The 119079-nt window shown below is 45.6% G+C and overlaps 1 protein-coding gene across 1 annotated transcript; it reads left to right on the top strand.

Moving 5' to 3' along the window:
* Nucleotides 1-25858: 25858 nt before the first annotated feature.
* On the top strand, nucleotides 25859-92374 carry GALNT14 (polypeptide N-acetylgalactosaminyltransferase 14). Its single transcript, XM_032183739.1, has 15 exons — nucleotides 25859-25990; nucleotides 49040-49209; nucleotides 62548-62646; nucleotides 68208-68275; nucleotides 70002-70067; nucleotides 71764-71885; nucleotides 74871-74958; nucleotides 75580-75664; nucleotides 76441-76544; nucleotides 79502-79628; nucleotides 81845-81937; nucleotides 83241-83324; nucleotides 84259-84403; nucleotides 90050-90169; nucleotides 90742-92374. The coding sequence occupies exons 1-15, from the start codon at nucleotides 25859-25861 to the stop codon at nucleotides 90898-90900; spliced, it is 1662 nt and encodes a 553-aa protein (XP_032039630.1). The 3' UTR covers nucleotides 90901-92374.
* Nucleotides 92375-119079: the final 26705 nt, after the last annotated feature.

Below are 119079 nucleotides of genomic sequence, written 5' to 3'. Positions count from 1 at the left end.
GGCTGCCCTCTGATAGCCAATGCAGGTTGATAGGGACGGTCTTGAATCACAGAATCATCTAGGTTGGAAGAGACCTCCAAGATCACCGAGTCCAACCTCTGACCTAACGCTAACCAGTCCTTCACTAAACCATATCACTCAGCTCTACATCTAAACGTCTTTTAAAGACTTCCAGGAATGGTGGCTCCACCACTTCCCTGGGCAGCCTGTTCCAGTGCCTCACAACCCTTTCAGTGAAGAAGTTCTTCCTAACATCTAACCTAAACCTCCCCTGGTACAGAGGCAGTCTGCACCTGGGATAACTCACTATTTATCTAGGTGAGACAGACAAAGTAGCCACTGTCCATGTTCTTTTATTCCTTCGCAAATTAGGGTGACAGGAGAGCTGAAGAACAAATGGTGCTGTACTTGCCTGTGGCTGGGCTTGTCCCCAGGACTGCCCATCTGTAATGCCACACTGCCCTGCTTTCTTAGCTACAGCTGGTCCTCTGGGATAAAGCATTGCAAGTTAGGAATGTTTCCTGAAATATCTCCAGGCAGCTTTTCACTTGAGTTTCTCCATCAAGTCCAAGAAATGTGGCAAGAGGCAGTTCTGGAAGAGTTTCCACCATGTCAGGGGTCCCTGCCCTTTCCCAGCCATTTGTGTCCAGCACAGGCTGGGAGGAATTCAGCTCTTGCAGGAGATGAGATGCAGAATTGCACTAAAAGTGGCTGATTTTCACAGGGGAACACTAAGGTACACATGGTCCCTTGTGCCTGCAAACAGGTACTTGGCCTTACTGTTGAATGAGAAGAGAACAAAGAAAGGGTAATAAAATAGTTTTCACTGAACGTGTTTCTCCTTTCTTGGCAGCTAGGGACCCTCCTAGGAATGACAGGATTTATGTGTGCTTTTGGGGTCCTTATTTATGCATCTGATTGAAGATATATTTTCACAATTTTGTGATGGGATGCATTTGCACAGATAGCTCTTCCATGCAGCTTGACTGTTTTCTTTTTCTGGAAGAAAATAGCAAGTTGACTGTATCTTCTGAAGGTCAGGCTCTTCTGCTTCACTGCCAATGCCTAAAGCTAGTCTGAAATCAGAATTAATATTTTAAAACGTCTTTAAGATTCATTTCCCTCATTACTTTATTATTTTTTAAAAATATAAATAGACTGAGATTTTGGCTTTAAGAATTTGATGAGTTATTTCTAATGAAAATTCCTGAGAAAGACCCTGTAGAAATTGTTTGGCAAAAAATCCTTGTTTTGTAAGAAAAAGTTGCTTTCATCTTCTAGATAGTTATGCCATTTAAGGAACTTTGCTCCTCAGAGGCTGTTCTGAGGCTCCATATACAGCTGTACACTGCTGCTAGAAGCCATTGCTCTTCAGTGCTTTCTTGTGATATTCTCAGAGCTGACAATAGGTCAGGCCAGGAAGCCTTTGATGGCAAATTTCCCCAGACCACCTTGATACCCTTCCCGAATGCAGGGAATGTGAGAGAAATGTGAGCTTTTATTTCTGAAATACGCCACCATATTTAAGCAAAGACTTTAGGTTGTACCTGCAACTGCACATTTCATAATGTGTGTTAAGAGACTAACAAAGATTAACAAAGCCTAATGCAGTCACATTTTCATTTGACCAACCAGTGGTAATTTCTGCAGTTCATGTTCTGCTGTATAGTGAGAATGGCTGTAAAAGGTGGCACTCCATTGTTCCTTCTGCTTACCTTAAAATTTACTATTTTGCACGCAAATATTTGTTTTATTCCACACAATCAGGAGCAGCTCCTCAGCCCAGATACAGATTGCCTTGTTAAATCAGAGGAGCTGGGCTGAGCTGTCAAATGCAGCCTGCACCAGTGTTGTCTGAGATAAATCCTCTCACAGAGGGAGTAAGTGCCTGTCAGAGAATTCCTTGATGGTTCCGTACTTTTACCGAAAGTGAAGAATTTCCCATGAATTCTTCAGATTCTTATTTTAAGACTGAGGAACCAGCCAGTTCATAGTACCTAAGATGATGAGCAAGATCAGGGGAGATCATAGGATAGTGATTTATTGGAAGGAGTTACATTAGATGGCAAACATACTAAGTAGGGTAATGTGCAAAGAATAGAGGATCAAATCCATCTAGCCCACCAGTTCACAGCTTCCATCTAAAGCTTGTAACCTTTGTCTGTTATGCTTGGCTGCTTTCCCTTAGAAATTATGAAATGTCTGGAAGAGACATGTACACACTCTGCTCCACCCATGTCAGAGGACATGGTGGGAAACCGTGTTTATATATATTGCTGACAGTCTAGTTCAGTAACATTGCTGAGTGGAGTAAACGTGATTTCCAGGTATATTTCTTCATATACTGCTGTGTCTGGGTCCTGCTTGTACACAGGACGGAGGCTAGGCAACAAGCAGAAACTTAAAAATAAGATATGTGTGTGCGGGTTCAAAACATATAAAGTAACTGCATCACTGACTCACACACACACAGCCAGAAATTCTGGCTCAGTTTCTTAGAAATAAGGCTACATGTTCAGGTAATTTAAACCTCCATTTTTGAAGGCATAATTTTTTCATACTATCTCTTGGTTTCAAAGCTTATTTGTAAGATTTAACTGTTTTACAAATACCAGACTGAGGTATGAACTGGTAAAAGGGTTACAACGATTTTATCAGGCGTTGTGGATGTCCTGCACATGCAAAAAAAAGTCAGATCTCAAGTATTTGCTCTTCAGTATAGCTCAAAATATGTCGATTGCCCACTGGTTCTTTTCCTGGGGAGCAGCAAAATGAGGATTTCTTCATAAACACGTGCTTTTACTGTCTGTCTTTATGAAGTGCTGTCAGTCTCCAGGCCTTTTTTTTCCCCTCTCATTTTTGTATTAACTATATCTATCTGTCCACTGTTCATGTTGTTGTAGCTCTGAAGGTCAATGGCTATAAAAAAAGGCAAGGTTTGGAGGGAGAGACAACACTTTTCATCTGGAGAAAAAGTGTACACGGTGTTAGGCACTTAAATCCTTTAGCTTTTAAATTTCTAATGTACAACAGAAAATAAAATTTTTGTTTCCAGGGTTATATTTTGAAGACTTTTCTTTTGTTTGCCCTTGAGAATCAAGCCTTGTGGATCACTGGTAGAGTGGTTTTATAACAAATGAGTGCTCTCTGTGGGAGGACAACATAATCTGTGTTTGTTGGATTTCTCACTGCTGGGTTTCTCACTAAGAATACTTTCTACACTGGAATGTAAAGCCTTGAACACACAGAGATCGGTGCTAGGTTACAATTAAATAGAGCCCCACTTCTCCTGTAGGCGCCATCCCCCTCTTCTGACTAAAGAGAAAAATTTTAAATCCACAATTTACTTCTTACACTTCATGATCAGGAACTCTTATGGAAAAGACACACCTCATCCTAAAAAACAAGGAGTTTCCAGCAGGACTGAGCAGGGCAAGACTCCTCAAGGGAAATCTCCTCAAAGGAAGAATTTATCCCTGCCAGATATCTTATGCAGATAGCGCCATGCCTTTGCTGCCCTCCCTGAATAAAATAAAATAAAATAAAATAAAATAAAATAAAATAAAATAAAATAAAATAAAATAAAATAAATAATAAATAAAGTCACCTGTGCTCGTTTCAAAAGCACAACCCATCTGCCCAGCAGAACTACCAGGCCTTGCTGGAGATGTGCTTGAAGAATAAACCCCTGCTCACAGATGAGAATTTCCCTGCTCACACGAGCTCTATTAGAACAGGAACACTGTGAAAGAAACTGCAGAAATTTACAGTGAAAGAGGCTACACGTAAATGATTTTCAGAGGTCTCATGTAAGTGGGTGATCAAACAATAGCCAGTGAGTAGTGTTAGCATTGAGTGAACTTACTTTTAGACTTTAATTTAGGCAGGCCTTAATGCTGTCAGAGATGACACTTACAGTAGCAGCTGTAAGTTTGGAAGTTGGAGTACATACAGGTTTATAACTGTGTTTGAAGCATTTATTGTCAAGAAATAGAACCAACTTCATTCAGCTTAGATCCAGTAATTGTTGGAGCAGGCAGGGGGAGCAGGTGAAGGGAGTGGGGTTGCTCGTGTCCCTGGTACAAGCGGCGTGCCAGCAGTTCTGATGATCCGGTGGTGATTTTGTGATGACGGTTCTCATGGTGATAATTCCTCTCCCAGAATTCATGATTTTGATATTTTAGAAAATTTCTGAGTTTCTAGACAGTTCTTAACCTTCGGCCCCTGCCCCTTTGCCCACGTACTGTTGTGATGCTGGAAGCTGTTACTTTCACAGGCAGCGGCAGGTGCCTTATCCCCTTGCTGGTCTGTTCTTTTTTCTTACTTAACTGTTTAGTCTAATCTTTCTCGGACGTGTGGAGTGTTTTCCCAGCCCCCAAGGTTGAGCTTCTGCTGTGACTAAAAACTGACCTTCAGTGAGTTGTTTTCAGTTCTGGAGCATCTATATTCATCTTGTGCCTGTTTTTCTAAGGCCTTTCCTGCTATCAAACTGTTGAACTGGATGTCACAACAGATGCTTGGTACCAAGCTCTGAGCAAGTTCCCATAACAAATGGATAGCAAGTCTTGCTAGCCAGGACAGGCTTCTAGCATGGTTAGATAAGGTCTGTTAGCTCTAGCCTGTTAGTAGGAATGGTGATATTGTTCTTACTGAGCTGATGAGCAAAACATTGATAACCCAATCATCCTGAAAGCAATGTATGCAGTCATTTGAGAGTTTCAGGCCCACATACTCTTTACATTCCTGTGTCTGTAAGGAAATACTGCTGGCAAAAGCAGATAGCATCTCCCAGCTAAGCCATTTTCTAGTTAGCAGATTCTGTCAGATTTATCTAGTTTCTTAGGGACAAATTTCTCATAAACTCATGAAAATCAATAGGAAGGTAGAGGCACGTTTACAAAATAAGCAGGAGGGCTTGGAAATAGCAGCCCTGGTTCTCAGGGTTTCAGACAGAATTGTGTCTTGCAGATGGTTTAAAGTCAGGATCTTGCTGGCAGAGCATGAATGCCATCCTCAGGTGCCTGAGCTGAGATATGCCGGTCTCTGAGGCTGAGAGAGCTGAGACAGCATAGTGTGTTTGGAAGGGAAGGTCAACACAAGTCCTGGCCTCTGCAAAGGCCTTCAGGTCTGTCATTGTGTCCCTCCATGCCAGGTATATTGGAATGGGCTTGAAACCTCCTCTTTCTTTCAGCCCACTGTTCTGCTGCTCTAAAACTGCTGTAGGAAGGCTGCCTTTTGCTCTGATGCCAAACTTAGCCCAGCAAAGACTCTCTGAGGACGGATGCTGCGCATCCTTCAGTCCCTTTGCTGCAGAAGAAAACGTTGAGATCGTGCTGTTTGGCCTGCAGGCTTGTAGCTTGCTGGATCTGTGACTGATGGCCTGCAAAACGAGCACCCAAATTCACCAAGGATAGGAGCCGGTGTCTAATTACTGTCAAGGCCTTTTGAGGGGTTGCCATTTCTCTGCTACCGCCTGAAGGGGAAGCCAACAGTGAGAAAATTAGCCTGAGCAATTTGTGTCTCACAAGAGTGAAATGAAAGTTTGATGTTTAGGTTGTTGATTTGATCCAAGAGGCATCTGTGAGGGGAGAAGAATAATAGCATAATTTCTGCCTGAACGGTTGGTCACGAGACACGCTTGTCAGGGCAATAGAAACTTCTTCAGCACATATCAATTAATCTGTCGCTTGATGGTCGTTCAAATTAGGGAGATATTAGACAGGTTAGCAGAAAGTTTAACAGTTACAGTCTGCCCTTGAAGCCTCTTTGACTGAAACTTGTCAACAATAATGGAGGGGCTGGGCTGGCAGCGCTGAAGGGTTGTCTTCTTAGATACTCATGGACAATCACACTGATGTGTCTGAGCTCCACTGGTTTATCTGAGACCAAACTCAGTGTAGACCAAACACAAATGTGTGCCCAGGCTGCAGAAGGAGTGTTTGCATCATTTACTTTTTTTTTTTTTTTTTTTTTTTTAACATTCCAGACTCGAAATTTACTGCATCTCTCATCTCATGAGATTGCAGCTCTGCAGACAAAGATTTACTTCAAGCTCAAAGAGATATTAGTGACTTGTTTTTCTCTCTTTTTTTTTTGGTCATGTGCTTCCCAGGCTTTGCACAGAACACCAGTATTTTAGGATGCAAAAAGAAAGCAACTGGATTTCTGCCAAGGATTGATGGGCAAGGAAACTCCTTTGTCTACATATGTAAGATTTTTTATACAATATAACATTTTGGGTGGAATATTGACTGTACATGTATAAATCCTGGCATAGAATAGAAGATACACACACCCTTATTGCTTTACTTTGTGTGGTGTGGATGAAGCAATTGTTAAGATGGGACAGGCTCAGTAAAAATATTGACAAGCTTCTAGGTTGGATTGGAGGTTTGAGAGGTGTCTCCACCATCTGAAACCAACACTCTTTTCTGTTGCTTTTCTGTCTGCTACTGCCTCAATGAAGAGTGGCCACGTACATTTGGTCTATAATGTTGCTACTTGACAACTGAATGGAGACTACACAGAGGCAGGAAAATCGGAGTCTTGCAATCTTCACACCTGAGACTTAGTGGAAGTGCATTCTCTTCTCAGCTTTACAGTTGGAAAAAAACATTTTTATACCATGTTACCTGAGGTAGAAGAACATACTGGCATCTCCAAAACAGGTAGGGCAGGACCAAATTGGTTCTTATTAAGTTTTAATTTTACTTTAAGCCCTTGAATACAAAGTGCAACTTTGCCTGGAAGATCCGTTGGAAATTATTTTTCTCATCTGAAAAAGTGAATGCTTTCAAAGGAAAAAGGGAAAGTTTTTTTTTTTTTTTTTAATAGTGTAATTTTATAGACAACATAAAAAATGTGTAATTCCAGTAAAAAACAATGTTTCCACTGACAAGTTGTTCTTGTTAAATTTGTTATTTAAACAAATAGTATCCAAATGAAAAGATCATGAGAGAAGAATTATAGAACAATCATGGTTTGGTTAAATAAAGCACATATCTGAATTGTCACATTTTATATTCATGGTTCATTATAATTTTAAAGACATCAGCACAATAGCACTTCTGGTATCTTCATGGTGCTCTGAATTTAGCTGGCAGGTCTTGTTTTTCTGCCAACCACGTTTCCATTTGTCTTGGCACGGAGAACTGCTGGTGCTTGGTGGCCCTGGAAGCCCTGACATTCCATCAGGGCTGCAGTAGTGCCACAAAACCAGCATTTTGAGAGGAAACATGTTGGTGTTTTCCACTTCCAGGTACATTTGCTTCCTGAGGATTCAGGAGGTCTTCAGAAATCCTCTGTCATGCTTTGTTTCACAGCTTTAGATAATTTCCACAAGGTTTCCTTTGGCAACTTAGCAAGTGGCTAGGGAATATCCTGACCTGAAGGGTCATCACTCTGAACCAGTCTGAGCATATGCCTTAGTTTGGCCCTTCTCTCCAGCTAGGCCCTATCCATATTTTAATCCAGACAAAAGTCTTATGTGCTGGCAGAAGTCAATGGGGCTTGAACACATTTTCCCAAATTTACAGTCTTGCTCAGCTCTTGCAGCCTGCAGTTGGGAACTCCTTCCCCAAAAGCCCTGCTTTGCCTAATTTCGCTATTTAATATTCTTTTACACCTGACACACGCTTCATTTTCTCCTCCATCTGGGTGAGGCTGATGAGTTGGATCTGTGGGTGTCAGTACCTCCCACTGATCTAATGCAGCCCTCTCCCAAGACAGCTCATCCTGGGCCCACTGCTAAGCAACTCTTCCTTTCCCATTGCTTCAAAGGGATGTTCCTTGTAAGGGAAACATGATCTTGTTCCTTTCCCCCGACAGTTCTGTCACATCGTGAATGGGTTGAGGTGGTTGATGATCACCTGCCAGTGAATGGGGTGAGGAAGCTAGTTTTATTTTTTTTTCAGTCTATAAGAATGTGTTTTGGGGAACCCTTTTGGAGAAGGTAAATGCTAAGTGATTCGTTCCAAGTCATGCAAATGGTCTGTCTGAATCACATTGTTTTGTGGCTATGCGTTTTTGTTTATAAAAGCATCTTCTAGGCCTTACCACATTTGGAGCGTTGCGAATGGTTCTCATCTTCCTATTTTTAAACAGTAAAAGCTCACACTGCAGTAACTGTTGCTAATTCAGGCCCTTGAGTTTAAATCCTAAGGTTAAGGATATAAATGAAAGCAAATATATCCTGGGGGATTGTCCTCAGAGCAAGGAGTTTCATTCTGGGGATGTGTAGACAAATTCAGTTTTTATCTTGGTAGAGGTACCTACGCTGGGGTCTTACAAAACCTTTAACTTGTTAAAGCATTCAACCATTCACACAGTATGCTGAAAATACTGCCTTCTCTCTTTGGGTTGTCTTGTTTATAGTGGTTTATTGGGACTAAGAATAAGGCAACAAGTCATAACTGATGGAATTTGTTAGTCATAGGCTAAAATAATCTAAACATGGTAAAATTAACAGAGCAGGGAAAAGTCCTAGTTAATGTTGAGAGAAAGATTGTACAGAAGGAGAGAAACTTCAGTTATTTTCACTTGGTAGCATTAAAACAAAAAGAGAAATTTCCTCTGCAACAGTGAAGAAAATCACTTTGGAGACTGAGCTTTCAAGGTATGGTGAAATCCTCAGGCAACATTTGGCAAGGCGGAGTTATTAAAGAACCTATCTTCTGACTATAAGCCTAAGAATATATTGATATATTTTTTGTCTAGACTCTATGGCTCCTATGAAGATCTGCAGATTGGGCAAATTTCAGACACCTTTGTGGATTTCACAGGTGGTGTTAATAGAAGGATCAAGCTTGCAACAGCTCCTCCTGATCTGAGGGATACCCTGAGAAGTGCAACCTACAGCAGATCTCTCATGGGCTGCCAGATTTGTTTAGGGGTAAGACTTAGTGTGACATCAAATGGTTTCACAGCTAAAAGCCTTTCCAGGTATGTTTGCCTCTGCTCGGCTAGTCAGTGTTACTACTATAAAGTATCAAAGTTGCCACATGTGGTTTCCCGAAGAAATCACATTCTCAAGGTTAAAGATTGAACGTGGATTGGTTCCCTGCTGCCCTCAGCTCCATTGTGTTTAAGAACTGGTTTATCTATTGAAGAGTCTCTATTAAATAGGACCTATAATTTTCCCATTTTTAGTAAATAAATTTTCTGATTGTACAGGTGGTGCACTGAGACACAGACTCATTGAATAAGCTTATAGCCAAGACCAGAGAGGGGTGTGGTTCAGAACATAAATTCAAATCTTTGCTCCCAAGCCTTATGCTAATACTTCAGCTATTGGGAAGCCCTTAATCATAATCTAACCTAGACTTTTTAGAAGTGAAAAAGACAAAGATCCACAGTTTATGAAAGGACCCTTGCAATCATACTCCCAATTCCAAAAATGCTGCAAAATATGGCTGTTAGGAAAAATGTGTCTGTTAAGAGCTCAGATGTTTGTTTTGTTTTGCTTTTGCCATTCAAACCATTCTACATTTGCTTTGAGGGTCACTGCTTACACAGATGCATGTTTCTGAGACTGATGTGAGTGCTGTGTGAGTAGAGGTAGAAAAAAAGGTTTATTTTCCTGCTGGTTCTCTTGCTTGTATACAGGCAACAAAGGCCTTGAAAAATGGTCTTGTTGCTGACTGTGCTAACACAGTAACTAGTATTAGAAAGGCAAGAGTAGCACTAACATCCTGGGTCAAAGCTTGTTTGCATGTCAACAATTTATTTATTTATTTATTTTATTTTATTTTTTTTTTCAACAGTAGGTTAAGCCCTTAATCAGGGCAGCTGTGGTATCTCTTCCCCCGATATCTTTCTCTTAGTCTAAGGCTAAAAAAGGCTTTGTGCTTTGTAAAGACTCCCTTTCAAGTGCATCTGGTTGAGTACCGTGACCTTGACAAGATCAGGATAACTCTAAGAGTGGGAATTATTCACAGAGCTCTGCTGAGAGCATCACCTACAAGTGTGTCTTAGCTGTTAAGGGTGGACGGGTATGCCTTTTGGTATGCTAGGAGGATGGGGTGAAACCTGCTCAGGGTAAAAAAGCCTTCCTCTGAAGTCAGAGGAGGGCCAATAGCGTGGAAAAGTTAATTGAATACAAAGGCCAAAACATGACAATTTGCAGAAGGAAATAAAAGTGTCTAGAGTAAGGGAATCAAACAGTACTCCTGTGCAGAGCTGGACCCCACTGATCTGTAGAAGTGTTATGAGGAACGCCCTAAAGATATCTTTGTAATGGGATAGAACAGTACGGTAATAAATCCCAAAGAGCTTCCCAAGCACAGCAGAAGTGCTTTAGTTACAGACTTTGTTAGCGATGTCTGTCAGTCCAACTAGCTCCTCTGATGGGGTGAAGGAATAGGCAGGAGTCAGGGGGTCAGCTCAGCTGGTGGAGCTGCTGTGCAGTCAGCCATTCAGCTGCATGCTGCCAACATAATTCCTAGTCAGCCTGGCTTCCTCTTTTCCCACTGTAGCATCCCAGTTCAGGAGGCACTAGTCTGTGTGGTCACCCCGTGTGCTTTCCCACTGCACTCTGCTTCGCTTTCACGGTGGCACAGCTCTGCTTCCATGTAAGCACAAAACGAACAGATGTTGGAAAGGAGGAGGAATTTACAGCCAAGCGCCCAAATTAGGAATCTGTGAGGCCTCAGGTTTCACTTCCAGTGAGGTAAGATAAATTATCTTGATCTCTGTGTGCCTGCATTCAGAGTTGCATGTTCATAGCTTTTATTATCATCCTTGCTAGCATTTGTGAGAACAAACAAAATCTGTGTTGCTGCCTGGCACAGTGCAGTGATATAAACCAGATGAGAACTGCTGAGACCTCGGTGAGCACAGTGTTACTGTGTTCTGCAGGTGACAAGTCAATATGGACCAAAAAACGTGGTGAGACTGTGAGATCTGTGGGAGAGAATTGAATGGAAAGGGGACTGGAGTGACAGGTGGGTTTAAAAAATTGAAGGCTTGATGCCAAGCGGGAGGGAAAGTTTCTTGGGGGAAAGATGCTGCCATCTTCAGGATCGAATTAGTGTGAAGAGGAACATAAAGATAAATTGCACAGACCCTCTGGTTTCAAAGCAATGACTCAATAGGTTTGTATTTCTCCAGCAGTGAGTGCTTGTGTAGAGGGACTCGCTTCACACATGCAGCTTCAACTGGTTTGGTTCTGCTTTTCAGTGCTTTCAATACCAGAGGAAACACAGTGTGAACTTCAGATGCTGCCCGTGTTGCTGCAATCTGGATGCCAGGAGGCTTTAAACAGCACGTTTCAGGGCCCTTTGTCACAGGAGGGGCCAGGCAAAGTTCTCCACATGCTGCAAAGTGTTAGAGCGAGGTGACTGTGAAGGAGTCCTCCATCCTGGCAGCTTGGGGTACGACATCAGGGGAAATAAGTTGAGACAAATGGGCTGTATATTTGCATCTGCATGGATTTTTTTGACAGGACCCATGAAAGACAGTGGTTTGTATTCCAGTCCATGGTCAACTCTAGACCTGCCCTGTTCCTCTTGGAAACAGAGCATGTTCCTTCTGTCCCAGCTTCTCTTCATTTGTGCAGGAGGCTCAGGGGTAGGGAGGAGAAGGAAAAGCACAGGGAGGTGTTGAGAATATTACTGACTTTCACCTTGTCTGCGGAGCAGTAACTTCTCTGGGTGTCAGTCCCGTGATGACAGCACACCAGCTGTTCCTGTTGAATAGCATCATGAACAAGGTAATGTAGGCCTGCCTTTTAAATGACTCCCAGCTGCCTCTTCTGCTGTCCTACCCCTTCCTTCATTATGCCAAACACTCTTCCTATTATGCTTCCTTTGACAGAAAGATGACCAGCAGAACAGATCTAGATTTTCGTATTTTAACTACTTGTATGCTGTGTGTGCACATGGAGGAACTGGCTGATGGAAGGGTAGCGTTTCTGGTTTCTGCTGGAGAAAACCAGAGCTGTTTAGCTATATCTCATGGGACCCAGTATGCTTCTGGAGAGTCTGCCATGGCTGAAGGCATAGTGGGCCTGTGCTCAGTGAGGGATAAACGTGGAGATACATGGAGACAGGGATTTGTCATCCTTTTATAGGGGAAGGCTATGTCCTCAGTCATGAATCTGAACCCACGTGGGTTTAGTCACCCCTTGGTTTTGCCCTTAGCTTTTACAAACAGCACTTTGATTTCAGCCTGTGCCAGCTAGTTCGAGGTAAGATGTGACCTGCTTTAGAGCAGCCCTTCGTTGCTTGCTTGCTCTCCTTCTCTACTTGATGATGCGAGAGGCTGTGCTGATGTGGCAGAGATGTACTGCTCTAAAATGGCAGGAGTGAGGGAGAAGCAAGGCACTACCACATCTCCCAGGGCTTCTGGGGGCATCGACAACTTTCAAGAGCTTTTGTCTTATTTTTAAGGTAACTGTGAAGTTCTTGCCTGCTTTGCTTTTTCTTGTCGTTTCTCCAAAGCTTGTGCCACGAGGTGGCAATGTTGTCACCCGTGTTGTTTCACTGCAATGCCGTGGATGGTAATATTTTAATCTCAGTGCTGCTGTCCTTTTCTGAAGCTTTAGTTGTGCTTTTGCTACTGATAGATGCTGCTGTTAGAGCAGACACTTGCTTCTTTACTACATAATAAAATTTGAGGATTGCCATGTGTAACACAGAATGAGTCAGCTCTGAAGTTCTCTGATCTCTTTCCTTTTCTTTTTGTAAGCCATATGGACTAAACTAAACTGCTGACAAGATGTCTCTTGGCGCTCTTTCCCCAAGATGTCTCTGTGAAATTTTAAGATGCATTTAGTAGACCTCACGATCTGTAAATTAACTGCAGACTTGATGAGCCAGGGAAATGGGGAAGAGTGGATGTATTCCCTGAAGAGTGGGAGATGGGTTAAAGGGAGCACAGCAGGAGGAAGTCTGGGATTCTGCAATGGTGAGGGGTGCTTTGGGCTCTTCTGGGTGCCTTGGGCGTGACCCTTCTCTCTTGACTCAGTTAGTAGCACATCATACCCCTTAACACAAAATGGACAAGAGAACATGCTCTTCCTGCTTGAACCTGCACATGAACATCAGAAGTAAGCAGCTGAAGTACTTTGACTAGCTTCTTTCATCGCAGGAGCTGTGTTGCTTGCAAAGATAGAGCAGTGACTGGCATGAAATGGTCTGCAGGAGTCCTTGGATCACTTGGCAATACTGAGCTTCTTTGGGGCAATAGCTTTTCTGTTAAAATTTACTCCTTGGAAGTGCTGAAGATACCTGAGGATTTACCTTTAAGTGAAGTGACTGGGAACCACAGAGACTCAGCCCTTCTGGAAGCAGGGTAGGTGGGATCTGAAGTCAGTTAACCCATACACAGGGAACAAGAGAAGACTAATGATAAATTTGTAAACAAAATAAGCTCTTAGCTGCAGGTGAGCCAAAGGTGTGCCTTTTGTTCGTTTGTTCAGCTATTGCAGAACACATTTCTTCTTAACAGCACCAGGAAGTCAATAGAAAGCTGTCCCCAGCGTTCTTCACTTGGCATCACCTTGTGAACAAGCACCAAGTCTCGATGAATGGGAAGTGACCCATGACTTCCACCTGGAGCACGGTGTCTATTCGATCCACTTTGGAGTCTCAGCAGGAATCTGAATTCATCCTGCAGGTCTTCTCCAGGAGGCATGTTATTAGGTGAGATGCTGCTGCTGCTCCTCTGACAGCACCTGATTGTTTGGCATGGTGGGGCGATCTGGTCATCATGGTTCAGTGGGATAGCATGAGGACTATGCAGCACGCTGCCTCGTGGAGAGGCTGGCTGGGGGCCTTTCCTAGCTCGGGATGCTAGTGGCTAAAGCACCGCTTTTGGCCTTACACTTTTGGGAAGTGTTGAGCTAGGCCCACACAAGTGATTCTTGCAGCGTGCTTGTTTTTGAGACTGGGGAAGCACAACGCCTTTAAATGCACCATAGTTTTGCCAGGGGACCCTGCTGGCAGTGGCAGAGGGGCTGCTTATGCAGAAAGTGGAGAATGTAGCTCTGGAAAAATGTCTTCAATAACTGTATCTTGGATGGCCACATTTTTCTTCCTTATTTTTATTTTTCATTTTATTTTTGGATTTATTTAAAACCCTAAAGGCAGTTGTCGATAGGTGCAAAGATGAGATCTGGGAGGATTTCTTAACAAAGCGTTTTGAACAGGTAAATGTGTGCAAGAGCCACCAGGCGAAATTGCTCCAGAGCTATGATGCAGCAATGTGAAAGTAAAAGCATGTGGATGTGCAAGGGATGTTTGGATGTAGAATCACAGAGAACAGAGAACGGCCATGGGAGGTTGGGCAACATGTACAGCACTGATTCCATGCAGCAGGTTTGGCCACAAAGCTTGGGAATATGTTAACACTGGGGCAGACAAACTTCTATACAGGAGAAGCAATGAATGCCTGGAGCTTACTGCCACAGGACACTGTGGATGTGGCGGTATCAGCGGGCTCAAAAGGCATTAGCACTCTGGTGGAAAGCAGGTCCATCAACAGATACTAAAAAACTATCACTGCCCAGAGTACCTTGTCTCCTAATAAAAGAAACCCCAGTTCTGTAGCTGCTAGGCCCATGGGTGAAGGACAGGAGTGTGTGTGCTTGTGGGAACTATCTGAATGAATGTTCTTACCAAGCCATGACTTGGGAGAGTCATTTATGAGCATTCAAACCATCTCTTTTGCTTTTATAAGTCGGCATAGCCCTACTGAAGTGAACTTAATTTGTGGACTAGGCCTCCAGCTCTTTGCTGGGGTGGAGCCTGTGATGCTTGCAGATCTGTTTCAGAGAAGCAGTGGGCTGGCTCTGCAGATTGAAAAGAACAATATAGTGAGAAGTAACCCCATATAGTCTTTAAGTCACTGGAGACTGGCAAGAAATAGATGTTCTCTGTAGCATGACACGGGAGCAGTCTGGCAAATAGACTTGTAGGACATTTAGATATTAGTTCTTTTCATAAAGGAGAGAGGGGGACAGAGATTTTAAGTGATGCAGGCACATGTAGGCTGTAGCGTTAGAGAATCTAAGTGCTTAATCTCATAAATACAGTTTTAGAGAGTGCTTGAGATTCAGGGATGAGAAGGACTCAGGTACATGCTTACTACTGCACTGAAGCTGCACAAGAATATTTAGAGAGAAACGCAACAGTGTATGTGTTCCCTATTGGGAGGCATTAAACAATATAGACAGCGGTGTGCTCTTTATTCCCCTGAATAGCCTGTTCCTAACAGTATTATTTTCACAGGTTTTATGAGAAAACGGTTAGAACTGGATAGCTAGGTAACCGTATTTGTTGTTGTTTATAACAGATGATAGAGCTATCAATTATTAAGTGGCCCACTGTGGTGTCACTGGAGCCCTAGGGTTCAGACTGTGAGGCAGGACATGATAGAGGGAGCAGGGACATCCAAGGCCCTTGAGCAGATGTGTCGCAGTGCTACCATCCTGCCAGACTCCTGGAGAGGCTATTTTAGCAGCTCTCATCACAAAGCATGTGCCCTTTCCCGGTTGTCAGGTCTCTGCTCCCTTTTGTGATTTGCAGCTGAACACAGTGGAGCAAACTAACTAAGCCTGATTTAACTTGCACTCAACTCAGTGGGTGATGTTGTAAACACTGATTTAATATGTGTAGGAGCAGCGCTAGAAGAACCAAAAGGTTGTCTGAGGGAACATAGATCTTGCTCTTTCTGTGTGCTCTGAAGATGGTCCTTGGTGCCAGTGGGGATGGCCCTGGGTGGCTAGGAGTGTCTGTGGAAGTACAGAGTTCACAGCAGGACTCTGCTGGATGTGATGGGGTGAAAATCTGTTAGTCCCAACAGTATTTGTTACACAATGTGTGTTATCAGCTCTGCAAGAATTATTTAAGGCCAAGAGTATGCAGGACATAGTTTAAATGTCCTCAGCCCATGTACAAAATGGGGTTTCAGGACACCCAGCTTCAAATAGCCATTCATTTTAATTCTGTACACACTGTTTTTTATATCACATTTTGTGCTTACTTACTTCATACCTATTTAATGCAGAGGAATGCAATTGCAAGGAGATTATTTTGCTATTGATTACTTGATCCAGGAAAGAAGCAGAATTCATGCCATGCCATGAATCACTAAACATTTGCAGCAATAAACTTTATAGAGCCATGTGACTTGCTGTTACAGAATTGTAAAGAATGCTTTACTGGAATGATTATACCAAACTGTGTACAATTCAAACTGAATTATCTGGCTCACAACAAAATGTTTTTGGCATGGCACCTACTCAGACACTGTGAGGCTTTTATGTTGCTAACAGAATAACATTTTCTGGGCAATTCTGAAGATAAATTACTCTTCATTTACAATGTGCATTGTAGGAAAAATGGTTTAAAAGGCTGCTGAAGGATGCATTTGTTTGTAACCACAGCATTTATAGAGATGCTGAGCTTTGCAGTGGGTGCTATTCATTTAACATGAAAGAAATGAAAGAATGAAAGAAAAGTGAGGCTGTGACTTGGGCAGGGTATTGCTAATAGAAGCCTGTCTTATTTTATTTTATTTTTTATTTTTTTGAAAAGACAGATGCAAATAACAGGAATGGCAAATAATGGTTGGCATATGAAGAGGAGCTGGATGATGAAGTATACTGCGACAGCAATACTGACATGAAATTGAAAGGAACTCCTGGCAAACAAATTAATCAGCTAGAGCAGGACACACTACTGCATATGCTGGAGGTTTTCTGGGTATGGATATTGCACACATTAAGTATGCAGCTGCGGTAGAGGAGGTACTGGTCAGCCTCACTGCACGTGCTCTGCATTTTCAGGATTTCTGTCCAGATGGGCACATCTGCTTAGAAAATACTTCTTCAGTGCCTGGAAAGGGTGATAGGCATGAGTTTAGCGTGGGGCTCTGCAGTCAAGACCTGATCAGAACCTCTGTCTCCTGGAGCCCAGCCTTGAACCTGGACAATGAGCTCCTCTCTGCCGTGTGTACTAGAGTGCTACTGCTCTGTAATTCATGTACTGTTGTGAGCCAGATTTTTCTGATAAACAATGCTTCTTCCTCGCTAGCATCCAGGAGCTTGAGTTATGATCCTGTCCCAAAGTCGGAGGCTTGCAAGGAGCCAGTGATCACTGGGCAGTTCTGTTATCTTGCCATCTGTGTATGCATACCCTCACATTCCCTTCTCCCCTCCTCCTGCCATCTTCCTCAAAAAAAAAAAAAAAAAAAAAAAGTTGAAATATTGCACTGAGAAAGGGGAAAAAAATATATATTTTTTTCCTCTTAGAGAAAGAAATGCTAACGGTTACCTTTGCCTTTCCTTCTTTCCTTTCTGCTGTGTCTTACACAGGATTAGGCCTGAAAAGCAGTAGCACCGAGCTTGAAGTTCAATTTATCAGTACAGTCAGGACTGATTTGTTACACTACCTGTTCTGGGGAAACAAATGTCTCCATTGCTCTCCTCTCCAGTCCAGGCAGACCTTTGTTTTGCTCAGATCAATTATCTAAGGTAGGAAGCTGATGCTCCACAGATAAAGGCATGAAAACTGCAAAATCCTGACTAATGCTACTTAGCCTGGCAGTGCCAGAGACCGATGCTGGTTGCAAAGCAGCCACTTGTCATTTTGGTGGCTGCAGATATGAAGCAGAAAGAGTGCCCTTTGCCTGAACTTAATCTCCTACTTTTGTTGTTGTTGTTGTTGAAAATGCAGTGAAAAGTCATAGAAAATGATTCTTTGTTGAATTACGTGTCCCATTTATCACTAACAACATTGTAACTGGACGGTCAACTTCATCCTTGGAGCTCAAATTCATAGTAAGAGTCAGGTTGAAGATGAGGTTGTTTTTTGTACAAATTTTTGTCTCCTTTATGAGACAACAGAAATAGACTTTGCTACTGCTTTTGAAGGAAATCAGTTTTTCAATGAAAATTTGCTACTGTAATCTCACAATTATTATTCTCATCATTTAAAAAATGATCAGTTAAAAAAGCATGCAATTAAAAAATCCCTTTTCTCCCCAAATCCATTTTGATGGAATAGTTACAGCAAACCTTACAGAAATGTAGGATTTACATTTTCAGATTCAAAAGACCCAGCATGTGGATTGGTATGAAGAGCCATATTAGAAAAGGACCCATTTTTTTCTGACTTGTTTCTAACAAGTTATACATGTGTCTCATGTTGAGGTAAGGGTGAATAGCTGAGCACCCTGCAGAGAGAGCTGTGGAGATCCTTGTGCTCCTGCAGATGCAGCTATGAGAATGACGGCTGCAGCTGATACTTATTAAGTGGGATGAAATGAAAGCTATAGGTGCTTTAAAGTAGCTGGTTTTCCTCAGCTGAAAGCAGCATTTCTTTCGCATAAATATGCCACAACTAGACATAAAGCGTCTACCTTACACTACCTGCCTTTTGGTGACGCTATCAGAGTATTAGCCTGATGATGCTCATCCTTGGGGACTGTGGAGAACCATGACTCCCAGCCTCTGTGGACAAATTCAGACCACAGAAATAGCCCTGAGCATCTCAAAAGCAGTTTGACCTGAAGGACTGAAGATTTTTGAACATCTGAGATGAACGCTGCTGACAACTCAATTTTTACTTCAGGCTGCTCTTCTTGATTTTGCAGGGCAGGGCGTGGAAGCAAGGCTTGGGTGCTTCACAGCCTCCAGTGTCTAGATCAGTGTTTTCAAATGTGCACAAGTTTTCAACAGTTTTTAAACTGCTGAATTTTGCAGAACTTTAATTGTATCAAATGCAAAAAGAAGATGACACTATACAAAACTAACATATAACTAGGCACATAAAGAATTTAGGGGCTGAAGTAACCAAATAATTCCTGTGCTGCAAGAACAAGTTGCTGAGAGCAGCAGAAGGAACTCTGATCTTTCTCTTCTCTCTCTCTCTCCTTTTTTTTTTTTTTTTTTTTAAAAATAGTGCAGAGTACCTGGAAATAAATTAAAAAAAAAAAATGCAGGAGAAAATCAGTGGAAAGGCTGTACATGGATGCCATTTTTTAATACTACTCATTAAATTATGTAAAACGGTAGCAATGAATTTGGAGAACCACCAAAGAATTTCTGTTAACTCCAGTTTGTGTGCTGTGGTGTGGCATGGAGGGGAGGAGGTGGGCATACAGTGCCTCCCCCAGCTCAGGGGTCTGCCAGGCTCTGCTAGCTTGTTCTGGGTTATAAATACCTTTCCTGGCTGTGTCTAGGCTGCAAGGACAGATCCAGACTGGGACCTGAGCCTCTCATCGCACCCAGCACGTGGAGGATAAAAACAAAAGGCTCTGTGCTCCCAGTTCTCCTGCCACTGGCATCTGTTTGCTGAAACAAAGATTAAAAGCCTGAGTTTCTACGAAGATATTTTAATGGCAGTCAAAACCAGGCTCCCAAAAGAAAATTAACCATTGCTTGGACTGAAGGGAGCTCATGAGCTCTAACAAAATGAAGTGATGAGAAAAATAGAGCTAGACCTGCAGAGTTTGATTTGATAAGGCAGGCTGAGGACAGTGGGCACGAGACACTGGCTAAATGTTAGTTTTTACTTGCAGCTGAGTTTTACATCTTTAGGCAAGACTTGATCTCTTCTACAAGCAAATAACACACTCATTTACATGAATAATCCACATTTCTTATGCAAATCACTTCCCTACTGCTGTTTCTACTGTGAATAATATACAGTATAATTACCACATTTATTTAGTGAATAAATTTTCGCAGGGTAGCTCTCTGTCCGTGAATGCTCTTCATTAGAAAGGCCCAAAAAGCAACGGAGGAGCCCAAGCTGTCAGTCACGTGCGCCCTCCTCTTTCTATTTCTGTTCTGATAAAGCATTTTGGGAGCATTTGAGATGCCTCAGCAAGAGCAGAAGGATGTCAGCATCCTGCCTCCATCCCAGGGAGACCACCTGCTGCTAATGGAAGGCAGCTACCACTCCGCCGCCCCGCTCCCTCCAACCCTCCCTCCCCGCTAGCTAGCCTGCTGCTCTAGCTTCAGCTAACCATAATGAGGCAAGGCACTTTGCACAGTAACTTCCCTTTGTTTATAAGGCCATCCTAATTTTTGTGTGTGTTTAAGTTGGTAATTGCCGAGAAATTTGACAATCTTCCAGGCTTTACCACTCTTAATTAGGTTCACATGCATATGCATCATCTTCTTGTGTGCTCATTACTGCAAAGAGATCAGAGCCTGAACTTTTGGAACAGTTTCCTCCAATTTTCTGGCATACACAGACTTCCCTGTGAAATAACCCTCCTGCATGGGACAGCATACACTATTCGGAGCATGTCTTGTTGTCCCGAGGAAGCTCTGCTCTGTGCAGTTAAAATGTATTTCTTATTTGGTGTGCCTCACCTGCCTTGCTGCTACCTAGACTTTCCCTTGGTCATAGCACCATCTGTTGAAATGCCTTTTTGGTAGGAGTTGTTATGGCTCCCAGTGGAAAATATTTCAACTTCTTAGCATCCAGATCGATTCTCTACCTGCTCTGTTTGCATCTATTGATTGCTCTGATCCAACAAGAGCCTCTGGGGCTAACAAATTCTAACAGGTTTGAATATGTTAATGATGAGTCGTTATGTAGGGAAGGATAAATCATGTGTCCAATTAAACGTTTGTTTTCTGAACAGCAGCCTTGACATTTTGTCCTACTGGTGGGAAAACCAAACCACTGCTTTGTCTTCTAACCAGCAACAATGATATGGTGAAGGGAAACAAGATGTTAGTGCACCTGAGCATGTTCAGCATAGAATATTGTTCCCCTGTAGGTAGACAGGATTTGTAGCAGTGTGTGTGTTTTCCTGTAGAACACAATAGATCTGCTAAGCTTTACATGGATATGAAATAAAAATTAAAAGCCTGAATTTCTATAAAGGTACTTTAATGGCAGGCAAGACCAGGCTCCCAAAGGAAAATTAGCCATCACCTGGACTGGGGGAAGTTCGTGAGCTCTAGAAAAATGGACTTTCAGGTTATGTCTGCTTTCTGCAAAGAGTTACTGCTGGCTTTTAACTATTTTTCAAGGAGATAAGGGGTTTGTTGTTAGCACATTGGATCTTTTGCTTTGAGAACAGGAGATGGCCTGATCAAGTATCAGTCACTGTTTTTATACTTACAGCATTTGCTTGTGTATGGAAGAAATGTCTATTTCGAGACACGTCATCTAAACATTGTGGATGAAATCTTAAGAAGTTAGATGGTGTGTAGCTCATTCCTTTTGGTTTTAAGATCTGTTGGAAGAAGGGAGGGCTGAATAGTCAGGCAATTTTCTATGAAAATAACTCTAGGAGGAAGAGGAGAGTAAAACTTGACATCCAGCTGTGAAAATGCTCCTTCTCACAAGAAGTTTGAGGCAGTATTGCATACTGCCAGCTGTGTTAATCGATGCCTAAATCCTGGTTGGCGTCAGGCCATGCTTACATATCACAGAAGTTGAGATTTGGCTCTGAAATGTGCTTAACACCTGCACACAAGTGGAAAGAGGAATTAAAGGTGATTTAAGGACAAAGCTTTGACTGTTTTTTCACTGATCAATTGACTTGTTCTGTTGTGAATGTCACCTGTCCAAACTGCAATTATGTTCTTGAATGTGTCTAAGGGACACAGTCCTGCAGCTGGATAAAATGACTGATTCAATGTATTGAGAATAACAAGAGGATTTGCTCTGAATGCTGGCAAGGGTTCTTTGCTTTCTGTTAGAGATGGAGGATGTATCCATATGCACGCAGGAGCACCATCTCCTGGAGCTTGTTTTCCCGGGAACCAGCTGAGCAGTGCTGCCTCCTGCTGCCCCACTGCCTTCCCACTCTGCTGCTGTGGTATCGGGGTCCCCTGGGAGCATGGGTGCAGCTGCAATGAGGACTGCAGGGTGCCAAGGACCCTGCAGGCTCAGACACTGCTGGTAAATATTCATCTATCCTGTACTGTGTTTGCACAGTGATTGCCCTCACCCATTTGCCCTTGCTGTTCTCCCCCACTTTCTCTTTCTTTCTGCACCTTGGTCCATAAACCATCTACCGCAGCAGAAGAGCTACCACATCTGGTCTTGTGCTTCTCAGCACGTCCCCCCAGCCACATGCTGAAGCCAACGTGTCTTGCTTCAAATCTCCCCCTGCTCTGGCCCTTCTTCCCACACCTCCTCTACTGGCACCATCCAGCCCCTGGGAGTGCTGGGAGTGAGTGGAAAGGCTGCAGCTAAGCCAGAAAACCAGTGCTCCAGCAAGTGGAGACAAAGCCTGGGGAGAATGTGAACTAAACTTAGTGCAAATAGTGGCTGCTTGATTACAGCTGCTAAAGAAGCAAAATATCTTGTAGTAATTGAGAATTTCTTGTGGAAGGTGGGGTCCTCCAGCCTCCTGATGGTGATGTCTTTGCATTCATCCCAGCAGTGAGGGATCTCAGCGTTTCCTCCATCGGTGTCACACAAGTTAGCTTGAAGGTGGGAGCTGCAGATGAAGATCTGGAGGTGTTCTGGTTCCCATCTATGTGCAGAACAGCTTTTGTTCCTGCAACTGACCAGAGCTTTAATTAACAAATGCTATTAAAGTAACACCTCTCTTTTTTATGCATACTCTGTTCTGACAGTTTAAACCTTTAATTAACTGGAGATGCCATTGTGGAAAGTTTGCTAGAGAAAAACGCTTATGGCTTAATTAAAAAACCCCACAACTTTACAGTTACTGAAAAAGGTCTGCTTACAATTCCAGTGGTGCCAACGAATTCCTCCACTTCTCTTTTTGGATTGTAACTGTGGGCGAGGATGTGCAGAAGTGATATCGCTGCCCAAGTGGAGAAGACGCATTCAAAGTACAACTCCGCACCTAGGCAGGCAGCGCTGTCAAATGGTTTCTGAAGCATCCCCTGGGAGCAGGCCGGGGCCATCAGGGTGGTGCCAGGGCCACGGCCATGTGTTGGTTTGCTCCCCCTGCAGCCCCTGCTAGTCCCTGGCACCTTGGATGCTGGGGGACAATGGAGAGATGGGCTTCTTGTGAGACACTCAGCACTTGCCAGAACCTCTGTTTTACAGCAGCCTGATGTGCTCACACTTCTCCTAGCCCTGTCCTCACTGTGGTTAAATTCAGTAAGCGTAGAACACGCCCTTCCAGGGGGAATTTCCAGGGGAGTGAAAACAAATCTCTGTATTTGCTTCTTTTTCCAAGCCTGGAGCAGGGATCAGGGACCATAATTGTACTGTTGGCCACTGAATGAAATCCATTTCCCTGTGCAGCCGTGTATTGCCACAGTGACACCTTTAAAGGCACAGCCTTTTGTTTTTTAAAAAATAAAGATTAAAAACAACAACAACAAAGAAATTCCTTCTGTCATAACTGCTGCCACAAGCAGCACCTCGTCATGAAGAAGCTCTGCTGCCATAAACAGTGGTGAGTTCTATACAGACACTGGTTCTATACAAACGTATGGTGCTATGTGCTCTGCAGTTCTATACATTTGTGGTTGCCCATGCTAAACTCCCATTTCCTAGACTATTTCTTTCTGTCTCTGCTGCTGCTCTCCTGGAGATAGGTAGTATGTTATTAATCTCACTTGTGAAGTTGCTGAGATTGGCAGATGAAAAATTAGGAAAAAATAGGGAAGATACAGCTATCGGTAATAAAACAGAACATATTTTTCTTGCCGTGTTTTTTACTGAATCGTAGTAAGATTTGCATATGAGTCTCTGGAAGTCTGACTTTAACACCTAACCTGAAGATTTGTACTCTTGCCTTATTCTTGTTTAAGTAGCCGTTGCTATTGCCTGCTCAATGCATTTTCTGTCCCAGCATACCCGTGCACACCGTACCTTCAGCAGTCAGTGGGAATATACTTTCCTAGAAGCCGAGCTCCTCAGATCTCCGTCTCCCTGCAGGACATCTGCACGAAGCAGCTCTGTCAGGCAAGGATTTATATATTGTCACCATGGCACGGTGACAGATGCTCCTTGCTGGCATAACGGTGGTGACAGCAGGGAAGGATGAGGCCTTTGCCCATTATCTCTGCTAGGTTATTCATCACCACGCTGAGCCCTGCCAGTAAAGCTTTCCCTCAGCAGAGGGAGTTGTTTCTCAAGGTAATAAGAGCATTATCTGATCGTAGTTCTGTCAGGTCAGCCTATTTACTATCTTTCCTGCAATCTAATTTGTAGTGTATTTCCTTGATATTTTCTGTATTTCCCGTTATATTTTATAATATATTACAAATGAAAATCTGAATTACAAAAAAAAGATGGGGTTTTAAAATCCACCTCTAAATGATAACAGCTAGGCGCCTTTATTTGGAAAATCTTTTCTACTTCCTAGCATGGAGCAGCAAGGTCTGGTAGGGACCAGCACCCTCTGCAAAAATGCCAGGGGGAATGCTGCATTATATATGGCAGCCCAGGTAACTTTGTCTGGGACAGGAAAGCACTGCTGGCTATTTTCTACTTGGGGAAAGAGCATATTTGGGGCTTGAAAGTGATTCCTGTGCCAAAGGGATCAGAGGGAGGTATGTGAGAGGTGGCGGAGGGTCCATGTCTAAGAGTTGGGGTATGTGCAAGATAACAAGAACATAAACCAGGTGAAAATCTACCACTGATGCACCTCAGCTGCTGGAAGCTTCTCAGGTGGTCTGTAGGTATGTGGCATAGGTGAGCGGTCCCTCAGTACAAGGTACAAAGCAATGGTTTGGGGAAGAAAATAGGGAGACCCGAGCCTGCCTGCTGGGCCTGGATTTCATCATTCTGGTAGAGAATCTTCAGAGTCAGGTGGCCTGAAAACAAAGTGAAATTCCCCATTTGTGGATGCTAATGAAATCTTTATCTGAGCATGTATCTGTGAAAATTGGGCCTGAGAGGCATGGATTACGTTAGGGGAAAAGGACTTAGTGAGCCCTAGAAATTAATCAGAGGAGGACAGAGGGTGAGGATCACAAGTGATAAATTAGCAAGTGACACAAAACAACTGCAGGAAATAACAAGACTGCGAGCAGCGGGTGGGAAATGTATAGGAGAGATTGCTTACAACACGTGCATTGGACTTCCCAGCATTTGACATCTTATCTTTGATTCATTCCATATGTTACTTTATGCACGGGTTCCTGGTTTTATGGGGCTTGTTCTGTAGTTTTCATACGAACACAAATGACTCATATCTGCTCCGATACTTGATTTATTCTCTGACATCTTCTGCATGGGGAAGCACAGATGCTGCAGTGCTTGCCAGCTGAATGCAAGAGCTGCACGTCAGGTGGGTGAGGGGGGACAGCTGGGCAAGGCAACTCTTTTCTGGTGTCCTGTAGGATTTTATTTCTCTTGGCAATGCCTGTGTACCCCGTTTCGGGCTGCCCTGCACGAACAGGCAGGGTGTAGAGCAGCAAGGAGCTGTACCAGGCTGCGTGCAGAGCCAGCGAGGAGCATCCCCTGGGACAGGGGTGAGCGCTCAGCACCGTGGCCGGAGGGGCTCAGGGCACCGAGCTGCGGCTGGCACGCCAAGAGCCGCTCCGCTGCGCATCCCTGGTTAGGATTTTATTTTCGAAGTGCTCTGGCCAGCTCCCCAGCCTCTCATCTTCCCTTCCAAACGCACCGATCCCATTTCACCTCCCCTCTGGCCGGGCCCGGCAGGTGGCTCCGGATGACCCCGGCGCTTGGAGGGGGCGATGGCCGGGCTGGCACGGCTCGGGGTGCCTGGAGGGGGCCGGGCTGTGGGAGGGGAGCCCCTTCCCCGGGCTCCTGCCTCCCTCCCCACGGCGCTGCCGCCCCTCCCCTGCCGGTCCCTCCCCTGCAGTGCGTGCAGGGAGCGGGGCTCGCTCCGCTGGCTCGGAGGCAGGCGGCGGCACCCCGCCTCCCCTCGTCCCTCACCTCCCTCGCCTTTTTCTCCCCCTTCTGGACTTTTTCAGCCTCCCCCTCTCCCCGCTATGAGGCGGCCGCCCCGCCGGCTGACGCTGGCCGTGCTGGGGGTGCTGTGGATCGCCGCCCTCCTCCTCCTCTTCTTCGGGGCCAGGAGGAAGCCGGCGGCGGCGGCGGGACCCGAGGGGCGCACGGTGGAGGTAAGGGGGGGAGTGGGACGGGGTTAGGGGACGGGGCAGGCAGCCCCCATGGTGCTGGGGCTGCCGCTGGGGGTCGGAGGCATCCCCGCTGCCCGGGGAAGAAGTTGCCGGACATTTGCGGGACACCCCCGCTGCCAGGCTCCCCCGAAAGTTTGGCACCGGCTCCGTGCTGGCAGGTGGCGATGGCGAGGTGCGTGTGGGGTTTTTCTCCCCGCGGAGCAGTTCGTGCCCCCCCCCCCCCCGGTGCCCAGGGCTCAGCCCCCAGCCCAGCTTTGCTGCTGGGACAGGGCACGACGACTTGTCGCGATTTGGGCATTTCCCAGCCCCTCCAAGGTGAGAAGAGAGCCCCTGCGCTGAGCTCTGGGGCGAGCCCCAGGGAAGCCGTCCGGGAGCCTTCGGGGGGTGCCTGGGCTGAGCCTCGGCCGGCATCTCCGCCGTGTCCCCGGGCTCTCGGCCTGGGTTTTGTGCCCCGCTGGGAGGCAGGGTGCAGGTAGGAGCCTCTCCAGCTCCATCTGGGTGGCAGGAGGTTGTGTGTGCAGTTGCACGGCTCCGTGGTGTGTTGTGAGCTCGGAGTGCAGCGCGGTGACAGCACGGGAGAAAGGCAGAAAGCATCTGAGCTGACACGAGTAGGAAAAAGCAGGAGATTCCCTGCCTGAACGATGTGCAAAGCAGGAGAGTTGCACGCAGATTGTGCTCGTACAAGGTCGCAGGGTGTTTCTTCCGTAGTGGTGCAAGTGGCCTGAGCTAGGCAGAGGGTCAACTTCTGAGAGTGTACAGAGTACGATCCTGGTTTTAGTGTTACTGCTGTAAATAGTGAACAAACAAATCGGGTTACGTCTGGTTACCTAATCCGAGGCCTGCTGAAATTAATAGTTATCGTAGCAGAGCCCCTCAGCTTAGCTTTGCACCAGTAGCATCAACCTCAGTACTGTCCTATGGCTTGCAGCAGCCATGCATGCTGGCCAGGTCTTCACAGATTCTCACATGTATGTCACCTCTGAAACTAAATTAACAACCTTATTGGGGGAAAAAAGAAAAAATCTGAACTCTTAAAGCTTACTTTTTTTTTTTTTCTTCATGTGGAGCAGTTGTTTTTTCTTTTATTTATTTATTAAATGAAAATGATTGAATGGATTCTTCAGGCTTTTGGAAACTTCTGTCCTAGCGGAGGTCACTGTAAAAAAAAAAACACACAAACAAAAAACAAACAAACAAACAAAAAACTAGAGAGTGCTCTTGTAACGGTAACTATGCTTTTGTGTAAATGGCCTTCTGTCAGAACTGTGCTCTTAAGGTTTTGAAAAATAAAACCTCCCATGCTTGCAGGCAGCTGCTGTGTTCTTTGCATGAAGCTTACTTCTTGCTCAGCACCAGCTGCTTCATTTTGCAGCTTCTTGGGACCTGCTCCTTGTAGCAGGCCCTGGTCCCATTTCCTGCCCCCCACACCCGACCTCCAGCTCCCTGACACTGTTCGGGGCCTGCCTGGGCTCCCACAGCAGGCAAAGCAAACTCCTCCCATCTCACAGGATCAGGCCCCAAGTTTTGAAGCTGCAGCTGCCAAGTTACCATAACTCCAGCAATCTGACTGCTAAAATTGCCTTTCCTTCACTTCCTTTGAATTTTCCATCAAAACAGTGGCATCCCCTTGAGATTCACAGAGTACAGATTCATTTTTTTTAACGCATTACATTTTTGGCTTTGGGAACCGTTTTTGAGTAGTGTGAATTATGTGCTGGTTGTCATGCTGCTTCAGTTAACCCCTCTGAGCTGATGCTAGTGCTAAAGCCAGGGATGCTGTAGCCAGAGATGGGCCTGGCAGTGTGCATCCCGTTCCCTGTTTGATGGGACTGGCTGCCACTAACGAAGGCACGAGCAATTACAGAGGTCCTCCCAGCTTCCTAGAGCCAGCAGTGGAGGTGGTAGGTTGCTACAACACTGCAAACTTTGTGACGTGGTTACAGCTGAGAAACGGAGCAAATCCACATCAACTTTCCTGGCAGCATTCTCCTCTCTCAGTACAGCTCTATTTCTGTGCTCATTTGCACGCCGTGTATCATGCCTTGCATGGATTAACCTTTGGTTCCCTCGTAGTTAGGCTCCAGCTGGTAGTGCCTCGAGGTGCCTGCTCTGCTTGTGGCTGCCACAAGCTCCATCAGCGCCTTCACTGCTCATCCTTTCCTCCCTGTGTTTCCAGTCTGCCGCTCACCGTGCAGCCTTTTACCACGATTTCTGAGTCCTGCCCAGCAGTGTGATGTGCTGGGGCTGGCTTTGCAACCTGTGGGGTGCAGCAACCCCATGCGGGGCAGACGGTGTGGAAGAAAATAATGCACTCCATTTAGGACCACGAAACTTGTTGAAGAGAAGCTGTACACAGGACAAATTTGTCGTCTTGTACTGCTGTTTGTGTGGATATTGTTGCCGTCTTTTTTTCTTTCATTTTCTTCCCCAAAGGGCAGGTCAAACTCTATTTGTGCAATAAGCAAAGTCTCCTCTTGCCTTTTCTGAAGCCAAATAAATTCAGTGGGGTGAGGAATGGTGGTGGAGTACCTGGTTACTGGCTGGGGCAGCCAGCAGGACACGGCATGCATCCGCTGGGTGATCAATGCAGAGCACTCAGCTTTGCTGATTAGCTGAGACTCAGCGGTAATTCCTGCGCAGTCACTTTCAGTGTAGGGTTTCCAAATCCTTCGCAGGCATTAGTTCCAGCATGTCTCCCTGCCCCGGTGGTTTTCTGGCTGGGTACATGGGACTTGGAGAAGTTAATTGGTCTTTTGTGTCCTCATGGCTCTCATTGACTCCAGGGGATTGGAGTGGCTCAGCCCACTTGCAAAATCAGGCTGCCTGAGAGTACCCTACAGGCGGGCAGAGTGCTGTGGGAATGTACAGCTTGCAGAAATGCCTGGCCCGAAGTACTGCCAGCCCCCTCCCCTGCCTCCTGCTCAGGGAGCCTTTGCTCCCTGGCCTTTTGCTCTGCTTTGATTTGGAAGGGGGTGGGGGTACACGTAGAAATTAATAACTTAATTGCTTTGAGAAATAATGAGAGGAACTGACACATGGGATTAATTGTAAGAAATTTCCCAAACTGATACGTGAGGAGTGATTTTCATGGAGAGGTGATATTTCACCTACTGCCGGTGCCTTTGTAAGGTTGGAGCTGCACAGCCTTGTGTGATGCTGATGGAGAGCTGGAAAGTGCAGGTGACAACCCCTTGGTCACCTCATCTCCTCTTTGTGCTGAATCTGTGCCCAGCTGACATGGGGAGAGAGCTGGCTACATTAGCAGAGCCCTGCCACAGTGAGGGGCTCCAAAGGATCTCAGCTCCAGGGCTTTGGACCAGCATTGAGTGCAGAAGGGGTTGGAAGATGCATTTATGGTTGGATTTGGGATTTTTTTTTCCCTTTTCCATTCTCCTGAGAGTGCTGGCTTGCTTGCTCCGTCTGACAGCTGAAGCACAGCTGACAGCTGAAGTGGGTCCTTTTTGGGCTGGATTGTTGGAGAAAGGCTATGGAGAAGTTTCTTGTATTAAACAAATGACCTAACAAGATGCACTTGACTTGCACCAGTGTTTGCAGTGCAACAACTCCATCCTGATGGTGTTCAAATGCAGCGGTGGGATGGCTCCCAGGATATGACTAGTACTGGGCATTTGGTGATGTCTTCATGTGGGGTAACGCCGCAGAAGTAGTTTTTGAGAAAGGGGAGAAAATAGTCCAAGTACTTCTGAAAGTTGGTTTTGCCATAAAACAAAAATAATTCAAAGGCCTGCACAGGAGGATGAAGAAGATACCATAAAAGCATCAATAACCACCTGATCCCTATCCCAGGGTGAGCTACAAGATATGCAAAAAGATTTTGGCCGTCTCCCAGATGAGCACATTGTCACCTGGCTGCTCTGATGCTGGAACAATGGCATCGGTGGCTTGGAATTAGAGGCCAGGGAAGCCAAGCAGCCGGGATCCCCAGCTAGGGAAGGATGCATTGACAAAGCAGTTGGAAAAGGGGCACAGGTCTTCGTCCTCCAGAGGTGACTCCTAGCAGGCATAAAGCAAAGGTATCCCTTCAAGGAAGATCTTGGAATATCACCAGAGGAGGAGGTGACACGTGCTGAAGAAACTCCAGGTTGGGTGCCAAAAAGACTGTTGTGGTTTAACCTAAGCACTACACAGCCGTTTGCTCACACACACCAGTGGGGTGGGGGTGCTGCATCCTCACTGCTTGCTCTAAATGCTCAGGGAAGCTCAGCACCTTGTGGGATTGGGCCTCAATGCAAAGGGACGCTTGCCAGCTTTGCACTTGCATGCCTTGTAGCAGCCTGCATTTCCTTCTGCATTATCATCATTGAGGAAAAAATCAGCACCTGGAGCTCAGCTGGCAGCCTCCAGATCTTAAATCTCTGTAAGTTTTATAACAGCAGAGCCACTTAACAGATTAAAATAACTGTTTCTAGCAAAAATTCAGATCTTAACAATTAAAGGATTGAAGTGCAAAGTCTGTCATGAACAAGAAGATAGAACAGAGAGCCTCTGTGCTCAGGGCTTGGGTAGGTCCAGGATGGGGGAGAAGAGGAAACTTGTGCTGTACTCTGCAGGTGAAAGCCTGCCTTGAAATCTCTAGGAGCAAACACAGACTTTCCAGGATGCCTGAGGTGTTGATGTACAAACAGGGCAGGAGATGCACAGGGCAGAATCTATTTTCAGTGTCCTGTCTCTATTTTTAGCAATAGATGTGGAAATATAAAACATTAAAACACAAAACACGTCCATCCCCTCTCTGTGGGTCGGGCTGGAGGTGTGAGGCAGGACTGTAGCACAGACAGATGATTGCTTTTCTTCTACTGGGCTTGGGAAACGGGTTTCCTCATCCTCCTCTTTCCGCAAATGAGCGTGTCCTTGTAGAGCCCATGTGAGGTGAGAAGTCCTGTCAAAGCCGGCCTGGCACAGCCTGGCCACCTTGGTGAATAAACCAGCCACGAACAAATGGCGAGCAGATGGGGCTGTACAGCTCGTTCAATTAATTCATTTACTGCCTGGGCATCAGCACGCTCCAAGAGATCTGTGAAACAATGGGCAGTAAATGAAAAGCCTTTTGAATTTTTTCACTGGTGATGAAAACCCTGTTAATTTTTCAATTCGCCGAGGGAGCTGGGTGGAGCTGTCTGACTGCGTGGCCAATTCAAAATGGCAGGGAGCCACATACAGCCCCCCATAACCACTGACCAGGAGCGCTGGAAGCAGGGACAGGGACAGGGACGGGGCAGGGCGGTCAGTCTGTGTGGAAAGGCAGCATGCTCGGCCCTACAGCAGGTGTGGGATGCGGCCCTGAGGGCCTCCCTTGCCTCCCTAGGGGATGGATAGCAAAGCAGGTATAGTCAGGGATGGGTGATGCTTGAACAAGACCTGTTGGCTGTGTGAGGTGGTGATCGGTGGGATATCCATCCATGCACCTGTCCTGGCTTTGTGCTTCAAAAAAAAAATAAAAATCAGAGGGAAGGATGGAGAAGCATGCAAGGATGATGGTAGCTAAATGTCAACAAACATGAGTCATGTTGGTAAAAGCTGTTGAGAATCAAAAGACGAGAAATACTTTTTATCCCGCTCTGGAAAGACAGTTAGTGTGAAAAATGCTTCTGGTGCTCTCCGAAGGCCCTGAGCAGAGGTCACCAAGTCCTTGGGGACACTTAGGGATGGGCTTAACAGAATAAAAGGTCCATACGAGCCTTCTAACCAGGTCTTTTACATACCAGTCTTTGAACCCGACAGTTCTCTCCAGCTCACTCCTTTCCATTATAAGACAGCATTCTCCTGACTTACTTGAATGTAGTCAGGGCCCAGGGACTGTTTTGGCAGGGTTTCCTTATCCTGCTCTTCCCAGCTGTCTCTTGGTGCCAGGTCTGTGGTGTGATCTGTGCCTTCCCGCAGGTGAGGGGAGCTGGGCATGCCAGGTGCCAGGGTTATAGATAGCAATACTGAGTCTGGGGGGAATATCATGGTTCTAGAGGTTTGCTTTTCCTCCTGAATCTCAGTAGTTAGGCGTAAAGTCCAGGGCAGACTGCATCAGGGATGGTCTGTTCAGCTACTTTTGTAGGCCTACAACAGGAGGAGCGTGAGCAAGGACAGCACTGGGAGAACCCGAGTTACAAACAGCACAGTCTTACAAGCCCACATGAGAGTAGCATTACTGTCCTGACAAATCCTCAGATCCATGAGTATGGCTTTTGAGCTGAGTGTTTTTTCTGGGATTTGGAGATGTGCACACTGTTGTGCAGTGTGTAAGCAAAGGGACAATGCCTGCTCAGAGAGAGGGCAGGCAGTGGGAATTGCAATGACTTGTAGAAGGTGCTGACAGTGTTGAGTGTTCTTTCGATCCCCGTGCTTGTCCTCTTGGAGGACAACCTCTGAAATATACAGCCAGCCCACAGCCTGGAGTCACCCCTCACATGGCAAAATTCATGGGACCACTTGTCAAGGGAAGCTGGCACTTGGCTTGGTGTGCCTGTAATGTTGGAGTGGTCAGCTCAGGAGGGACTGGGCTCCTCTCTTTTTTTTTTTTTTTTTTTTGCCATTTTAGTTCCTTTTTTAAAACACCCCAGCCTTCCCTGTAGGCATATGTCTAACTACGCAGATGAGCTCCATGGATGATCTGGGAGCTGGCAGCAAACACAACCCATGGGACCAGAGTGGTGCTTCCACATGTCTGTGTACAAGCTCCCATCTTTGATGTATGAGCTCATATTCACCAGTGGAAAAGAAGTTCCAGAGAAACCATAGAAATGCAAAAGCAACCTACTGCATCTGTGCGAAACACCATTATAACCAATTCCCTTCCACGAGGGCGGCGCAGCATTTGGTGCAGTAAAACCAGTTACAGAGATGTGTCTGTGGAGAAAGCAAAAGTCAGAGCTCTTTAAGAAAGACATTGGTGTGAAGTGGTAATCGTGTGTAGCCTAACAACAAAGGGTGCATTGGACTGATGGTTAATTGCAGCAGCTCTGGTAATGGCTGTTGGTTTCTTGCTGGCTTCCTCCTGTTTATAGAAGGAAAGGGGTGAGGACCTAATGAATCAGGGGGCTTTGCTCCCAGTCCCCTTTCTTGTGCAATGAAAAAGCCATTTTCTCCTATTTCTCTCACAGTGAAGTGCTCAGCTTTTGCCAGCAACACAGCACAGTTGCAATTACATTGATTTCTCACCCTCCTTCCCCTCCTTGTTTCCAGTCTCTCAGCAGGAGTTGGTTTTGTAGGAAAAGCGAGCCAAGGAAGAAACCTGAGGCCCCATCCTCCACTGCTCTTAATCATCACTGCTTCCCTCCCACTACGCGTTCCCGTACGAGCCATGCAGTTGAGATGCATCAGGTCTTTCCCAGGTGATGCTTGGAAAACCTCTTCCACAGCTGGGGATAGCTGGAGAGGTAGGTTTATCCCCCTACTTGCTGCTCCGCTGGGAGAGTAGTATTAACAGTTTGTCTTTCATCCTGCTATTGCAAAGCTCCTTATAAGCCTTAATTAAACCTTACTTCTTATGGAGAGAGTGGGCTTGGTGCTAGGGCAGAGGGCTGATGCCCTGTGGGGCGCAGACAGAAATTAGTCATAGAGTCAAAGAATAAGTCATATTCCTAATCACAGAATATCCTCAGTTGGAGGCAACCACAAGGGTCATTGAATCCAACCCCTGGGTCTCTCACTTCCCTGGGGAGCCTGTTCCAAGTGGCCGACCACACTCTTGTGAAGAACCTCTTCCTGATGTCCTGATATTGAATCTCCTCTGGCCCGGCTTCATGCCATTGCTTCAGGCCTGGTCACCAGAGAGAAGACATCAGCACGTCCCCCTCTGCTCCCCTTTGTGCGAAAGCTTTAGATCGTGATGAGGTCTCCCCTCAGTCTCCTCTAAGTTGAACAAACCAAGTGATTCAGCTGCTCCTCTAGTGTCTTCCCCTCTAGACCTGTCACCATTTTTGTAGCCCACCTCTGGACACTCTCTAGTAGTTCATATCCTTATATTGTGGTGCCCCAACCTGCACCCAGTGCCTGAGGTGAGGCCACAGCAGCACAGCGGGACAGTCCCTGCCCCTCAACCAGCTGGCAGTGCTGTGCCTGAGGCACTCCAGGACTTCCTGCAAAGCGGCTCAGGCTCCAGCTGTATGATATTATTTGGGGCAGCAAATGAGCTAATGATTGCATCTCATCTCGGGAAGTACAGCAGCAAGAGCAGGAAATGTAGTGCCAGGAGACGATTCAGAAGAAACGCAGGTTCATTTTCTGATCAGGCTAACAGACAAGGGAAAGATTGACTTGTATTCCTCCTCCTCCCCCAATATCAAGTGCGACGGAGGGTTTAGTTTTTCTCTCTTCTCCATGCCAACAATAAACCTGATCTGAAAGGGATAGGAGGAGAGAGGGGGCTCAGGCACTGCCAAACAAACGGGCTCTGAAATAAACCACCTTTTATTCTCTAAATATTGTTCGCAAAGCCAAGGAAATAGAGGCAGATTATTTTTTTTTTTTTGAAGCCACTGAAGGAATACGTCCAAAGGATGTAATTTGACCCAATCAAGGAAAATAAGGCTGCTTTGTCCTGGCTGTCTGAATAGCTTTGTCTGCATTTAGACACACGCCATTTCCTCCTCAAGGACCGCTGCCATCGTCAGACAATTACAAACACACCTCATAACACATCAGTGCATGGCTTGCAAATACGAGGCAAGTAGAAACACTCAGCAGTGCAGGCACTGACCGCAGCCCCCTTGTGCTGAGGATGTATGGATCCTCAGATTGTATGGATCTTTTCTTTGCATTTTACTTTTAGTTAATTGTGGGTATGTTGGAGGGACAAAATACTGGAGTTACAGGTGGAAGCAGGCTCGTGGCTCATGCCAGTTCTTCTTTTTATTAAAGCATTGGGTTTTTGTGGCTGGTGGGTTCTTTTGATTGTTTTTTTTTTTTTTTTAAGCATTTTAGGACAATCAGCCCTATCCAGTGGGTTGATTTGGGGTGCTTTGGGATGAAAGCTGCTGCATGCTTTTGGAGTCTATGAAATATGAGACAACATGGCTCGGTTTCTCCTATGGATAAAATGAAGATGGGTTTTGTACTCTCCTGCATGGTGGTGGGAGCAGAGCTGGATGAGAAAGGATTGGGGAGGAGCCATTGCGTTTGCAATGCCCGCCACGTTTTTCTGGAGCAATAATACAGTGTCATTTGGATGGAGAGAGTCTTGAATGCATTAACCAGCCATCTGGTCCTGCGCTGCCAGTTGGAACAGATGACTATCTGGGTAGCATTCAGGTCCAAAGCACGCCCGGCGTGTAGGCTCCACGCAGCACGTTCCTCCCAGCAGCTCGAGGTTCTTTGTGGAGCACCGACCTATCGTGCAGGACACTGACTGCGTGACACTGCTCTATCACCACGTGAATCCTCCATCATGTCCCTGAACATCCCTGCAGCACGCTGGGTGACCCCTCCTCGGTTTTGAAGCAACTATTTTTATGTTATTCCTTACCTCACCCTGCTGACCCTAGGTCCCATTACTGGGGCACAACATACTCACTTCCATGCAGACTTCTTGTCGTGCTCAGTGCTCTGGCAGCTGAGAGCTTTGTGAGCTTCAAGGGCATGCATCTCCTTTGCAGAGGTGCTGTGTGTGGGGTTTGGTCAACTCTAAAAACTTTGGGAAGATCAAGCCTACAGCCAGCCTGAAATCTGCTGAGACCTCACTGTTTTGTTTGTAGGAAGTGTTGTGATTTTGTGTGAATCAGCTTTACCAAAGGCTCCTTGAGTTACCAAGCTTGGTGATGTTCCTGGAGCAAAAGTAAAACATCCAAGCCCACCTGTCTGGTGTGTGGTCCCTGCCCCAGGCCTAGGAGAAGGAAGGATATTTTGATGAGGAGGTGACCAGGATTTCCTAACAGGAGCAAAACAACTTACTCCTTCCGTGGCTTTGTACACCTGCTGACCAGCTCGGTGTGCATGCAGTGTGGTTGGTTACCTGGAGCAGAGAAACCTGACCGAAGCACTATGTAAACGTGAACTGGGAACCGTGACTTTTGGTATAAGCAAGCACCCAGATCTCCTGGTACTAGCAGCAGTTTAGTGCCTTGGGCAAGCCAGCATCTGTCTTCCTGAAAGCAGGATTAGGTCTCAGGATCTTTTTCCTGTCTTGGAGGAACTGGCAGCCTTTGCTGTATCAGAAATGTAAAGCAGAGTAACTCCCACTTTTTTTTTTCCCCCCAATTTCCAGAAACTCTGTTTCAGGGCTGTAGGCTGTACTTTCCAACTGTGGGAAGCTTTTTAGAATGATATTCATCTACCGAGAAAATAAAAGCTTGAAAGAAGTTAGTTAGGGGTCTTGTTCCTGTGAGAACAGGCTAACACTTGACCTGAAGAACATGCTATCTATTTCTGAGGAGCAATTGGGTTCATATGTTGCTCAGAAATCCACCCCAGGTTCATTTTCTGTGTGTTACACATAGGTACAGTGATGCAGAAATGAATTTGTTGAAGGCCTTAATGTTTCCTTGGTGTTACAGGACCCCAAGTCCATTTGAATGCTGCTGTAAGGAGCCATATGAGGCTTTATCACCTGGTGGCCTTAGTCGTGCTACCTGACTGTGCTCTTGCATCAGAACCACAGCTACAGGGGCTGTTGAGTGCCCTTAATATTTATATAGAGACCCTTTGCTCCTGCAGGCTCTGTTGCCTGCTGCTGTTGGCAGTAGCGTTACACCGACGGCCAAATTGCCAAAGTCCCTCCAGCCAGGAGGTTCAAAGGCAGCATTAAATCTCTCCCGTTTGCCCATCTCCTTTTTTTTTTTTTTTTCTTTTCTGGATATCTTTTAGCAAACAAAATATGCAGGGGAAGGGTTCAGAGCATGAAACGAGATGGGAAATGAGCTCCTTGTGAACCACTTAAAAGCATGTTTGCTGCAAAGGAAAGCAGGGGTCAGAGTAACCAACTTTCAAGTGTGCCGCTTCTGTGCAGCAGCTCCTGATCTCTACAGGTGGCAGGGAGGCTTGGAGGGGCTCTGAGGATGTGTCAGAGAGAGCAAAGGTGAAAAAAGGGAGCTGTATATGACTCTTTTGATGCTTGGGGTCAAGCCTGGATTGCATATACTGGAGCTGAGCTGGTGGCATCTTTGCTGGTGGACAGTTGTCTGTCTGGAGCCAAGCAGAGCCTGGCAGCTCCCCCGGGCTGCTGTGTAGATGTTGGATGGCAGTGCTTTAAGCCTCTGTCGTCTGGAGACGAAGTGGCAGCGGTGATGCTCTTTTTATAGAGAGAGACTTGGAGGCCCGGGAAGAATTAGTAGGGGATGCTTTATAAAATCAGCTGCTTGGCTAAATTTTTGAGAAATCTTAGCCAAATCATATAAACTGAGCTAAAATCATTGCAGAACTGTCATTCTTGACAGGAAAAAGAAATCAGGAGTCAGAGGAGAAAGCAAAGAGTTTGCAGTACTGGGAAAGTTGTAAGGCTGTTGCTTGACTCATGAACGTGTCTCCACCTTGGGTGTGCTGCTGAGCTTTGGGCATTTGAACCGGCGTAGGTCCGATGTTGACAGCAGGTCAGGTGGGTGATGGAGAGTTATCTTGAGGGAAGGAGGTGGGTTCAGAGTGGGATTTCATTGCTGGGACTTGCTGCTGCCAGGTGTCTGTGGCATTCGGTGCTCAGCTGCTGCCAGTAAAAGGATTTGACGTTGGCATGGCTGCTCTGAACCTCAGTTTTCAGAAGAGGAGGACAACAGGTGGCAGAAAACGTCCTGTGACTCGAAAAGGTCTCTTGACAGCAAAAGTTGGGGAAAATCCTGACTTGTAAGGAAGCTACGTGCAGCTAAGCAGCACGGTGGGTGTCTTCTGAAGCAACTGGTGCTGGTACCGAGCCAGACGTCTGCTCTGTGGGCTGCCTGGAGGGTTTGCTGGCTGAGGCCGGGTGCGGAGGAGCAGCGGTGTCACTGGGAGCTGTGCCCGTGGCAGTGCAGTCTTGTTTCGCGAGACAAGGGGGGAGGAGGGATGAAGAAAAGCACCTGAAGCTGAAGGAGGATGTGAAAAAGGGTAGGATGAAATTCTGTCCCATGAATCTGGCCTCCAGCCAAAACACCCCAGCGAGTGCCTGTGAGCTCCTGCTGGGTGCCCTGGGGTCTGTCACCACCGAGAGCGCTCAGGAGCTTTTCTTGCTGCAGCAGAGCTCAACCTGCCTGGAGACCTCCAGGTGCCAGGGACAGGACAGATCGCTGCAGGTGGACAAAGGGCTTGGGTGTCCATTTTTCCTCTCTGTCCCAATTTATGTTCTGGATAATTGTCAGCTTTATGGAAAATGATTCTTGGGGGCAATGCCACTGCCTGGAGAAGAGGGGGGAACCTCAAAGTTGGGCACCCAGATACTTCTCCCCTTGATGCAGGCAGTTTCTGGATATTTTCCCCTATCCATCCTGTCGTGGTGGAGAACAGTGCATCTCCTCCCACCCACAGGGCTGCTCCAAGCCTGTCCCCAGCCTGACTCCAGCTCCCTTGGTGACGGGGTGCAGTGGCCCTTTAACTTTACCTTTGTGTGGATTACCAGCAGCTGACAGCCAGGTGGTTTCATCAACAGCCCCATTTCAGTGAGCAGCAGGTAGTTCACCTGCAGTGTCTTCACTGCTCTCTCCCAGGTTATTAGAAATGGAAGTAAACTGTCAATGCAACTTCCATTTCTTTCTGCTCCCTATTTAAGCTTTCTTTTGTGTTTCACTCCATTTTGGCAGTGAACCTGCCTTGATTTTCATTGACAGACAGTTTTAGTTTTCAATTCCTACCCCTGCAACATGATGTTGTTACATTTGTTATTGCAGAACGCAAGGACTTTGCGGTTAAAAACAAACCAAAGCTATTCTTACTGAAGCAAGGCAAGAAAAAGCACAGTTTAAGGTTTCTGGTAATGCTAGGCTTTCTAAGGGCCAGTATGTGTGCAAATTTAGTGTTTGAGGATGAACACAGCTACCCTGGGAGGTGAGGGAATGCTTTAGGGGGCACCTGCAGCAGCCAATGTACCTTGGGGAGCAGAGGGGCATCCCTGTGCTTCTGGGGGCTTTACTGATGGATCTGTTTGTCTCTGCTTGGAAAAAGCAAATCCATGGTGTTTTACCAGATTTGTTAGAATAGGCCAAATAATATTAAAGCTTGCAATCTTTGGAAACATGCTTTCCCCCATCAGGAATTCCCCACAGTGGAAAATCTTAAGGTGGTTGTACTCTGAAAGGATGCTAAACACAGCAGACTTGTTGCCATGCTGCTAGAAATTCCCATCTTTTTTTTTTTTTTTTTTTAATAATCTTTTAATCCATCTGTGTTTTTATATGCATATGTATGTATTTCATTTCCCCTGGGGGAAAAACAAGTGTTTCAAGAAAAGCAGAGCCTGTAACAGATGAAGAAGAGAATGGTCTTGGAATAAACCTGGCTTTTCCCATTGAAGCTTCAGCTGAAAATGTGAGCTGAGCCCAGCTAACAGCTACAAGGCTCCTGTTGGACAAAAGAGCAGCTCTTTTTCCCCAGCTCATTAGACTGTCATTAGCTGCTTGCCTGCTCTGCCTGGGGACCACTAAAAGCCTCTGTTAGCCAGATAAGCTCTGATTTCTCCAAAGTGCTGCAGATGCTTAGAGCTTACCCTTTCTGCCGTGTGTGATTTAGGAGGCTGGAGGAGCCTGGGAGCTGGCAGCGAGCCCTGAGCTGTGCCTGGGGTGGGTGAATGCAGGTTTCAATGGCAGGGTTTGGCTCGTGGCAGTAACGCCATGGCCGTGACACCCACAGGCTAAATGTCAGCCTGTACGAGGTCGTTAAGTATATCTGGAGGAGGGATTTCTCCTCTCCTGCAAAGGTGTGCCCTGACTGAGGCTGCGACGTGCTTTATGCTGGAGATGCTCAGGATGTCAGCATCAGTCCTCCCCACCTCATTCCTGTGTAATTGTAAATTATCGTAAAAATTAAATAAAAACAAAAAGCTGCATTTCAGGGAGAGATAAGGGAGTAGTCCAAACAAAAAACCACAGCAAACATTCAGGGCAATTTATGGGGTATCACAAACAGTTTGCCAGGCTAGCAAGCTGCATACACAGAAAGAAGTCAGGCTGTGCATGGGACAGTTGTTCCCCTCTCCTTTTTCTCCCATCAGTCCTTCATTAAATGACTAGGACAGGTATAAAGGCTCAAAGCTTTGCTCAGCTTATGGTGGTATGGGTGGTATGCTCCCTGTCTCAGCCCTGCTCCTCTCTGGGGGAGGCATGGCCAGGGAGCAAGGCAAAAGGTTGCTTTGCCATCAGCTTCCCCTGCTTGGGGGGGTTAAAGCAGCTTGGTGGCTCCCGTGGAAGGCTGCAGCAAGAACTGTGCTCAAAGCAGGGCTAAAATCCCTTTTCTTTCACCCTTTGATTGCTTTATTTTCTAAATTTAACACATTCGCTCTTCATGAGTCAACTGACTTTTTCTGTAGTATTTTTTGCTCAGATATTTATTTGCGCTGGCAGAGAGAACGCTTTTAAAAGAGCCTTGCAGAGCTCTTCAGAGACGTTGTTAGTGCCTTCTTCAGGCTTCTCCTGGCACTGCTGAAGTGGTTGCTCACCTCTGATGTAGCTTGGGCTTTCACTGCTGCTTCTGAGAGAGCCAGCTTTTCAGAACATGATATCAAAGCACGGAGAATTTAATTCCCTGTGTTCACCATCACCACATGTGTCCCTGGCAATGGGGAGCCGGTGGTGTTAACTTGGTGCTGGCGGCAGAGCCCCGCGTGTGGTGGAGCCCCGTCCCGTCCCGTCCTGTGCTGGGGAGCTGTGGCTCCCATCTGCATCGATGGTGCTGGGCAGAAGATGAGAGATGATCCCATGCATCACTTGCTTATCTCTCTCATTGCTGGACCTGTGAGGGTTCTGCACGGATTAATCCGGCGTGACTCGAAGGGAACATTATTGCCGTTGTTTTAAAGCAGACGTGAAGGTTGTTGGCAGACCAGAAGGATGTCTCTGCAATACAGTTGTTCGCCAGCTCCCAGCCAAACTAGCACAAGGCACCGTGGCAGTTTTCATCTCTGTTGAGATGTTTTTCCTTCCACTGCAAAAAGATGGATGTGTTCACATGTGTTCAGCTGTACCTGGCAGTTCTGGATTAAAACTTTCCCTCCGTAGGAGGAAAAGTCTTGGCTTGTGCAGCCAGCTATTTCTGGTGCGTATCCCCAGACGTCTGTGGGCAGGAAAATATGCTGCAAATCCCACAGCCATCTGCGCAGCCTCTCACCATGCCAGATCAGGTGCTGCCCTTCCCAGGGCTGTGCTCAAGATGATGGCCTCGCCTCGAGCCCAGGCAGCCCTGGTGAGGATGGAGACTTTGTCCTGCGTCAGCCCAAGGTCCTTGCATGTGCCCAAGCAGTAGATGCCCATCGAGATTTCCAGGCTACGTTTTCACAATGAATAATTGCAAAAATCCTGCTTTCCTTGATGCAGAGAAATGCGCCTGTGTGAGAGAGAATCCAGGCCAAACTGAGGGTATTTTTTCAATAACAGCAACAAAGCACAGTGCCTGTTTGCTGGTTTCTCTCCAGATCCCTGTGCTTTCGTGAAGTGTTTTGAGTTTGCTTCACCATGTGACTCAACAGGTTTTTTTTTTTTATAATTATTGTTGTTATTTTGAGTGTTTTCTCTTTTTGTGCTTCTAGATATGTGCAGAAGTATTGCTCACACTCAGATGTTGCCAATAATGTGCATGGGGAAGGGGGAAGGAAAGGCTGATGCCACGTCTCTGGGCTGTGACACAGCAACGTGTTTTGCACCAGAGTCCTCCTAGGTGCAGGAGTTCCAGCGATACGTCCTCGGTGGTGCCACGGTCATCCTCCAAACCGAAGAGATGTCCTTGTGCTTGGGGGCTGGATGGCCTTGTCTTCCCAGGCAGGTGTCTGAGAGGAGCTGCAGGAGGACAAGATGCTTGGGGGTTAATGTTTGTGCCAGGGACTGGGTGAAGGACTGTGATTTTCCCAGCACTGTCTCCTCCCTCCTTCAGGGATGATCTCCCTGTTGTAGGGGAGTCTGTAAGGTGGCCAAGCCTCTTCAGGCCATCCCCTGCCACTCCTGGGCTCAGCGTGGCCCCTCGGCATCCCTGTGACTCCCTCAGCAGGAGCTGTGTTTGCGAGGAGGCACTGGGGGTGCTCCTCAGGGGAGGCTGGGGGATGTTTTTAGGGTGCTGAAGTCCTGGCTTGGACTTGCAGGGCGAGAGTGGAAGGAGGCTTGGGAGTGGCAAAATGCTTCATATATTTTTTCATGAAATGTCTTGCTCTCGGGTTATTTAACCTTTTATCACTTTTTTTTTTTTCTTTTTTTTTTCCCCTCTGTGCTCTGTTCTATGTAAGATGGCTTGTGTGTGTCAGTGTCACAAAGCAGGGCTTGACAGGCTTCTACCTTTCTTCCCCCAGAAACCTCTCTATATCAGATGCGATTTTTGGCAGATAGATCCGGCTGGCCTGAAGCTGCACTTTGAAGCAAATCTGGTTTTGAGGTAAAACATTGCTCAGACCTCAGTCCAAGCTTAGACCCTTGCTGCCAGCCCCCAGGTTCTCCCTGCTGTGCGGAGACGGTGTGCTCAGGGTCCTTGGTCCCATGCAGCTTCAGCCCTCTCAGCAGTCCCTCAGCAGTCCCCTATAGCCAGACCTGCTTATTTTCTCATGATACCTTGCTCTAATGCATTCCACACTAGTCAGGGTATTTTTTCCCCTATTACTGAGCTGAGATGCAAGCAGGCTGGCTTGACGCACACTCTAAATTATGCCGCTGTATCTCTGCCGCTGTCACTCACGTTGCTGCCATCCCCAGGATCTCGCAAACTCTGGCAGCGTGTACCCAGGAATCAAAGGCTTAGATCAGCTCTTGCTGTCACGGGTGTTTTATATCTAATGCTTCCTCGAAGACAGTTCAGGGAGGATGGGCTGCTGGTGGTGGCACGTGTGTCCTGCTTCAAGGTGGCAGTGACCTGAGTTTCACCTGCCTCCGCCCGCAAATTGAGGACTCAGTGTGGGTGACAGAAACACCTTCCTTTGTATAAAACTGTTTGTAAGGTAAGGAGATGGCTCAACCCCAAATTTGGGTTAGTTCCGAGAAATGTTTTCCCTCTGCTCTTCCCACTTGGCAGGGAGTAAGAAGTGGGAAGGGTAGAGAGGCTGGGAGCTGCTCGGCGTGGGTGATGCTCTGTGGGGAGTCTTGCACCAAGCAGCAGCCTTGGGAGCTACTGATAGAGACGGGGAAAATGGGTCATGGCTGGGAATAACCTGAGCCTTGTCCAGAGCTGGAAAAAAGGTGCAGCTTTGGGGACTGGGAGAGCTTTGACTGGGGAGCTTTGACTGACAGCATTTCTTGCTGAGCAGTAGCTCCTTGGTGCTGGCTGTGCCTCAGCACCCACCTGGTGAAGCTCTGCTCCTCCAAACCACTGATGGGGATGGGGGTCTCTCCTTTGCCTTCCTGAGGACAACTAGAGCAATGCACGTAAGTGTCCTGTGCATTTGCGATTCTTTTGTTTTGCTTGAATATTTATTTTCTTATCTCTTCTTTCTTTCTTCGCCCTGCTAGAATAAAACCAGGTAAAGCAGACTGAGCTTTCCCTCCCTCAGAGGCATTTTCCTTTCTCCTGCCATCATGTTTCCCATGCAGCTGCCACAAATTGCCCCTCTTTGCTGCACGGTTTGGAAGGGGAAAGATAATGGCATTAGTTTCTAAAGCTGTGTGAAGGTCCCCACAGAAAAAATTACCACTGCCTTTGCTGCTGTGAGAAGGCCACAGCAGGTCAGGGATGCTGCGTGCGCCATCAGCAAGATCTCTTCCCTCTGTTCCCTCTCGAGAGGGCTCTTTTCAGAGCAGGACAAGGGCTGCTTTCTGCTTTACCCTCCCTCTCCCCACTCCAACCTTTGGCTTTTACGCAGAAGGAAGAGCAAAGCTCAGCTGGAGACTGAGTGCAGCCACGGGCTCCTAAATACCGAATCAGCTGCCATTCTTGCTGAAGCATGGGAAAGCTGCTGTGACCTTCATGGCTGGGAAGCAGCTCCCGTATGTCCTGAAAAGGCTCACAAGAAAAAATAAATGCTGTCTCGCTGCAGTAGCTTCCTTTCACCACTCTAGTTACTGCTCGTGGGTCTGTGCTGTTCCCAAATGCCTTTGACTCCTGATGATGTCTGGGCCAAACCTGGCTGGCGCAGGGGAAATGGGTGCCACCGTTCTTTCTTTCCCAATTAATGCACTGTCTAATTGCTGCCTACCTTTGGAGGATCACCATAGGGCTAGCCTGCCTGCTGCCCCCCACACTGTGCTCCTCAGGTCAAGGACAGATTTCTTTGCTGAAACCAAACTTGTTCGGGATGAGAAGTTTCTTGGGTGAGAGCTGCAGATGTCCTCAGCAGCTGGCCACAGCTGATGATGCAGGGGCACTGTGGGGTGTTTCAGCAGCCCCCACCATGGCAGAACAGGGCAGAGACACTGAAACATCCTTGGGCAGCATGCAGTTGTGAGGTGCAGTGCTGTTTAAGGCAGCTCACTGAGCTGCAGCTCTTTGCAACACGACAGCGATGAGTCCTCGGCACAGCATCCCTGACACCGTGGCAGAGAGAGGGGTGAGAGCCAGACCACTGCTGCAGGTGATTTAACAGGCAGGGTGCAAACATCCCCTCCCAACAGCAGCGCTGCTCCCCCAGCATCCCACAGCAATTTCTCTCTTCTCTCAGCTGAGGGAAGACCTGTCCCAAACTCATTTCTCCTAATTACTGCTTGCAATCCCATTAGTGAGGGTTCACTCTTGCCAGCAGGCTGGGGATGAAAACTACTGACCTAGCTCATCCTTTCCAGGTGGATTGTGGCAGAGCTCAGAAGTGTGCTGTTCTGGGGGATTTGGGTGTTATTAAAATTTAAGAAAAATACAATTTTAGCTTGGTGACGGGAGCAGCACCAGCCATAGAGGCTTGTAAAGTACAAACCCCGCCGGGATAGGGATGGGTTGAAGTGGGGAGGCAGACATCAGACTCAGGGAAAGGCTTTTTGAGAAAACCTCTGCCCAAGCACAAGTAGTTTAGAGTTGGCAATAGAGCTGAGCAGCCCCGCGGGGTCCTGGGGGAACTGCAAGCGGGGAGAGATGATGGAAAATCCTTTCCATCCTCCTGCGTGCCTCCTGGTGCAGACAGAGCTGGGTATTCTCTTCTCTTGTCAGCAGCTTGGTTTGTGCTGACCTCCTAAATATTCAGCTCATTATACAGCATAATATATAAATAAAACAGAAGCAGGCAGCGATATTCTCCAGGAGCGTATAATCGGCTTCCTTTTCTTTTTAATTACCCAGGGTTTGTCTTCGTGTGTCGGGCTGTCCTGTAAGCTAATTTGTCCAGCAAGGCGCTCCTGTGTAGCTGCACGTGCGCGTCTGATTTGGGGAGGTGCTGGATGAAGAGCAGCTTTCGGAGTGGGAATCCCAGGGAGTCTGCAGCTGAGCCTTGTTCCTAGAGGTCAGTGGGGTGGACCCTGGGGTCTAGGGCCCTCGGGCAGGGGGCTGAAAGCACTGTTCTGGCAGCTCTGCTGCAGGTTGCTGTAGGTTGGCAGAAGAGGTGAGCTGCTAGTGTGGTTTTGGCAGAGGCCGAGTGAGTACAAGATCCCATCTGTGAGCCTGCTTTGCTCCCTGCCTCCTGCGTAGCGGGGGATGCAGTGGGCAAGGTGACAGGGGAGCTGTTGGGCTGCTGCTCTGTGAAGAGAGCGTCCCAGTTGCCTCAGCTCAGGGTCAGCTCGTTGTGCTGTAGATCCGGCCAGCACTCTGTGCTAAGTCCAGCTGAGCACGGGGCATTCAGGAAAACCCTTGGAGATCCAGCTCCAGAGCCTGCATGGGGACATTTCCATCTGGGAAGTGCTTACACAGGGGTCAAACTTTCATTTGAGCACATCCCAGTGACTGCCTGAGGAGATGGGGAGGAGGCTGGGGCATTGTGATGTGCTGCTTTCCCCTGCTGGGACCATTGCTCCTCTTACTGCCTGCTCTGGCACCGGGGTACGAGGAGGGCTGAGCCCTCTTCTGTGGGAATCATAATTATAATTCTGTCAGACAGCATTAGTGCCTCGGATGGTAACAGCTCTGTAACAGTCTCCTGCTCACAGGGGCCTGGCACTTTGGCACAGTGTTTAAATCTCATTTGTGTAATGCTTGGTTGCAGTTCCTGCTGAAGGATTACCCTCCGCCCCTGGTGTCCCTGAGCCACAGCACACAAACAGCTCGATTGCTGTGGCCAGCAGTGACGTGCCTCAGGACATCGGGGTCCCTAGAGGCCATTTGTGCCAAATAGATGTGAATTTTTTCTTGTTTCCTGGAGCTTTTGCTAGGCTGATGCATTGCCTGCGAGTGAATCAGGAACCACTTTTAGCTCCTGCCACCCATTACCTGAGGTGGGCTGGCGGTGGCCAGCCCATGGAAACCTGCAGCCCGTATCTGAGAGCAGAGCTTCCCTGGGGGAAGCAATAGGCCTGCAGCAGGGATGCTCATTCTTCCTTCCCTTGCTCGAGTAATCCCTGCTGTCCTGTAATCACACAATCATTATGCCATTAATATGTCGTATTCACGGAAATCCACATAAACAAGGCGCTAACAGTTGCCGGAAAATTTTATTCCTTCCCATTAATGACCTGCTATCCCCCCACAGCAACACTCCCTGATTTTTTCCCCTCTTTTTTTTGTTTTCTTTGTTTGTTTCTGAGCTGTGATTTAAGTAGCAGAAGAGGAAGCACGCCTTTGCATCGCCTTTCGGTCTTTGCTGTAGTGTTGCAGTGAATACCTCGCTCTGGGGTTGCTTTTTGAGCCGTTACTTGGTTTTGGGGTGTTTTCAACAGGCTGGGAAAGGAGGGGGCTCTCTCCAAGCTGCGCTTTCCGTGGGGAGCATCCCTGCCACGTGGTGGGATGCAGTTGGAGATCTCTGCAATGGGTAAGAAAATGCAAAAGGCAGGGTTTTTAGCAGAGGCATTGCAAAATGTGGCACAGAGGAGAGGGTGAGCTGCTCAGCACTTGTGTCCCAAGCTACCTGTTTGGCTTTGATATCTTTTTCCACTATTTCCCATGGACTCGTTCAGTCTCAAACTCTTTAAGCTTTGACTGTGTTTCCTATAATTAATACTAGCTATTAAGCTGCAGTGCTGAAAGAGAAATTACCTAATTTGAAGGAAAAAAAATGAAAATTTATTACCAGTACACGAGAGAAAATGAATATGAAGCTTAGGGAGAGGAGCCATGTGGAAGACAGAAAGGCAAGTGGAGTATTGACTCGATCCTTCTCTAGTGCAAGGTAATTGGGCTTCTAAAGTGAGTTTGATCATAATAAATTAAATCTAGATTTTTGCACATCATTTAAATAACTCCCAGGATACGACTCTGCTGTGAGGAAGAGATGATAATCCATGGCAAAAATATTACAATGAAGACCTCATCCAGCGACCCAAAAGTGATGTGCTACCCCTGGCTGGGTGAAGGGATTTTCTCCTTCCATTTCAACTTGCTTTCCCCCTCCCTGAGTGGGTGCTGAGGACCAGGTGAGTCTTCTGCCTGTGGGTCCTCCACTACAAAGGATGCTGCCTCGATTTTGGTCATGGTGCACGTGGGTATTTTCTGGCTGAGAAGGTGGGCTATCTATATAAAAGTATATATCTCCAACAGCCTCAAGTGCTATGTGACCACTTTTAATTCCACTTCTCGTATCAAGTTTGATTTAAAAACCAACCAGCCAAAAAACAACTTCTGGTTTTCTTCCCAGTGTTAACATTTAGGGGCTGAAACTCTGTGGCAGTTGTTTTAACAGAGCCATTCCCCCTTCCCTGGGGGTCATCATCTTTATCATCATCTTTATAACCCTGAGGGCTTTGGTGGTCCTGAAATGCAATAGGCTTACTCTTTGCTTATCTTTTACTGTGGCAGCAAGTCATGTTTTGCAGGATGCCTTAGAAAGAACATAAATAATATTTATCACCCAGTCTCCATCAGTCCTCCTGAAAGCCTGCAGACAAGTTCCGTGTGTTCCTTTGCTTGTAAACCTGCTGGACTGCGGTGACCCGATTATTTTAATAACTCTCTTCAAGTCTTTGATAATTTTCTCCCTGTCCAACTGGTGGTTCAAGGGTTTCTTGGTGTCTTCCTTGCACTGGGGTAAATTCTGGAATAACTCCTGATAAAGCTGCTGGGTAATGCAGTAGGAGAAAAACAACGCTGTACCTGGAAACCCTTGCAGCCCTGGCTGTCAGCTTTTTGGGGACAGTGTCCCTGTGAAGCAGGGTGCTGTTGGGTACCCCATGCTCCTGAGCTTGGTCCTGCAGTGGAGGCTGGTGGATGCTCCTTCCTCCCCATCCTATTAACACAGCGAACATGCTGTCAGATGCAAGTAAAATCAATTACAGGATAAAAATCACCTGTTTCAAAAGCTTCATTTTGTGCTATTAGCTGGCAAAATCATCTTTGAGATGGTGTTAACTGAAAAAAAAAAAGAAAGAAAAAAGAAAAGATCAATTATTGGATAAGACCACAAATTCCTTAGGGGCTGAGACATCTGTAAATGTTTGAATTTTGCCATGTTACGCGTTGGGATCAAAGAGCCTGTGCTGCTGTGATGATGTGATCTCATTAGCTCTGCGTTGCGCTCACCAGCTGCGTGATACTGAGGGGTGCTCAGCCCCTGATAGCTGCTGGAGTGGGTGAGCTGTGATGGAGGGCAGCTCCATCCCTCGTGCTTGGCACCCTGAGAGGGGGCTGCATGGCAAGGTCCTTCTATTTTTCTGTATTTCCTGAGACCGTGCTGCTTGATAGTAGGATCCCCCAGAGATGGGAGTTTGGTTTGGAATTAATTTTGAACTCAAATGACCAGATTCTCTTTAAAATGCTGCTTCGAGGCTGTAAGGGGGGGAAGGGAAAAAGACAAGACCTCATTAGGCTCCTTGTTAGCATCATCTTCCAAAGTGGGGCTGCCCAACTTCTTGAGCGGGGCTGGGTGATGCCAAGGGGCTAGGCGGTGCCCCCTGCTCCTTCCTGTCTCTAATGGGGCTGACTTTGTGCGCACAGGGCTCAGAGGCGGACTGGGACGACCTGTGGGATCAGTTTGAAGAGCGGAGATACCTGAGCGCTCGGAAATGGAAGGGCGGCGAGGACCCGTACCGGCTCCATGCCTTTAACCAGCGGGAGAGCGAGAGGATGCCCAGTGACCGTGCCATCCGTGACACCCGCCACCACAGGTTCTGCCCTCCCTTCCTGGGGACAGCAGCTGGCCGGGCGTTTTGGGGGGACCACTGTTCTGGGGAGGGGTTATAGCAGGAGCACTGGTCAGGGCCATGGCAAGGTGAAGGAACACACTCGCTTTCAGTTTCAGATTGGTAGTATCATGCTTGGGTTCAGCTCACCAGCGACTGTGCAAATTCAAGGCAAATTCTTGCTGGTTACACTGCAAGTCATGATTTTTAAATGAAGGCAAAATGATTTTTTTGTAGTTGCTTTTTTTTTTTTTTTTTTTTTTTTTTTTAAATTTGTGTGCATCAGGTAGAAGCAGGAGCTTTAAGAGAAATATTGAATAACAGAGGATTCACGGAGAAATCAGGTGAGGCAGTATCATTCAATCTTTATTTTCCTCATCTCCCTCAAGAAACTTCAATATGTGGGTGGATAGTGCTATACCTCTTCCCTGGTTTGGGGATGCTGGAGTGGGAAAACTAGGCTATTTGGCCATGCCCAGGTTGTACTTGGCTTTCATTCTGCTTGTATTTTGGGGATCAAATCTTTCACTTTAGTTGACTTATTGTCAAGTGTGGTGGTCCTGAACTTATACATTAAAATCATTACTTCCTGTATAAAGGAATTATTCTAGGATCATAGGGAGAGAAAAAAAAAATACTTTTTTTTTCTTCCAGAAAAGCAGAAATAGGTTTGTGTGACGTGTAGCAGCGGTAATGGGTGTCATCATCATGATGGACACAGTCTTCACTGGTGTTGGGAATTCTTCTACTGTGAAGGAGGCACTGAGATGGTGCAAGGGGATAAAACAGCAAAATAGGTGCTGACCAGTTGAAGAGAGAGGAATCTATGAGAGGCATAAGGGACTACTGCAGAGTGAATTGGAGAGGAAGAAAAGAACTTGCTAGGTTACTTCTTTTAGCAGCTCTAGCACCATCAGGGTCAAAAATATGCTTTGGCACTCAAAAAGGACCCAAAAGGATGGATACTGGGAGAACTGCAGCAAGATTTGGTTGCACAGTTTTCCTCCTTGTCCTCTGGGGACATTATATAGCTTGTGCAAACCCTCCTGAGGAGCCGTGTGTCTCAGCCTCAGGACCTTGCTGCCTGGGCAGTGTGTCTCAGAGAGCCAGCACCAGGAATGTGACCTGACTCTGAATTTGCATTGTTCCAGATCCAGTGCAGCACTTGGGCTGAAATGCTGAAACAACGCCAGCTCTTCAGCCCTGTAGCAATCAGTGGTGCTCTTTTTGTTGTTGCTGTTGTATAATTAATTTTTCTAGCCCCTTTTCATAGCAAGGACCAGATGCTCCTTTCTCCAGAGTGGGGCTGACAGCCCTTATGGATGCCTGTTGGAGCTGATCAGAGCGTGAGCGTACTATTCCTGGAGAGAATTAATGCTGGGGCTATTAACCATCTGCCCTACTAAACAAGAAGGGGGGATCAGCTGCCACTTCGCTGCACCCCCACTGCTGTGACTGCCACCTTGTTCCCGGGCAAGCAAAAAGAAAAGTTCTCATTAAGGATGAAGCAAGGGCATAGCATGTAGGAGGGGCTGGTGCTAATAGCATTTGCTTCCAATTTCCTTAACCCACTAATTGGATTCTAATATACTGAATACGTCTGAACAATGCTGAAGATGATGCGCTGTTAGCCAAGCAGCGGAGCAGCCATCGAGCAAAGGGGGCTGCTGGATGCTTGGTAAAGGTGGTGCTGGAGAGGCTGGGAGAGGAATGGGGGAGGGAGGAAGGGACCTGTCATGCTGGACAGAGGGGAGAGGAAGGCACAGGATCTGAGAAGTCCCACGTGGAAAAAAATCTTTGTTCATGGTGCAGGTACTCGAGAAGTACTGACACCTCACAGCCCTCGTGTCCAGGACATGGAAGCGATGCTCCTCCAGCTTCCCTGTGTGGTGTTGCACCAGGATGGTTGCAGAAGATTTCCTTGAGTTTTGATTTTAATTTGCCAATCCAGCCAAACATCAAGAATTGCCAACAAGAGCTGAATGTACAAAACCTTGCCAAGTCTGAGCAGCAAGCTCTTTGCCAGAAGGTCACGGAGAAGGCAAACCCCACTGTGGGGTGGGGTGTGGTGTGGTACCGGCAGCCAGTTGCATAGCAATGTTTGCTGGATTTATTTTGTTTTCAAATTGTAGCCAGTGGAATGATTTCAGACAGAGAGGAGTCAGTGCTCAAGGGAATTGGAGCTGAAGAAAACAGAGCAGCTCTTGCCTGCCCCTGACTTGCACTCAGTTTGTGGGTGATTTCAGCTGAGGAAACACTGTGGCTTCTGGGGGCTGCGTTTTATGGCCAGAGCATTGTTCCTGCTGACCTGTCTGCACTTCCCCTCCTTTTAGTGCGTAAATGATGTCAGCCAGCCTCAGGCATCCCCTACTGCCTGATTTTCTCTGTTCACCTTGCTCTTTCCTCCACGGTTCTGATACAAGTTTTATAGTGCTGTCTCAAGAGCTGGCAGAGCACGGTGCTCAGGGATGGAGCCCTGTCAAATCCTGACATTAGACGATAATCCTCCGAATTTTTGCACCTCCCTCCCTGAGTCCCAACTGTGTTACGAGAGGCTGTAGCTTCCCAGTCGGGCTTGACTTTTACAGCTACTGGAGGCTGCATTTGTCTGCGTATGTGCATTTCTGAGAGAGAAAAGCAGTTGCTGAAGCCAAGTTGCAGAGGAACAGTTCTGCAGTTCCTGGCAGAGGAACTGACAGGTTTGAAAATCAGGTGTTGCATCATCTGCTGACACCGAGAGCATTCTGGCAGGCATAAACTCGATCACATGAACTTGTACCCCCCTCTAAAAATCTCTTCCCTTGCAGTCTCTCCTATTCCCGTTGCTGGCAACAACACGCTGTAGGACCTTCCCCTTGTTTCCTCTCTCATGCGTTGCCAGTTGGAGGGCACCCCTCAGGTGGGAGAGCACCCAGGGCTGGGGGCTCTGCTTGTTGAGACTTCAGGGAGGGATGTGGCCAGGTGATACCTGTGATGTTCCCTCAGCTTGACTGCCACAGCGGGCAGAGAGCGTCTAAAGCCAGGACACTTGTGATTTCATTAAGAAATAAGTTTTATCATGTTAGGATGAGACACTGTATGTGTGAGGCCTGTTGCTGGATGGCTTGCCAGCAGATATGCTGAGGCTGAATTAGTTGGGCAAGATTAGACCTGAGGTTGCTTTACCTTTGGTCTTGATTTCCTTCTTATTCCTAACTACAGGCAGGAGCACAACGGGACATTGCAGGTGAGCAGTTACACAAATGAATAGCAGAAAATACATTTGGGCTGAAAGCATCTCCATTAGGATGCTGTGATTACTTTTCTTCTGGACACCAGACCCCAAGAGGTTAGTGCTTGACAGTGTATTTTTCCATCACCTCCTTAGGCTGAGATCTCCAGGGATAAAAGCATGAGAAAAATTCATCAAATGGAGCTGTGATCAAAGGCAAGAGCTGGTTTGCAAGGAGCCTGGTCCCATTGCTGGTTGACACTGCTCAGTGAAGCTGTGCTTCTGCCAGGTGATGTGGAGCGATGAGTCTTTGTATAAGGAACTGGCATGTGTTTCAAGCTTAAACTGGAGGAGCCCGAAGTGGCCAAGGTTTTGTTTCTGCCATCGATCAGCTGGCTGTTATGGCCCAAGCAGCTGAAAGTCATTAAGAGAGACAGATTTGGGCTCCCCATAGGCTGTCACCAAGCACTGATAAACCATTTGATAATCAGCTGTAGCATCTTAAGTAAGATGGGATCATCATGGGATGCCAGGATTTATTTTTCTTTTTAGGGAACTGTCATTATTATCTCTTCTAATCATAGCTATCCTGTTTTAAAGTACTTCTGGGAATTCAGACCTTGGCTATAGTCTGATTACAAAGACAGTCAGCTTTGCTAGCTGGGATAAATTGTTCGTTGCTACTAAAAGACCCAGTATTGAGCTCCTCATCTTAAAACCTACTGCCTACAGTTTTCTGATAGAGTTTATACCTGCTGTCACTTGAAGATGGGACCTGTACATTACTAGAGAACTGAGGCTTTTGAATTGACTGAAAGGTGGAGCCGAAAGGTAAATTTAGAGGGTGCAAACTGAGAAGATCCCATCTGTCCACATGTTTAAAGGTGAGGCAGTTTGAGCATGGGTGTGCGCTGTGTGCTCCAGACACAGCACACTACTTATTTTATATCTCTAGTTCCTGCTGGACAGCTGTTCTGGCACAGCTGTGATGGCCAGTTTGCTCCCCATTGCTCCCGGACCAACACTGGCTTTTGTGAGCCTTTTGGACAAACCTGACTAACCTATGATCGTAAGTGGACCCAGAGCTTTTGTCTCAGAGACAAAATTTCCCTGTATCCACTGTTGATGCTGCCTGAAAGAGGAGGGAAAAGATTCATTGGATCATTCTAGCACTGCAAAGAGCTAAATTTCAGATTCTCCTGTTTCTGCTGGAGTTGGCCTGGAGGTGCTCTACGAAGGGGAAGTAGTTTGTAAGCAGCATCCCTGAATGACATCCAGGGCTTAAATGCCTTTGAGACAGTTGTTATCTAGGTGAGCCTCACTGGCATCATGGTGAGAATATCCTCTTTCACACTGGTGTCAAAGAGATCAAAACTTGCTCTTGAGCTCCCAGGCTTCTTGAAAATGCTTTGGTATGGCAAAATTACTCAGCATCAAGCCTTGACTAACATGCTTAGAAATACCTGGAGTTTAAAGACCTAGCTTTTGCTGCTGTCTCATCCAGATGTGGAGGCTTGGTAAGAAGTTGGTGAAGTGGCAAGTCTCTTTGGGGACCCACGGGCTGTAAGTTGGGCTGGAAACACACAGTCCTGGCCAACAATTGGTGTGTCCAAGCCCCCATCCTGGGAATGGCTGTGGCCTCCCCAGCATGTGACAGCATCCGTGATGTTTCCTGCCCTGTGTCTTTTTGTCTGGTGGCCTGTGGAGGTGGAGGAGCAGGCCAGCTAGACTTGATGGTTTCTGAGATGGCCTGGTGGCTTCAGGGGACAGAACTCCATGAATTCCATGATCCTTTTCAAGCATCTTTTTCTACTCATTATCTTCTTTTGAAGACTTTGGTTTTTTTTGTTTTGTTTTTCATTTAGTGATGGAGGAGAATATGCTATGAGAATGGACTATATAAAATGTGAGATAGCAAGCTTGAGCACTGAGAAGTTGCAATTCCTCTGAGATAGCTGTCTGAATCTAGGGTGAGAATTGTTCCTGGTCAATGCTGCTGGCCAGACCATCATCCCAATGTCGTCTTGTCCCAAAGACTCTGTTCTTTCCTTCATGGGATGGGGTTTCTTCCAGGATCTCAGCTGCTGTGAGCTGCCACGTTTTTATGTCTTGAGAGATTGCCCAGAGAGAGGCAGGCTGAGGGGCTTTAAGTGGAAATGGTACTGGGAGGAGATGCTGGTACAGGGGCATTAGAGGCTGGTGTGTTTGTTCGGGAGCAGGGCTATTTGTGAATTGATCACAGATGTCATGGGGAAATGGCAAATGGTGATGCTTATTCTGCCGTTGTGTATTTGCAGTCCTATCCTTCTCCCTTGTTTTCTTTTCATGAGTGAAAAGGATGAGGGTGGGAAGGAGTTCAGGAGTGAGCTAGGTTGTATGAGGATCTCATGGAAATACATAGGTAAAGATTTTGAATGCATGAGGATGTCAGTTCAGTGAATGTTACTCTTTTTTTTCTTTTTTTTTTTTTTTTTTCTGGAAGGAAAGCTAGTTATATCTGAAAGTGCAGGAAAGAACTGTGCTGTGAGAGTGAGTTATGGCACCTGTCTGTGCAGCAAGGAGAAAGCCCTCTTGAGCTCTGTTCTTGGCTAAAAGGTGTCTTCAGGTCATGGGGGCTCAGCAGAGCCCATCAAACCTCGGTGTCCTGCAGACCCTCAGCTCACAGAGCCTGAATCCTGGCAGAGGGGTGATTCAGAACTGATGCAGCAAACACCAGGGGTATGGCAGGAGGTTTCTTACCTCCTGCACCTTATGTTCATCCAGGTTGTCCCTTGCACCAGCCCTGCAGTGTTTCACTGGGTAGGGAGAATATCTGCGTGGGACAGGCATTCTCCTGAGAAGAGTCCAGGAGGGCACTTTAATTTATTTGAAGTAATACTTCACTTGACAAAAATTGCTGATTAAAAAAAGGTGAAAACAGCTGTTGTCCCTTCCCCAAATGACAGATTTTCTTCCCCCAAGTTATTTTGATTTTATTTCTCCATGAGACAGCTTTGATTTCACTTTGGAAGTTCTGCACCCTCCCCCACCACTGTTGCACTTTGCCAAGAAAAATGCATGCACAGAGCAGTTCTATTTTGATCTAAAATAATCCTTGCCTTGTCTTTTTCCTGTTCTTTCATTTACGCAAGAAAGGGGTAAAAAAAAAAAAAAAAAAAAAAGTCTGCATCCCAACTCAGTTGTTAGCAGTCTTGTGGGGAGATATTGGATGTTGTGCAGTGATGAGCCCCTGATGAGGACTGCAGTGCAAGCAGAGTTTTCCCCCTATTAATGTTCTGCTGCAAGTTATCATTAAAAAGCAATTGCTGTTTAGAAGTGTTGTCAGCCCAAATTTGGAGTGGTGGCCATCTATCCACCAGTGCCACGTGTCTCTTCAGCCTCTTCTCTTTCACTTTGGCTCTCAGGAAACAGAAGAGCCAGGAGTGCCAAGGCTAATTATTTCTCCAAGCATGAGATATGAGAAAATATTAACCTTTTTCACCAACAGAGCCCAGTTAATTAGCTCCACTTCTGTGACACGTTAACCCAGAGATAAAAGTTCATCCCCAGGAATCTGCCTGCCGTGCAGTGATCTTTGTGGGTCATGATGCGAGGAGGAAGGTGGGTGGCAGGAAGATGAAGACAGCTGAGGATTTAATAAAAGACCGTGACCTGCCAGTCACCGTGCCTTGAATTTCTGCATTTCAAGGTGAGCAGCATCTGGGCACGGGTGCTGCTGCTTTTTGCTCAAGATGCTGAGGCTTGACAGGGAGGCAGCATGGGGGCTGGTGGAATCATTCAGCTCACCTTGCCTGGGTCATGCCTGTGTTGGCAGTGCCAAAGTGGTGGGGGCTGAATTTGGGGACTATACTGATGGACAGAGCTTGGCAGGGTTGATTGAATAACCATATTTTGGTTCTTTTTTTCTTTAATAAAAAATAAAAACAGGAGTTAGCAATTCCAGGATAAACCAAAAGCAAAGCTCTTAGTGAATCTACAAGTAAAAATATAGGAAAGTATAAGGCCTAAGTGATCAGTTTTTCTCATCCTGCAAAGGAAAAGCTTTCATTTAGATCTTGAATGTTTTTTGACACTCTTAGTCATCTAAAAATGACAGACTGTATTTAAAAGTGATTTCAAATATCAAAGTATGTGCTGAACTTCTAGGGAACAAATGACGTAGTGGAGCAGAAGCACTGCTGTGAGATCACCGGCATCTGTAGGAGCCTTTGGCAGGAAAGCATTGCACAGCTGGAGTGGCTGCTGCGCCAGAGAAGGGGAGGATTGGGGGCTTTTTTAGGGCAGGAGGTGGTGGTGGGGGGGGTGGTTCTCTCAGTTCATGGGGAGCAGTTGTGGCCTCTGGTGAGTCCCAGCTGATGGGTTTCAAAACACACACATTTTCTCGAGGTGTCCCAGGTGTGCTGATGGCTAACCATCTGTGGAGGTGCCCAGTCTCCTCTTTGACCTCCAGGTACCTTCTTCCTTGTGATGCACAGAGAGGATCATATATTCTTAAAGGGGAGAGAAAGCAGGCTGTAAACCACACCAGGGCTCACTGGTGATTTCAGAAGATGGGTATTGCTTCATCACCAAGTGCTTTGGTGCTCTCAGGTGCCATTGATCACTCTCTGCTAGAGCATCCTTTGGCCTTTGGCCACCAAAAAGTATTGACTGCTTGTCTTACAGCTATTATGTGCCATTGATTACTTTGATAACTTCCTGTAAGTAATTTACAGAACCATGGAATGGCTGAGGTTGGTAGGGACTTCTGAAGGTCACGCAGTCCAACCTGTCTGCTGAGCAGGATCACCCAGAGCACATTGTGCAGGATGATATCCCGGTGGGTCTTGGATATCTCCAGAGAAGGAGACTCCACAGCCTCTCTGGGCAACCTGTGCCAGTGCTCTGTCACCTTCACAGCATGGAAGTGCCCACTCATATTGAGCTGGAACCTCCTGTGCTTCAGTTTGTGCCCCTTGCCTCCCGTCCTGTCACTGGGCACAACTGAAAAGAGACCAGCTCCATCCTCTTGACACCCTCCCCTCAGATATTTGTACACATTGATGAGGTCTCCCCTCAGTCTTCTCTTTTCCAGGCTAAACAGGCCCCATATTCTCAGTCTGTCCTCATATGACAGGTGCTTCAGTCCCAAAATCATCTTCGTAGCCCTCCTCTGGACTTGTTCCAGTAGCCCCATGTCCCTCTTGTACTGGAGAGCCCAGAACCGGACACAATACTCCAGGTGTGGCCTCTCCAGAGCTGAGGAGAGAGGAGGGCACAGCCTGCTGGGGTATCAGCCACTTCTCCCAGCTTTGTGTTCACAGCAAACTTGCTGAGGGTGCACTCTGCTCCATCGTCCAGGTCACTGATGACTAAATTGAATGAGACTGGACTCAGTACTGACCCCAGGGGGACACCGCTAGCTGCAGGCCTCCAACTAGACTGCACCACTAAGTACAAATTTCTGAGCTCTGCCACCCAGCCAGTTCTCAATGCACCTCACTGCCCACTCATCTAGGCCGTGCTCCCTGAGCTTGCCTGTGAGGATGTTATGGGAGACGGTGTCAAAAGCCTTGCTGAAGTCAAGGCAGACAACATCCACTGCTTGCCCCTCATCTAACCAGCCAGTCACCCCATCACAGGAAGCTCTGCAGAAACCTGCACACTGAAGTGTTTCTGAGCTATCACTGCATTGAGGTGGGTTTGGACTTCTCCAGATCTGACTAAGAAGGTGTGTTGAGAATGGAGACCTTTTCTGGTTTGGTTTGCTGTGTGGTGCCAGGAAGCTGTGGTTGGAAAGTGTTCTCCCTAAGGAATCTTTACATCAATGAAGATAGTCTTAAATGTAACTTGAGGTTATCCTGGCTTGTAAAGTTCTTTAGTAAATTTAGAAAAAAGATTGCTGTCTTTCCAGGAAGGTGCAAGGTAACAGATCTTGCTTTTGTTTTCAACAGGTGAAATCCTTTGATGTCCCAGTAGACTGACATCAGAAATTTGGTCACTGTTTAAGATTCTACTGAAAATTAAGGTTTTTTTATTTTTTTTTATTTTATTTTTTTATTTCTTCTGGTTTTATTTTTTCACATGTATTAGTTCCTTTTTTCTTTTTGTCTCAATTCTGAGAAAGGAAGGATGGTATCCTAGTTTCGGCTGGTATAGAATTAATTTTTTTCCTAGTTGATATAGTGCCATGTTTTGGATTTAGGATGAGAATAATGTTGATAACACAGTGATATTTTAGCTGTTGCTGAGCAGTGCTTACACTAAATCAAGGACTTTTCAGCTTCTCATGCTGCCTTGCCAGTGAGGAGGCTGGGGGTGTCCAAGAAGCTGGGAGGGGACAGGAGCAGGACAGCTGATCCAAACTGTCCAAAGGGATATTCCACCCCTTATGGTGTCATGCTGAACAATACAACTGGGGGGTGTTGGCTGGGAGGGGGAAGTGTGCCATTGCTTGGAGAGTGGCTGGCCATTAGTCAGCATATGGAGAGCAATAATTGCGTTGTGCAACACTTGCTTTGTTTACTCTTTGTTGTTACTGTGGTGTTGTTTTTTTTGTGTATTTATTTTTCTTTCTTTTTTTCGATATTCTCCCCCATCCCACGGCACTGGGAGGGGGTGCGCACGAAGGGCTATGTGTGGTTTAGCTGCCTGCCAGGTTAAACCACGACAGGCAGGAGGGAGTCAAGAACCAAGACAGACCTGAAATCATTGTGGAGGGCCCTACAAGTCTGAATTATTCATGAGCTGCTTTGAAAATCAAGACCTATGGTCTGGTTTTCTGGTTTAACTTGGTTTCAAATGCAGCCATGCTATTCTCTCCTTCCATTGCAGTAGTTGCTAAGTAGCTTTTTTCCCCTCCCTTTTTCCCCAAATACAAAAATCCAGGTAATTTCTTATATATTATAAATGCATCATCTTGTCAGTCTGGCGTTTCACAGGCAAGCAGTACATCATGTGCACAGAAAGCTACTTTTTTTTTTCCTTATTGCCTTTCCCCCTTTCTTCAAATTTAGCTTTTTGATGATTTTTTTTTTTTTTTTTTAGTTACCTATCTCGCAGGAAAAAGAGAGAAAGGAGAGGAAGGGAAGGAAAAAAAGGAAAGGGAAGAGAGGCAGCAAATGAGAGGAAATACTAATTGTGCACCACCTAAATATAGCAGTGTTTGAATATCCAGAAGCTATGGAGAAAAATCTCCTTATGGGTCAACCTGCCATTGATTTGACTCCAGTTCCCATGGGCAGTGCCTGCCCTGGTGGCAGTCTGAGTGCTGGTCATGCAGGCAGAACCCTTTTGACTGCCTGAACCCTTCTGGAGGCATGCACCAGGCTGCCAAGCCCTCTTTTTCCCGTGCGGATACAAGTTGGGAACTTTGATGTTAATATTAACTCTCCCTTGAGGTAGCTTTGAGATCTGTGTAATTAATTTAGTTTACTTTTTCTGTGACCTAAAAGGAACTTGTATGTGTTTACCTTTTTTCCACCAATTTCTTCTCTGCTCCTGGCACAGCGTCTGAGTCCGTACTGCTCAGCTCATGGGTGTTGCGCTGCTGTGACTATTGCACACATCTCTCAGGTGGCATGGCAAGCTTGGAGAGGTGACCAGTGTCCAGGAAAGTCACCTGGAAGCTAAAGTGCTTGTAGGTTTGTCCTTCAGCAGTGGTGTGAACACATCCCATTTCAGATGGGGGCATAATAGCATGGTCTCTGACCAGGAGCACAAGGATTAAAACAACATAAGAAAAACGTCTTCAAAATGAGGTCTTTGAATGTCTGTGACGTGCTGAGGAGCCCTCAGCTCTAGCACTGCCAAAGATTGGGAATTTGAATGGGAAATCTGAATGGGAAATAACCTTCAAACAGAAAAGTGAAACTTACCGTTAAGTGAAAGCTTGACTTCTTGGCTTTTAGGAGGAAATACTGACTGTCTCTCCAGCTGGGCACTGTCTCTGGGGTGGTTGGAGTGGGAGCCTTCAGCCCCCAGCCTCATGGGTGCCAGCTGCTCTGAGCTGGTGCTAATAATATATATTTTATTTTTCTGTGTATTTTTAGAAACAACCTGAAAAAAATATATCCTTCAAGCTTTCTTTCATTGGTTTCCTGAAAATGTTGTGGGTGTTCTGCTTTTTTTTTTTTTGGTTGTTGTTGGCAATTGGGTGACCTATGAAATACCATAAGCAGCACAAAACATTTATCTAGTGACAGCCTGAGGTGGCACAGGCAGCTCGTAGCAGGTTTATCTTCATTATTACAGCAATTTTAGGGCTGCATACTGCAATTTTCACTTGCAGTGAGGTATTAAATTGAAATTACCCCAGATGTAATTGTCACACAAAATAATTCTGGACATGCTGGATTTAATGCTTTTCCAAGCTGTGGTTTTTATTACCTAAGCGAGAGCCAAAAACCACTCGAAGTCAACAACTTAAACTGAAATTTGCCTTCTCAGGAGCCAGGATGTGTAGCTGCTGTTAAATTGTGGGTGGGGGGGAAGGGGGCCAACTGGAGGAAATACCAAGTCTAGGTGTTGATGGGGGTTTGGTTGGGTCTAAGTAGCAGTGCTTGCTGCACTACTGCACTCAGTAGTGGCAGCTCAGCCATCCATCCCGTCGTTGGGAAGTTACAAGCCTTATTAAACAGAAGTTAGAAGTGGGTTGTAGAGCTTTGGATGGGTTTGTATAACAAGTTTCAGTGTTGCCTGCACGCATGTTGTCTAATTAGGATAATGTAATGTGTACAAATCTGGAGTTTTAAAGACAAGTTATTGTAACCTACAGGGAGCCTTCATTGCATGCAATATCTGCAGCACTCCCCCGGGTGGCTGATACATCATGCATACACCGTGGCATTATTAGCTGCTTAACTCTCATAGTAACATATCAGTGACTTAGTATTTTCCACCTTCCTTCATTCTTTCCCTGAAATACCTTCTGTTACTAGCTACACAGACTCCCACCACCCAGTGCTGTGTTGGAAGTGAGTGGAAAAACCCAGCCTGGAACAGCTGGCAGATAATTGTCTACAAGTAGTGCAGGGAGAGCAATTGTCCTAGTCTTGTCACCGCAGCTCTGCAAAGCACGGGAGAGTTGAGCCTGTGTGCAGCAAGCCACATGCTGCGTGTGGTGGCAGCAGTTTGGGTCTCATGAGGTTGGGTTGGCAAAATTCAGCTGAAGTGTGCTACTGACAACAGCTGATTTAGGGTGAGCTTGCAGATATTTTGTCTCACCCAAGATGTCTTTTTTATTATTATTTTTGGAATTATATAACCTGTTGAACAAGCACAACTGCAGTGATGGAGACCTAATTTGGCTGGGTGTGGGGCACACTCCTGCCAGTGGTACGTCATCTTAAGGCTGACAGTGACCTAGGAAGACAAGCCAAAACCTCCAGGTTGGAAAGCTTCAGTTGTCAAGTTTTGACAGCTCTTGGACCAGTCTGCATGTGTGTCTAGGAATGCTGGAAATTAAAGCTGCAAACTTGCATTCAGGAAAGAAAAAAGAAAAGATTTTGGAGGTCTCTGGTTTTTTTTGTTTTTTTTTTTTTTTTTTTTTTCTAAGTTGTTATCTCTGTGCTGTTTGTAGTTTCACAATTCTGTACTTGGCATAAATCAAATATGACAATAAACTATTATGAGCATTTATTTCTGTCCTGATGGAGTGCATATCTACAAAATGTCTGGTTCAATTTGAGGACAAAAACTTATCATGATAACCCAATACTTTTGATACAACACCAGTCCCTGTGAAGCTCACGAAACCACTGAGATAGGGTCTGGTTGCAGCTGAACTTCTGCAAGAAAGCCTCATCTTTTGCACAAAGGATGTGTTCCCACTGCCTGTGAGTGTTGGAGCCTGATGGCCCCCCAAGAGCATGCCAGATGGGAAGCAATGGTTAGAGAAGGGTTGCAAGCTGAGTGGCTCCTTTCTCATTCCTTCCTAATAATGACTTTTTTTTCTGCTTTAAACCTCAGTGACTTGCTTTACGCAAGTCTGGACTCCTTCAAAAGAGATTCATGCAGATGCAGAATTATTATTTTTAAAATGGTATTAATGGCTTGTGTTAATGCTTGTGTTAACCTCTGCTCCCACCTTGAATTTCAGCACCTGAATGCCCTTCTCCTCTTTCTCTCCCCAGGTGTTTGACCCTGCGCTATCATCAGGATCTGCCGCCAACCAGCATCATCATCACCTTCCACAATGAGGCCAGGTCTACCCTGCTGAGGACCATTCGGAGGTGAGCTCCCTGTCTGTTGGAGCATATTGGTAAATGCTTTTAGAAAGGGTGAGCAGACTTGAGGTTTTTGTGAATAAAGTCAGAATGTGTTTGCACTCACTGCAGTAAAGTGACTGGACCAACCAGCTATGATCTGAAACAATTACCAGGAGAAATTAGAGTGCAATCTGGTCTCTGAGAAGCAGGTTTTACGGTGAGATGCTCAGGAAGCAAATAGCTGTGCTCTCTTTGCAGGGTCTAGCAGTGGGCACTCTTGGGGTAAAGGCAAGAGATTACACACAGCCTGGGGTAACAGCTTTTAAATTCAGCCGAGTCCCCATGCTCGGCTCTGTGTTGTCCCCGGTGTCTAGAGAGGTCTGTCATTTTGCAGATGTCTGCTCTGGTATTGCTGCTTGAGCTTCTCCAGTGACATATCAAATGCCAGAAAGGCTTGCTAATTGAGAAGCCGTAATGGAGCGCATGCAGATGAGATTTTCAGTGATAGTTTCTTTGCTCTTCTGGCTTTGGAGTGCTTTGGGCATGTGGCCATTCTTTCATTTGTCAGTGTGTTCTTGTCTGGTTTTGCTGTAGTGGATAGAATAAAGACTTCACTTTCACCACACATTTTTAAAATCAGCATTTAATCCTGCTGTATGCTTTGATGAGAGTTCTCTTGTGGGAAGATTTAATGAAGTTTACCATACCTTTGGGAGGTTTCAAAGAGACCTGTTTGAGACCTGTCTCCAGGTCTTGGCTGCTGGCTTCCTGTATTGAAAGCTGATGTGTGCTCTGCTGTCTGCCAGTAATAAATGTTTTGCAGGTGTGTTTCGTGCACATGTAGTGAAGGCTTTGCTAGCAGCAAGTCAGGCCATAGAATTCAAGCTTCCATAGATGCCCAGGGGCAGCTCTTCTTTCCCCTTGGGGAGGAAAGTTAGCTGGGTTCAATGCAAAAGCAATCCAGCCTGCAGGACAGTTGTCAGTTAAACAATGACATTCCCAGGGAGCCCCTGCCATCATCTGCACTGGTCAGACTGGGTTGCCTAGGCAAGGGGGAGGCTTCAGCTGTGCCCTGTTTGCCATCACATCCTCAATCAATGCTCCTCCAGAGACAGCATCCTTCCTCAGGTGAGCACACCCAGTGCCACAAGCGAGTTAGACAGTCCTGAAATTGAATTCCTGCTTTGCTTTATGGTTCCCTGCCCAATCCCATCTCATTCACTTCACGCTTAATTATCTATCACCGCTTTCTCTGTCCTAGGGTATGCGGATTTTGGGTGGGAATAACACTGACACTTTGTGCTGTGTACCAGCTCCTTCACACTGGACCTTCTCTTTTACCTTTATGGTGCCCTGCATGGGGTTGTCATCTTCCAAAAATCACTGTAACAAGGGTGGTGAGGCAAAGCTAAGAACAGTCCTCTAGAGCATTTATAATGTGTGAAGCACAGACAGACTTTAGTCATGTCTCTCCCTATATCTTGGCACCTGACTGTTCTGACAGATATGGTCAGGAGTGATGCTGCCACATGGAAGATGTTAGACCTTATTCCTGGATCCCCCTGCCTCTCCCATGGCTGCCATCCTACACTCCCCTGATCTAGCCTCTAGGATATGATCCTACTTCTTCTGGTTCCCATGGTTTGGATGGGATCTCCCAGGAGCAGGGTTTGATGTTTTCCTCCTGGTTGCAGCACTCAGAGGTCTGCTTTGACCCCACCAACCCTAGGGCCACCAGCCCTTGGTGGCAAGTCTTGCTGGTGATGTGGCTCCTGCCCTGCTCCTCTCTGGCCATGGTTGTACTTGCAGTGCCATCTCCCTGTCTGTTTGAACCCGGTTGGGAGTTCATCTGCCTCTTCAGCCTCTGTGCATTAAGTTGCTGTGCCTTCTGACTGATCTGCCAGAAGCAAATGCTTTGTTTAATGAGGTCTTCCAGATAACTCCATCCCACGGTGGCTGTAATAACACGGATCATTGTCCATTGGCCAGTAAAAACAGTGTCCTCCTGACGCTATTTTGTGCCTTTTGGAGCAGCTCATGACCAGGTATCTCAAAACACTCTGAGCACAGCAGCAATTAAAGAGGCCCTCACCTACCCCTGTCTCATCGGTACGTCTCCATGGGCAGAGCGTGGTGCATTCGTAGTATAACCCGGGCAGGAGGTGGATGGGCTGAGAAACAGAGAGGTGGTTTGTCTGTGGCCAGTAGAAGAATTTTGGGTTACAAATCTGATTTCCTCAGCAAGTTACATTTTCCAACCTTGCTGCAGAATGAATACTGTCTATTAACCTTAGTTGCAGGAGCAAGAAATGGTGCAAAGGGAGATTGCTGGGCTTGTCTAAACCAAAGGGAGACGGGGCACCAGTCCTGCTAAGGGAGCACTTCTCACGGGACCATGTGTAAAGAGAAACTGAGCAGAAGGGATGTTGCTGTTCCAGGCTTGAGAGCCTGAAAGCTCACCGTGTGCTTAGATGGAGCTGCAGGCTCTGCAGTTGTCCTTGGCTCTTGGTAAGCGTGCAAGTGCTCTGCCTCATGAGGCAGGGACACTGGTATGTGGCCTCTGAGGCAACCCTCACACAAGTCACACTGCAAACATCTGCAGCATTTTGTTGATGAGTAGCGTGTGTCATTCAAACTACTGAGAAAAACTAGCGGGCTGTGTGGAATAATGAATGAAATTTCCTTTTCTCCTTCTCTCTCTTTCCCCCTTGTATCTTTCCACAGTCCTGTTGTTCCCCTCTGAGGGAAATGCTGAGCCTCCAGCACACTGACCTCCCACTGAGTGGCAGTGGAAGAACTGAACCCCATCAGCTGCAAACATTGCCGAGAAATGTGGTGGCACCCCTCCACAGGTTACAGTCCCATTTCCTCTGCTGAGCAAATCTATTTCTTCATCTATTTATTGCTCCGATTTGCAACTGGAGGCCACAGAGCAGGAATAGGGAGGCTTAATTATTTCCCTTATACTGGTAAACCAGTGCACATACTTTGGCAAAAGTCCTTATGCGAGGACTGTGAGCACTGCATCAAATATTCGGATCCTTAATTAGCAGGTAGAATACCACACCTCTCATTTTCCCAGCACTTGAAAGAAAAAGGAATGATGTCCTGCGCCACCAGCACCTTGCTCCTTATCCACGTGCAGCCGCCTTGTCTCTATCCTGGCCCTCCTGAGACAAGGAGATAACAAAGCCACGCACCTCCTGGCAACATGTTGGCATTGTGTAGGGCCTGTGTCATAGCTGAAACGAGTCTGATTAAAGGAGCAAAAACAAGCCAGGTGTTGCTCAGAAACTCTATAATTAGCACTTTGGGCTGACTTTTTTTTTTTTTTTTTTTGCTTAAGCCTTGGACTTTTTTATTTTGCTAATCATCTCTCATGGTTACTAAGTATACAGCCCCATAAGCACTTTTACCTTTTGATGTTAACGTAAGAGAACTCTTGAATTTCAAAAAGCACGGTGGGTATTTGAACGAATGAAATGCAAAAGCCACAGTGTAATCAAAGCTCATTATGATTATTCTTGGTGTGATGTCTCACTTTCTACATAATTAGGCATTCTGGGTTGTTGAAGCAGTTGATTTTGGTGAGCATTTTTAATTCTTGCTCTCATTCTGATCCTGATAATTGGGACCCTTGGCCCCTGCAATCCTCTATTATACTCCCAAAGGATTCATCTCCCTCTTTCTCTCCTTCTCTCTCTTTCTGTCCCCCTCTCCTTTTTTCTTTCTTAACCTCCCCCTTCGCATTCTCTTGAGCTCTCTCTCCTTTGTGCTCTTGCTTCTTTGCACTCTCCTAATTTTTCCCCTAACAAATCTCAGTACGTTGCAATGGAGAGAATTAATGGGTTCCTGAGGATCAATGCCCACAAGTCACTTCTGCAATACAACTAGTATTCCAGGTGATGACTGAAAAATGCTGACCTTCTGTCAGAGAGTGTCAGAAATGCTGTAAACATGCTGAAAACATTTTCTGCATTTTAGGGGTCATAGAATCACAAAATGGCTTAGGTTGGAAGGGATCTTGAAGATTCAGTTCCAACCCCTCCGCCATGGGCAGGGACACCTTCCACTAGAGCAGGCTGCCCAGGGCCTCGTCCAACCTGGCCTTGAACAACTCCAGGGATGGGGTATCTACAACCTGTCTGGGCAACCTTTCCAGTTCATCATCACCCTTTGAGGGGATAATTTCCTCCTAAAATCTGCTGTCAAGGACCTGGGTGCACTTGATGGGTAATTTAGAAGGATGGGGAAATCTGATGTGTATCTCAAGGGGATTTGATTTGGGGTGAGAATAGCCCGTGAACTGAATTTTATGGTGGCAATTCCTGTATCGGTATACCTATACAGTGCTGTATGCCATCACTGCTATATCAGTGGTCTTACAGTAAAAGTCATCCAAACTAATGAAGAAGGAAACTTTATGAAACCAAGCAAAATGCAGCAGTGATAGGACTGGACAAATAAAGCAGTGACGAAACCAGAGCTGGCTTCAGCATGCAACAATCCAATACCACACACTATCTCTCCTGCCCTGAAGGACTGTTACGACAGAGCATGATGAAAATGTGTTGGAATAGGAGGTGGATATCATCTTGGTTTCATCTGAGATAGGGTTAATTTTCTTGATAGTGGCTGATATGGTGCTGTGTTTTGGATTTAGGAGAAAAATAATGTTGGTAACTCACTGATGTTTTAGTTCTTGCTGAGCTAAGCCAAGGACTTATCAGCTTCTCACAATGCCCTGCCAGTGAGGAGGCTGGGGGTGGATGAGAAGCTGTGAGGGGACAGCACCAGGACAGCTGAGCCAAGCCCTGAGGGTTCTGCTTCCAGAAGTCAGCCTTGACCCTCTGGTGGGGCAGGATTATCCATATCTACATGTGGTTCTGCTGACCTCTGTGCTGTGTGAAAGAGGGAAAGAACAGGTCCAGCTGCTTCAATAATACAGAGGACCACATTGGTGTTGTAATTAAGAGGAGACTGTAGTTTTCAGCCACATTTCCCGGTGGCTGTACCCCTGGGGGGAGCTGTGGACCACGTCATCCAGCCTCTTTATTTTATCAAATAGGCAGGCTACAACCTGCTCTTATCCTCTCTGCAGCCCTGGAAGCACAATCAGCTCACTGATAAAAACAGTCGTCCTGCCACAGCTGTGAGCTTTGTAATGATGGGTTTTAGCTGAGTAATTTTCTCTGTGTTGGCCCCGCTGGCAGCGGACACCATGTCATTAGCCCCAGGAGAGGTGGAAGGGTGATGGAAAGGAAACTTTGTGCACCGTACAGATTGCCGAAGCCTCTTCCTCCAGGCTTTATGGGCTGCTCTGCTTTTGCTCACAAACGTGGTAAGGGTGAATCTCGCCTCTTTCCCGAGAATATCAGGTGCTCAGCTCTTGGGTCAGGCTGCAGAGAGCTGATACCTGGCCACTGCTGGATATGGGGTGGGGGGACTGGTTTCTTGGTCTTCTCTCGTGGAAATACAAGTCTGGTTGTGCTTTTGCAGCGATTGGTTCCCAGGCTTTTCTAACCCTGTTTGCTGGGCTGTTGAGTTGGTCAAGCACTGTCACAGATTTTCTCTTTGTTCTTTAGTGTGCTGAACCGCACCCCAGTGCACCTCGTCCATGAAATCATACTGGTGGATGACTTCAGTGATGATCGTAAGTGATCCTTTCTGTGTTAACCAGAAGCACTCATTGGTTTCCACAAATGTAAACAGGAGTGGAATAGGAATTCCTGCATCAGTTGCAAATTTCTGAAATGCATCATCTACAGCACTGTATGTGACACAGCCCACATCCTCCTGCCACTTTCTCCTGGTTGATAGGATGACTCAAGTGAAATCAATAGGTCCAATCTTCAGCAGAAGTCCATAGCTGAAGCCCTGAGGGCTCTCAGGGAATGTCCCTGGTTGTCCCCAGCTAAAGATCTTACCTGGCACAATGAGCTAGTAGAAGACACGGATGCAGAGAGTAAGTGCTCAAAAATTGTCTTAGGCATAAAAAGAATAAAAAACTACACCTAGACCGAGTGGTCCATGGCACTCATGTTTCAAGGAGCTGCAAAATGTAGATATTTACTAGGAAATGTGAAAAACAAGCCAGATTTTTTTTTTTTTTTTAAGGAAAAAAGTATATATACACCTTGCTCTTGGATATTGTAAATAGGCACTGCCTTGGAGGATGTTAGGGACAGATTTCACAGCATGTCTCTCTGGCATTGCTGCCTGCATTGGGAGTCACCAAAACCAGGAAAGGGAGTTGCAGTGATTGCAGTGAGCTTCAGAGCCACTCCAGTGCACTGGAGGCCAGGCGAGGCAAGTCTGGGAACTCTTGGCTGCTCAAAATCAGCAGTTCTCAGCTGTCTTACATCTGGCCCCTTCTTCTTTCTTGTGATAGTCTGAGCCTCCTGGAATATATTCTGCATACATTTACATAAAATACATACATTTGCATAATATGGTGTAAACATATGGTCAGCTTTTCCCTGCAACGCACTCCAAGCAATTGGTGCTTTTATCTCAGTCCCAGTGGTGTCTCTTCTCACATCTGTCAGCCCCTTAGAGTATCCTGAGTTGGAGGGGACCCACAAGGATCATCGAGCCCAACTTTTTGACCTTTTATTCAGTGGGATGCAGTTGTTCTGCACACAGATGGCACAAGCTCACAGGTTCCTGCTATTCCCAGCAACTTTCCATCATGTATATGTAGCAAACTTCTGCCACCTTTACTCCTCTGGTGCACACAGATAACCTCAGCTCCACATATAAGTTGTGGGGAAATACTGAATGATGATGTGTTTATAAGCAAAGATAGCTGAACCAGGATGAATATGTTCAGAGGAGCATGTGCAGGCAGGGACTGAAAGGGGGGATCGGGGCAGAGGAGCTTGCACTTAAGGCTGCAGAGGTGGCAGGATAGGCATATGGAGGAAAAGGGGCTGTGCTGGATGTACTTGCCAATGCATCCAGCACCAATGAATCCAGCTCAGCTTGTGCTCTGTCCTCCTCCTGCTTGCTGAGGGAAAGTCAGGCTGGGAGCGTTGATGCAGGTCACCTCAGGAGCCTCCTGCCCCACCACAGGCTTATGATGCTCTGCAGTTACCCCAAATTGTCATTTGCATTAATGTGCAAAAGAACAGAACTCTTCAGCACTGACTTTATAGTGCAATTCAACTATCCCTGGTGTAAATGCCCTGGGTTTACACCCCTTTTGTGATAACTGCTGCTCTGTCTGTCCTGATAAGCTGAGGGCTAAGACCACCGTGCACCACCTAACCGGTCACCCCACAGCAGGGTCTCCTCCCCACTGCAAATTTTTCCCTGGACTATTTCTGTGTCTGCCTGAGTGCTGCCAGGTGACATGGATTTCCTCTGTGCTTCCAAAGCTGACGACTGCCGCTTGTTGGTGAAGCTGCCCAAGGTGAAATGCCTGCGGAACAGACAGCGTGAAGGTAAGAGCCAGGTGCCCTGGGCCCATATGGGTGGTGGGGAACATGGATTTTGGGAGGTGTGAGAGTGATGGAGTGGGTGGCAGGGAGGGGGCCAGTGGTTCCTGTGAGTGGAGTGCACCGATAAACAAAGCACTGGTAAAGTACAGATAAAGGGGGACGTGATAGAGGGCTGGGAACTTAAATGGATTCTACCCTCTCTCCCCCAAAAAGTTGGGTCTATTAATACAGCCAAGGCAGCTCAGCTGTAGTTTATAAGCCGTAAAATTAGAATGGGCAAAACAAAGCCTTAGGTTTTCTTTTTAAATATGTTTGCTCTAATGAAAGAAATGAGAATTGCTCTTGCTGCTACTCAATTTTTTTTTTTTAATGCAATTAAGTATATTTTAAAGTTTAAGACGGGCTTTATATATATATATATATATATATATACACACACCCTTTTGGGCTACTGCTTGCAAACTTTTAAGACATTTTCCCATTCAGCCCTATAGTCTGAATGGGTATTTTCAAGTCCTGCTTTGCAGTATTAGGCAAACAAAACCAGAAAAAGTTTTCCCATACTGAAAAACGAAGTCATGCATCAGGGTGTGTGTTGGGCTGGGGAGACAGCACTTTAGGAAATTTTGATATGAAAGTCAGTGACCTCCTTCTGCATGATGGCTCTCCTTCTGCATGGCGTGCTCCTTGCCACCCTTATATCTCTTTGTATTTGCTGCTATCTTGCATTACCTCTGTTTCTTCTTCATTCTTCTTCCCTTGAGCATCCTGTGTATCCTCCTGTGTGTCCAGTGGACTGCCTCCTTACATTGCAGTTCACTTGAGAATTGGACGCAGGCCGGAGTGATGGAAAGCCAGTTGACTCTTGTATAAATCGATGGTTTCCCACAGAACATCTTTAGGAGCAGTGATCTTGCTGAAGTCCATGGGACAATAATCAATTTCCTATGACCTCAGTCTTTGTTCATTTTTCTCTCTCCAACTCCTGTAGCAGTCCCTCCCCAGCTCCTAAGAACCCTACATTTACCTCCAGGGCCCTGATGAGCCAAGCAGGCTCTTAGCACCTGGAGACCTGACTGCCTTTGCTTGGTAGAAAATATGTTCCTGTTGAGCTGCAGGTCAGCAGTTCCCAAGCCGGCAGGCCAAGAAAGGTGTAACTCTGGCCCCAAATGCTTCCAACCTCAACTCTCTGCTAAGAGCTGTTGGGATTCCATTTGGGGACTGGGGGCACTGGAAGCCATGGTCTTACTGGGGAACTAGCTTCACCCCATGCAGGCATATGTGGTGGTGGGCAGGTGAAACGTGTTTAGGTTCCCTTCTGTCTTCTGGGGGCATTGTGAATGCTGCTAGCATCTAACATGTTGCATCTATGTTCGATGTATTACCTGCAAAGTAAGCATTTTGAGTCCTGTTTTTGCCACAGAAGGTAACAGAGGAAATAACCACACAAATTAAGGGTTGTCAGAGGTGCCATAAATCATTAATCTAGGTAGAGCCATTTATTTGCTTTGGTGACCTTGGAAAACAGTTGGCATGGCTTGCAGTGCTGGGAAGGAGGTGATGAACCTGAACCATGTTTTATCTGAATGGGATTTAGGTCGGTCAAAGACCATGGGGTGTGCAAGGAGCCCCTGAAAAGCTGCAGGGGGACATTACCGAGACACCTGGGTGGCAGCTGATGGGGTGTTTCCCGGAGCAGGTCTGATCCGGTCCCGAATCCAAGGGGCAGATGTGGCACAAGCAGGAGTCCTGACCTTCCTAGACAGTCACTGTGAGGTGAATAAGGACTGGCTGCTTCCACTTCTGCAGCGGATTAAAGAGGTGAGTGCTCCCTTAGGGGATGTGCTGCTGATGTTCATCCCCTCTTTTGTCCCAACAGCCTTCACCACCGTTGGGTGACCAACCACACGCAGGCATCTGCATAAGAAAGCGATGATCTTTTGGGGTGCAAAGTGTCTTTTTCAGGTCTTCCACCCAGCAGGCAAGTGGGAGAGAGTGTGGTCCAGTGGGACAAAGTGTCTCCTGGGGTAGTAGGGCTGTAACTTGGCAAGCGTGAGTTGAGCACTGAAAGGGGAATAACCGGGCAGTGCTCCAGCAGACTTTTTAATTAGGCTTATATAAAATGCTCAGTGCCGATGATTTAAAGGAGTGATGCCTCCTTGAATAGGGGCCGAATTTAATTTCATGCAAATTAACCACTAATAAATTGATTTAATAGGATTTAAATTCTGCTGATTTCAGAGCAGACAATGACACTCACCTTTCACTGGTGTAAATGCTGGCCTGACATGTGCACGGAGGCTCTCAGCAGCGCCTTGTCACTTGAGTTAGCAGGAGTCCTGTGCTGGTGACCTGGGGGGATGGCAGAGGGTGCCCGGTGTGGATGCACGTTCCCTTTGCTCTACCTCATTCCCCCACTGCTGCTCCACCTTTTGCTTCTGACTGCTGGTATTTGTTACTCACTAATTTTAGAACTGGTGAATTATGTTGAAATAGGGGCAGCTGAGGAGCAAAGAGGTAAAGCAAGGAAAGAAGCCAAGGCATTGGGTTCTGGAAAAACCTAGGCAGCACCAGGTTAGGACCTCTTGGTGGGCAATGGGAGTTGGTGCTGCTGGCACCCAGAGCACCGGAGGGGTCCCAGCCTTGGCCTGAAGGTTGGCCCACGGTGCTGCCTTTAAATAATAATGTAATAAAAGTGGTATTTCTGTGTTATCAGTTGCAGCTCCTGTGGAATTACAAGAATGTGAGTTGTGAAACCCCACTCGAAAGCAGGCAGAGCTGCTTGCTGACAGCTCTGGGAATGTGCCCCACATTCAATGCCTGTGGGGTGGCTGAATGTGGACGCCACGTGCAGAATCCCTACGGAAGTTTTGATGCGTTGTGGCAGCCGTGATGGCATCGTGGATCTGAGAGGCAGCTCAGGAAGTGTTTCTGAAAATGCACTTTGCTTCCTTTTAGTCCTGCTCGTTTGATGTTTAACTGCTTGCAAATGCAGCAGGTGCTTAGTTTCCTCCTGCCCAGCTCCACTGTACCTATCCTTTCTGTCGGGGTTAACATTTTGATCAATGAGCTGTAAGAAATGTTACTGCTGCCACCTTCAGGCTGTGCGAGAGAGAGAGAAAGAGACCGAGAGAGAATGAAAAGGTAGGGTGATGGAGAGGTGTGTGCCCACTGTGTGGGTCCACGGAGCTGTGCCCAAGATGGTGCACGTCCAAAGGAGCCACAGCAGTGGTGCCTGTTTTGCAAAAATATGTTTGTGAGTGTGTGGGCACATGCTGTTTTTACTTAGGGAACAAATATATCGAAAGCCATTAATGTCACATTTTGACTGAATAACATTCTAAAACTCTAATCGAGTGTACGGTGGTTTTATGTCATGAATCAATGAGCTTGCCCCCAAAATTGCATTTGCTAATGCTGGTGGGATGAAGCAGTGGATGATGACCTCCCACTTCCAGCCCCACACAATTTGGTGCTGTCCTGGAGTAGGGGGGGCAGTTAAAATGTTTTTTTTTTTTTGGCTGAGATGTGTGTTGGTCAGGAACCAGCAAGATGGACAGAGTGTCCTCACTGGGGTGGGGACCACCCTTTGGCACCAGGATCTGTGTTGGCACGTGGCTGGAGAGGGCATCACCAAATGCCTTGAAGATCTCATCGCTGTTGGCTACGAGTGGCTCCTCACTGGGGTGGAGTTTCTGGACGCAGTGCATGGGTACAGCAGGCCTTGCTGTTTTAGTGGGTTGTTTGACTTGCTTAGAGCCGTGATGAGGTTCCTGACTCACCAGAAAATTACAGAAATACCAAAGTTTTGTAATGCTTATTTGGAAAACCTGAGCTCTCGTCCAACTCAGCAGCACAGCTTGTGGCATTCGGTTGCTGCTTCCTCTAGCTGCTCTCAAGTACTTTTTTGTTAGGAGGAATTTCTGAAACAAAACCATTTCAGAGCGGGAGAGGAAGACTGTGTGCTCTCAGATGCTTTTCTCCTCATGCCTGTGAAAAAAGATTTCATCTGGCGAGGGTGAAATCTTGAAGTTTGAGCTATAATCGGAGTTTGGGATTTTTGAAAAGGAAAAGGGAGATAAGAGACCAGCAAAAGCTGTCAGAGTCTCTTCCTCCTGTTTTTGTTCATAATTGTTTGTATAATCCCTTTGCCCATAACAAGATGTTAATCAAATCACCACCAACTATTTAAAACAACTTGGCTCTTTTTGTTTTAACCCTTTCACACCTTTGGCTAATCTATAACTGTACCCCCTAATTAGTGTATTGAAAATGTGGTGGCACTACTTAACCAGCCGTGTTTTCACTCTGTCATTTCAAATGCCTATTTGTTGTTTGAGTTTTGAAATTCTATTACATGCATTTAAGGGAGGTGAAAGGGGAATACCCTGATGAATGTGTAGAAGGCAGACAGAGGTTTGCATCCAGCTGAGGTTTTGTTGCCAAGTTGGGCGCTGAGCACACACCTAGTCCGAGGAGGGGGGAGTCTGTGGGTAAACCAAGAGTCAGGAGGGGGAGCAAGTTTGGTCCAGCAGTGCACAGTCCTTCACCCAGGTGTTCGCCTGTCCTGCCTCTCTTGGTGGCATGTCCCTGGCCTCCTCTGCCCTTTGGTGCTGCTCCTGCTAATTCCCAAGCTGAACTGATGTGACAGCAGAGGAGGAGACAGCGATGGGCACTTGTCCATGAGAAGCACAAACAACATGGAAGTTCCCCCTGCTTGATGGATCCAGGAGTTTGAGCCATCCCTTGGTCAGTTGCTGAATGGTGTGAGCTGGAGTCATGAGTCATTCTGTTTCTGCTTGCCAGGATCCAACCCGGGTGGTCAGCCCCGTCATTGACATCATCAACTTGGACACTTTTGCTTATGTGGCAGCTTCCTCGGACCTCAGAGGCGGTGAGTGAGCACCATGGGCCCCATCCTGTAGTGTGAGCGTGTACCAGCCCAAGGTGCTAGTGCTCCCTAGGCTCTTTTAAGGCTGGCTTAGAGATAGACAAGTGTGGCGTGAGGACTGGTGTTTGCTACAATGGGAAAAGCAACCAATTGGGATATAGGGTTGTGTCAAAGCCACCCTTTGCAGCACTGAAAGCCCGGCTGCTGAGGAGACTGGGGATGTCCAGACATCAAATAGTGCACGCAACTCTAGAGTTTATTAGTGTGCCTGTGCCATTTGTAGCGTGCAGTATGCATGAGAGTGTATCTGTGTGCACGGGGGGAAGACAAGGAAACCTTACAAGGGCAAGGTTTCATCTGCAGCTTTAATTCTGACTTTCCCTGATTTTGGAGTGCTTGGCTTTGCAATGGTAATGCAATGTGCTGTTTCTCTTTCATATGCAGTATGAAATGCATTAGTCATTTGACTAGTCTCCCAAGAGTTTTATCTCCATTGGCCTGAGTCATTTAAAAGTGGAGAAGATATTTCATCCAACATAGATTCTGTAGCCTGAGGGATTACATTTCCTCCCAATCCATACCCATTTCTTATTTCCCCATGGTACTTCTCTACTTTGGTTTTAGGTTTTGATTGGAGCCTTCATTTCAAATGGGAGCAGCTTTCCCCAGAGCAGAAAGCCAAACGACTTGATCCTACCAAACCCATTAAGTAAGTCTAGAGGGGAAAAGAGGCACCTAAGGAACGTGGGGCAGGACAGGCAGCTTGTCTCAAGCTGAGCCCTGGTGCCTGTATCCCAAGCCATGAGGTGCTGGGATGGATGGCATGGAGGAGGCCCAGTGCTGGGGTGCTCAGGGTCCCAGGAAGCTTACAGGAGAGCAAAGCACTGCTTGTCCTGAGGATGCTGGCGTTAACAAGAGCTTTCACTGGCTGTCCTCTGGGTCTGCCCTCCCCTCCCACAAGTGCCACCTCAGTGCAGCTTTTCTTACCTAACTCAAGGAATGAAAAATAGCCCTATTTTGAAATAAAGATCACACAGCTAGTGATCACTTTTAAAAAGCCTGTCTGTGTTGGCTCTGCCGTCTCCTCCTCCACAGAATGGTGCTCTTAATAGGCTGGCTCCAGGCAAAAAAAAGCCTGTGTGAGTACCATCATGCGAATAACCCCCAAGCGTTAAGTGCATTTTCGATGCTGAAGCCTACAATCAGGGCTGTGAACTTTGGGCTTGTAGGAGTTATGCTGACGGGTGCATTAGCCAGTCATTAAGTGCCAGGCAATTTATGATTGACAGCAAAATACCGAGGCAGCAGAAAGAAAGGTTTAGATGCTTTTTGAGACATGTTATCCTTGTTTGGTAAGAGAGAGATACATGGATAATGTCCCGATGATGGAAGAAGTGGTGAAGGGAGGAGTTTCTTCTGCACAAGCAGGTGCTGCAGCAGTATTTGAATGAGAGCGTGTCCCCTCTTACCTCCCCAACCCTGCAGGACGCCCATCATTGCCGGGGGGCTGTTTGTGATCAACAAAGCCTGGTTCAACCACCTGGGGAAGTACGATAACGCCATGGACATCTGGGGTGGGGAGAACTTCGGTGAGTCACCCTTCTTCCTTGTACCTTTGCGGTGTTGTGTTTTTTTCCTGAGTCGTGCCAGGTGGATACGATGCCAATTTGCACTTGGCTTCAAGCGCTCTGCAGTTTCCCTCAGTTACGTTCACAACTTGCAGTCTCAGGTGAGTAAGAGTTCTGCAGCCATGACAGGTGGGAATTGAGCAGTGGCTGGTGCTTAGGACCTCCTGCCTTCCACGCTACTTTGGTGTTCTGTAGGGGAATGCCCTGAGCAGCAGAGTTTTCATCTTTAGTGTTACCAACAGACGAGAGCACACCACACGTACCGTCCTGCTCCTTCCTCATCTTATTTTTTCTCAAGGATAAAGCAAAGGCATGATGTCTGATGTCTAATGATAACGCTTCAAAGCCATGAATTGAGGCTTCAATGCCCTCCTGAATTTGCAGAGTACCTGCATCAGTAGCTCCATTGGCATGTTGCAGACTGATGGCAAGGTATCAGGGCTTCTTATCCTCTGTTACTGGTCAGCTGAGGGCTGTCAGGCTCTCCCCCACAACACTGGGTGTAGGAAAAAGATTGTCTACCTAAATTAAGTCACCTGTGCCTGTTATCACAGGGCAGATGGGCATTAGGAATGCTTCTGCACGCAAACTTGATGGGGCAGATGAAAGAGGTAGCAGTCTGTCCCTTGTCCCCTGAGTCAAGCAGAGCTGGATCAGGCCGGGCTATTCTCTCTGAAGCTGCAGTGATGCTGCACGTCAGAGCAATAGACTGCCTCTGAAAGGAGGAGGTGAAACTTGATGGCAGGGAGGCAGATCCAAATCTGGCTCTAATAGTTTGTACCTCTGGGGACTGTGGCTAGCAAGGAAGGCAAAATCTTGTTTCTTAACACATAGCAGTGCTGTCAGCCATCCAAAGGAACAGATGCTGCCACTTTGCAGTAACCCATCCACTGCCTGGCACTGTTGTTTGCTTCACACTCCTTTTTCCTCCAGCATGCTTTATTTATTTGTATCTCATTGCTCAGTTGGATTGCTCTCCCTCATGCTTTCCCTTTGTGGTGGGTGTCTAGCCACCAGTCTGACCCAAAGCATCTGCTCCACTGAGGAAACCAAGCAGGCTCTGCAGCCTTCCCGCCTCCTCTGCTGAGCCAAGGGCCCAAAGAAAGCATGTAAGAAGGCAACTAGAAATGAAGACATGGTGCCTCTGACCCCCTGTCCATCTCCGCTTGTTGCTCTCTAACAGCAGCCAGCACAGGCTGCTCCTGAGACATGAATAGGCCCAGAGCAGCCTGCCCTGCAGGCATCTCAATCCTATGGAGACCCTCCAGGCATCTCTGTCTCAAACCCTCCCAGATCTGACACCTTCTCAGAAGTGGTTCCTTGCCCTAGACTGCTCTGTGGAGGCTGGAGGCCAGGCTTGGCTGAGCGCGCAGGGAGATGCTGCACCACTCTATTTCATAAAAGCTTCTTGAAAGGTCTCTGACAGAACAGAGAGAAATTGAACAGCAGCACTGGATCTAAAGCAAGAAGAGCTGCCTGCATGTAAGAAGAGCTATCAGCAAGAGGCCAGGTTGATCAGCATGCTCACACCGCTCCTGTCTCTCCTGGGGTGGCTTGCAAAAGGCCACCAACAAGGAGACATCCCTTGTAGTCAGCTGGCCCCATGCTGTACCTTTGGCGCTTGGGTTCTCTTCCTCCTGATGTGTTTAGCTCTGTCTGGAGACCTTGCTTGTGTGCTCCTATGGACAGGTCAGCCTTGCCTGCTGAAACCTGTGCTTTAATTGCCTCTGCTGGGGCTGGAGCAGGACCTGCAGGGAGCGTGATGTCTGACACAGGGAGCTCAGGCTCCTTAGCATCCCCTGCCTCCAAGCACCAGCTCACAACACATGGAAATCACCCCAGCTCACCTCTTCCTTAGGATCAGGTGCTGATCAGTTGTAGCTTGTCACAGCTTCTCTCCCTGCCCGAGCAGAAATACCAGCAGAGAGGAAAGTACAAAGCAATATCCATGCTGGTCATACCCAGCACTTAGAGAAGTGATGGGGCTGTGGCAGCTTTTGCCTGTAAGCACAGCAAGGGAAGAAGGAAAGGGGATTCTGGAAAGAAATGCTTCTCCTCTCTGCCATACTTTCCCACCCCAGCCTTCTCTGGCCCCTGCTGCCGGTGCATGGGGCACAAGCTGGTAAAGACAATGGGTGTCCTTCTGCCTGACTCTTGTGGTTAAATGTGATGGAGCAGTGAAAGGGAATTGGTGGTTTTGGAGTAGAGACATACAGATCTATGCTGCCAAGAGATCATAAAACAGGATGCGCAGAGCTGCAGAAGCCTTTCCTTTTTATTTAATTTCTTCTCCATGCTGGTTCTGTCTAAACATGACTGTCTGATGATACAGCTGCAGATTCATATCTTCACAGCTGCTGGGACCAGACAGACCCCTTAGAGCAGCTGCTCTCCCTGCCTGTGCCACCTCAGAGCTGGTGATTTCATCCAGCTCCCTGCCAGGAGCCCTGGTGTCAATTGTGGATTGTGCTGCAGGCGTGTTGTCCTGCTCGAGGGGACAGAAAGGTTCATAAAGTTTCATAAAGATAATGACTGCTGCCATCATCAAAAAGCAGAGCTCATGGCCTCTCTTGGTGAACTTGGCAGCCCCTTGTAGGGAAACAGCTCTAAAGTGGCCAGTGCAGAAATGATTAAAAAGCTGCATGGGTGGTTCTGTGCTGTGAGCAGGACTGCGTGTAAAGGGACTTAGTGTCTCACTCACCAGTGTGATAGGGTCTGCCATGCTATAGACAGGTTTCAAGTGTGTGAACTTTAAACAGATCACAAGAAGTTTTGAAATGCACTTTGACAGGAGTTGTGCCCCTCTAGTAATTGATTTACCCTGGTTTAATGTGGCAGAGGATGAAATGAGAGGTAATACTGGGATCCAGCCTGCTGTAGGACAGAAACACAACATGCTGAAGCTGCCTCTCTTGTAGAAATCTCTTTCCGTGTGTGGATGTGTGGAGGTAGCCTGGAAATCATCCCCTGCAGCCGTGTTGGACATGTCTTCCGGAAGAAACATCCCTATGTCTTTCCAGAGGGGAACGCCAATACATACATCAAGTGGGTGTTCTGGATTTGCTGAGTGTTCTTTGTTTTTGTGAAGCAAAACAAGCTGCTTGCAGGGAGGCGAGTAGGAAAGTCTGGTTGAAAAATTGTGACATATCCATGGGTATGAATTTCCTGAGCCAAAGCAAGCCAGTACAACTGTCTCCCTTAGGATTTCTATAGTGTCAAGAATATGACAGAGGTAGAATACTTAATGTGGTTCCTTTCATCACCACAGAAATGAAGGGACAAGCCCTTTAGCTCCCTGAGCCCTAGCTACAGCAACAACAAATGTTTTAGATGCTAAGGATATAAGAAAACATTTATAATGGCCTGAAGTCAGGATGCCAACCGTGTCTATCAGTATGCAGTAGCCTTAGCTTGGGGCTGAGTGGGACTTAGCAGAACCAGAAAATATGGTTCCTGGTGCCTTTGGGCATTGTGACTGAGCAGGAGTGGTGATGGGCTGCACCTCACTGGAAGGAACTGGGAGCTGCCAGGATATCCCAGCTGAAGGGGACCTGGCCTTACACCCAGGAACAGGGACCAAAATGGGTACTGCAGTGAGTGGCTGAAATGGGCCAATATCCTGGAAAAAAAGCAGGTGAGGTAGGGGAAAGGATGATGGGAGCAGTTGGTAAAGTCAGGAAGGATTTTCTCCTTTTTTTGAGTGCTAGGCTGAAGGTTATCTTTTAAGTAAATGACAGAGGAAGACACTGGGGGCACTTAATGCAGGGTTGTTTCCCAGATAAACTGCATTTGTATGTGCTCATGCACCAGGTGTTCCTTTTAGAGCGAATTTCCTGGTGTTTCAGTGAGCCAACAGAATTTGTGAGGGCCTAGGGACTTGCAGCAGGGCTGCCACTGTCTTGGGCTCTCTGCAGCTTCCTCATGCTTTGCGTGTGACAGTGAAATGAGGGAGTGTAAATTACACTTCCTGGTTATATCTAACACAACATGTCCAACCACACAGTGTGCAGGACAGGAGGGGAACTCTTCAGATGGGTCACTGAAGACACTTCATAAAGATGGTGTAGAGGGGCCCAGAGTGTTGCTGGCATCAAGGAGGAGGGCACAAATCTGAGAGTCACCACAGGAGGCTCTTGCTTTTAATAGTGAAATAAGGTTCCTGCAAAAAAGACTGGGATGTGGAATTTATGTAGGCCTGAATCAACACCCAGGTGTAAGCCTTGGCATTTATTCCCATTATTCCCATAAACCCAAGAACAGGAAGGCAGTCTGAAATACCCTCAACTATGGAGAAGGCTATATCCAGATGTAGACACTGTGACTTACACATCTCTTGAAAAAGAGCACTTAGAGCATGGGAAGCTCTACAAATTGGCAAGGGATTGAAAAGCAGTCTGGAGAAACTTATCCTAGGTATTAGGAGCTGGGTTTTGATTAACCTTACAGTATCTCTCAGGTTTAAATTTAATGTAGTATATAGACAGGGTGGAGAAGCAGTTTCTGTAAACCTGATGCTCCATAGTATCTCTGTAACAGAGATGTTATCAAAAATATATCCCCTTTTCTGCTAGATAATGATTTTTTTTTTTTTTTTTCCCAAATCGCCTCACACTTCCTTAGTGTGAGACACAGTTCAGGATCAGCATCAAGCTGGGTTCATGCATGGATTATCCTCTTCGGGGAGGCAGTGGCTTGGGCAGGACTACCCTGACCAGACAAAGATGGGAGGATTAGCACTGAGAAATGAAGTAATTTGCAAGGAGAACTACAGCTATCTGAAGTCAACTGAAAATCTCCTGAGGTTCATAAACCTGTGCAGAGATTTGTCCCAGTGAAATCCAGGGGTGCAAAGCAGGACAGCCCCTACAGAAGTGAAACAAATGAAATACTTGATTTTAGTCTTTGGTAAATATTGCGCCGCTCTTCAGTTCTCCATCCCATCCACTAAATAAAACCCTGGCCTCACTGGGAGATGGCACTTAAGAGAAGCCACGCTTCTGGGTGTGGTGGATGCAGAACATCCAGCTGAGCTGAAGATAGTGAATTCCCTGCCCAAGCTGTGACATCTTGTGTCTGGTGCCTGGACTAATGGGGAGGAGGAAGAACTTGATATTGAGGGCTGGACAGGCTCAAAGGTGGCTTGGGTGAAGACAAAGGAAGATGGAAGGAGAGGGAGCTGGAATAGTTGATGCATTTTAGAAAGTATGGGTGTCCCCTCAGAGGCTTCCTTTGCTTCATTTGCCTTTTGTTGCCTCCTTCAGAAACACCAAGCGCACGGCGGAGGTGTGGATGGATGAATTCAAGCAGTACTACTATGCAGCCCGTCCTGCAGCCCAGGGGAGACCCTGTGGAAAGTAAGTGCCCGTGTCCTGCCAGCTGCAGTTGGTTTTTGGGGTGCTGTCACCCTGCAGTGGAAACCTGCCTGCATTGCTTCTGCAATAACGTTCAATTAAATGCTAATGGCAGTCAGAAGCTACAAGCACAGCAATATAAAATGGAAGTTTATACGCGATGCTACTTTGTCCAGATGAGTAAACCAAGTCATGGTGAGGGAAACAGAAACCTCCTCTGCCCATGTCCTGTCCTTAGTGTTAGTACAAGTACTTCTGGTTCCAGAGCTGAATTTGGGGGAAGAGTCCAGAGGTCTTGCAGGCAGCTGAATGTCATGAAAATCATCAGATTTTGGATCTAGTAAGGCTTTACTGGAAAGGAGCAAATGCTTAATATTGATGGAGTTTTCTATTCATAATTTGAACAGTCAGAAATATCTCCCATGTCAGGCGGATTTTATGTGTTTGTGTTATTTTCTCATTTTCATATGCTCTTCCTTTCCTTAGAATGTTTCCTTTGGAGCATAGCAGAGTTCAAAGCCAAAATGAAATTCATTCTGGCTATTCTTCCATTTCCAGGATAAATAAATTGAAATCTTGGAGATTAACCTGTTTCCACCGAATTCATATCCTCTTTCCATCTGTCAGAGTGGGATGAAGTAGTAACTCTGTCCTGCTCAATATATGAATGAGGGTGGAGAGAAGATAAATTACGCAAAGGGAAGGTACTGGAGGTCATACCAGCTCCCTAGGTAGAGGCAGGCCCGAAGAGGAGCTAGAGTGAGGGAGATGTCACTCTATACAGCATGACACCTAAGCAGTTTAGCCCTGATTAATGTAAGAAAGAAGTATATCACCATATGATCAATTTCTAGCGATTTAAAGGTGTATTTAAGTGCTCCTGTGAATCAAGGCCTTCTGTAGTACTTCTAAACTAAGAGTAACTTATAATAGCATATATTAATTTTGATTAATTTTCCCATTAATTGATTTTATTGCATGTAGTAGATAGCACACACTTGTTACTAATCATTTTTAAAAGGCTGTGATTTTCCACAAACCTTTTCATCCTCTAAACTCCAGACTCCTCATTAAAATGGCAATGTTATCAATATTTGGCAATATGCCAAATCATGGGATTTTACCAGGTGAGACCTCCAAAAGACACAGAGATTAAAGCAACAGACCAAGCTTATGTAGAAGACAGCAGGAAATAGCCCTGCTGATGCTCTGGTGTTTGCTGTCTGTGCATATCTGTTGGGTTTTGGTGCCTTGGGTTTGACTCTCACGATCTCCATTGTCACTCCACCATATTTTCTCTCCCCAGCATCCAGAGCAGAGTGGAGTTGCGGAAAAGACTGAAGTGCCATAGCTTCAAGTGGTACCTGGAGAACGTTTACCCCGAACTCCGGTATGGATGTCACATTTCCCGGGGGATGCCCTGTCCCTGCTGCCAGAGACATTTTCTCTGCCCCTCCAGTCTCCATGCCTCCGTCCTACCCAGAGACACCGACACCTCCTCCCTTGGGCTTTACAGCAGAGCATGGCAAATTTGGTGTATTTGTGAATTTTTTTAAACACTGCTCATTCGCAGTGTGACATAGTTCATTTGTGATCCTGCTTTCCATAAGCAGTCTTAGCCATGGTTCTCCATGGCACAAGGCCTCATTGTTATTAGAGTGTCCATGCTAGGAGTTTATGACCTGTATTCAGGTGACTCTGCCTTACTCATACCCTAGTGCTTTGTTTTATATGCACTTCCACAGCTGCTTTTGTGCAGATCCCTTCTAGTCACCAAAGTACTCCAGGAACCATTGCAGCCATTACCCTAGTAGCTGCCAGGAGGAGCAGAAAGGGTGCACAAGTTTTGGAGATACCTCCAGGGACCTGCTGGTGCAATGGCTGAGTGCGGAGTCCCAGTGTAAGAATGTTTTATAGCCATCTTCTGGCTTTTTTTCACCGTGCATGGCATTGTGCAGCAGCACTGAAAAGGAATGCCAGAACTGTGCAGCAGTTTGTTATAAAGTTTCCCATTTCTGTAAGCTGAAGGCTGACCTTCAGCCTGCTCACAGTCTGCTCCTTGCTTCTCTATTTGCCTTGCACAGTTATTTATTCTTTCCCCTTATAAAGGCTGACCATCCATCTGTGAGTGCTGCTTCTGCAATGTCCCTGGCCATGCACTGCTTGCAGTGGTTTGATGCTGAAGTAGATCTTGCCTCTCATTTCCTGAATGTGAACTGGCATGATAACACCCTCCTCACCCCACTGAGCCTCCCTGGGAGTACACTACATGCCTGGGGGGAGCAGGGATGATTTTTTTTTTTCTCTCCACGTTGTTCCCACAGGATTCCCAAGGAATTGCTATATCAGACCGGGATGATCAGGCAAAGGCAGAGTTGCTTGGAGTCGTACCAGTCTGAAGTCCAAGAGTTGCCCATCGTGAGCTTAAATCCTTGCATCAACAGCAAAGGGACAGCAGCAACAGCACAGGTGAGAAGGCTGGAGATGCAGGCTCTGGTGCAGCTTCAAGGTGATTTCTGAAGTCTGCTAAAGTTCTGTTAGAGGGTTACCCTGCTGCCAGTCCCTTTCCTGAGGGAGCATGTGGTTTAATCTCCTCGCCTCAGCAGAGGCCCTGGGCAGCAGCAGCGGCTGGTGCCAGAGCCCCAGTACAAGCTAGACCACTTATCTCTGTGCTAGTCTGCACTGAGCTCTTACTGCTGCCCATCTGCAGAGATCAGAGAAAGACAAAGAGAACTATAATTTTCTCTCATCTTTCAGCCTTATTTCTTTCAAAATGCTCTGAATTGCAATGGTATTTATAACTTTATAGTCTGCGTTCTCTCAATTGCCCATTAAACTATTGAGAATTTAATGAGGGTGATCTTGCTTTTTCAATCTCACTGAGGCAAAAAAAAAAAAAAAAAAAAAAAAAAGCTATGTGAATCAGCATGTGTTTTCAAAAGCATATTCTAGGAAATGTTAGAGCTGAGAGCTGGCATATGTGCCTTACTGTGGAGTCACTGGAGCAGGACCCTGAGGACTGTAGCTTCAAAACCTGCCTTTGCCTCAGGCTCCCTTTGTGATTTTGGGCATGTCAGTGCATTCTCTTACCTTTCCCATTTAAAAGCAGGGAGGATAACAATCATTTGCTTTTTTTGGTGTGCCGCAAAATAATTAATTAGGCAACAGTATTAACCCTCATAGTTAAACATTCAGACCAGATACATGTATAAGGCCCAACCTGAAGATGTTGCTGAAAATTTCCCTAATCTGAATGTGCAAACAAAGTATGTCATTATGTGCATCTTTTTCACGTGTGATTGAATGCCTGCCTTTAGTCAATAAAATAATGTTACAGTCTGGTTTAAAAAAAAAAAAAAAAAAAAAAGACTATTTCAATTTTAGTCATTTCCAAAAATATAGTGAATATAACTGCAAGTGCCACATAGTCACAGGTCTTAAAATTTACCTGGTTTCCAGGTTTTAGAATTTTTTTTTTTCTTCTAGTGCTATATGGACTTACACAAACAGCAAGAGAAGTGAGCTAATGAGAACAGGTCATCATGTTTTGCAGGGCAACTTTGCTGAAGGAAAAAAAAAAAACAGTGAAAATTGCAACTTCCAATAAATTGAATATTTTAAAAAATCTTTTTTTTTTGGAGGATAATCAGAATGGAAAATACTGCTTTGAAATATTTTGAAATACTGCATGAAAAATTTCAAAATGAAATGGCATTGGTCTTTCCTGAGATACCAATTTTATATGATATATTACAATGAGAAATGCCATGCCACCAAGTTGGATTGTTTTATTCCCATCAAACATGTTTTGACACTTCAATGGAGAAAATTTGCAGAATTTTTCTTTCCATGAACTTTTTCATCTTCACATTCTGACTCTGCTGCTTTTTGCTTTCTGCTGGATGTCAACTCCATTTCTTGTGCATGTCCAGGAGTGCGGTCAGTGTAATTCTGCAGCAGAACAGAAAAATGCAATACAGCCAGACCACCGAATGGCTTCACTCAACAAAGAGGCAGGAATAGAGAACATTTTTATCCCTTTCATCTTTCTGTTTCTTTCTGAAGTAGTACTTGTAAACCACAGAGAACATTCCAGATGGAAGTAATGTGTTTAAATTTTCATTGTGGATAGAAGCTTATATTTTAATTGTACAATTGTTGGAAGACTACTTAAACTTAGGCATGACATGCAGGCTATAATCAAGCAATGGATGGATACAAACTCTTCAGGAGGGATAGGTGATACGGTGGGGTAGCCACCATGTTAGGGGATGTTTGGATTGTCTTGAGATTAATAATGGTGACAACAGGGTAAGAATCAGAGGCAAGGGCCAAGGAGGCAGGAATCCTTGTGGGTGTCTGTTATAGACTGCCTAACCAGGCTGAAGAGGCAGACAAAATATTCTACAAACAGCTCAGAGAAGTCTTGCAATCACTATCCCTTGTTCTTGTGGGGGACTTCAACTTACCAGATGTCTGCTCGAAATACAACACAACAGAGAAGAAATGGCCTAGGAGGTTTCTAGAGTGTGTGGAAGATAACTTCCTGAGAGTGAGCCAACTAGGGATGGTGCCCCTCTGGACCTTTTGGTCATAAATAAGTAAGGACTTGTGGGTGATGTGAAGGTTGGAGGTCGTCTTGGACACAGCGATTATAATAATAGAGTTTTTGACTCTTGGAAAAGTAAGGACGGGGATTAGCAGAACTGCCACCCTGGACGTCCAGAGGGCAGACTTTGGCCTGTTAAGGAGACTGGTTAATGAGCATGAGTTGGCAGTGTGCCCAGGTGGCCAAGAAGGCCAACAGCATCCTGACTTGTATCAGAAATACAAGCGGTCAGCAGGACTAGGGAGGTCCTGTCCCCCTGTACTCTGCTCTGGTGAGGCCGCACCTCGAGTGCTTTGTTCAGCTTTGGGCCCCTCACTACAAGAAGGACATCAAGGCCCTGGAGCGTGTCCAGAGAAGGGCTACGAAGCTGGTGAAGGGCCTGGAGCACAAGTCCTGTGAGGAGTGGCTGAGAACAGGGGTTGTTTGGTCTGGAGAAGAGGAGGCTCAGGGGAGACCTTACTGTACTTTACAATTACCTTAAGGTAAAATTGAGGTGGGGATAGGACTCTTATCCCAAGCATCAAGTGATAAGACAAGAGATAGTGACCTCGAGTTGTGCCAGGGGAGGTTTAGGTTGGATATTAGGAGAAATTTGTTTACTGAAGGACATGTGTGGCAGTGGAATAGGTTGCAGAGTGGTTGGGTCACCATCCCTGGAGGTCTTCAAGAAATGTGTAGATGTAGAACTTAGTAGCATGGTTTAGTGATGGACTTGTCAGCACTAGGTTAAAGGTTGGACTACGTGATCTTAGAGGTCTTTTCCAACCTGACTGATTTTATGATTCTATGATCACCAGGCTGTGTAGGATGTAGCAGTCCCAAATGGTGCTTAGTTTCATATTAGATGTAAGAAAAGCAATATTCTTGACTTTCAATATACAGAAGTCACATCTTGCTGTAGCTTTTCACAGCATAAAATCTCCAGAGAAGCCTTTATGTCACAGGACCACTGAGGCCAACGTGGCCCCTGCCCCTCTGTGGTAGAGTAGTCATAGAGAAGAGGCCTGAGTATGGCCTAGCAGGAGAGCCCAAAGGTGCCAAACCAGTGGCCATCCTTGGTGGCTAGTATGTCAAAACTGGCCCTGAGGAGACGACAGAAAGTTAGCAAAGAAATGGCGTTCTCTGGGGAGTGTGACAGCATTGATAAGGGACAGTTGTTCCCAGCATAACCCACAGTGACAGAGGGTTAGAAAATGCAAAAATACAGTTGTTTTTGTATGTTTTCCATATCGGGGCCACTGGGACTCAAAAAAGAAACTTGCAGAGCTGTTGCTGTGGAGGGGAAGATTTAGGAAATGGCAGGGCTTGTTCTGGGCTGAGCTGACAGAGCAGTGGGCTGGCCAGCAGCAGTGTCACTTCTGCACCTGGACTGCCACAGGAACCCTTTAGACTTTTCTTTCCCTCTCCTGAGATGTGCCTGAGCCCACATTGCACCCCAGAGTGCAATGAGTGGAGTGCTTGGGTATCCTTAGATGACCCATGCAGTCACACGCTAACAGTCTGGGGAACTCTTTCCTATTAATGTTAAGAAAGTAGTAATGAGGGGTGAAGTTGTTCCTGGCTTCTTCAGAAATGTTTTTTTTCTCTGGCTGCTACCCTGGCTTTAGGGTACAGCCGACCTCTTGTTTGGCAGTGGAGCATGTACTGTTCTGTCACATAACACTGAGCTTGTATCAAGCTGCTCCTTGCTAGGCTGAGAGGCTACTGTGCCAGGCTGAAGGTCACATTTTTAAAATAGTTTCCTCATTTCTGAATGATGCTGAGTAGCAGTGACAGGTGCCTGCTTGAATGATGCTAAATCCTTGAAAAATAATCACAAGCCTCGGGTGTGGGTTAGTACTAGCTGAAGCTTCAGAGGAAGGGGATTGAGAGGATTGCTGTTTGTGGTGTGCAGCTGGTAGTTCTGCTTTCCCAGCCCACCCTCTTCCTCTTCACTCCACCACCATTTCAGCAAAAGCTGTTTTATCTTTGAAAAGGCAAGAAACATTGATCTCAGTTTCACCTCATGTGTCTGTTTTTCCTTGGTGTCAGTGGTCAGCTCATAACCCTGCTGGCATCTACAGGCCAGCCTGCAGCCCTGGAGGCATGTTAGCTCCTTAAAGGTCTCTCTTAGGAGGACCCTGGGGATGCCCAGTTCACCACAACCCCTGGGGTGCAAGCCTCTGCCATTGTTACTGCTGTGCTGGCCACTGGAGTATTTGATGTGCCAGGGTTTAGAAGATAAAGTAGTTTCTCCTGGGGAAAAAAGCAGGAATTTTCATTCTAAATAATACAAATAAGAGAAAAAGTAGGGTAAGATAAAAATTTGTATGGCCATTTGCCTTTATTTTAACTCAAAGCTTTTCATGGATTCTGTGTGGTTCAAGTGCCTTTTTTTCAGACTTTCTCGATTTTATGTATCATTTTCTCAGGCTTTCATGTAGGGCTGAAAAGGGACAAGATAAAAACTAGAACTAGATAAAACATTTTCAGCAGGACGGGCTTCCATAAAAAGCCATTCTGTTGAAATAAAGAGCCTTCTGAAAATCTTTCAGTTTAGATAAAACAGTAGCACGACAGCCTGGGGCAAAGAGGGAGGATCTAATGTCAGCTGCTGAACTGATGCATACATTTAGCTTTGTAGGCCTCACTTCTAATGATGAATTGCTTAGGAGACATGGTTACCACCACCCTGTCTATCTCATGGACCTTTGTTGAATGAGAGGATGGTCCTGCCTTGAGACAGTGTGAATAAAGAGATGGCATGAACAAAGCCTGGCCTGGAAAAAAAGCATAGAGAACCTATGGGAGGAACCATCCTCTGTGAGGTGTTTCAGTGAGGTAAGCAGGTTATAGAGGTCAAGAAATCCCCTCATTGTGAGACCTCTTTCAATTCTTTTTCAATGGTCTTGTGTATCTGGCGAGGTCCCAGTTGACTGGAAGGTGGCAAACGTTATTCCAGTTTTCAAGAAGGGCAAGAAAGAAGACCCTGGTAATTACAGGCTTGTTGGTCTCTCTTCAGTGCCTGGTAAAATTATGGAGAAGATTATTATGGGAGTTACTGAAAACACCTGAAGGTCAATGCAGTCATTGGTCACAGCCAACATATGTTCACTGCCTAATTAACTTAATTTCCTTTTATGACAAGGTCACACATCTAGCTGACCAAGGGAAGCCAGTTCATGCAATCTTTTTAGATTTCAGCAAAGCTTTCAATGATATTTCTCACAGTATCATTATGTCCAGCTAGATAAATACATAACAGAATGGATGAGCAATTGGCTGATGGGTAGGGCTCAAAGTTTTATAGTAAATGGGGTTGCATCATGCTGGTGGCCAGTCTCCAGTGTGGTTCCCCAGGCTTGAAGAATCCCTAGTGACCTGTCCTGGTGTCTCTTGAAGTCAATGAGGTTTGTGGTTGGTTTCATAGGGGGCAGGATCCAAGCCCAAGTGTTTGCTTTCCAGATATAGGAATACCAAGAATCATCCCTGATTTCTCACCACCTTTCTTTTATTCCTCTTTGCAGGAATGGACATACACATACAACCACCAAGTCCGTCAGCAGCAGCTGTGCTTGTCTGTGTACACCCTTTTCCCTGGTTCCCAGGTGCTCCTGTCACCTTGCAAAGAAGGTGACAACAAGCAGGTGAGCCTTTTCTTTGACACCCCATTTTCTTTGAAGTTCTCTTTCTTTCAGCATAATATAGAATCATTGAATTGCTGGTGTGCTTTGACATCATCTGGGAAGCACAGTCTGTCTGGAAGCACAGACTCTGGCCTGTTCAGCCCTTTGCCTTTTAAATGAATGTGTTGGTAAGGATGTCTATTAGTGCAAGTGGTGATCTGGATACTTATCTGCAGAAGTCAAAGTGAAACTGGCAATTTAGTCCACATGGCTGCCAGTCAGCTGGCAGATGCTAACATTTCTCTGCATTTAATCATTGAGCTGACATTTGAACCAGCGACCTGGGAAAAAAGCTGTTAGTGATATACTCACTTTCTGATGCCAAACAGAGGCTGAGCTTAAATGTGTGTTTCATATGGGAGAAATGCTCAGCATGTGCTCTGTTTGATGTAGGCTGGAGGAGCCCTGTACTTCCCAGCATTAGGTCATGAAGTTGTAGTGATGACTATCTCTTGATGCTGAACCAGTGTAGTAAAAACATAAAGAGGAGGAAGCTTGTTCACTCATGTTTCTCCTCTTCTGTATGTCTGCAGCGATGGAGTAAAGTTGGGTCACACATTGAGCACATAGCTTCACGCTTCTGTTTGGACACTGAGATGACTGGGGACACGAACGAGAATACCAAAGAGCTTGTCATCAATCCTTGCGAGAGCACAGCCATGAGTCAGCGGTGGGACATGGTGATGTCTTGACCTGCTTGAGGACTTACCCAGCTGGGCCGGGCACTGAGACTTGCTACACACAGCTGAGATGCACCTGACAGCACTCACATGCAAAACCATCAGGGTCCTTGTGTACTGTGGGACAGGAGAAGAATCACTCAAATAAAAAGGAGGACACAGTGCTGCAGGTTGAACAATGGATGTTGATTGCAAAGCATGTAGCTGCTATTGGTCTGTTGGCAGTCAAATGTTCAAAAAGAAGGGATGGCAAGAAACCAAAATGAAATGTTTTAGAGGGATACTTGGGGCTCCTGTGATGGGCCCTGCAGAAGTTCTGTGTGTACAATATTTATTAATCTCACTGGAAGCACAGGTAGAAGAACAAAGGACACCAAAAGGAGACTTGGACTCAAAAAAAAAAAAACAAAAAAAAACAAACAAAAAAAACAACAAGCATGTCAATAGCTTTGGGGAATGAGGCAGGTGCATGAGGAGGTGAGGAGGGATGCGAAGAAGCAGCACCTGAGATCAAGTGGAAAATGCTGAATTACCTTGCACTTTTTATTGCTGTGATTGAATTTGTCTTCTGCAGGCAGCATGGGTAGGGCTGTTGCACATTCAAATTTGTATCCAATCCATGGACATGTATGTACACAGACAGGGCAGTCATTTATAGTTATGGCCAGGATCTAGCCATCGGGTAACAGGATTGACCACCTCTGTGCCATGTATGGGGGTGTTGAGTCTCTGAAGTCCAAGCAAACAGAGGATTCAGTGTGTGAGATTCAAGGATACAAGCCACTGTGAAGCTGGGAGGAGAAGCAGTAACATGATTATTTCTTGTTTCTGAAGGACATGGTTGAGCCTCAGTCACTGAAAACTTCCTTACAATCTCATTATGTTTCTCTCAGTGCTTCATACAACCTGGAATAAGTAAAATTTTAACTCTTCTTCCATAAAAAAAATAATATTTTCAGCAGTTAAGGGTAATTGTGTCATCTTTGTGTTTCTCAATTTCCAGACTACAGAAGAGGGGACTCCCATGAAGTGTTGCTACCGAAAGAAAAGGAGACTGCTCAGAGAAAGGAGAAGGGATAGGTAAAGGAATTGCCTGGTTTTGTTTCCCAGGTATCTTTTAGCCCAAGATGTGAAGTACTGAAGAAAAGGTTTAGGAATCCCCCAGTTGCACCTGAGAGTAGAGACCTTTGTATCACAAAATACCTCTCTCCCACTGTGTCTTTCAAAGTAGGTAGACATGGCAGAAATGATTTCCTTGGGTTTTGGAGATAAATTATTAGACGTCATGTCAGGTGCTATGGCTATGTGACTGCTAAAGGAGATAAGGACAGAAGACCTCAGAACAGGTCTTAAGATTAGGAGAAACCTTCCCTTCAGAGCAGGTAACAGGTGGTGGAGCACAAAGAACTGCACATACAGCTTTTGTGTGGCAACAGCTCTTGAAGAGAAATTTCACAGGACTCCTGACTTGAAAAAAAAAAAAAAACCACAACCAAAAACAAAACACAATTTGTGCCTCTAAAAGCCTTAGGTTTTAATGAAAATCCTGTCCTTTGATCCCTGTGCTACAAGCTATAGGTAAAATATCATGAGACTTTGAAGCCTCTGAGCCTTCAAGTGCTTTCAGAATGCCTTCTTGAATAAATTGCTGGCTTTCAGAATTTTACTGCTTCAGTTTCTCCTCCCTTAGCACTGGGAGAAAGCTGTATGTGTAAATCTCCCTGGTTTTAATGACAGAACCAGTGTAACTATTTACAAAATGTTGCAGGGTATACTTCCGATGTGCTGTGGTGATTACTGCAATGAAGTAAGTTAATGCTTCATGGTGGTAGATTGCATTGTTTCCATGTCACCACCTTGCAAAGGGAAAGGGAAGCACTTAAAATGAAATGGATCCATTTCACAAGGCAGGGAAGTGACCCTGGGCTCCTATTTAATTGAACCAGAAATATCACATCTACTTTTCACACTGATGATGACAGCCATGCTGTAACAATTCCCTGTCTAGTGTTAGCAAGGGAAATCACCTCTCAAGAGCTTGCAGCTTACTATGTTCATACCTGTGCCATGCCTGCAGCCTCAGTTTGCCAAGCAGCTGGTACTTTGATCCTGAACATTTAGAGACAAAATGCTGCTGCCTTGCGGCTGACCCAGCCATTAGCTGAAACCCTTGGCTTCAGTTTTGAAGTCCAGCACCTAGTAGGTACACTCTGACCCAGACATTGCAGAGAATCATAGAATCATTAAGGTTGGAAAAGACCTCCAAGATCATCTAGTCCAACCATCCCCCAACCACCAATGTCACACACCAAGCCATGTTCCTAAGCACCACATCCAACCTTTCTTTAAACACCCCCAGAGACGGTGACTTCACTGCTTCCCTGGGCAACCTGTTCCAACACCTAACCATTTTTTCTGAGAAGAAATGTCTCCTAATTTTCAACCTAAACCTCCCCTGGCACAACTTGAAGCCATTCCCTCTACTCCTATCACTATGGCCATCCTCCAGCTCCCCACACCTTCCTTTTAGGTTGTTGCAGAGAGCAATAAGGTCACCCCTGAGCCTCCTCCAGATGAAACAACCCCAGTGCCCTCAGCTGCTCCTCACAGGCCTTGTGCTCCAGGCCCTTCACCAGCTTTGGACTCCCTCTCTGGATACGCTCCAGGGCCTCGATGTCCTTCTTGTAGTGAGGGGCCCAAAGCTGAACACAGCGCTTGACATGCGACCTCACCAGAGCTGAGTACAGGGGACGATCACCTCCCTGGCCCTGCTGGCTGCACCATTCCTGACACAGCCAGGATGCCGTTCACCTTCTTGGCCACCTGGGCACACTGCTGGCTCATGTTCAGGTGAGCATCAGCCAGCAACCCCCGATCGTTTTCCTCTGCACAGATTTCCAGCCACTCTGCCCCAAGCCTGTAGCACTGCATTGGGTTGTTGTGGCCAAAGGGCAGGCCCCAGCACTTGGCCATGTTGAACCTCATCCCATTGACCTCTGCCCATTGACCCAATCTGTCCAGGTCCCTCTGCAGGGCCTTCCTACCCTCCAGCGGATCAACACGTCCCCCCAACTTGGTGTCATCTGCAAACTTTCTGAGGGTGCACTCAATTGCCTCGTCCAAATCATAAATAAATATATGAAAGAGGATGGGCCCCAACACCGACCCCTGGGGAACACCACAGGTGACCAGTCGCCAGCTGCATTTCACTCTGTTCATCACCACTCTCTGGGCCCAGCCATCCAGCCAGTGCCTTACAGGCATGGTAGGGAGCTGCTCCACCAGTCTAACGCCTGCTCACACTCCCAGATAGTCCCTAATCTCTCCACCACCTCCCTGAGCTCTGCGACCAGGCTGATCAGATCCTCCACCTGCTTAGACCTCAGGCAGACAGTATCTCTGTCATCCACCACAACAGGTTCAGGCACTCCCTGCAGGTGGAGACCTGAACCTCGAATTAGGAAACGCTTTGCACGCCGCCATGATCCCCTGCTACATTGCAGAATGCATCTGCCCTGGAGGCCCAAAAGCTACCACGTACCTAACAAACCTAGGGAGCTGCAGGTGATTGTGCTTTATGCGTCTGTTGGCATAACCATCAGCATAAAGCATGTTTCATGGGCCAGGAAGTGAGATTAGCCCTATGAATCAGAAATGTTTTTGGGGAAAGCCTGAGGTATCACCCTGACTCCTGGGAAGCTTAATACAAGGGGACAATGAACTGGTAGTTTCTTGAGCTAGCCCCAGTATGGCATTTAACAAGTCTGATTAGCATCCCTAAAAAAAAGATCCTGTATTGTGTCAGGGGAAAGGCTAACTGCTACTGAAAGCCTACTCACACTTTTAGTTTTATTTAACTTATTAAAATACACTGGAGGCAGATGAACGTTTTTGCTTTGTATTTGTTACCTCCCTAGATGTTTATTATGATGCTATGAACTGATATACTTGACCTTTCATAAGCATATCTAGATGGGCTTCTATGTCTCTACCTCTTAAGCCCTAATGTCATTTGGTAGTAATGCTCTTTGGTAACATTTTTGCATTGATTTGAACAAACAGAAAATAAATTAGGAAATATGGTTCTAATCCTGGACATTGAGTTTTGTGACAGGCTTTATTATCTGTTATTATGATAAGTCACTTCTTGTGCCTCGGGGAAATCCCCTGCGAAAATTAGACTCGGCAGGAAACTCAGGTCTAGAACATCTACTGCCTTTTAATGAGCCAGGCAAAGCTATGCCAACACAACAAAAATCACCTTAGCCTTCCCCTCCCTTTCCGAAAGAGATCCATGTTCCAATGGGAAAAAAATCTACATGATTTTAATTGGGCTGGGGGAAGTCCTACAGATCCTACCTGGCTCATTTCCAATTATTTTGTGCTCATCCTCTCTGTGCCAGCACAGATAACAACACAAAGATAACAACACAAAGCATCAATGGTTGGAACCTCAGCTTATAACATGCAGATGTAGTAATTTAGTAGTAAACAGAAGGAAATTGAACTTGAACTTCTTTAATCGTTCAGTGTGGCAGCAGGAAAATGGGGCCGATTGATGAAGACTTGGAGGACTATAGTTTAAGACAGGCAGCAATCATGGAATCACAGAATGGCCTGGATTGGAAGGGACCTCAGATATCTAGTTCCATCCCCCTTGCCATAGGCAGAGATGCCACCCACTACATCAGGCTGCCCAGGGCCTTATCTAACCTGGCCTTGAACACCTCCAGGGATGGGGCATCCACGACCTCTCTGGGCAACCTGTGCCAGTGCCTCACCACACTCTGAGTGAAGAATTTCCTTCTAACTTCTAATCTGAATCTCCCCTCTTTTAGTTTAAAACTATTCCTCCTCGTCCTGTCATTATTGGATTGAGCAAAGAGTTGCTCTCCATCTTTTTTGTAAGACTCCTTCAAGTACTGAAAAGTCACAATGAGGTCACCCCAGAGCCTTCTCTTCTGTAGGCTGAACATCCCCAGCTCTCTCAGCCTTTCTTTGCAGGAGAGGTGCTCCAGCCCTCTGATCATCTTTGTGGCCCTCCTCTGCACCTTCTCTAATAGGCCCACATCCTTCTTAGTTGCCAGCCAGGGTTCATCACACCACACTGCCCTAAGCAAAGCAGGGGCTGTAGTGCAGCAGGTTTATCTTCTTCATGGCTGGGACTCCGATCACAACTGTGCAATAGGACCTATGCTGCTCAAGCTTCAGATCTTAAAAGCTTTAATGAAAAGCTGTGGTCTGGAATTGCTTGCAGAAGTGGTAAAGGATGCAAAATCAAACATCACAAGCTGCTAATAATGAACGCACGTGGCAGATGAAACTGTAGCTCATCAATTTTCTGGCTAACTTAATTTATCTGAGTGATCATTCCAGCCCCAGTTTTAGGTGGCTGTTTACATGTCTGGTATGGGTGTCCAGCCTACATTGAAACTTAAGACATGAGATCCAGTGGAATTATTTCAGGTTTACAGGTGTTTTCTGCATGTCTTCACTGGAAGTGCCTAAGAACCTTGTAAGAATAAAAATGTTACAAGCTACTTTGTCTCTAATTGAGTCTAATTAAGTTTCAAGTTAAGCTGCATTTTAGCTTGGAGCTGATGAAAAAAAAAAAGTGTAAACTTGCAGGTAATAACATTGCTTTTGCAGTGTAGGGATGCTTTGTTTTCTCTGATATTACTTGGGTGCTAAGGAAATCCAAGTTGTGTGTGATGTATAAAAAAACATGACAGAGCTTCAAGGTTGGACCATCCACTGCAACAGCTAATGTCTCTTTTTTTGGTGATTTATGAGAAAGAAGTGTAGAGACAAGACACTGCTACCGTACTGTGAAATTCACTTGTAAAATCAACCAACCAACATAGGAAAGAGGGAAAAAAAGGGAAAGTGAAAGGAGTATTGAAAGTTTATATGTAACCCCATACATGAAATAAAAGATGAATATTGCAAAATCAGGGCTGTTCCAAGGCCACAGGTTATGGAGTCAAGTAGAAATGTGTTTAAGCTCATTTTTAAGATAAGGGAAGAAAAAAGAGATCTTCACTGTGAACATGTAATGATTGTTAGCATTTTTTTTTCTGCAGTTCCTGTGGCCCAAGCTTTCCTACCTTGTGCTGTAAGCTGATTACAGATAGCAGTGTCCTGGCTAGCCTGTTTCTACTGCTCAAGCTGAGAAAACCAGGAAGAAGCAAACTCCCACCTAAAGGTCAGGTAGATACAGGTCTTAGTTTTAAAAATTCTTAGTTTTACCGTGTGTGAGGGAAAGGGTTGCTTCCCCTTCAGAGTAGCAGCTCTCTTTGCTGCAGCAGGGACTCCTCTGTGAGGACACTCAGAGCACACAAGGCACAGTAATGCTCTGCCAGGGTCCTGTGCAAACTGGAGGTATAACCTGGCCATGGGCTGGGCTGGCTGTGCTTTGTACAAGTGAGCTGCAAATCCAGGCCCCGTAACTCAGAGCTGCACCATGATTTGTAACAGAGCACCAGAACAAAGTCCCCTCCACCCTTGGTTTTCTCACTGAAAAGAGCAAGTGGCTCAGCACTGCTACTGCTTATATCATGTATGAAATACTCACTACATGCTCCAAACTAACTCTGATCATGGAGACAGCCCACTGTGGTGGTTTTACCTTGCTGGGCAGCTGAACTCCACCACAGCCGCTCTCTCACTCCCCCTCCTTAGGAGGGGAAAAAGGAAAGGAAAGAAACAACTCACAAGGTGATGTAAGGATAATTTAATTAAAGGAAAAATAATTATTAAGGGAAAATTATCATTAAATAATTTACCTAAAGGGAAAAGGGAAAGGGGAAAAGGGAAAAACAAACAAACAAAAAACCAACAAGCAAAAGCCATGTGGAAATGCAGAGAAAGCACTGTATGCGCCGCTGCAGGGAAAGTTAACTCCATCCCAGCCAGCCCCAGTACACCGATATATCTGTTTGTCTCTGCAGGAGAGATATACAATGCCATGCCTTCTTTTCTCAGCTAGGGGAAGTTGTGTGAGCCTGTTTTACTGTTGGACAGTGCTGCTAATCCTCATCTTGAGGCTGTTTTCACCTCCGTAGTAATCCTTGGAGAGTGGCGTTGGGGAAGGTTGTGCACAAGCTGAGCTAAAAGGGAGTTTTCTGGAGGTTTAGCACTGGTGGGAAGCACTGGCAGCTGGTCTGACAGACACAAGAGGTGCCAGAGGGCAAATGGAGTGAGTTCACAAGATGCTCAGTGAGTTGCGGAGCTGTGAGGCTTCTGCTGCAGCAGGCCAGGTGAAACTGGGGAGTAACCAAGGACATTACAAATCAGCTGAGTGTGACACCACGTACTCCCAGGAGTGAGTAGAGCCTGAGTAGATGTTGGGTCAGCTCTCTGCACTTCGAGGTCTTTTTACGTTTAAGGCTAACTGGTCCAGTGACTTAAAATTGCTGCCCCAGAATGATGTAGGGGTTAAAATAAATTTGCTTATTGCATTACAACATATTTTTGCTTCTGTTAGTGAAACTGTTGTTAGAGGGGCAGTGGATTATTCAGTACCTTGGAGGTCAAACTTTGATAAGGATACAGCACTACGTTGCCTTGTATATCACTTGTCACGTCTGCACCTTTGCATTGCCAAACATATTTGCAATGGATGTTTAGCTTGAAAGATCACAGCCACTGCAACTTGAAATTGATTTTTTTTTCTGCACAGAGGTGCTTGAAGCAGAAAACCAATTTGGTTTGTATAATGTTTGTTAGATGTAAGAAGATATCCTTTAGAGTATGTGGGATCACCTTTGAAGCCATTTTCACCCTGCCATGAATAATAAGTTGCACAATAACAGGAATTTCTTACAGCCAATCTAATCTCTACCCAACCATGAGTTGGCTCTGAAACAAGATAAGCCTATCTGCTTTGATTCAGGACAGGTGTCTCATATTTCCCTGTGACATTACAGAGACTCACGATGCCTGGCAGTGTAACTCAGAGCATACTACCAAGGCAAGTGAGATAGATCTGAATGCTTTGAGGGGTTTACCTAGTGAGTAAGATGCCAGGCTGCTCCTGCTGCATTCAGGAGGAATCAGCAAATCGGTCTGTGAGATTCCATCTGGGCTGCCAGTTGGTAAACGGTGTCTTTGGAGGGTCACACGTGCACCTTGCTTTTCTTTCTGGATAGACACAGTATCTTGTATATCTTCACCCCTCCTCTTGCCATCAGTTAATAATTTTGTCCTTAGAGCCGATACTTCCAGTATGGATACTTCCATCCTTATGGGCTTCAAATACAATGGTATTCCATCCGCCTTGACTGGTGGCTGCCTGTTTAGGTATTCTGGTAGTCAGCCTACAGAGAGAACAGCAAAACAGAATGCATGCTTTAAAGGCAAAAGCAACACGGAAGAAAAAAAAACAACACAGTATCTGCCCCCCTGTTGCCCAGCCCTCTTAGTCTTTTGTAATGGGCTTTCCTGGTGTCTGTTAACATCTAATTTTTAGGAATTTAAGAGGTATGGGGGCCTTGGTGCTGGAGATACAGGTGCATTTGCAGTGCAACTCCTGTCTGGTATCATCCCCTTTCTTCTCTCAGCACAAGGCTGCTAGCCTCAGCTGAGGCAAGACTGCATATGTTTAGCTGGTCCTGCATTGCCTTTTGTCCTTGGCAGGAGTGTCAAGGCTAGGCCAAAAAGGTTGGTTCATGAGCACAGAGCAGTTATCCCCAAACAGGAGCAGATTGACTCCTAGCGGTAGATGCCATCTCAGGTTCTCCCTGAGACAACTGGAAAAAAGGCCCTGACTGACCCAGCCTGGGACAGACACTGGTCATTCTGCAAGGGTCAGGGTGATGGTCACTGCCATGCTTTTTACCTGTAGTGGCAGAGAGCAAACCTTCTACTGGTTTGCCTGCATGTGGCTGTGAAAATGGATGGTCCCATATCCATGTTTCATGAGAATTAAGGGTTCTTCCCAAAAGATGCCTGAAAGTGTAAACATCCAGAAGGGAAAGGAAAATATCTGTGGTGCTTCAACTGGATTTCTTAAGAAGTAACTGGAAAGGGGAAAGAAAAGGAACATGACCTTAACCTGACTTCAGCTTTTTGTCACAAATAACAATAGCAGCAGCTGTGAGGGGGTGGATGGATGAGTGTAAAGGAACTACTAGCTATCCAGTCTGTGATTTAAATGGCCAGCCCAGAATTATTTTAATGTTTCCATTTCTAAATCTCGTGCCCTGTGTGTCCAAATGTGGCCCTGTTCTATCCATGGCTGTGCTGGGGCCTGGGGAGATGTCCAGGGTGCCTATAAGACCCTTAGGGTCTTCCCAGACTTATTGTAAAATCTTATGAAGGATTGCTGGAGGCATGCTGTGCATACTTTGTATGTGTTACAGCTGCTGGGTATAACACACATTCCTGAGGAAACTGATGACAACATCAGCAGAGCCGGTGGGAGCTCGTTTCCCCTCAGTGAGGCCCTCATGGAAGGAGAGGCCGGGTCTGCTCAGGCAGCTGCGAATGCTTCCTCAGAGGCTGCTCTATCTAGGGCACTTGGCTGTCTGGTGCATCCCACAGCCTATTTGTTGGTATATTATCAACTAATTTAAAATGACTCAAGCCCTTATCAAGCACATGAGAGCAACGTATTAGTGGGCATGATGACAAGGAAGAATTTATGAGCAGCTTCATAAAGCCAAATCCTCAGGAGCTGCTGAGACCTTAATTAGATTTGAAGATAATATGATCTTCCCTCCGTTCCCACTCCACCCTGCCACCCCCCTTCTTGCTTTCTAATAGCAAATCAAGGAAAAAAATACAGCACTCAGCTCATTCTCATGAAGTCAGCGTGGCTGCAGGCACTTTGCTCAGCAACACAAAGGGATTACAACTTGATACTGCGTGGCCTGGGAGAAGCATATGCACGGAAGTCTTTTGCTGTAGACTCATGTGTGTGCCTTGAAGAGGCCTCACAGGCCTTAAGAGCAATCAATAATGAAATCAATTAATAATAAGATCTGCAATGTGAGCAGAAAACTAGTCAGTATTTTGTTAACAGGTAGGAAGTGAGCAAACCAGCAGGGGACATGCTGATTGTGTCTGATTCATGTTGTCTCTATAACTCCAACGGAAGTTTTAACAGCACAAGAAGATGAATCACCCACTCTAACAAACAAACAAACAGATCAGCATGGGGTTTATTAGAAACAGGCTGTCATTTAACAATGTCAGGAGTGTGTTTATCATTAAGCAGTAGATTCCAGAATCTAAATGGAAAGCCATTACCCCTCCTTGGACAAAAAGCAAAGTACAACCATAAAGCCACTTGGTCAATATATTGCATGCTTGCATGAACACATAGGGTTTGCCATTAGTATAAATTTGTTTACTCAAAGGGTTGTGCAGCATTGGAATAGGCTGCCCAGGGAAGCAGTTGAGTCGCCATCCCTGGAGGTCTTCAAGAAATGTGTAGATTTAGAACTTAGTAGCATGGTTTAGTGGTGGATTGTCAGTACTAGGTTAAAGGTTGGACTAAATGATCTTAGAGGTCTTTTTTGACCCAAAGGATTCTATGATTCTGGGTACAGAACAGAGAAATTGGTTAAAAGAGATTGCCTATGGGCCAGGGTACAAAAAACATACAACAAAACTCTGCACTAGAAAACCAAACTGCCTTCTAAAATGCACTTTGTATTTTTAGCCTAAAGATTGCTCAGAGTCCTTCCCTTTTCCTTGAGACTGCTCTCCTTGTCTGTAGGAAGACCAATCAGTAAAACATATGGTAATACACAGCAAATAACTTGGTTTCATTTATCACTATGTTACGGTACCCAGCAGGGAAGCATAAATGATAGAGATCCAGAAGACTAGCACTTAATATAGCAGTGTTTCAAGGTGGGTTTGTGGGAAAGGCTTGAGGGCTGGCCATGTCTTCAGCCCAGTTTTCCAGGTCCAAAGTATTTCTATTCAATGAACATACAACCGTCTCGACTTGTAGCACAGCCAAAGAACGCTACGCATTTGTTTTGCAGTTCTGCTACTGCTGCACATTCAAAATGGCAATTATAGCAATAATTTTTTTGGTCTAAATATGGGGAAAAGTTGCTGGGCACAGCAGTCTGATTGATGTGACTGTCTGCGTTCATGGGCTGTCACAATTGGCTTTAATCATCACCAAAAAATCTTTTTGCAATTTATAAGGCTTTCTCAGCATATTTTTAGCATGTTCTCCTAATTGCCCTGATGAAAGAAAGCTTGAAATATGACAAGGCAGATTTTCAAAATTTAGAAGCCAGCCTACAGAATGAGCTGAGAGCTGAGGCAGCCATGGAATAAACGTGACAGACTATGTTCACCTCTTCCTGCTACCCTCTTACTCCCCCGCCTTTTATTTTTTTACCCAGCTACCTTGGGAGATCTGATTTCTGAAGTTTCAGAAATATACAGATTTTTTAACTATTCATAATGCCACTTACAATTCATTTCCTTCATCTCTGAAGTTGGGGATTTGTCAATACACTAGACTGGCAGTGTGAGATGTGGGTTATGCAGAATTAACACAGGTCTTAAAACTTGCTCTTCACCAAAGGTTGCTTTGTAAAAAGTAAAATGAGACAATTGACTTTTCTGGTCCTGTTTCTTGTCATGTATTTGGAAGGGGGAAGCACCAAAAGTCCATTTGAATGTACTGGAAACTGGAGCCAGTCCATGCAACAGGACTGTGGGCCATAAGGTCGGTAGTTGGTCTGGGGCACAGATCTGCAGTGTCTTGCTATAGCAAGACTATTTTGGTTATCCTCACTTGTATTGCTCAATTTGTGCAATTAAATTAATATTTTTTCTCTTTCCATGCCTTCCCATCAGGCTGTTGCATTACTTCACATGGTCTGTTACTGTTCCCTAAATTCTCCATAGCCACTATTCACAATCATGTCATAAGAGCAGATTTGGTGTCATCTCAACTGGAATGGTAAATGCTTCCTGCATTCTGATAGCTTGGATTTTAGCCATGCATAATTTTTACATTAATTATGTCATTACTGTTTAATTGCTGCAATTAGCAGCATTGCTTTCTCTGAGCCATCACTGTCATCATATGGCATCATAGGAGACTCTCACTTCTGCAACCAGGCTCTCAACTGGAGGGGCAATTTATGTTGTTTCTCTTGTATGAGATGTCTACACAGAAAATAAAATACATGATCCTGAAATGACAGGTCCCCCCATTGTCTGCTCCAACATAACTATGAGCATGAAGATTGTCTTCAGAGGATATCAAAGAACTGTGTTCAATTAACTAGCACATAGAGAGAACCTGAGCTGTTACTTCTTCCCTGGGAGGGCACCTAAAACCCTGCAAGGCAAGTGTAAAATGGCAGCTCTCTGAAATGTTTGTTCTTTATGTCCTCTTTGTGCAATTCAGGATAGCTACGCAAAGAACAGGGAAGCTAGAATTGGGCCTCCGAACCTTAAAATTAAGAAGCTTCATAAATGAATTCAGATGTCACCATGTGTACTCAGGAGTTGTCAGTAAATCCCACCTGGAACTGATATCCAGGTCATTAAGATCAGGAAATGAAGAGCAGGCTGGGAGTGTGTATCAGGAGGCAGACCAATGCTTACCTAATTAACAGTGGGATTCAAAAAGCCTACTGACATAATAGCCTGGCTGGTTACATAATGCAGAAAATGCATCAGCTCACAGCCATTTGGATGGTACTTCTGGAAGACTAGAGTGCTTGCTGCTGTCTGGTGAAGATGTTAGATGGTGGACTAGAGATGGGGGTGTTACCTGATAAGCTGCTAACAGCATTTTTTGAGTGTTGTACAGTACTACCCTCATCAAACACCCTGCTGAATCTGCAGTGGGGAGGCTCTCTGTGCAAATCCAGTAACAGGTGCTGGCCTCAGCTTTGTATGACCTTAGGAGAACCCTATCATGATGAACTGAATGGAAGCATCTCATACGCAGGTACAAGCTTCTTTGCATTCATCTTGTAGCAAGCCTGAACAAAGCTCAAACTGTTATGGCTGTCGGCTGTATCTTTGCCGCTTCTGACTTTCTGAGCTACAGTTTTCAGTGTTACCTTTTGTCAGTCTTCTGCACTAAATTAAAATCCATTTTGGGTAATGTCAGAAGGATGCCAGTGCAACAGGTTATTGGCTCATGATACTAGATAAATATCAAAGTCCACTTTTTCATTCTGCCGAACAAAGGGCTTGTTACTCAGAAGTTATTGCTCTTCCAGGAATCTGGCTACCCCTCAGAGACTTCATGAATTAAAATTACAATCTGATGCCCAGAGACAAGCTTAGATCTTTAAGAGAGAGTCATCCTTTGTATTGTGGTGGTTGGGCTCAGGAGGCTTCTGACTGCCTGAATCCAGTCTCTCCTACTCAGCATTAAGCTATCTGTTAGCAGCACCATTAGACATCATTACTGCATGACATCCATCAAGCAACAGACCATGGTATTTATTTAGCAGCAGGAGATCATTATCCAGTAACAGTACTCTTTGTGCCTTTAGACATTCTGCCTTAAATAAGGGTTACCCATCCTGGCAAATGCCAAAAACTTGCTTTACCCTGAGTATGAACACTGAGTTTGAGTAAAACAGGCAGAAATGCAACTTTCTAAACAGCTTTTAATTCTCAGTGATTTTGTTTTTCTGTCTTGTATGTGTAATCAGAAGGTTATGTGTGTTTCTGGAGACTTTTTTTTTTTTTGCCATGGCAATTGCTCTGCTGGGAGTTCTTATTATTGTTATATTCATTTGAGTTTGCTTACATAGGCAAAAATCACTCAAGCAAAATCACTGCTGATCACTGCAAGCAGGAATGATGTTAAAGTGACAGCTATATGGGCTCAGTTGCATGGATATAAACAGTCTCCATTGGTTGGAAAAACTACCTTGGGATGGCCTTAATATTTTCATGCTTGCTTTTAAGTGCTTAGGAAGGCAGCAATTACAGAACGTGGCTTAGGGTCACTTTAAGTCACCTAATGATGAACATTTATGCCACATATTACCAGCTTTTTAAAAGGCACGGTTCTGTGCCAGTGGTTACCCGCTGTAGAGATAATTGTAAAACAAACTCCATATTCCAGCTGACACCCTTTCTAATTACATCTCACCTTCATTAGGCTATTACAATGATAAATGTTACAAATTGTACTGAACTCTACTGAAAACACTGCATGACGTGGGCTGACTGCAGTGTGAGTTACTTGCCCAGCAACCCAGCAGAACTCAGCAAAGCCACGGACAAAACAACAGCAACAACAAAAGCCAGCAAAATAGAGCTTGATGGATTAGAGTGCATCTATCAGTGAAGTCTGTACCTGGCATCAATCTGCTCCGCTGACTGGGGCCGATCCACCAGCAGTGAATGGCAGATTCTTTTTGTTTTAGTTAGATTGGTGCAGGAGGAAAAGGGAGTTGGTATACTAGATGCTTGGGAGTCAGAGCTGTCAGGTGTGCTTTGACAAGGAGCAGGGTGTTTAGAGCTGGCTCTGGTGGGTGTGCTGTGGTTCACACGTGCTCATGTGTTTTGGCTCACACATTTTTGCACATGCAGTCTCCCTTGGTGCAGTTTTCCAGGTATCTGCGTATATGGACACCTTTTTCTGTGTGTATGTAGGACTAAAGCATACACAGTCACCTCTGTTCTAGCTTGTGTGTGTCCTCAGCTGCATTAGATAGGACATGGGTAGGTACACGAAAAAATACCTTCTGTCATTAGAAAGCAATCACAGAATCACACAGAATCACAGAATTTTCTAGGTTGGAAGAGACCTCAGGATCATCGAGTCCAACCTCTGACCTAACGCTAACAGTCCCCACTAAACCATTTCCCTAAGCTCTACATCTAAACGTCTTTTGAAGACTTCCAGGGATGGTGACTCCACCACTTCCCTGGGCAGCCTGTTCCAGTGCCTCACAACCCTTTCAGTGAAGAAGTTCTTCCTAACATCTAACCTAAAACTCCCCTGGCTCAACTTAAGCCCATTCCCCCTCGTCCTGTCACCAGGCACGTGGGAGAACAGGCCAACCCCCACCTCGCTACAGCCTCCCTTGTGATGATGCTGTTAGGAGCTCCCTTCTGGATGGAGAGGGGAAGCCATGAGGAGAGTCCCCAGGTGCTGATGTGCCCATGGTGGGGCTGCCCTGGAGAAAGAGCTGGTGTGTTGTGGGATGCAGCATTTTGGCTGATAAAAGACCTCCCTGTTGATTGATATGGGAGAGCAGCAGGCTGGGAGTGTGGGAGCCAGGGAAGGGAGGGAACCGTGTGTGGTACCTGTTGAGAAGCATTCTCTGTGTGCAAATCTGCCTGATACTGATCTTGTAATAAATTTAATTTTTAAACCCTCACAATGCTTTATTATTGCTATATGTGCAGTTCATCAGAGAGATCAGCCAGCTAGTGCAGGAGCAGATGTTTCTTTCTCTGATGGATTCAGTAAACACAGAAGATGGAGTGATAGAGATTTTTTGTGTGTATGTTAAATAAATATGATAGCTTCTACAAACTCTTTCCTGTTTTCTGTTGGGCAACTGCTATTAGTGCTAAGAGTGTCCTGAACTGGGCTCAGGCTTACACAGCTGATCAGGGCTGTGTCTTGGGAGACAACCAGCCAGGGTTTTCTAAAAGTACAAATACTTCATTTCCTAGAGAAGGACAGACAAAGTAATCTCTTCTTATTGTTTCTTATCTTCTTGCAGACAGATTGCAGGTTTCTTAACTGTATTTGCTGTCTGAAATTATTTGCTGAATACAACCACTAGTCATTTCTGATTTATGATTTTTGCAGCCCATGAGCCGCTCCAAGGAAGGTATTTCAAATTCACAATCCTAGCTGTGCTGATGCGTTGATTAGCTGGTCTGAATGCATTAAGCTACTTGACGTGTTTCTATTTTCTGAGTAAAATGAGTACGACGTTTGAAAGTTTTGTACTACTGAAAATAATAAATCATTAAAACCCTTAGTATTTGGGCTATACTTTAAGAATATAATCCAGTGTTAGGAAGAAACAGCTGTGGGCTATGTATTGTCAAATGATAATGATGGACTTGCCTTCAGCTTCTTTCGACATGGGAAGCTTTTTAATTCGTGCATTGCCTTGTTCTATATGAATATCTTGCAGAAGCTCCCAATGCAAATCGTTGGCATCTGTTACATTTGTCCACTTTTCCCAGAAAAGCAATCAGGTGGAGTGAGATGATTTGTTCTGTTATCGATGCTGTCTCCAATAAGCACTATTCTTACTGAAGTTTTCTGCATCTGGTCGGCAGACCAACAACCTGACACAGCACTCGATGGGACACAATCTGTCAATGTGGGAAGTTCCTGTTGTTATTCATCAAAGTGGTAGAAACTCATGCCTTTTTTGAGGAAAGAAAAAAGTTTGTGGTATGGGCACAATGCTGAATCTATTTTCTGTGCCTAAAGGTTTGCTCAGAATGCTATTTCTGATTATATTATTGCCAGTAAAATTGTTTAGAAGCACATTTGTAGAGAGATAACAAGGAAGTAGCATGAACCTGGAAAAGTCTTTGAAAAAGAGGAAAGATAATTCATCAAAAAAACAATGGGGACTACAAACCACTTCAACTGCATGCCAGCCTAGTGATCTGATTTTCAAACCAGCCCTTGCTGAACTATCCTCTTACAAGGAAGATGCTGAGTTGCTTGATGGTGCGCAGAGAAGAGCAATGCAGCTGGAGAAGGGACTAGGAAACAAGGCTTATAAGGAGCAGCTGAAGGAATCGGGGTTGGTTAATCTGCAGAAGAGGAGGTTGAAGGGAGACCTCATTGCTCTCTACAACTACCTGAAAGCTTTTGGTCTCTTTCTCAGCTGACAAGTGATAGGACATGAGGACATGGTCTCAAGTTATGCTGGGGAGGTTTAGATTAGATATTAGAAAGAATATCTTCATGGAGAGGATGGTGAAGCATTGGGATGGTTGCTCAGGGAAGTGGTGGAGTCCTGATGCCTGGAGGTACTGAAGAGGTGCATGGACATGGTTTACTGATGAGATCAGGTAAGTCAGGGCATTGGTTGGACTCAACGGTTGGAATTTTCCAACCAAAATGATTCTGTGATTCCATGACTTTGCACAGATACAAGTGTGAGGGCAGGGATTAGAGAGGTGTTGGGGGTGGGGGCAGAGAGAAGTGGTGAAAGTGTTAAAGTGTCAGGCTGGCACAAAGACAACTTATGTTGGTCTTATTGATATAATTGGAGAAGAAAGCAAATGGAGAAACTTTCAGGTGTTTATGCCTTTCTTCAGCTCTGAAACTGAAATTGTCCTACCCGAAAAGCTCCTTTTTCCTTGTAAGTAACAATGTTACTTCACTAACATTTTAGATGACCACTTGCAGATGCCTGTACTCTGTCAGCCTGGATCAAGATGCCTTTTTTTGAGAAGAAAAAAAAAAAGGTTTGTGGTATGGGCACAACTGTGCTGTGCTACTCTTCATTATCACCAAACTCATGCCATTGGTGTCTCCTCTTGTTTTTAATAACCGGGATGAAGCTTTGGTGTCTGTGGTTTGCTTGTGGTGTGGCTGCCTTACCCCCAGATATGTGCTCCAAGATTCATTAGAATTGCGATTGTCCCATCACATCAGTGGCCTTTGGGTTAGATCCTGAGGAGAGGGGGCAGTTCTGCATGGTTTTATTTGGAAATCCAGGTATTGCACTGCTCTCTGGTTAGAGAAACAAAACTTTCTGATGATCTGCGTTGTAGCTCTGGGGTGTGTTTTACAGGCTTGATAACACAGCAAGTGTACACAAAGTCATAGAAATCTGCATAAAAAATTCTTTTATGATAATCACTTGGCTTTTCTACTCATAACTACACTCATTAATGAAATGCCCGGAGATTTATTAACTGATTTATTAATTGAACTGGCAGTTCAAAGATTTACTGCTCTGCAGTTTCCTTGTGTTTTGTATATACTTGATTGTTAAAACACAGTAAATATTCTTAATCATTCATCAATCCAACATGGAGTAATTGTTTGTTATTACTGTATGGATTACCTAGATTTGGATTATTACTGTTCTGGAGTACCTAGAAGCTCTAGTCACGAATCAGTGTTATTGCGTGAGGCACTGCACACACATAATAAATAGAAACCTGAAGCCCCAAATAAACTGGAAGATAAACTGCCTATACTATATCAGTTTAAGTTCATATCTCCCAGCAGTGCAGTCTCTTCTTTCTCTGTGAAAGTCTGGTTATTCAGCATGAAACCCACCTTTGTGACTTCCTTGTATGATACTGCAGTGCTTTCTGTAGCCCACTGATAACAGGAACATTCATAGTGCTTTGGCAGGAGTATGCACAGGGAGCAGAGAAGGTAATTCTTTGTCCCAGGGATCCAGTCCATCACACCCCACAATATTTTATCTTCAGTACCATTCTCTGTCACTCACTAGGACATATATTGGGTTAAACACATCATAGCTTGTTTCTGTAGCTAATGACTGGGAACAGGTTGCCCAGAGAAGCTGTGGATGCCCCATCCCTGGAGGTGCTCAAGGCCAGGTTCGATGAAGCTTTGAGCAACCTGGTCTGGTGGGAGGTGTCCCTGCCTGTGGCAAAGGGGTTGGAACTACATGATGTTTACGGTTCCTTCCAACCCAAACTGTTCTGTGGTTCTAGGACTCTATTAATTGAGTCACTATCATATTGTTTTCCAGGGAATTTTAGCTATTTTCAGACTTTTTGGGTGCTTCCAGCATAGCAGTGTACCAGTTCTGCTCACCTCAATCGAGAACAACCACTTCAAGTGTGCCGCTATGCTTGCTGAGCCTTGTCCACACCACCCACCCCCCCCAAAAAGCGGGAAACTTTCAGTGATTGCCTTGTATTTTCCACATATTACTGGATGAAATCATTTTCACAGAAGTGATATTCTAAAAAAAAAAAAAAAAAACACACTTGAGACTTTGCCAATCTCTTTATATTCTTGTTCTGTATTTTGACCCTGTTTCTGTGGTTTATGACTGTTACCCACAGCCTCCTGTGCTTGGCCACAAAAGTTTTATAGGCTTTAGTCCTCCCCATCCTCCTCCATGAAGAAGCAGGTGTTTGGAACTATAGTGCAGTTAGGCTGGGAAAGTTAAATGTAATCTGTGATGCATTTCCTTGATCCATTCTATAATATAGATAACCATGGAAAAGTATTAGTTGAAATGTCAATTAGAAGCATCAGTAATGTTCACTAGGGACCATATGCTATTCTCTCTACTGATATCCTGCTCTCCCTACATGTGTTGAGCACTATTAAAGGGCTTATCTATCTGTTTAAGGTATTTAATTAACACCTCAGATACAATACCAATCCTGATTGTTCTGTGGTGGTGGAGCAGAGCCAAGAGAGCAGCTGTGCAGCTCTGAGAAGAGGCTTTCAACCTGAAAAAAGAGCTCAGGGCTGGAGCTGCTCTGAAGCTGATCATACACATAGCTTGAGCCTTCCTCCAGGCAGGGAAGGTTAAAGTAACGAGCTGACATGGGAACTGGAACATGTACCCAAGGCACCATAGTTGTGTGGGAACAGGTTGGAAAATAAGTGCAAACACACAAATGCTTCCTTTTCAAGGCGCTCAGCAAAAAAACAAAACATACACACAACAAAAAACAACTATCTGTTTTGCTGGAAGAGCCAAGTCGTCAGGAGCTTTTCTTCAAGGCTTTTTTCTCCTTCTTACGAATTTCAAATAAGGAGTCAAATTCTTCTTCATTTTGATCTGATGCAATGCTACTGAGCAGGAGGGTGTTGCACAGTAACAGTATAGCCTCAAGGATATGCAGAGCTTCCTCCTTTATAGCTGGTACCTTGTTTTCTGCTTACTCTTGGTCAGATCAGTAAACAGAGATACCTGACTGCAGTGTTATCAGGATGTGAAACCATGACTGTACTCTGGCTGTAATGTTTGTTTCTTTTTTTTTTTTTTTTTAGACTGCCCAACCCTCTGACGCTGGCAAGTGCTGATTGTTTTTTCTTTTATTTAAAAAAGGCCATAAAATGGCTCTCTTTGTGGCCAAAAGCATTCTTATATGCCAAGAATGCTTTTTTTTTTTTTTTTTTTTTTTTTTTCCCTCTCTCCAGACATTACTAGCAGGTTTCTGTGTCTTGGCATGTTCTTCATATTCTTTCAAGACAGTCTATATTTAAGCTGCTAGGTATGTTGCAGGTACGTGTTTGGGGGGCAGTTATGGCTTCAGACAAGGTCAGTTGTGTAGGATCAAGAAAAAATGAACCCATGGTCATTAAAACCAGCTGATTGCCATTTATTTCAATAACTCTTACATTTCCAATGATGAGTGTTGGTCTGAGAAATTAATTCCATTTCTCCTTTTCTCTCCTTTAATAGAAGAAATACATTTGAGCAATGTCTAACACCATCAGCACACAACATGCTTGCTGCTGCACAAGGGCTTCTTCAAGATAAGGCATGCTGTATGTCTGACTTCCAGTCACCACATGGTCTTAATTCCACTGTGACAGTAGAAGGGCTTGCCCCAGTTAGCTTCAGATCCCTCTCCTCCCCTAGCTCTGATTTGGATGGTATGCTCAGTACAGGGGCAGCTCTCTGTTTCACCTCAAATTGCTGCCTTTCCTATCTCCAGGTGTAAGATTTCTTATGGGAGCAAGGAGGAAAGGTGAATAGCAAGGTGCCTGTCTGGAATACTGACTGCACATCCTTGTTAGCATGTTACAAATGGCAGGATATCAAGGAAGAAAGAGTTGTGCTGTGAGATATATACATCTAGTCAGCAAAGACTTTAGGTGAAGATGGTGAACTGCATGTGTTTCTCGTAAACTGTCTGTGGAAGATCTGCAGACCAGGGATTCTTCATTAGAGGATGGCAGAAATATTTCTGAAAAAACAACATGTGAAACTGTTTCCGTCTGTTCACACTGAGGTAAAAATAGAAAAGCATGGATTGTGTTATCTCAGACCAACAGGGCTGTAAAAAGGGCGGTATGCAGAACTGCCCAACAAGGGCAAAGAACTTCATTTTTGTGTTCCTCTACAAAGGTCTGGCTCTAACAGCATTCCTGCTGTTTCACATAAACTAATGATTGTTAGTACCAATTTTTGAAGAGGTACACAAGGGACACAACAGTGAGAAGAGCAAAAGTGCACTTATTTTACTGAGAAGTTTGTATCAAAGTGTGGTAAAGCACAACAGCAGATCTATGACCAGGTGAATGGGTATTTGTATTGCTTGTAAGGATGTCATGACAGCTCTGTTTAAGACATGTTTAGGTATCACTGATAAGAAGGGCCAAGAGAGTTTTATGGGGAGTTTCAGTGCTAGCTGCTGTGGGGCCAAATCAGGCTTTCAGTTCTGTGGAGGTTCAGTACATGCAGAAGGCTTTCTTATTCTGTTCCTCATTCAAATGAAAAACAATGTCTGCAATTTCTCATGAAAGCACATTCTGAAAAATACTGTCAGGCTGAATGTAGTGAGCTATTGCAATAACATTTAGAAACTTTCTTACGCTGCCATATGTTAAATCTTTTGGATAATACAGACAGGTTCCTGAAGTAATGATTTTTTTTCCCATAAGCAAAAGATGAGACCATTCCAGAATCAAAATGGAGCCTGGTGGCATTATTGAAAATGTATTGTCTCTTCATCGTGGTGAAAATTCATTGCTAGTGGCTTTCATGTTTGACAGATTGACATTTTCTGAAGGAAAAACATTCCACTGGGACATTTCTAACCAATTCTAGAGCTAATACGAGCGTTGATAGCAGTCTGCTTGTTCTTTATTTTCATTTTTATTCTTTAAGGATCCCTACTGTACTTCTGAAGTCAATGGATTTTTGTCCTAAAAATATGGCTTCATGGGGAAGTATTATCCACACCAAATCCCCCCTCCCTCAAATGGCAGTGCTATTTAGCTGTACGGATTCGTTATGTGCTGTTAAGCAGCTACCACATTTCACTTTCAACAGCAGTTGTACTTCATTTAGAAGCAAAATGATGCATATCTGAATATGAGGAAAATACTGAACTCCTGGTTAATTTGTGTTAAGGGGAAGCTTGTGAATGAAGGCTGGGTAAAAGCAGATAGAGAAGTAGGTCTTTGCTATCTGCCTGGTAAGTTTTATGGTCATAAGTTTGTGATTTCGAATGGCATATCCTGCCAGAAATTGGAGTGCATAAACACAGAGCAAACTAGATTGTATACTTTTTTTTTTTCCCTGCATCATAGCTAACAGGAGCAAATAATTGGTAGTGTTCTTCCATTAGTCCCATAATACAAAAGCGGTGGGACACCCAATCAAAGTGACTGCAATGAATGTGAAGGTGATTGAAATAAGATTCCTTTTTTTAACATAAAAGGTAGTTGTGTTTTCTACCTTGGAAAAATTTACAGCCTGATTTTATTTACCATAGTGTAAATTAGCACCTGTTAAAAATGAATGTGATCTTCACAAGGGTAACAGTAGTGGAAATCAGAAGACATACATCTGAAACATTGCAGAAGCCAACAGTCAATACTTCAGCACATAAGCCCTGTGGGTGGTGTGAGGAGAATTGCTTTTCTTCATGCCGAAACTTCCAGGATTAGTTGGGCAAAATTATGCTGTTCTTTTCCCCCTGGGAAAGATGACAAAACCCAGAACGGCTTCAGGGTGGCTGCTGGCTATGCAGAACAGCAGCCTGCCCTCAGCACAGCTGGATGACGGGGTAGAAGTTAAACATATTCGGTGTGAAATCTCTTTGAAAAGAAGGTCACATTTTATATAGTTTATTCTAGGTCGGAAAGGGATAACAACTCATTAAATCCCCATATACATGAAACTGCGTGGTGAAACCTGAGAATTGCAAGCTGTGCTAGCTTCACAGAAAGCACGTGTTGAATAGCACCTCTTGGTACTTGCCCTTTGGTGCAAGTGCACCTTAGACTGGAGGAGTAAGTGCAGAGCAGCCACCCCTCCTAAGCATAAAGGGCCTTCTTCATTTGTGTGTTTAGCAGCCTTGGGGAAGTAACTGGCTGTGTAGAAGTGGTTTTATGTTTCCAGTGATCCCTCAACAACTTTTGCTTCTGAGTAGGTTGAGCTGCACAGCCACCCTCCGCTGGGTTGCTATCCCTGCTCTGTAAAAACAAACCTGAACTCAGGGCAGTGTCGCACCTGCCAAAATATCACAGGGTAACACAAACAAAAAACGGCCCTGCTCTCCCAAAGCTTTGTGCTTTGTTAAATCCCCATAGTTTCCTGCAGGCTTCCACACACACGTAGGAGAGCATATAATCCAAAGGGTCATTGTTATACATAAAATCCCTGTGCCTTCTGTGTTTCCTTCTCTGGAACCACCGTGAAAATGGACACATCACATGGCTGTATGCAGCAAAGCTGACAAGCCCCAAATAGTGCCATGCTGCAGCAACTTAAATCCCCTGCCAGGCTGCTGATGGTGCTTTCTAATCAACTCTGCAATGAGTATTTCTTAAATCATGTTAATCCACCATTTAAGCAGAGGCATCAGTTCCAGACAATAAATCACCGTACCTGGAGGGGAACATACCTGTCATTTCCCCAGAGAAGAGGCAATTAACAGCGCGCTTGCTGGGAGATGAGCTAGCGACACTAGCATTCGGGAAAATCTTTGCTCCCTGCTTCTGGTGCAATCAGCTTTTATTTATGTAACCGTTGTGGCAAGCAGCTCTCAAAGGGAAACTGTACCAGTTTTACTCTCTGGAGCGGGTTTTACTCTAATTTACCTAGAAAATTTACACAGAGCGGTGGGCAGCTGCTGGACTTGCTGTGCTTTCAAGGTCCCTCTAATATTGAGCAGCCACAAACTGGACATATTACTTCAGGTATGGTTGCAAAAGCGCTATGCAGAGGGGGAAGATCCCATCCCTTGACCCATGGGCTATGCTCCAGCTCTTGCAGCCTAGGGTGCTCTTGGCTTTCTTTGTTGCAAGGGCCCATTGCTGATTTATGTTCAACTTGCTGTCCACCAGGACACCAAAGTCCTTTTCTTCAAAAATATGTTTATGGGGTGTAGGAATAGGCATGGGATTGCTGCCAGCCGATATGTCCCAGAGAATATGCTGCACACCATTCTGCTGGATTTTGGGCCTCTTTAGGCTATCTCAGTTTGGCTTCCCCAAAATGAAATATACCCCCCCCTTTCCCATATAATTGCTAGTTATTCTTTAATTTGGCAAAACGGAGGACAGTCCCCTAGATGTTCTAATTATATACTTAGATTCCTTAGATGCCCTTACTTCCTCAGGCAGTCATGGAGGAAATAAATCAAGCTACCTAAGTGAGTAAACTGACATGATATTTGAAGAAGAGCCCAGTGTAAATGCTAATGGGTATTGGCTTAGAAGCATATGCTTCTTTTACTACTGCAGAAAGAATGGCACACAGCTCTGACAGCATGTCTCTGTGAATCCTGCCAGCCTGTGCCCGATAACGTTTCTGCATTTCCTGGTGTATGGGGGACAGCAGGTAGTGTGAAAGTGTGGGAGGTGTGAGCAAATCCTGTTTTCCCTTAAGAATGCATCTGAAACCGCAATAAGCCATGGGGAGACTTAACTGTCCAGTGAGGTATAGAGTTCATCTTGCATGGCTAATGGAAGTGTGTGTGTGTGTGTATACAGATACTGTGGTATAAGACTGTTACACCCAAGTCCTATTGTCTGGTTTTGACCTTGAACTCCAATTCAACCTGGTTATGTTTGCTAAAGGCAGGGTGAAGCTTGCCCTATAAAGGATCACACAGATAATACCAGCCTATCTGTAGCTCTCTTGGATTTGGCTGGAGAGTTCTACCGGAGGCGTTGCAGGTAAAACATCACTTTGCTGTTTTACTTATTACACTATAAAGTGGACAAAATATGAGGAATAATGCTAGAAAAGCACCACAGAAACACTCAGAGGGATTTGTCTTGGGGAGACAGAATAAACCAGTCCCCTTAATGTTACATGTAGGGAAAGAAAAGATGAATATGCTGTCCTACAATGAGCCTAACATTAAAATGGTAAGTTGGAAGAAGTTGGATCTGGTGAGAGTGGAGATCCTAAGAGGAGGGGGACTCTAATTTCTGTATGCTGCTGTTACATGAGGAAGAAACAAGTTAACGGGGAGTGTCCTATGCTATGTATGCAAAAAAATGACTTAATAGCCAGAAAGGAGTACTTCATAGACTAGTTGGAGCAAAAAGTCATATCAGATGCCACTGGGAAACCAATCTGTAGAAGGTTTGCCTGTCTTTGGTCTTAATTTTTGTGGAGTGCTCAAGGCTTTTGAACACTACATATACAAGAACCATCTGCCAGCTGGTTTGGGACATCCAAGTTCAAGTCCTTGCTCTGTCTCTGCAGTTTGCTGTCACTGAGGGTGAGCTGCTGAGAAACTTTATGCTCTCATTTGTTTCTTCTCTGAGTGCAGTGAGAACTAATAAATTCACTCTTTCCTTCACTATAAGACCGTTCTGGAGCTGACTCCCCAAAGTTTTTACAATGCTCCAAATACATGAGTGACAGAGTCTTAAAGGTAAAGAGCTTGTATTACAGTAGGATATATTGAATATTGTGTGTGAGGTTAAATATACATTGATGTTTTGGAGCGTTTGAGAGGGAACAGTGGAAGAAGGGCTGTTGGCCTTTTGGCTTTTCAGGGATTCTTCATAGTGTTTGTGAATTCAGCAGTTCTTCCTGAAGTATGAAACCCAGCTGAACCAACATGTATCAGAAATGTTTTGAAAAAATAGGAGAGGAGAAGGTAGAGAGTTCTGCTATGAAGTAGACACGTTTCTAATTGCTTATTTACACTTCCTACACAGTGAGAAATGTCAGAAACCTTTGAAGGAAATGATGTCTGTACTCTGACAAAAAGCTTTTTGCAAAATGTAATTAGCTGTTAGGAGCATTTGCCACCACTGAGTACCCGATTATAGCAGTGGCTTGACATCTTTTGTAACCAAGAGCTGGAGAGAGATGATACATCCCCTTTGCCAGTGGCTTTTAAGTTTGTTTAATGCATAAAATAGTGGGTGCTTGGGGTTTCCAGGTTAGTTTCTGCAGGGGTCAACAACTTTGAGGGAGTCCTCAGACTCCCTCTTCCTTTCTATTCCCTCTAGTAGTCACAGCCCATCTCTTTTTCTCCTTCCCTCTGTGTTTTTTCCACTTCCCTCCCTCATCCTTTGTCATTCACTGCTCTTGGACGAGTAACAAGAAGGATTTCTGCTGAGAAGGAAGGGAGGGACCAAAAAGGAACAGTGGAAGCAAAGCTGGGTGCAATTCATTTCTTCATTCAGATAAAGAGGTATTAAGTTTTGGAGGAGGTCTCAGGACAAAGTAAATGTATGTGTAACCCGTTCTGAACAAAGTTTCCTTCCTAGCTGAGAGTCAGTCTCTCTCTGTATTTCCTCCAGTGTTTTACAATATGCCTGAATGGGTTTCTCTGATTGTTTGAAATTCCTCCCTCTTTCCACATGTCTCATGGCAGGGAATAGCCCATCTGAGACCCGTTGCATTATTTTTCCCCTTTCTCCTTCAGAGTTCAGCACCTGTAAGATGTTCCCCACCCAGATAGGCAATATTCTGCTTTAAAAACTGTCGTGCTCTTCTCCGTTGCTCTTGCACCAGTGAAAGTCAAGTGGAAGCAATCTGTGGCCAGGGCTCAGAGCTCCAGAAGAAGAGGCTGGCAGAGCTCAGGGAACATGGATCTAGCTGGGTGTGGGTGACCCTAGCGGCTGTCACACAGCACGGTCAAGAGACAGAGCTCCCATTATCTGTGCACATGTGTACACAAAGCTGATGAAGTTACACCTGGAAGGAAAATGTAGTTAAGTGTATTATTTTCTTCAGTCTGGTTGCTAAATTATTCTGGATATGTTAAACAATGTAATTAAGCACACACACGTGCACGAGCACACTAAAAGCTCTTGTTGTCTGTCAGAAGAGAGGGAATACATGTCAGCCCGAGCCTTCAAGCTCTGTTAAGTTTAATTTGGGTTTCAGAATTAGCAATCAGTTTTGCTGGAACACTGCTGCAAGAAATATATTTTAGCATGCATGGGGCCTGAGCACAGTTTCAAATGAATATTTGTTAAGAAGAAGCCATCCTTTTGTTGTGTTATGGTACATTACATGAGATTTATTTCCAATGTGTCAAAAAAAAGTGCAAGCCCAAGGGGAACATGCTCTCATCTTGTTGGTGGAGTGTGATTTCTGAATTCCACCTTATTTTTTGGTGGGGCTTTTAATTAAGACAAAGAAATGCAAAAACTCCTTGTTCTTCTAGGCTGTTGTTACAGTGCCAGAAAGCCAAGTGACTTGAAGGGCCAAGGAGAGTGATAACACTATGCGTGTGGCAAGGGGCCTGTATCATGACTTCATTGTGGCTGCTCTGTGTTCGCAACAGAAATCTGAGGCTTAGCTCTTACTGGAGACTCCTGTTCCCTTTGTACCAGACCAGCAACATATCAGATCCACAGATGTTTTTTTGGTAGGAAAGAGCCCTTTTATATATATATGTGTATATATATATATATATATATATGTTTTTTGTTTGTTTGTTTGTTTGTTTGTTTTGTTTTGTTTTTTTTACTAGATAAAAAAAAATAAAAAGCAATGGCATGCAGTGGCTTGAAAATGAAACCAAGCAACCTCAGGCTAGCAATTTGCACAGAAAGTGAATGAAATAGGCGAGTGGTTTGCCCGGGGCATGTTGTGAATTTTCCATTGCTAATTGATGAGATGGTACCTCTTAAGTGTAAGCCAGGAGCTAGTGGCAGGGACTGCTGGATCAAGTGCAGTGGCTTCTGTCATGCAAGAAGTTGGAGAAGGTGGCTGCAGTGATCTTCCTCAATATTAAAAGTCTGCTAACACAGGCCTTTAACAGGGGCTTCTCTTTACAGAAGAAAAGGGATGAAAGTCTCATGACAGTTGCTTTTTTGGTTTTGTGATGTCAGTACCTGGAGGAGAAGGGTGAAAACCTGGACTGTAGCCTGACCCAGAAGGTACCAGAACTGAACAATCTTGGAAGTAGTGGAGTTCTACAGTTGGTAGAAAACACCAGAATTACCTAACCTGAATTGTGGCCAGGGTGGAAAAATACCAACTAAAGCCAATCATTTTGTGATCCAAAGAGCCCCTTTGAGCCGTCCAGGACCACAGCAGACCGTGACCTAGACTCTGTTCCTGAGGTGGGTCTCTTCTCAGGGCA

The sequence above is a fragment of the Aythya fuligula genome, chromosome 3, assembly GCF_009819795.1.
Source record: "Aythya fuligula isolate bAytFul2 chromosome 3, bAytFul2.pri, whole genome shotgun sequence".
In the NCBI taxonomy this organism is placed as follows: domain Eukaryota; kingdom Metazoa; phylum Chordata; class Aves; order Anseriformes; family Anatidae; genus Aythya; species Aythya fuligula.
This window is presented reverse-complemented; position numbering and strand designations above follow the sequence as displayed.

Coding starts and splice junctions, on each gene's coding strand:
- GALNT14 (XM_032183739.1), top strand. CDS start 25,859: ATGAGGCGGCCGCCCCGCCGGCTGACGCTGGCCGTGCTGGGGGTGCTG. Junction 68,276..70,001: donor GGATGACTTCAGTGATGATC/GTAAGTGATCCT, acceptor GTGCTTCCAAAG/CTGACGACTGCCGCTTGTTG. Junction 74,959..75,579: donor TTCCTCGGACCTCAGAGGCG/GTGAGTGAGCAC, acceptor CTTTGGTTTTAG/GTTTTGATTGGAGCCTTCAT.